The 144,179-nt window shown below is 46.2% G+C and overlaps 1 long non-coding RNA gene across 1 annotated transcript; it reads right to left on the bottom strand.

Annotated features, from left to right (window-relative positions):
• Nucleotides 1-71,673: 71,673 nt before the first annotated feature.
• Nucleotides 71,674-121,096, bottom strand: LOC135902857 (uncharacterized). Its single transcript, XR_010564630.1, has 5 exons — nucleotides 120,988-121,096; nucleotides 117,209-117,360; nucleotides 86,242-86,381; nucleotides 79,035-79,112; nucleotides 71,674-71,967 (listed from the first exon to the last, which is right to left on the bottom strand). It is a non-coding gene; the product is annotated as an uncharacterized lncRNA (long non-coding RNA).
• Nucleotides 121,097-144,179: the final 23,083 nt, after the last annotated feature.

The raw sequence follows: 144,179 nt of genomic DNA, 5'->3' as shown, positions 1-144,179 counted from the left end.
CGGAATCAGGGTGTAGACGAGCCGTATGTAAAAATACTGAAGGATATCTATAGCGGCTCCACAGCCACCGTAGTCCTCCATAAAGCAAGCAACAAAATCTCAATAAAGAAAGGCGTCAGGCAGGGAGATACGATATCTCCAATGCTATTCACAGCGTGTTTACAGGAGGTATTCAGAGACCTGGATTGGGAAGAATTGGGGATACAAGTTGATGGAGACCCCGCAGGGGCATCTGCGTAAGTAGACGTTTGGTGATTTGCGACACCACGTACCCGAGCACACGAGGGCTGGACCCTCCCGCGTGTAGCCGTGCGCGGCTTAGCCGTGTCTGAGGAAAAGGGGATCCTGGGGGTTGAGCCGATGCTGGGTGTTTGGACCTTTATGGCCCCCCGGCGGAGGCAACACACCCCTTTGGCCTCTGCTTCACATAGACGGCACCCCCGGACTGACCCACCCGGGGGAAATCGGCAGTCGCCTTTTCCTGTCTCATCCTCTCGAATCTTCGTCTTTATCTCTTACTTTTGACCTTTCCTGTCTTCTTCTCTCTTCCATTTACTTCATTCTCCTCGGCGGAAAGGGTTAACCTTGTGTGGGATAGCCAACCTTGGTTATAACAGATTTGGTTATAGTAGTGTCGTACAGCTGGCGCATGTAGGCAGTCTTTTCACGGTCCTGCAGCGTCCCCTTGTTGGGCTCCATGGTGGGTGGCTGGCGGCGCTGCCGAATTTTCACATATATCTATGGCAAGTTTTTTTCCAACACTTCCTGATCGCCCTCATAAACGAGGGCGCACCGAAGAAGCTTTCAAATTTTTTGGCCGAAATCATGACAATTTCCCAAGGTTTCATGTAGTACATTCCGAGAAAAAAGAAAAAGCAGCTAGAATGATCTCACCTTTTCTTGTGGCGAAGACACTTAGTGAAACTTTTGGCCCAGGTTACAAAGTCTCTAAGTTGGCAAGTGGCGACCTCCTGTTAGAACTGCGTGATAAGACACAGTACGAGAAACTCTCTAATCTAGTATCTTTCGGAAGTCTTCCAGTGACGGTCACACCACACCGCACAATGAACACCACCCGCGGAGTCGTTTCCGACGCCGATCTGATGGAACTGACTGAAGCCGAACTACTGGAGGGCTGGAGCGACCAAAATGTGACTAATGTCAAGAGAATAAAGATCAGACGCGATGGCAAGGAGATTGAGACAAAGCACTTAATTCTAACTTTTGCATCAAGTATGCTACCTGAGACGATTGAGGCTGGCTACATAAAGATCCGTGTCAGACCGTACATTCCCAATCCTCTCCGATGCTTTAAGTGTCAAAGATTTGGCCACAGTTCACAGAACTGCCGAGGCCGCCAGACTTGCGCAAAATGTAGTGCCCAAGAACACCCATCTGAAAATTGCGAGAATGCTCCACACTGCGTGAATTGCGATGGTGAACACGCCGCGTACTCGCGGTCCTGTCCATCATGGAAAAAAGAAAAAGAAATAGTTACAATCAAAGTTAAGGAAAATATATCGTACAAAGAGGCACGCAGGCGGGTAGCATACCTGCCAAAGAAAAGCTTTGCCGAAGTGGCGCGTCAGGGGGCAGCGTCACAACGGCCTCCTGCGACTGTCCGACCCACACGCAGTGAGTCGGCAGTTACGCCATCTGCCCCCACGGTGGTTGCAGCTAGCGCTGCTCCGCCAACCGAGGAAAAGGGGCCATCGACCCCGAAGGTGGGCGCAGCCGAGGCTGCCTCAACCTCCCAGGTCCCTTCCAGTGCTGGCAATGGCCGGCGCAGCCACATCCCCCAGGGAACCCCATCGACCTCCGGGCTGGTGGGCGCAGGGGTCTTGCCCTCCAAGGCGGGACCTTCCCTGGTAACTTCTCGCTCACAAGAGCATGTGTCCGGCGCCTCACAAGAGGCAATGGACACCACACCTACCCCCAAGGCGCCCCAGGCGCCTAAGGAGCGGCGAGGTTCCCTCGAACACTTCAAAAAGAGCAAAACCCCGGTTACAGGGCCTCGAAAGGGCTCTGTAATCTAAGACATCCCTTCCATTTCCGTAAACACAGCACCAATTAAAATTAAAATATGGATACACAAATCATTCAATGGAATATCAGAGGCCTACTTAGGAATCTTGATGATTTGCAAGAACTCATCCACAAACATAATCCAAAAGTGCTGTGTTTACAGGAAACACACTTAAAATCTAAACACACAATCTTTCTCCGTACGTATGTTACGTTTCGCAAAGATCGCGATGATGCCGTCGCATCATCGGGTGGTGTTGCGATTCTTACTCATAGAAGTATTGCGTGTCAGCCTTTACAGCTACAAACACCCCTTGAAGCAGTGGCGGTTCGAGTTGTCCTACTAAACAAACTCATCACCATTTGCTCCCTTTACATACCCCCGCATTACCAACTGAACAAACATGAATTTCACTCCTTGATCGATCAATTGCCAGAACCTTATGCTGTTCTTGGCGATTTCAATGCGCACAGCTCCCTGTGGGGCGACTCTCATATAGATGCGCGAGGTCGCCTTGTTGAACAGTTCCTTTTTTCTTCTGGAGCGTGCCTTCTCAACAAGAAAGAACCCACATATTACTCTCTTGCAAACCGATCCTTTTCGTCAATAGATCTTAGTATAGTCTCCCCGTCTGTGCTGCCTCAACTTGAATGGGAAGTTACCGACAACCCTTACGGTAGCGACCACTTCCCTATACTGCTAAGATCATATAAAGAAAACGAATATCCACCATATGCTCCTAGGTGGAAGATTGAGACAGCTGATTGGGAGAAATTTCGATCTCTAACTAGTATCTCATGGGCTGAGCTGTCTTCGTTAGGAATTGACGCTGCAGTCGAGTTTTTTACAGCATTCATAATAGATGTCGCATTTATATGCATATCAGAAGTAAAAGGTTTGGCCTGCAAACGGCGTGTCCCATGGTGGAACGACGATTGTAGGATCGCTCGTAAAAAACAGAACAGGGCGTGGGGGTTGCTACGCGCTTCTCCCACCGCAGAGAATCTAGTCAACTTTAAAAAAGTAAAATCCGAAGGCAGGCGAACCCGCCGACAGGCCAGACGAGAAAGTTGGCACAAGTTTTTATCAAGTATTAACTCGTTTAGGGATGAGGCCAAAGCCTGGAACAGAGTAAATAGGATTAGAGGGCGGCAAACACATTCACTCCCCCTAGTAAACACACAGGGAGATACACTGCAAGATCAGGCCAACTCACTCGGAGAGCACTTTGAGAGCGTATCAAGCTCAAATCATTATACGCAATCCTTCCTAAAATACAAACAAATAGAAGAACGTAAGCCATTAACAAGAAAAGGTCGAGAGAATGAGCGCTACAACCGTCCTTTCTGTATTGCCGAATTGAGAGCTGCCTTGAGCGCATGCAACAGCTCCGCACCAGGAGCTGATAGAATCATGTATGAAATGCTCAAACACTTACACAATGACACGCAGGTTACACTACTCACACTTTTCAACACCATTTGGGATGCAGGGTACCTTCCATCTGCATGGAAGGAAGCCATTGTGATCCCTGTTTTGAAACAAGGCAAGGACCCTTCCTCAGTGGCAAGTTACCGCCCGATAGCCCTCACAAGTTGCATTTGTAAGGTGTTCGAAAAAATGATAAATCGGCGACTCATCTTTTTCCTTGAACAGAGCAAAATTATTGATCCTTATCAGTACGGCTTCCGAGAAGGACGCTCCACAACTGACCACCTTGTACGTGTAGAAGCAAATATCCGGGACGCATTTGTGCACAAACAATTCTTCTTATCCATATTCCTCGATATGGAGAAGGCGTACGATACGACCTGGCGTTACGGAATCTTAAGAGACTTGTCAGAAATGGGCATCCACGGTAATATGCATAATATAATAAAAAGCTATCTGTCAAATCGTACCTTCCGAGTAAAAGTCGGCAATGCACTTTCACGCCCTTTTACGCAAGAAACGGGTGTACCCCAAGGAGTCGTGCTCAGCTGCACGCTCTTTATAGTGAAGATGAACACGCTTCGTGCTTCATTACCACCCGCCATCTTTTACTCTGTCTACGTGGACGACATTCAAATAGCTTTCAAATCTTGTAACCTCGCAGTCTGCGAGAGACAGGTACAGCATGGCCTGAACAAAGTCTCAGTGTGGGCGGACAAGAATGGATTTAAGATCAATCCTAACAAAAGCTCTTGCGTTCTTTTTACAAGAAAGAGAGGCCTGGTTCCGGATCCTTCCTTGGAACTCTGTGGACAACGAATACCTATCAGCAAAGAGCACAAATTCCTAGGTATCATACTTGACTACAGACTCACTTTCGTCCCCCACATTAAATATCTAAAAGAAAAATGTCTGAAAACAATGAACATAATCAAACTTCTATCTCAGACTACATGGGGTAGTGACAGGAAGTGCTTAATGAATCTCTATAAAAGCCTCATTCGATCGCGACTAGACTATGGCGCCGTTATTTATCACTCTGCCGCCCCGAGCGCGCTAAAGATGCTAGATCCTGTTCACCATCTAGGTATCCGGTTAGCCACTGGTGCTTTCAGAACGAGCCCGATTCAAAGCTTATACGCGGAATCAAATGAATGGTCCCTCCATCTACAGAGAACTTATATCAACCTTACATATTTCCTTAAAATACAATCCAATCAACAACATCCATGTTTTAACACTGTTAACGATATGACCTGCACTACCCTTTTCCATAATCGCCCCTCTGTAAGAAAGCCTTTCTCGCTACGAGTGAGGGAGCTTAGTGAAGAAATGCACGTTCCACTCCTTGAGCTTCGCCTAATGCATCCAGCCAAGCTGCTACCTCCTTGGGAGTGGCAGCTCATACAATGTGATATATCTTTCGTGGAAGTGACAAAGCATGCTCCAGAGATTGAAATCAAGATGCATTTCCGGGAACTCCAGCACAAATACTCCTGCACGGAGTTCTACACCGACGCATCAAAGTCACACGACGGGGTGTCCTATGCAGCCGTCGGTCCATCCTTCTCGGAATCCGACGTACTGCACCCGGAAACTAGTATCTTTACGGCTGAGGCCTACGCACTGCTCTCGGCCGTAAAGCATATAAACAAATCACAACTCCCGAAATCAGTTATATATACGGACTCCCTCAGTGTTGTGAAGGCCTTGATGTCTTTCTGTAATCACAAAAATCCAGTATTTGTTGAACTCTACTCCGCACTGTGCAAAGCATATATATCTAAGCAACATGTGATCATATGCTGGGTGCCTGGACATAGGGGCATCGAGGGAAACGTTCTAGCAGACCAGATGGCCACATCAATCTCATCGCATGCAGCTAACTCTACTGCTTCGGTCCCTGTCACAGACCTGAAGCCTTTCTTAAGAAGGAAACTACGAAACCACTGGCAACGCATGTGGGACGAAGAAATAAATAATAAATTGCATGTAATAAAGCCACAATTAGGTTTCTGGCCTCCTGTAACAAAATCCCGCAGGACAGATGTCCTATTCTGCCGTCTAAGAATAGGACACACTTTTGGCACACACAACTTCTTACTCACGGGAAACGAGCCACCAACCTGTGGTAGATGCGGGGAGAGGCTGACCGTCCTCCACGTCCTACTGGAGTGTCGGGAAGCCGAACCCGAAAGAAAAAAACACTTTCTCTTAGCATACAGGCACCACATCCCCCTTCATCCTGTTATGTTACTTGGTCCAGAACCACTCTTTGACACCAACGCCGTCTTAGGTTTTTTGGAAGATGTTGTGTTTCATGTTATTAGCCCCACACGTTCGTAGCACTTCCTCTCTTCAGAGGATGCTGCTGCGATAATTTGAATAAGCACATGCCTCGAAGCCCTTGTGATTCAAGGGCTCTGGCGAGGCTGTAGTGCTGTAAGAAATTCAACGTCTCGCATATTTTAAACAATGCATCATTCTTTTACGATGGATTTTAATCTTCACAGTCTTAGTCATTATTCATCGCCATAATTTTATAGTACATAGATTTTACGCATTTACAGCGACCATTTTTAGGCCACTTTACAGCCAAGTCACATCTTCCATAATACATCATTAACACTACCACCAGTCATGGCGCTCTTTGGCCAAACCTGGCCCTTGCGCCACAAAACAACACACATCATCATCAAGTTGATGGAGAATACCTTAGTTACTTGCGATTCGCTGATGATATTGCCTTGCTTAGTAACTCAGGGGATTAATTGCAATGCATGCTCACTGACCTGGAGAGGCAAAGCAGAAGAGTGGGTCTAAAAATTAATCTGCAGAAAACTAAAGTAATGCTTAACAGTCTCGGAAGAGAACAGCAATTTACAATAGGCAGCGAGGCACTGGAAGTCATAACTTAGGGCAGGTAGTGACGGCGGATCCGGATCATGAGACGGAAATAATCAGAAGAATAAGAATGGGCTGGGGTACATTTGGCAGGCATTCTCAGATCATGAACAGCAGGTTGCCATTATCCCTCAAGAGAAAAGTATATAATAGCTGTGTCTTACCAGTACTCACCTACGGGGCAGAAACCTGAAGGCTTACGAAAAAGGTTCTACTCAAACTGAGGACGACGCAACGAGCTATGGAAAGAAGAATGATAGGTGTAACGTTAAGGGATAAGAAAAGAGCAGATTGGGTGAGGGAACAAACGCGAGTTAATGACATCTTAGTTGAAATCAAGAAAAATAAATGGGCATGGGCAGGACATGTAATTAGGAGGGAAGATAACCGATGGTCATTAAGGGTTACGGACTGGACCCCAAGGGAAGAGAAGCGTAGCAGGGGGCGGCAGAAAGTTAGGTGGGCGGATGAGATTACGAAGTTTGCAGGCACGGCATGGCCACAATTAGTACATGACCGGGGTTGTTGGAGAAGTATGGGAGAGGCCTTTGCCCTGCAGTGGGCGTAACCAGGCTGATGATGATGACTTTTTAGAAGCGTGGGGATTCAATGATGATGGAAGCATTTGCTAGTCAGCATTCGAGATAAGTAATAAATAATTACAGTGTTGGTGAGCAAAAAAAGCAGGGAATGCATTTTAGAACCGGGTTCATTGAAAGTGTAGGTAATAGTACAGTATAGGGATAGATGATTTTAATACAGATGTATTAGATAGGCAAAAGGCTAGATAGCGATAGATGTAGTAAAACATGGCCAAATCAAGCAGGCTGGGAGACTGTTTGTCACCGCTTCGTTTGAAGGGCAAACCAATAAGCATTATCGTAATAATCGCTTCATGTAAGAACAGGGTTGGTGGAGCACTGCAGTGGTAGAGTAGGCGCTTCGAGGTTGCGCTGCCAAGCCCCACATTTCAGTGAGGGCGAAATGGCAAAAAAAGAAAAGGTGGCCGTGTACCCTGCATTGGGTTCAGGGAAACACCAAGCGGTTAAAATTATTTCGGAGTTGCCAGTACGCCATAACCTCATGGCCATATATATATATATATATATATATATATATATATATATATATATATACATATATATATATATATATATATATATATATATATATTCCATAATACCCTCAAACGCAAATCAGTATAGATGGGAGTGGTTACGAAGGAATGTTAAGTTATACAACGTCATACAAAAGAAACCGTCATGCAGAAACTGTTAGGGTACAATACAAGAACTAACGACAAAACAAATAAAAAAAACTGCCTGATGCAAACAAAATCACTCACCATATGGCACAGTTAGTTCCAATGAACAAATGCAAATAAACATCATCTGAAGAAAGCATGATCCGCGATAGAAACAAGATTAGACAGTTTTAGTTTAGAGTACCCTATACCATTGCATACGCTCTAATATAGCGGGTCGTCACTGCGCATGCGCAGGACGCGACATGACCTTTAGCGTATAGCGCACGCACGCTTTTTCTCAGATTTAGCCTTAACGTCTTTGCGTGGTTGGAGGAGTTTGAGTTAAACATGGCGGCGGTACCGGTTGCCATCTTCAAATTGAATTTGCGTTGCTGTTATAAAATGCACTTCGTTCGTAGCAAATGACTGTGTAAACGGCATTCGCTTAATCTCAGGCCGCTTCGGCGATAGAGTATTATGGATAACCGTGTGGTGTTTTCGAGATCGTTTCTCGTTTTGAACGAGTGGAAGCCTAAGGAAAGAAACATTCTAGATGTCAGCGCCACCTATCGCTACAGTCGGGAGATAGCTACAACGACGGCATACGGTCTCCGATATCCGAAGGTCTCTCAGGAAAACTAAAACTAAAAAAACGGGCGCTGCTTAGTGAACGCTATAGTATAGCGTATAGCGTACGCTATAGTTGCGCACGCTAAACTAAAACTGTCTACAGGGAGGAAGGTGGTTCCATTCACGTGAGACATTCGGTATGAAACAGTGTACAAATGCGTTTGTGCGAGAGGATGTACACCCAACTTTACTAATGTGGTCAAACCGCGATGAAAGGTACCTAGGCGGAACGATGAGCTCAGCGTCTAGATGATGATGATGGTAGACTTACCGAAATAAGCATAAGCTAAAAATTGCAACCATTTCACGCTGTGACAAGGGAATGCAGCGAAAGCTGACGACATTCAAAGCTCTAAAACGAAACAAAAAGTACTTTCGCAGCCATTCCATCTTCACAGAGCGCATTGATTGTCATTTTTTGTGTTGCGAGTCTGGCGTCGCTTCTTGTTCGGAGGTGCCCGAGCTCACGATTGTCGTTTTATTCAGCATCGCGTGAACGTTCTTCGTCGGTGAGCGTTTCGCAGCGGCGCCATTGCATTCTCGTTGCAGTTCCGTACAAGTGATTTCCCTTGTGCTGTCCTTGGTGTCTTTGTTTGTTGGCTTCTTATGATATGATTAATAGAAATCGGCCCTTTGGTCACCCTCCCTTCTTCTCGCTCATTACATAACGGGGGTCTCGAATCCGGCAACATTGATGCCTTCAGGTAGCATGTGTGGGTGTATTGACCGGTTGCATTCACCCAAAAATATCACGTACTCGTGACGCCTGCGGCAGAAAGGATGTTCCCCATCCGTCACCATGGTTCGTGAGTGGTGGCGCTGGTTAACACTCCATGAGTTAGTTCTAGTAGTAATTCAAAAATACCCTAGAAAGTGGGTGATAAACAGGCTCCGTGATAGCTCCATGAGTGGAGCATCGCACGCGCAATATGAAGATATGGGAACGTTTCCCACCTGTGGCAAGTTGTTTTTTCATCTACATTCATTTTCATTATTTTTCATTTCTTGAATTCAATTAGTACAAGTGATATCACCTGTGTTGCCCTTGATGTCTTTGTTTGTTGGCTTTTTATGATATGAATAATAAAAATCGGGCCCCTTGGTCAGTCCCCTTTCTTCTCGTTCTATCCATGTTAGTAAGCTATGATCTAGTTTCAGTGCTAAAAGTTTCGCCATAAGAAGTGCGCGGCATACTTTATCGAACGATTTGGCGAAGTCTAAATAGATGCAGTCAGCTTGAGGACTTCTGGCCAGTATGGTGTGCAAGTGATATGTAGTAGTAGTTCTGTGTCACATGCGTAGTATCGGCGGAAACCGTGTTGAGCATCCGCGAAGAAGCTATTTAAGTCTAAGAAGTTAAGCAAGTTAGAATACAGTACATGCTCCATAATTTTACGACCAATGCTCGTTAATAAAATTGTTCGGTAGTTCAGAGGACTGTGCGTGTTATCAGATTTGGGAATAGGAACCACTTCCCACGCTTCGAGTCCGACGGTAATGAACCATGATCAATTTATTGTTGAAGAATCTAACTAAGGAAAATAGTTGAGCACATCTCTGTTTAAGAAATATTGAGTTGTTCTTATCTACGCCACAAGAGGAATACAATTTCAGAAAGTTGATTACCTTTAGAATACGAGCATATTCTATCCTAACAGGAGAAATAGGGGGAATGTTTGCGAGAGGAAGTGCGAAGTTCGTCTACATAATCAGAGCAGACATTACTAGTGAAACCTCTGAATTATGTGAGGGCAATCATCTGATGGTATGCATTCGCCTGAATCATCATTCAAAGATGAGGTAGGTTTCATCGCCCTTCAAAATGGTCCAAGACATTTAGATTTAATACACAGTAAGTTAGGCAAGGTAGAGTCATATAAAGATGTCTTACTTGCACGAATAAAATTTAGATAATCTTCCTCAGCTTTAACGTACACTTCCCAGCGTTCAGCAGTGTTAGGGAGCTTTGCCAAACCAGCTTTCAGGGCATGCTACCGCGCAGGCACCTGTCATAACTGTCCCTTTCTAGACGCAGGACTACCTTGTGTTGGTCTTTCGAAGCTCTCCCGCCTACCTTGTAAGCATCGAGGGCACAGCATATCGCCGCTTCACAGTTTCTGGCCAATGTTTCAACGGAACAAGGACAGAGGCTGCTATGAGGCCGCTGATTCCCGCCATTACTCATGCTCTCATCTGGCAACCTGGAGCCACCTTGTGCGCGGTCAACGCCACTGGTCTATGAAAGCCGCCTCCATTCCGCTGCCAGTCGTGGCACGCTACCGCGCAGGCACCTATCATGACTGTCCCTTTCTAGACGCAGGCCTACCTTGTGTTGGTCTTTCGAAGCCTTTCCGCCTACCTTGAAAGCATCGAGGGTACAGCATATCGCCGCTTCAGTTTCTGGCCAATTTTTCAACGGAACAAGGACAGAGGCTGCTACGTTGCCGCTGATTCCCGCCATTACTCATGCTCTCATCTGGCAACCTGGATCCACCTTGTGCGCGGTCAACGCCACTGGTCTATTAAACCCGCCTCCATTCCGCTGCCAGTCGGCGCACGCCACCGCGCAGGCACCTGTCATGACTGTCCCTTTCTTGACGCAGCTTGGTTACTTACCTTATGCTGCTTCATTTCGCAGCAGCAACCCATTCTTGCTTGCGGTCTCGTGCCCCACTGGAATGCGTGACTTTTGTCGACGTTTGCTGAACTGGGTTATTTGTATGCAAGTGCTGTTATCTGGGGACCTCGAACTTAATACCGGCGTTGTTCGCGGCGTTGACCGTCCCTTGAATCCATTTCTAATACCTTGTCGCGACTTTAAGCATCGCAAACTACCTTGTTATCGAAGGTAACTATGATCCGGGTTGCCCAAAGCAATATTGAGCACCTCGTCAACAGTCTTTCAAGTTCTGTTGATGCCTTAGAAAAACTTGCTGAAAATAACCGTTACGCCACTTCTGAGTCAGTCTCCTCCCAAAATGCTGAAATTACCCATCTTACTGCTGTATAAACTTTTTTAAAACAGGGTTGAAGTACCTCAGACAGGCTGGCCAACGTTTCGATAGGTGGACCTATCTTCGTCAAAGGCGGCCTCGTCATCCTCGGCGTGTTAGTTTTAAAGGGTTAGTGCAGTGACGTCACGTGCGGGTGTTGTCGCTGGCGGCTGGTTTTAAAGAGAGAGATTACAAGAGGGAACAGGCGCTGCCGTCCGACGTCTGTGAGCCTCATTCTCAAGACGAAGGGACAAGAGCGTGAGAGTGGGCACGCGGGGAGGAAAGAAAAGAAATAGAAGCAGAAAAAAGGGGAAAAGAAGGGAAAAAAAAGCAGGGGGGTGCCAGGGCCGTACCAAGACACAACAAAGGGGGGGGGGGGGGTGAAAGAAAAAGAAAGAGAAAAATGAAATCTTTAAGAAATACGGGGGCTTGGGAGCGTGTTGGGGATGCGAAGGGTTAGGAGGTAATCCGGGGGAGTCGTTGGCGGCATGTTTTTGAGGCATTAGAACGGCCGGTCAAGCAATAGGTCGAGTAATTTTGAAATAGTTAAGGTGGCGACGGGGAGTCTGCGGTGCAATGGTGGGGTGACTGAAAGGCAGCGGCATGGTCTTTCAAGGGGCACTGCCCCACGCGCTTAACGTAGGTGTCGTTACGGTGGCATCCAGAAGGCGATGGTTGAGGCGCCGAAAAAGGCATATTGACTTCGGAATGTGTTGTCGAGGGGGTTTTCTGAAATACATGCCTTAGCCGGAAAGTGCGACGACTCGGAAAACCATCAGCGCCGGTCAAATCGGCTATTTTTTGGGATTCCGGATGAGAATGGGGAGAGCTCGACGCGATCAGAGTCGCATGTTGCCTCATTTTGTGCTGATAAGCTAGCCACTACGATTAACAGCAGTGATATTGAAAGCGCGCATAGACTAGGACGTTACCAAGTTGGAAAGAACCGTCCGATAATTGCAAAGTTTGCAAAATTTAAGGATAAAAGTTCAATTCTTTCTGCAACATCAAAGCTGAAGGTTACGCCTTTTGCACTTTGCGAAGATTACTCGGCACGTGTCAGAATACCCCGCCAAAAACTTTTTGCACATGTGCAAGAGGCTCGGTCCACTTCCTGTAAAATTCGTTTTGACAAGCTAGTAATCAATATCTATCATTGCTAGCTATCAACGACTATATGCCTGATACCGTTAGTGAACTAAAGTCGTAGCGTTCCCCGCAAACTCGCTCACTGTTATCCTGCCACACTACATGGCAACATTCACACCAGCCTAAAGTCCCAGTATACGACAGTATTTCATTCCTTCTGGGAAACGTACGAAGCTATCTTCCTAAAAAGGACCTAGTAGAAGCCGTTACTGATGACAGTTCGGCCGACATTGCAATATTTACAGAGCCATGGCTTACTGCTGATATAGACACGCAAGAACGTTTGTCCAATGACGTGTTCAACGCCTTCATAATTGACAGGGTTGGTCGCAGGGGGGCTCTCTTACTGATTAAATCTGATCTGTCTTCCTCCGCAATACCAATCAACAATGAAGAAGAAATTCTTTGCGTTAAAGGGTTTTTTCCTTTTTGCACCAATATTATTATCACGTGCTACCGTGCGCCCGACTGCGATAAATCTTTTACGAGACTTACACAACTTGCTTTTGCGTTTATTTGCTACATTTCCCAAAAGTAACTTCATCTTTCGCGGTGATTTTAACGTTTCTTAGATAAACTGGGATAACATGACAGCATCTTCTCAGCTATCTAAAGAATTTCTTGATCTTGTTCTAACATTTAACTTCACACAAATGGTGTCTACGCCGACTCGCGGTGCCAAATTCTTGATTTAGTTTTGGTTTCCAACCCCGATGTTGTTCAATCATTAACGTGTATTTATGGCCTAAGTGATCAAACGATGGTGTTATTTCACCTGATCTTTCAGGTACCAACCAGTGAACCTTCAACAAAATATATCCGCGATTACAACAAAGTAGACTTCTCAAAAATAAATCAGGAATTAGATGCTTTTTGTGCCTTTTGAGCAGTCCGCTTCCTCGCGAAATGTAGAGAGCAATTGGCTACTTTATAAACAGAAGATATTGTCTCTTGTCGAGAAATATGCGCCACTTGTCCGCATTCGGGGCGATGTTGATAAACCATGGTTCACCAACTCCCTTAGGAAGCTGGTAAACGAACAGAAGCGCCTTTTTCGGGCAGCTAAACACTCGGACTGCGATTCCAAATGGGAAAAGTATTTCGCTTGCCTCCGCCAACGCAATAATTTGTTAAGGCAATCAAAATTAATTTTTTTTTCATATCGACATTCTTAGTATCCTTCGTGAAACCCACAGAAATTTTGGAAAGTTCTACCCACAAACCGCTGTGCTTCTCACAGTATAACTTTGTCATATCCTGATGGATCACCTGTCGCTAGTGATCATCGATCCGATGTCATGAATTCTTATTTCTCTTCCGTTTTCACTCAAGAACCCGCCTTAGGTAACAGTACCCTTGCTGACTGCAACTTCTCCTGCATGCCTTCAATTGAAATCTCATCAGAGGGCATTTTGACCCTGATCGATAATATTTAGGTCTCCAGTGCTCCCGGCCCAGATAACATTCCCGCTAAAGTTGTCAAAAGCACTAAGGTCCTTACTAGTAAAATTCTACAATTCATCTTTACGCAGTCCATAACTAGCAGTACCATTCCTAACGATTGGAAGTTAAGCAAGGTTGTCCCCGGTTTCAAATGCGGCGACTGAACTGATCCATCTAATTATCGCCTCATATCACTCACCTGTATTGCCTGCAAACTTCTTCAACACATATTCTATTCTCACGTAGCCTCTCATCATGAAGCCAACTCTCTTTTTCTGTAACCAGCATGGCTTCCGACCAGGTCACTCATGTGAAACTCAACTCTTTGAATTCACTACTGACCTCCGTCTAAACCTTGAATCTCTCTTCTAAACAGACGTGATTTGTCTAGGCTTTTCGGAAGCCTTTGACCGTGTACTTCACGAACGACTCATGATCAAAGTGAACAGCTTCTGTCTCCATCCTTTAATCACATCCTGGATCCGGTGCTTCCTAATTGGCTGATCATGGTTTACCGTGACTGGACACCGTTCCTCTACAGTCGGAGAAGTATTATCAGGAGTACAACAAGGGTCAGTTTTGGACCACTTTTGTTTTTAATTTTCGGTAATGATTTCCCCTCTGGTATTTCGTCATCCATCCGGCTCTTTGCCGATGACTGCGTGCTGCGCCGCCGTAAAAACTCATACAATGATCACTTTCTTTTACAGCGTGACTTCACTACAATTGAAAAATGGTGCACAGAGAGGCTCATGCAGCTAAACGTCAAAAAATGTAAGTTCATGCGCATATCGCGGAAACACTCTCTCATGTCATACTCTTACTCTTTGCATTCCCTTCCTATTGAGCTGGTTCAATCATACATGTACCTTGGTATCACCTTCACTAGCAAGCTTACATGGTCAGAACATATCCAAAAATCTGGTTACTGCCACTGAACGATCCCTGGGATTCATAAGACGGTCATTATCATCATCACCCTCTCTGCTCCATCAATTAGCATATGAAACCTTTATCGGTACTAAGCTGCAATTCGGGTCGGCAATATGGAATCCTCATCAAGCGTACCTTGTTGAGCTACTGGACGCCGTCCAAAATCGCGCAGTGCGGTTTTTTACATCCCAGTACGACTATCGGCTAAGTGTTAGAAACAACAAATCATCCCTCCACATCCAATCATTAGCACATCGTCGAAAAATCTCACGCTTATGCCTCTTTCAAAAGCTGTATTACAATTTCCCGCATTTACGCGACAGATTTCTTTTGCCACCCAACCGTACTTCACGCCGTCTCTCAAACAACCTCAGTATTCAGCGTCTTCACGGCTCTCTAAGTCCTTCAACAGCTCTTTCTTGCCGGTAGCTATTGCAGAATGGAATAGTTTACCGGACTGCGTAGTAATCTAAAGTAACCCTACCAAGTTTCGAAACATACTAACGAGCTTTTTGAATATTGATGCTTAAGGGATTTGACTTATTTTTACTACATCACACATTATTTAGTGCATTCGTTATTATTTTTTGTGTTTGACATTCATTTGATTACACCTTCTTTACCCCTTATGAATGTTATTGCTATTGTTTCTTACTTCAGTCAGGACTGTTTGTACCTTTCTTTTTCTTATGTGTGCTCCCCCTTATGTAACACCCCAACAGGGGCCTTTAAGGGTCAATAAATGATGATGACGCTTTAATATGATACTTTTGCGATAAAAGGCAGTGATGCACTGCTTTTTACTTCAGAGACGTTTAAGCGTATTAGTAAACCACGGTGACTTGTTGTGCGATACCACTTCTCTAGCGGGTACATACTTGTCAATGAGTTGCTTAATTTCGTAGTAAATATATTCCAGTTTTCTTGAATATCTCGAAGGTCAAAGTTGTGAAGATAAACGTACAGGAATTCATTAAATTCTTATCGATAAGGTCCCAATTAGCTATGTTATAGTCACGAATTTTTTTTGTTTGTGCTGGACGCGAGGAGAGGATATGTTGATGTGAAAGTGCAAGAGCAAATGATCACTGAAATCAGGGAGGTAAGAATAGGATACATGAACTCCGGGTGTGTAGAAAGAATACACCTGATGTATTCGAAGATCCAGGCGCATTCCTTGTCGGTTCTCTCACAAGCTGCGTGAAATGGAAGCAATTGGACATATCTAAGAACTGATTACACTGGGTGGAAGATGAACGGACTATAGGAAAAGCCCCAGACAATGCTATACCAGGAAAGTTGAAGCAACCTAAGGAAATGACCGTGCAGGAAAGATACCAAGAAGCAATATCGGCAGTGACGTTACCCATGTCATCAACAAAAGCCGCTGCGGCGGTAGGAGGGCAGCAGCATTCTCCTAATGTCACCTTTTGATTTCTAAGGGAAACGCCCACCCAGACTATTTCCAAATGCGACACTATGTGTACTTCAAATGATGAAATTTATTTTTATGCAGAAATCAATGCGTCACCGCCAAATCTGCCCTGTAGATCGCAACAGTACACATCGTAATGTTTACCGTTGTGAGAGATTTCGTTATTGGAATATTTCGAGCTCAGCCACGTTTCGGTTAGTATTATAAGGTGCGGAACACAAACGTACACTGTTGAGTTCAGTTGATCTCGCTCATTCATCACACTTCTAATGTTACTGAACCGAACTGAGAGGGAAAGTATTAAAAACCTATCACTGCCACTTCCAACCTCTCAGCATTTTGTTTCCCTATGCGCAGGAACAGCGTTATTTGCACCTTTTTTTATGACCATCCGCGCTTATCAGTAGGGCCATTATTCATATTGTTCTGTGACGCCGATGACACCGGTGGTAATCTGCGCTGCTTAACGCTGTCACTTGATGTGTCATACACATTATATATGTCATCCATGTATATTTTATGATGTCGAAGTTTAAAGGTAGGGGATTTCGGCAATGCCTTCGCAAACGCAATTGGCCTTCTTCTACCGTCGCGAGTCACAGGTGAAAAGTCTTCAGCAACAGTAAGATTACTTTCTTTCAGATTGCTGCGTTCATAAAAAATGCGGTCACAAACTTTAAGGCAGCACAATTTAACAATTAGTCCTTAATGCCGCGGGTTTGGCACGTAAAACCACAGAATTCAAATCAGAGGAGCATGCCCGAGTAAGCATGCATGCTGTGGAGTGCCTGTGCCGCTTTCGCCCTCTGTCGTGCCGCCGCCAAGTAGCTGCTAACCTGATTGGCTGGCCCTCCGGCAGGTAGCGCGGAGTGCATGAGTAATTTCTAGATACTTTTGATTCCGTGTGGTAACGGGGCGAGAAACCTAGGCCGAAAATTTAGCAGAGAAAATAGGGAATTTGGATCTTTAATGTAAACATGAGTACTTACATGATATCATTTCCACATTGAGGTATAACCATAGTAAAGCAATATAAACATCTATGAATATGCACAACGGAAGGAAAGACTTACTCAGGCGCCCATAAAGATACTCTGAAAACAAAGGGTAAGCGGAAAACAACAACATCGAAACCTAGAGCACTTTTGAGCTATAATAGACATGAGGTTGTGCATGGAATATGAAAGGCAGTGCCAGCGCTGACGTTCGCGAATGCAATTATGTGCTTAAAATTGAACATGTCGTTCTGTTGGAAGTTAACGGAAGACAGTAGGCCGGGTGGCTTTGGGAGCCCACGGAATGTTACAAATGAGGAAGAAGCGCAGGATAATGTGAGTTGGGCTCCTTTTGAGGTCAGAGAGGCGCAGACCAATTGTAGTTTTGAAGAAACACTCTGGCATTTGGTTGAAAATAAATGGGCGGCTAAAATGCTCAAGTATCTGTACCTCAAAAGCGTAGACAAAGAATGAAGAAGAGGTAAAAAAACTTGGCAACCAAGTGCACGGTAATTCAAAGTCTACATAGGCAAACAGGAGACATCAACACGAAAGAAATAGAAAGAAAGACAGCGAGTTTGAATCAATGAAAGGAAAATAAAGAACTATGGAGAATTACAAGAATGGGAAGGAACAAATAATAATAATAAAAAATGAAATAATATTAGAACGGGAGATCTGTGCTATACCACCAACTGCAGTGCTTCTCTATTTCAGCCTCCAGCTTGCTGCCTAAAAATAAAAACATCCCGAGTAAATATTCGCAACAAGATGAAGCATGTGTCAGGTGGAGGAAAATTTGTGAGACCGCTAAGCACACACTAATGTAATGGCAAGTTTTTCACCCAGCCAGACACGTAGGTAACGTGCACCGTCTAGATGTTGACACGTGTACCTGCTTATCTTTATCGGGTGACCGTATTTCACGAAAGCTATCGCACAGCGCAGGACGCGCCTGCATGCATTGGAAGTTTCTCGAACGTTATCGATGGTCCTATCCTCTGTATGCAGCCACCGTAGCTTGTGTAATCTGATTTCATCGCTCGACGCGAATGGTGTAGAACTTTGTGAAAGACACGCGGGTCCCAGCAATTACTCCGGAACATTCGCCGACTGCTGCATAAAAGCCGACGCACCTGACGCACTGATCAGATTTTCCGAGATCACCGAGTGTGTTCGCCGTTATCGTTGTTCTTGGAGTGTAGCCTGTTTTCAGGGCACAAGTTCGCCCAACAAAACGCTAGTTTCATTGCCTACACTTCTGCTGTCTTCGTTACCGTCACTACCACGGGACATCTGGTGGAGGTGCTTTACGTTCATGTACAGGACCCCACACAAAACTGTAGCCCAAGCCCGAACGCGGAAGACAACACCAACGTCAACAAGAACCAGCGCGGTAGTCGCAGGCTGCAAGGACTGCCCCCGGAGCACGGACGTTTGCCTGAGACGAGCAGGAAGATTATAACCAAGTCAACCGAAATGGCAGCCCCAGCGTCCCCCATCGTGCTGCAGCAGCCCAGGGAGCCCCCAACGTTCCGTGGATCAACGTTCAAGGACCCGGAAAACTGGCTTGAGGCGTAGAGAGGGTCGCTACTTTTCACATCTGGAACAGCGACGACGAACTGCGGCATAACTTCTTCGCATTGGAAGACGCCGCCAGGACGCGGTTCCATAGCCAAGAAGCCATCTTAACTACCTGGGAACTGTTCCGAAGCGGCTTCCTGCTGACGCCGAAAACGAGTCCAAGCGCTATTAGAAACCCGGGTGCAGCTACCTAATTAGACCACTGCGATTTTCACGGAGGAAATGACCCGTAAACTCCGCCACGCCAACGCAGAAATGTCTGAAGGGAAGAAAGTCCGCCTACTCATGCGTGGTGTGAAGGAGGAGCTCTTCGCTGCAATCGTAGGAAGCCCACCAAAGACCGTCGACGAGTTTCTTCGCGAGGCCACCAGCATCGAGAAGACACTCGATATGCGAAACCGCCAATGCAACCGCCGCACGAACTCTAAACACTACGCTGGAGCTCAATCAGTAGCCACCGCCGATATGCGCGAGACTATCAGAGCAGTCGTAAGGGAGGAGCTGCAGAAGTTCTACCCAAGGTCGCAGTCTCAAGTGGGTTCAATTGCTGAAATCCTAAACAAGAGGTTCAGCGATCGCATGGAGTCCCTGAGGTGCAACCACAATCCCCGAAACCTCAGCCGGAAGCGATGACTACGCTGCCGTCGCGCGCCGTCAAGGCCCCCTCCACGACAACGCGAGGCCCCTGTAACGCCGCAATTCCGTCGTCCACCGCCACCGTTACCAGCACGCCCACACGTCATCCAGTGCAGCTATGCGAGGAAGACGGACATTTGACGACTCCCCGAACGCCACCCGCTCTGCTATCACTGCGGCGAAGCCGGCTATGTGCACCGCCGATGCCCGTACCGCGGCCTGGGATTGCGAGGGTTCGCCGTTAACGCGCCGCGACCACAGCTAGGCGAACGACCTCGCGATATCGCCGATTACCTCGCCACCACTCAGTGGAGCCCTCGATGACCATCCCGTTCGCCGTCACCAGGCCGCTACGTGTCGCCGCAGCGCCGTCCATACACTGGCCCAGCACCGGGCCGCTCGTCGACCCATATCCGGAAAACTAAAAGCAGCAACCGATGGAGGTGCGGTTGCTGTTCGTCAAACTGACGAAGATCCTCCATCGCCAACGAATACGCCGAAAATCCTGTCTAGACGACATGGACGACATGTCAATGAGACACCGCCATCCCGACGTAGCCTGGAAGCAAAGAATACGCCGACGGAAGACGACCTGACGACGTCACGTACCAGTCAGAGGTCAACGCGACGCAGCCGGGATCAGACACCAAGGCCCAAATGTAACGCAAGACAAAGAACCACCTACCTCGACATGCTTCTTGACGGCCACGCACCACCGCTGTGTCCACCGCCTTAGTAGACACAGCAGTCAATTATTCCGTCATGAGTGGACCCATCGCCGCCCAGTTAAAGAAAGTTAAGACTGCATGCGAAGGCCAGCAAAATTCGGACCGCTTGAGGGCACCTCATAACGCCGACTGGAATGTGCACGGCAACAAAAACCATTCATGACCGGACTTACCCTGCCACCTTAGTTATCCTACAACAGTGTTCACGAGACGTCATTCTCGGCATGGACTGCCAGAACCAAGACGGCGCAATCACCAAAAACGCTGTCGGTAGATCACGCGACACGAACGGAGAGCCTACGTAGTCACCGCGCCTTGAGTGTGCTGGAAGATCAAGTGAGCATCCCGCGTCGCTCCAGCATTGTTATTTCGGTGGGTGCCGAAACACCCGCTGACGTAGAAGGCTTCATCGAAGGCAACCATCGTGATCATGCTCGATCGTGAAATTTGCGTCGCAAATGGGATCGCTCGAATGCAAGGAGGATACACGAAAGTGTTGCTGACAAACTGCAGCCACGTGTTCAAGTACATCAACAAGGGCAAGAAGATCGCATACATCGAGGAAAATCTGGAAACCAGCAATGCGTTTGTCCTCTCGGATTCTGCCGCATCTACCCCGACGCCCGTAGTTGTCGAGCCAGACTTCGCTATAAATCCAATTCTTCCCGTGATTACGCAGCAACAGCTCAGGGGCGCTATAACGTAAAACTATTCCAAACTTTTCTATTCCAATTCTGCTATCAGCCCTCCGCGATTGGGCCAAAACTTTTTTCGACCACCCCCATTTCACCTGTCTGTCAAGCGACGTTACAAAAACCGCAATACCTCCCCATCTGATATGATGTGTGCACACTGATTATGCAAGATTTGACAGAAAAAAGAAAAACAGTTATTTCTGATTCGACCTCTTTTCGCCATTAGCCCTCGGCTATTGGTAAAAAGTTTTCGGACTGCACCCACTTCACCTGCCTGTCACGCGACGTCACAAAACCGCACGAACTCACCGCGTCAAAGTGACGCGTACGCGATAAAGATGCATTAATATGCCGAACAAAACTGAATTTTTTTTCGGAATAGCCGCAGGCTGCCCCGTTCCGAAAGGAATAAAAGATAGCTGCCGCCGATCGCTGAGACGCCGGCTACTCGCACCTGCCGGAGAGCATGGGTGTATTTGCGTATAATAAAACTTCTTGCGTGACCGTGTAACGTTTTTAAGCACTTTCGACACGTTTACTACCTCATTCTGCCAACTCTTCTTTGCTGAGGGTCAATTTTAGCGTCATTCTTAAGCTTCCGTTACATGCAGCCGCGATTTTCGACCAGCCACCACAAGCTAAGTAAGGGAAAGCCGACAAATCGCAGACGCCGGCACCACCCTCTTCATCCGGTTATCGGTTTTCAGTGCACTGGCTCTGCTCTAGTGAATCCCTCTCCACTTGAGCGTTCTCCTCGTCTCTTGTCAGCCAATTAGATACAACAAGCCGCTCAGTGTAGGCAATGTTATTCGTTTTTCAAGCAAACAAAAGGGACCTCCTATGAACGAGGAGAGCGTTTGATTGGTCTGTTCAGACAACCCAATGGGTGACCGCCCGGTGCTTGCGTCGGTAGTTACGCAAATTTGACGTCAGGAAATTGGAATAGAAACATATTGGAATAGTTTTACGTTATAGGGCCCCAGAAGTCTTATACGACGACACGAAGAATGCTATTCGATGTCATCGAGGATTCCACGACCAGTCGCAAAGCAAAGCATTACAGCCGAAGAGTGCGCTCGACCAATCCGCCAGAGCCGTTACCGAGTTTTGACGCGAGAACGCGAAGCTATAAGGCACCAAGTCAACCAAATGCAGCGCGACGACATCATCCAGCCGTCGAAAATCCCGTGGGCATCTCCTGTAGTATTGGTGAAGGAAAAAGACGGAATCCTACGTTTCTGTGTCGATTATCGTCGTCTGAACAAGATCACGAAGCAGGACGTATAGCCCCTCCCATGGATAGGCCACGCATTGGATCGGCTCTGAAACGCAAAATAATTGTCGTCGATGGACCTCAACTCTGGCTATTGGCAAATAGAAGTCGACGAAAGAAATCGCGAAACGACCCCCTTCGTCACCCCAGACGGCCTTTACGAGTTCAAGGTTATGCCATTTGGACTGTGCTATGTGCCTGCAACGTTTCAGTGCGTAATGCACACAGTTTTAGCAGGATTAAAGTGGCAGACCTCTCTCGTTTATTTGGATGACGTCGTCGCCGTCGCCGGGAATTTCGACGATCACCTTAGGCGGCTTACGACAGTACTAGAAGCCATGAAGTCATCAGGGCTCACTCTAAAGCCGGAAAAGGGCCGCGTCGCTTACGATGAGCTTCTGTTCCTAGACCACTTAATCAGTGAACCTGGTAACCGCCCCGGCCCGCAAAAGACAGCTGCCATTGCACAGTTCCCGCAGCCCATTGACAACAAGGCAGTGCTTAGATTCCTTGGCATGTGTGCCTACTAAAGGCGGTTTGTCAAGGAATTTTCACGCATCGCTGAGCCGTTGACACGTCTAACTAAATGTGATGACGGGTTCAAGTGGGAAACGCCGCAGGCCCACGCATTGAAGGAGCTCAAACGACGCATGCAGTCGCATTGGTTGCGCACTTCGACGAGTACGCCGATACAGAAATTCATACTGACGCCAGTAACCTAGGCCTTGGTGCCGTTCTAGTCAAGAGGAAAAACAGAGTTGAACAGGTGATAGCTTACACTAGCCAGTTGCTGTCAAAAGCGGAAGGGAATTAGTCTACGACCGAATAGTAATGTCTCGTCATCGTTTGGGCTACAGCGAAATTTCGCCCTTATCTACATAACAGGTCATTCAATGTCGTCAGCGACCATCACGGGTTGTGTTAGCTAGCTAATTTAAAGGATCCTTCAGGACGACTGGCGCGGTGCAGCCTCAGACTACAACAATACGATATCACCTTAACCTACAAGTCCGGACGAAAATACTGGTGCCGATTGCCTATCACGCGCCCTCATAGACCCGCCGCCGCAAAGAAGACAAGGATGACGACCTTCCTTGGAATATTGAGCGCGGAAGACTTCGCTGAACAGCAACGAGTAGACCCAGAGCTAAAGGGTCTCGTCGAGTATTTGGAAGGGCACGCCGACGTTGTCCCTAGGGCACTTAAGCGCGGATTGTCCTCGTTTACGCTTCAAAACAACCTACTCGTGAAGACAAACTTGTCACCAGTCAGCGCCAACTACCTTCTTGTTGTTCCGCAGGCGCTGCGTCTAGAAGTACTGCACACCCTGCATAATGATCCGACCGCTGGGTACCTCTGTTTTTCCCGGACGCTATCGAGAATACAAGAAAGGCGTTACTGGCCGCACCTAACCGCGGAGACACCACCGAAATGGCCAGTGGGATTACTACAGCCGATCAAACCTTCTTGCAGAGCTTTTCAGCAGATCGGGATAAACTTGTTGGGACCGTTTCCAACGTCAACATCCGGAATAAGTGGATCGTCGTGGCGACAGACTACCTCACCCGCGTCGTTGGAACTAAAGCTCTGTGAAAAGGTAGCGCAGCCGAAGTGGCAAAATTTTTCGTCGAGAGCGTCCAGCGGCGACATGGTGCCCCAGAAGTCCTCATCACCGACAGAGAAACGGCCTTTACAGCAGAGCTAAGCCAAGCCCTTCTACGATACAGCCAGACAAGCCATATGAGGACAACTGTCTACCACCCGCCGAAGAATGGTCTCACGGATCGCCTGAACAAGACCCTCGCCGACATGCTAGCAATGTACGTCGACGTCGAGCACAAGACGTGGGACGCAGTCCTGCCCTACGTAACCTTTCCTTACAACACGGCGGGGCAAGAAACTGTACAAATCAGCCCGGTCAAGCTCGTTTACGGAAGGAACCCAACGACCACGACTCTCGACGCCATGCTGCCGCACGTCACAAGTTGAAGAGAATCTAGACGTCGCTACCTATAACTAGCGCGCCGAAGAAGCCCGACAGCTCGCCTACCTGCGGATCAAGGAGCAGCAGAAGACTGACAGCCGAGACTACAACATTTGACGACGCTACTTCGAGTACCAGCCCGGCGACTGTGTTTGTGTTTGGATCCTGATACGCCGACGAGGACTTAGTGAGAAACTGTTGCGGCGTTGGTGCAGCGGTGGCATAGAGGTAGAGCATCCGCCTCGAGTGCAACAGGACCGTGGTTCGAATCCCGGTGCCGCGCAATTTTCCACCGGATAAAAAAAAGAAAAAACCCGCGTGTTGATAAAATTGTATAAACAGGCCTGCAGTGCGGCCTGATCACGGTGACCAGAACCGGTAACGCCCTCTCTGACCAGAGAATGATCGGTCACCCTGGTGCAGTACTTGGCCACAACCTCCTATGTGAATACAACAATCAAACCCCGGCTCTCAGTCCCCAGCAGCTGCGAAGCAACTGACCATGGCGGCGGTCAGACCTGCGACGCAGCAGAGGTTGCTAAGAATCTCTATTTCCCGACAGGCCACCATTGGAATCTGAACCTGGCAACGTTTAGTGCTAGAACGTTATCTAGTGAGGCAAGTCTGGCAGTGCTATTGGAGGAATTAGGGGGCAGTAAATGGGATATCATAGGGCTCAGTGAAGTTAGGAGAACAAAAGAAGCATATACAGTGCTAAAAAGCAGGCACGTCCTGTGCTACCGGGGCTTTGCGGAGAGACGAGAACTAGAATGTAATATTAATAAGAATATAGCTGGTAACATACAGGAATTCTATAGCATTAACGAGAGGGTGGCAGGTCTTGTGAAACTTAAGAGGTACAAATTGAAGGTCGTACAGGTCTACGCCCCTACATCCAGTCATGATGACCAGGTAGTCGAAAGCGTCTATGAAGACGTGGAATCGGCGATGGGTAAAGTCAAAACAAAATACACTATACTGATGGGCGACTTCAATGCCAGGGTAGGCAACAAGCAGGCTGGAGACAAGTCAGTGGGGGAATATGGCATAGGCTCTAGGAATAGCAGGGCAGAGTTATTAGTAGAGTTTGCAGGATAGAATTATATGTGAATAACGAATACTCTCTTCCGCAAGCGGGATAGCCGAAACTGGCCGTGCAGGAGCCAGAATGGCGAGACTAGAAACGAAATATACCTTATGCTCTGCGCTAACCCTGGCATCATACAAGATGTGGACGTGCTCGGCAAAGTGCGCTGCAGTGACCAGAGGATGTGAAGGCCCCTCGCCTTCGCTTAGGGGGTCCGCGAGCCGCGACCAGCACGACAAAGGACCAGTGGCGCAGCAAAGAACAAAAACCGCTTTAATTTATGATAATGAAACACTCAAACTATTACCGTAGCCTCGCGCCCAATAACAGAAAGAACAAGGAAAAGAAGCAAGCAGCAGAACAGCGAGGCAACAAAATATACAAGCCAAAGGGAGAGGCGAAGGAACGGCCATTACAAACCATCAACCAACACAATCTTTCGGGCGATAACAGAATGCATAAAGCGCACAAAGCAAGCAAGCACCGAACCAGGCACGCAGACACAGTTCCAAAAGCGAACAACAAGAGCACTCTTTCATGCGGACATAATGCAAAAAAGCTTTTCCCCCTGGAGTACGCTCGGAAAGAAACCTGGACGGGCCACGTACCACCGACGCCTCCCCAGGCCCGCGCCCCGAAAAAAATCCCAGAGTCCCGTCTCTGCTGCCTCGATAGCACACACAGGTGGATCAGATAGCCCACGTCGCCCAGATAGCACACACAGGTGGACCACTTGAGCCCGTAAATGCTTCAGTCTCAGGAGGCCGGCGCGTTACAGTGACCGAAGGGCATCACCTTGAACTGATAAAGACTGTCAGGGGTAAAAAATTCAGTCTTGGTCAATGTGGTCGACGACAATCTGCCAGTAGCCGGACCGTAGCTCGATAGAACACAAATGGGTGGCAGTGTACAGACAGTCTAGAGCGTCACCAATACGTTGCAAAGGGTAAACGTTCTTTTTTGTGATTTTGTTCATGGGGCGATAATCTACACAAGAGCGTTACGTTGCATTCTTCTTTTTGACAAGGACTATGGGAGAAGTCCAGGGCTGCAGGAAGGCTCGATAATGTCCTTCGCAAGCATCTGTTTTACACCGTCCTGGACAACTGCTTGTTCCGACCCGAATACACGATATGGAGGTCGGTGGATAGGGTTCTCATCACAAGTATTTATGCGATGGCTCACGACGGACGTTTGGCCTAGGCACTGATTGTCAAATTTTAAGAAATTTCGTGATAGGCACAAAGAACGTGGCAGGGGGCTTCATCTTTAGCAGGTGTAATGTCAGAGGGAACTATGATGTCAACGACCACTCCACTGCCGTGGGATGACGTCGCGGTTTGGGCTAATGTGCGACAATCTTCGACTGTGAAGGGCTCGACCTGATCATCCTGGAGAGCGCTAATTTCAGCTAATGGAATCCCTGGTGGTATGAATTGCGCAGTTAGCGCGACATTGACATGAGGAAGGCAGCTGGCGGTTGCCAGTAATTGTCAGCAGATGGGCGGAACAGTAGCACCATGTGTAAGCATAAGGGCCTGAACTCGTGCGACCACGTAATTGCCGACAGGTACAGCTGGTGCGGAAAAGTCGACGTGTACCACAAATTTAGGCGTCGGACGAATAACATCCATGCAGATCGGCAAGGAGAAGCAAGTGGATGCGAAGTGAGCCGGCCGAACTGTGAATGGGGGCAGAATGAGTAGCGAGAAAATCCAGACGGAGAAGGAATTCGTGAAGGCAATGTACAATGACATGAACGACGGTGTTCCTCACAGCGATGGCCGGTCAGGCAGAGCAAATGCGTAAAATAGCGACACTCCCTCCGTGGGCGACTCGTGCGGCTCGGTGCGAGTATTTTCTTTGAATAAATTTACACCTAAGCCAACGGTGGCCAAGATGGCGACCTTATAGTAATCGTGAACGTGCTGTCTTCCTCCGCTTCAGTCCAGCCCCACGGTGACGGCTGTTCCGTATCAATATTTGGCCAGCTAGCTCCTTGAGATAATCGCAGTGCGTTGATCACTGTTATGGTTTCCACACTACGGCATATACCAAGAAGCAGTCGCTACATTAAGAATAAATAACAACAGATGAAGAAATAACAGTCAAAATAACATTTCTAACATTATGTAGCACGGACGCGCGACAACACATGAGCGTGCCAGGTTCCTCGCCAAAGACGCAGGAATCAAATGGGCAAACTCAGAGCATTTCATTAACTTTTACACCGTAGCTCGGAATGCGACGATAATCACACATGCAAGCCCGGCTGAGTGCGACCTGCCAGTAGGATTACCTGAAATCATTGCTCTCACGGAGAACTCTATAGGGACCTATGCAGATAGCGCACACTTCGCTGGTTTCGCGTTCCGGCAACAGCCATGCATTTCGATTCGAGCGAACAGGAAGACGTCACCACTGTGCTGGTGTGCTATTCCATGCTGTCAGCTGTGGAGCGCGGAAGAGGGAGATAAAGATGAGTATATTAAATGTTCCTGCTGGTGTATATGGGGGCGGGGGCCGCTATACTAGCCCGGAATCTCCGAAGAAAAAGCGACGTTAGTGCGTGCGCCCGTGCCTCCGTCCGGCCACGCTAGCCGCCTCCTGCCCGAACTTCGCGCGCACGACTATGAGTATTATCAAGAGTAAATTGTAGTTTCTAGTTCGCGTTGCGTTGGAATCGGTACATAATTCTTGCGTATTATTTTGGTGCTGTCTCGCTTCCTGTGAATGGTACGGCGTAAATTCGGCACGTAACTGGCACTGCTATGCCCCAGCATCACGAGGCAAGACATCAATTACCAGCCGGTTATCTGCCACAGCGGCGTGGACTTTTCTTGTTTTTGATCCGACCCAGCAAAACGCTGGATGAAAACGTAGGCTAACATAACTGACGGCGCCGCTGCTTGGTGCAGCAGTTTTTCGACCACGGTCTCGCGGCTGGCCTAAAATAGTCCCTTTTCTAGAAAAGCGACCGCTTGCAACCATTTGCGACTGGTGACTTTTCGACCAACTTGGTCGCGCGACCACTGTCGTTCGCCGGTGTGAATGCACCCTTGGCACGTAATGCTGCGGCGAGCGTCGGCGTAACCGAGCGAACGGGCACAGCGAAAGATGATGATGATGATGTGTGGTTTTTTGTGGCGCAAAGGCCAGGTTTGGCCAAAGAGCGCCATGACAAGTGATAATGTTGACGATGTATTATGGAAGATGTGACTTGGCTGTAAAGTGGCCTAAAAATATTCGCTGTAAAGTGCGTAAAATTAACTTGTTATAAAATTATGGCGATGACAGATGACGAATACTATGAACACTAAAATCCATCGTGAAAGAATGATGCAGAATAGAAAATATATGAGATGGTAAAAATGCCTGCAGCACTGTTGCCTCGCCAGAGCCCTTGAAACACAAGGGCCTAGAGGCACGTGCTACAGGAAAGAACTATCGCAGCGCCATCCTCTGAAGAGAGGAGACGCTGCGAACATGTTGGGCTAACAACATGCAACACAACATCTTTCAGATAACTTAGGACTGCGTTAGTGTCGAAGAGCGGTTCTGGGCCGAGTAACATTACAGGATGAAGGGGAATATGCTGCCGGTATGCTAACGGAAAATGTTTCTTTCTGTCAGATTCGACTTTCCGACACTCCAGGAGGACATGGAGGACGGTCAGCCTCTCCCCGCATCTACCGCAGGTTGGAGGATCATTTTCAGTGAGTAAGAAGTTGTGTGTAACAAATGTGTGTCCTATTCTGAGGCGACAGAATAGGACATCTGTTCGCCGTGATTTTGTTACGGAGGGCCAAGAACCTAACTGTGGCTTTATCACGTGCACTTTGTTATTTACTTCTGCGTCCCACTTACGTTGCCAGTGGTTTCGCAGTTTCCTTCTTAAGAAAGGCTTCAGGTCCGTGACAGGGACCGAAGCAGTAGGACTGACTGTGTGCAATGAAATTGATGTGGCCATCTGGTCTGCTAGAACGTTACCCTCGATGCCCCTATGTCCAGGCACCCAGCCTATAATGACATGCTGGTTAGACATATACGCTCTACAGAGGACGGAATAGAGCTCAACAATTACGGGGTTTCTGTGTTTACAGTGTGACTTCAAGGCTTTTACCACGCTTAAGGAGTCTGTAAATAAAATTGTTTTTTGAATATTTGATTTCCTGATATGTTTCACAGCCGACAATAGTGCATTGGCCTCAGCCGTAAATATGCGTGTTTCAGGGTGCAGTACACCGGATTCCGAGAAGGATGGGCCAATGGCTGCGTAGGACACCCCGGCATGCGACTTAGAAGCGTCTGTATAAAACTCTGTGCACGAGTACTTGTACTGGAGCTCCAAGAAGTGCATTTTGATATGTGTCTCTGACGCATGTTTAGTGACCTGCACAAAGGATGTGTCACATTCTATCAGCTGCCACTCCCAGGGTGGTACTAGCTTAGCTGGAGGCATTAGGCGTTGGTCGAGAACTGGGACATCCATTTCCGTGCTAAGTTCTCTTGCACGCAGTGAGAAAGGAAGTCTCACAGAGGGTCTGTTATGAAAAAGTGTTGCACATGTCAAGTCGTTAACGGTTGTGAAACACGGATGTTCCTTATTAGAGCGCACTTTCAGAAAATAGTTGAAGCTGATGTAAGTTCTCCGAAAATGGAGTGACCACTCATCGGACTCAACATACAAACTTTCAACAGGACTTGTTCTAAATGCCCCAGTGGCCAGACGGATTCCCAGGTGGTGTACAGGGGTCTAACATCTTTAGCGCGCTCGGGGCGGCAGAGTGATATACTGCGGCTCCATAGTCTATTCGCGACCGAACTGGGCTCCTGTAAAGATTCAACAGGCACTTCCTGTCGCTACCCCATGTTGTGTATGACAGGATTTTAAGTAGGTTCATTGTTTTTAGACATTTTTCTTTAACATGTTTTATGTGAGGAATGAAAGTGAGCCTAGAGTCAAGAATAACACCAAGGAATGTGTGTTCTTTGCTGACAGGAATTTGGTGTCCGCCCAGTTCTACACAAGGATCTAGGACCAGGCCTCTGTTTCTTGTGAAGAGAACACAAGAACTTTTTGGGGGTTGACCTTAAATCCGTTTTCGTCTGCCCACTTGGAAACCTTGTTCAAGCCCTGCTGTACCTGTCTTTCGCATAATGTAAGGTTGCAGGATTTGAAGCCTATTTGTATATCATCTACGTATACGGAATAAAAAATGGCAGATGGTAGTGAAGCACGTAGCGTGTTCATCTTTACGATAAAGAGAGTGCAGCTGAGCACGCCTCCCTGGGGTACACCAGTTTCTTGCGCAAAAGGAACGTGAGAGTTCATTGCCGACTTTTACTCGGAAGGTACGATTTGACAAATAGCTTTCAATTGTGTTCAGCATATTTCCACGGATGCCAATTTCCGACAGGTCTCGTAAGATCCCGTAACGCCATGCCGTGTCATATGCCTTCTCCATATCGAGGAATATCGACAGAAAAAACTGCTTATGTATAAAGGCATCGCGGATATTTCCTTCCATGCGCACAAGATGATGGGTTATGGACCGCCCTTCTCGGAATCCACACTGATAAGGATCGAGTATATTGTTGAGCTCAAGGAAATGTATAAGTCTGCGATTTATCATTTTTTCAAAAAGCTTACACAGACAATTAGTTAGAGCTATCGGACGGTAACTAGCCGCCAAGGAAGGGTCTTTTCCCTGCTTTAGGACAGGAACCACAATCGCTTCTTTCCATGTGGATGGGAGGTATCCCGAAGCCCAAATAGTATTGTATAGTGTAAGAAGTGTAACTTGTGCGACAGTATGTAGGTGCCTGATCATGTCATACATGACTCTGTTTGGTCCCGGTGCAGTGCTTTTACATGTGTTCAAGGGAGCTCTCAACTCGGCAATACCGAAAGGCCGGTTATACTGTTCATTCTGCCTGGATTTCCGTATGATTGGCTGACGTTCTATTATTTCTTTATGTTTAAAAAAGGACTGGGAATAATTGATTGAGCTTGACACACGCTCAAAGTGCTCCCCAAGTGAATCTTCCTGGTCTTGCAGGGTTTCGCCTTGTGTGTTTACTAAAGGGAGGGAGTGTGTTTGTCGCCCTCTTATTCTACTAACCCTGCTCCAGATTTTGGCATCATCTGTATACGAGTTGATACCTGTTATAAGTTCTGCCAGCTCTCTCTTTTGGCCTGTCGGCGGGTTCGCCTGCCTTGGGATTTTACTTTTTTAAAATTGATAAGATTCTCTGCAGTGGGGGAGGCGCGTAGCAACCCCCACGCTTTATTTTGTTTCTTACGAGCGATCCTACAATCGTCGTTCCACCAGGGGACACGCGGTTTGCCTGCCAATCCATTTACTTGTGATCTACATTTAGTTGCGGCATCTATGATGAAGGCTGTAAAGTACTCCACAGCTGCATCGATTTCTAAAGAAGACATATCAGCCAGCGAGATGTTAGTAAGTGTTCGGAATTTCTCCCAGTCGGCTGTATGTATCTTCCACCTAGGAGCTTGTGGAGGAAATTAATTTTCTTTAGATGTTCTTAGCACTACGGGGAAGTGATCGCTCCCGTAAGGATTGCTCGTAACTTCCCATTCGAGTTCGGGCAGTATAGACGCGGAAACTATACGAAGATCTATTGACGAAAAGGTTCTGTTTGCAAGAGAGTAATATGTGGGTTCTTCCTTATTGAGAAGGCACGCTCCAGAAGAAAAAAAGTAACTGCTCAACGAGACGACCTCGCGCATCAATACGAGAGTCTCCCCACAAGCTGCTATGTGCATTGAAATCGCCAAGAACAAGATAAGGTTCTGGCAATTGATCTATCAAGGACTGAAATTCATGTTTGTTTAGTTGGTAATGCGGGGGTACGTAAATCGAACAAATAGTGATGAGTTTGTTCAGCAGGACAACTCGAACCGCTACTGCTTCGAGGGCCGTTCGTAGCTGTAAACATTGACACGCTATGCTTTTTTGAATTACAATGGCAACACCGCCAGATGATGCCATAGCATCATCGCGATCTTTACGGAAAGTAATGTGCTGTCGAAGAAAATTTGTGTGTTTTGGTTTTAAGTGTGTTTCCTGTAGACACAGCACTTTCGGATTGTGTTTTTAAATGAGCTCTTGCACGTCATCAAGGTTTCTGAGAAGACCTCTGACGTTCCATTAAATTATTTGTGTATCCATATTGGGAGATAATATGTGCTGTGTGTACAGAAACAGAAGTAGTGTTTATGGAAATTACAGTGATTAAATTACAGAGCCCTTTCGAGGCCCTGTAACGGGAGTTTTGCTCTTTCTGGAGCGTTCGAGGGAGCCTCGCCGCTCCTTAAGCGCTTGGCGCGCCTTGAGGATAGGTGTTGTGTCCATTGCCTCTTGTGAGGCGCAGGACACGTGCTCTTGCGAGCGAGAAGTCCCGCCTTGGAGGGCAAGACCGCTGCGCCCACCAGCCCGGAGGTCGATGGGGCTCCCTGGGGGCCGTTGCCAGCGCTGGAAGGGACCTGGGAGGTTGAGGCAGCCTCGGCTGCGCCCACCTTCGGGATCGATGGTCCCTTCTCCACGGTTGACGGAGCAGCGCCAGCTGCAACCGCCGCAGGGGCAGATGGCGTAACTGCCGACTCACTGCTTGTGGGTCGGACAGCCGCCGGAGGCCGTTGTGACGCTGCCCCGTGACGCTCCACATCGGCAAAGGTTTTCTTGGGCAGGTATGATACCCGCCTGCGTGCCTCTTTGAAAGTGATATTTTCCTTGACTTTAATTGTAACAATTTCCTTTTCTTTCTTCCAGGATGTGCACGACCGCGAGTACGCGGCGTGCTCCCCATCGCAGTTTACACAGCGGAGAGCGTTCTCACAGCTTTCAGTGGTGTGTTCTTTGGCACTGCCTTTAGCACAAGTTTGGCGGCCTCGGCAGCTCTGCGAGCTGTGGCCGAAGCGCTGGCATTTGAAACATCCGAGTGGATTAGGCACGTAAGGCCTGACACGGAGTTTTATGTACCCGGCCTCAATTGATTCGGGCAGGACACTTGATTTGAAGGTGAGAATTAGGTGTTTGGTTGCAATTTCTTTACCATCGCGCCTCATCTTTATTCTTTTCACATTAACAACATTTTGCTCATTGAAGCCGTCTAGGAGCTCTGCCTCTGTCAGCTGAAGCAGGTCATCATCTGAGACAACGCCGCGTGAAGTGTTCATGGTGCGGTGCGGAGTCACTGTCACTTGAACATCCCCAAATGACACGAGACTGGATAACTTTTCAAATTGTTTCAGATCCTGGAGCTCCAAGAGGAGATCTCCACTTGCCATCCTTGTCGCCTTGTAACCTGGACCAAGGGCGTCAGTTAAAGACTTTGATACTAGAAATGGGGAGATTGCACGCACTTGTGTGTCTGAATTTTCGTAGTGAATCACATGAAATCGTGGGAAGTTGGGTCTTTCACGACCAAAGAACTTGAATACATCTTCGGTGCGCCCTCTTTTGTGAGGGCGATCAAGGAGGGGAGGGAAGGAACTAGCCATAGAATATTGTAATTTTCGGCAATAACGCCAACCACCCACCATGGAGCCCTACAAGGGGACGTTACAGGGACTGTAGAAACAGGTCCTCCAAACGCCAGCTGTACGTTATCACTATAACCAAATATGAGATAACCTAGGTTGGTTATTCACACAAGGTTAACCCTTGCTGCCTGGAAAAATTGGAAGTAAACGGAAGCTAGGAGAAGACAGGAAAGGCGGAAAGTGAGAGAAAGACGAAGGGTGGAGGGAGAGAGAGATAGGAAAAGGCAACTACCGATTTCCCCCGGGTGGGTCAGTCCGGGGGTGCCGTCTACGTGAAGCAGAGGCCAAAGAGGTGTGTTGCCTCCGCCGGGGGGCCTTAACGGTCCGAGCACCCGGCATCGGCTCAACCTCCAGGTTCCCCCTTTCCCCGGACACGGCTAAGCCGCGCACGGCTACACGCGGGAGGGTCCAACCCTCATGTGCTGGGGTCCGTGGTGTCGCAACGCACCAAACGCCTGCTGACGCAGACGCCCCTGCGGGGGGCACAGCGAAAGATAAAAGCGGAGGCGGAGCGCAGCTGGGACGAAAGACGCGAGGAGGAAACCTGAGAGGAGTGTGCAGCGAACCATGAAGCGACAAGCGGAGGAGGATATGGCGAAAGCGTGAGAAGAAAAGCGCAGTGCGGCAACAACGGCTACAAGATGGTGTGGTGGTGTTGTTTGGTCTGGGCTACCACGACAAAAGCTAACATATCAAAACTTCAAACGTCACAGAACAAAGCCATAAGGCATTTAGCTAATCTAAATTACTAGATCTAGATTCATGTGGAAAACATGTACGGTGATCGCATTCTGTGGTAGTGTTACTTCTGATTCTTTTAAACAATTTATTAAACACACTGCACGTTAAATACCAGAGATCTTACCTGCCGAACAAGAGGTACTGATATCTGGCTTGTTCTAACGTTTCGCAATAATTAAACATTCCAAACACTTCAATACAATTTCCCAGTGATTCTGATTAAATACAGCCATGAAAGCAACTTCCCGCTAAAAGAACTGCAGTTCCTTTTTGTAAATATTAAAAAAGCTTGCTGTCATGAAACTGAAAAATTTATCTTTTTCTTACTTGTACCTTTACGATCTTATTATTCTTTTTATAATACATAGCCAGAATTCCGACATTGTATATTATTTATGTCATAGTTCTTATTGTTGTATCTCGGCTTTACTATGTATTTGTCGGCTCTGTAGCTTTTGTTTTCGAAGACCTGTAATTGCATATGACGTACTGGAATAACAAACTTTTATTTCGTTTTTTTAGTGCTTTTGTATTAGGAAATGGTAAAAACAAATTTAATTACTTTACGATGCTATGTTTGAGACCCTTTATTTAATATTGTTTTCCCAATTACCGTATAAAAGGTTCATTGGCCTAGCCAAGCTGCCTATAACAGCTTTTAGCCAATGAACCTCTGCAGAATATTTTCATTCTGGGAAATAAAACGATTTCCTTTGAATAATCACTTGTTTAGTATGGTAGTGTATCATTCACTGATTGTTACTTCCATGAATGAGTGTTAATTATGTACATATCAGGTAGACAATTTTTAAAGAGTGAATAAATTATAACTAGGAGCTTAACAGATTGAGTCACTATTGAGTATACATGTGAAGCTAGGGGTGGGAAGGGCGGCGAATGAGCATAAACATCATTAAGTGCTCTATCTGTCATGAAGGTAAGCTACAACGTACAACGAAGAATTTTGAATATAGCCGTGGCGGCCATTTGTTGAACTTCAGCGCAATGCACCAGCGTAAACTCAAGGTGCAGCATATTTATATACGACATTTCAAAATATCCGCCGTATTTCAATGGCTTTCGTTAGCCATGCCAACAGGGTGTGTCCTTCTAATAACATGCATATTTACGGTACTTACTAGTAGCCTTCCGGCTGTGGTATAGCACTGTTTTATTCGTGACCAAAACGCTGCTATAAATGTAGCAGAAACTGCAACAGACCCAATACGAGAAGCAAAAGACCCAAAATTACGGTCGCCAGTGATACCTCCACTTCTTTTCTCGAGGCTTCATTCTTCTAGGTCTCCAAATCATCGTGTCTCCTTTCCGTGAAAGTGTTTTAGTGCTGTATTTAAGCCGCAACGCTATGCGAAAGGTTGGCGATGTTAGTTAAGAAATTGCCTCCATCAATGGTATCAAGTCACCTTCTAATTTGCAAACTGATGCCGTCTACATAGGTCGTCTGACAAGGCGATTATTCGGGAACATCATTCACATTATAACTAGCACCACGACGATGCTTCTGCCGCCCCAACGGTCATGTTATCGAGTCAGTTGAGGAAGACGCCTGTGCATGGAAAAGCATTAGGGCACATTCACACTTGCGAGTCGCAGAGGTCGTGCGACAGTCAGTCGCCTGCGACCACGCAGCAGCTCGACAACAATTACGTTCACACTTGCAAGGGCCACTTCAACGACCTGCAGGTCGTCTTCTCGTTCGAAACCAGCTCTGTTGCGAAGGACGCCGTTTCAGCTGCAGTTTATTATTCTTTATATACAAGCGATTGGTAACAGACAATATACAGACGAGGGTCCCAAGTCAAAGACTTCAACGGGACCCACTGGTAATAACATCAATGGAGACACGTATTAAAGGAGAGCAAATTAATTAAAAGAAACCAACACAATCGCGAAAATACAACATAGAAAAAAAAATAACGAAAACAAATTCTGTGTATACAAGCGCATAACGCATAAATAAAAAAAATAACTTTTGGTACATAAAAATGGCAAATATAATGCAATCAATAACGTAAACTTAGTTATACATATAAGACAGCTGAAGGTTATGACTAAACATTGAAAGGATGAAGATTTAATGCTGACGGGTAAACCATTCCAAAGTATTATAGCAGCGAATATTGATGTCATTTTTTCCATAGAATGAACTATAGGCAGCAGAAAAATGCAGAAACCTGGTATTATCGTTATTGATGAGGTGCCTGGAATCGATTAATTGGTGTGCCAGCTGTTTAATAGGCAATTTATACAACATAATTATTAAATGATAGTTGAACAAGTTCGTTACAACAAGGATGTTATTTTCACGAATAGAGTAGCACTCGTGCAAATCCCACTCTTAGTGATAATGCGTATTGCTTGGTTTTGTAAGTACTCAATAGACGAACTATGACAGTTATATGTGGTTCCCCAGGAAACAATTTAATAATTATAGTGACTTTGAATGAAGGCATATTATAATGCCAATAATGCATCTTTGGAGAAATATGCTCTTTGTTTGAATAATGCTCTGATACGGAAGGTACACTGTTGCTTAATGAAGGCAATGTGTTGAGAAAACTTTCAATTAGAATCTAATTTGATGCCGAAAAATGATGCACAGTCGGAGAAGGGAATGGGATCTTCATTTAGAGTTATCTCAGGCAAGCCAGGTAGCATTCTTTCGCTAGAAAGTGCAATCAATAATTGAGTTTTTGAAGGATTGATAATTCAATGATTGGACGAACACCATGCAGTCAAGCTCATTGTGTCCTTTGTGGATTAAGGTTGTTAAAGAATTGTCACGCAACGAGATAGTAGTATCGTCTGAGTATAACAATGAATGTGCCGATTTACGACACGTGGGTTCGCACGATTTAAGACCGTTCGCGCGCTTGTGGACATTTTTTCTGCAGTGACCGCGCCTCTCGCATTCGAGGTCGGTGTGCTCTAGTCGCTCGCTGTTCACGATGTACCACGACGACCTGACTCAAGAGGAGGATGTCATGGTGGTTTTGATGTGCATGGCGGCCTCACTGGCACTTCAAGCGTGTAGGCAATGACAACCGGATGCACAAAGTCTCGCGCGCTACTTCCGGGGCATCGCTAATTGGTTTAGCGGTTTGCGACTTGCAGGCGCATGCTGGGAAATCGAGCAGCGTGCGACGGGCCTGCGACCATCGCTTTTCGACCAATGCGACTGCCACGTTACGACCAGAATGGCCGCACGACCTCTGCGACTCGCAAGTGTGAACGGGACCTTTAGTTCAAATTTTCGTGAGATGTTAGCGTACTTTCTTGCCTGTCTGTCAGCGCACGTATACCGCGGGCGTTTCTACGAAAATGTTTAGTATTTTTTTAAAAATAGCTCTTATTACGACTTTTTTTCAAATATTCGCGATAATTGTATATTGTATCCTATATATTTACTTCAATAATATCCACTGGCAGCGCGAACGAATGACGGATATGGCTGCTACAGTGGAAATGTGATTTTCCCTAGCAATGACTCTTCATTTGATACCGTTAAGTTACAGGTTTTATATATTCGACAACACCATCCTTGCAAAATCACAATCAGTAATCACTCTCAGTATTTCTCATATTCTTCACCTAACTTCTTGGTTGCTCAAACTTTTCTCTTGCTCCAAGGTTACGCAAAATTGATTTCAATCATGGTAAACAGTTATTTGTACTCACTGGTGACTCAGACTTCTCAGTTTCTAATTATCAGAGCTGAATCACCCTTTAAGTAACATTTCGTTTGATATTCATATAGTTAAAATTTGTAAATAGTCGAGAACCCTGAACTGAATATATTCACTGGTCCCATCGGTATTTCGACGCTGTCTGCTATATATTACGAAAATGAAGTTTAAATAAATTGATTCATAGAAATGACAGTGAGTAAAGACTACCACTGTGATACTAAACAAAGTGATTCGTGATCACTAGTGACTGAACCGTATCATCGCCTAGTACATTCGAATTTACCTTTTTATCACTTTCCATTTGTCATAAATGAATGATTGCATGAATGTTTATTTGAGAGAAAAATGCAAAGAATCTCTGTCAAAGAGGCTCTCGTGCAAAGAGATTTGTGATCACTAGTGACTTCAGTCCTACAATCTTCCTCTAAATATAACCAATCAAAGTCTGTATGGCTTCATTTCATATGCATTAAGTTATACTCTATAAAATTCGAGAACATCGAACTGAACGTATCGCAGATCACTAATTACCGGTGTAATCGGACAGCATCGGTTTCCAAACAAGTCATTTATGACTTTTGGATTATTCTCAAAGACAAAGTATATGAATAAAGGCTGCTATTGCCAATATAAATAAAGTGATTCGTGATTGCCGGTCACTCAGTCCTACAACTCCTAGTTATCATAGTTGAGCGACTCTTTGAACGCAATGATGCACGAAAGCTAGACCCGGCGATGTCAGATAGTAATGGAAACCAAAATGCTTGTTTAATTAGAGTACGGATGGTGTATTGACGACGTGCACGAATCAAGACTACCATTGTACCAGTAAAATAAATCATTCATTGTGATTGTTAACATCAGTCTACCAGCTCTCAGCAAGCTTCATTGCTGAATCACTCGTTTTTTTGCATTTAGGTTTAGATCAATGGCATCAATGCCACCTACAACCAAGAAGCTCTGCACGCTAAGTTAGTAACTAGTAATCACTAATTAGTATATTACTAGTTGGCTGTATTGTGCAATTACTTACGTAATTGCGCAATAATAAAGAAGTAATTTCTGGCTGGTTACGTGGGTTAAGCTGGAAAGTAATATTTAAGTTTCTGAACATTTATATGTACAAAAGAAATAACTTTACGATGCGCCAGGTCTTCAAAAAAATGGCGCGTGCTGCCGGGCTTAGTGCTTTGATATCAAGGGCGGGAATGTGCATCATAGCTTCACATGCAAGTCGATTAGTTTTAAGATAAGCGAGGCGCCGCTTCCCGTCAAATTCAACGATCGCCGAAACGTTTGCCCTTGCAGTGCTGCTTTGCCGTATAGTGACCGAGTGAAAGCACCCTATGAAAAAAATGTCAGCCAGCGGAATAAAGCCACGCATAGAACAACACATACAGGTAATTATAGAGTATGGCAACTGGAGTGCAATTAGGGGATGAATTATCGCTGCACTGCAATCACACATTTAAAAAATCACCCTATATGTTGTGATGTGGTATAAAACACATACAGCCAGTTGAATTAAACTAGACGCGACATATAGCGTGAGACCGTTCTCTCGATTAAGTGCCTCAAGTGCGATTTGCGAAAAACGAGGCACTGATCAGGAATCGAATTATAAAAATATGGCTGTGGCTTAGGTAAGGTTAAGCCCAGGATGCGAAGCATACTAGCCTTTATTTTAGCTGTTGAACCACTGTTTAGCCTGGTGAACTGCTGTTGCTTGGCTATATTTGGTTCGGCTAGACGAAGGAACAACTCATGCATTACTGCTTCGCCTTCAAGAGTGGAACGCGACAGCGTTCCCGTCGACCCGCCAAGGGGTGTAAGACAATGGGCTACAGGGCAGCGACTACGCGCTCCGCATTGGACGCGGTGAGCGTCGAGCAAAGCAGCCTTCGGCGCGGCAACGAAATGTACGCCTGAGCAAGAGACGCACGCCTTAGAAACAGCTCGTTTCTAAGGCAACACCGCATTCACTAGAGGCGCTTTTGTACCGCTTTGAAGCATCGTACTCGTGGCTCAGTATTAGCGTCTCCGTCCCACACCCCGGAGACCCTGGTTCGATTCCCACCCAGCCCGTCTTGCAAGAGTTGAGCCAAAGCCACTTCTCCTCTGTCGTGACGTCACGGTGTCACGTGGTTTCAAGGCGACACCGCCGCGCCTGAGGAGCTGGGTTGAGCTCTCGTAATATGCTTCGCATAAAACAGCTTCCCATGGAGTTACGTTGGCTGCACCGGCCCACGATCGGCTTTGTCGCAGTAGTCCATGTCCCGGTAGCTTGGACATGGTTGCACTGAATGTTCGATAGAATATGCCTAATCGTGACTGTAAGATCGTTAAGAATAAAATAAGACTGTCGGTTGCGAAGCGCACTCAATTTATGTGTACGTGCGCCAAACTCAAACATGCGAGGGCAATGGTATGAGAGAGCATTGGAAAAACGTAGAAAATTGTAGCAGTTATTACGTTTAAAACCAAATTATCACGCCATCGTTACTGCCAGGAGAATGTGTCAGCAGCTATTCAGGGAAACCCATGAAGCAAATGTTGCAGGTAGTCCTCGAGGTAACGTACAAAAAAAGTCCACTATTCCAACGCATAAGAAAAATAATTCTTGATAAACACCCTGTTATTAGCTTTAATTTTCTGGTTTCAGCTACGATAAAACAGTTCTTCAGCAGGTGTCCAAAAACACAATGGAGCGGCCCACTTTGTGCTGCTCAAAAGCTTTATTTCATTTCATGCGATCTCGAAATGTCCGAGGTCTCCGTCTATCCGGTTTACTTGGCTAACCATGATAATTGAATGAAGTTACGACGGAACCAGTTTTCGCATTCGTCCTCGTAAACTTTGAATACTTTGTTGTGAGGGCACAGGCTTTTATATTCTTTCTCGCAGTTTGCGAAACTTCCCGTAGATCTTTTGCTTTTTTACCAGAAAAGGAGTTCGCATCTTCTGACTCCTAAACAAGGAAACAGAAATGCATAAGCTTTTTGGGAAAATGTCCTTGGTAAGGTAGCAATGAAAAAGGAACGAGCAAAGTGATGCGCACATAAGAATGTATGATCCAAAATTTCGCAACAAAGAATGCGCGCTCGAACACAGATTACCGCTTGAAGTAGCGATTCCCTTACACCGAAGTACAATAATGTAATTCGTAGGGGTCACATTCGTTATCAACATTCAACATTTATCTAAACTTAAGTTAATAATCGTACGTCATACGTTTACGCTAATATTTGCGGAGGCACGAAATAAAAGTCACACAAACGTATTAATTTATATGTCACATCTAATGGGCTACCTCGTCAGTAATATTTCCAATACGTGTAAGGACCTCCGCCCGGCCATGATACGCACTTCATTGCACGATTATGTCCATCCAATACACAAACTTCAAATCAGTCGAAATGCACGCCGTAATGAAGCCGCCCTGAAATGCCGTACGCCCGCAACTGCACCATGCGCAAGCTGGCCTATTTTCTTTTTATGTACGTTAAGCTACACTTCATAATAAATTTTCTGCAGCTATGTTACACCGCCAAGCCACCGGGACATAAACTGGCGCTACGCCTAGTGCTACACCATGCCATAAACTTCCCCTGAATTTCCTGGAAGTGCATTAAATGTGTAACTCAGGAGCACACTTCGTGACTTCTAAAAAGAATCTGTCACAATCTGCAAGTTGTCACTGACGTGGTAGTGGCAACAGCTTCGCTAGAGCCATTAGAAAATTTTTGAGGATTGGGACTGAGGATTGAAAAAGGCCCCCTCAGTTAGGGTAGATTACGGAATAGAGCAGTATTTGTCATATTGTTAATAGGTGCGTAACAATGATGTTGGGGGTTAAAGTGCACTTGAGGACATATGTGATAATGGCGTATGTTGTTAAGAGGTGAAGGCGCCGCGGATTCGATTCCACGTGCAGACTCAAATTTTGAATGGTTTTGTTCTGAAAGCGCCGGTGGCCAGCCGGATACCAAGATGGTGGATGGGATCCTGCATTTTTAACGCACTCAGCGCGGCAGAGTGGTATACCGCGGCTTTATAATAAGCAATTTCTATCACTTCCCCATGTTGTGAGAAAGACTGTTCAATAAGTTCCTTGTTTTTAGGCATTGCACCTCAACACATTTGATGTGTCGTAATTAAATTTTCTGTCAGGCACGAGTTAGAAAAAAAGTGACGGTAACCATCCCACGATTACTGTCTTGAGTAATGAGTTAGCATTGAATCAATATAACAATTAAACAAATCGCCCGCATCGAAACGAGTTATGCGTGCGGAGTCGAACTCCGCACGCATAACTCTACGATCCCTACGAAATAAATCCCTACGAAATCGGCGCCAGAAGGCGCCGCTTTCGCGAAAGCTTCACGCGGCCGCCAATATGCATGCCGCACTCGTGCGCGCGAGCACTGAGAAAAACATTATACGACAACTGGGCTCCTTGCCTCACACTTCTTTCTGGACAAGCTACGCCATCTAGTGGCACTATAAAGTAGTCTGCGCGTGACCTCTGAGAAAAGGAGCGTGTGGCGCCTGTTTTTGCGAACGCTGACAACTGTTCCCGCGCTTACCGCACACTCAGAGGCACATACCCAATACATTCATAGTGAGCTCACTAAAGCGTTGGCATAAAAGTCGTTCACTAAAAAGCGGTCCGTACTCAGTGCATTTGTGGCGCAGCATCCTAATGCGTCGGGCTGCTCTCCTTGAGGAACCTTTGTGACGTTGGGTCGATTCCGTCCAGTATAGAAGAAACTTAAGGGATTATTTTCATCATCGTAGTGTGGAACACTCCCAATGTCACATAACTATCTACGCAAGTTGTCCCCAAAGAAGTCCTTTTATGAGCGGCACACACCTACTGGCCCGTAATCAGTGATCCAAGTTGAGCTGAAAGAGGTTCATTAAAGACCAACACAAACCAAAGTACTCATACCCAGTGCTTCAAGTCGGCGTGAAGGAGTTTTCTCGAACATCGGTGCCTTGTTAATCCTGAATTTATAGTGGCCCATGTTGGTGTGAAAGAGTTTCCTTGAAGAGAAGCGTGTATGTGCACACTGGCACATACTCAGTGACCCAAGTTTATGCAACGCTTGGTTTCGAAACCTTCTAACTGAGCACAGCAGCCCGATGCTTTAACCACAACCCCATGGAATACCCAGCGATCCAGATAGGCGGGAAGACGGTTAGATACTGCAGCGGGCATCGACACCGCCACACGGGGACGCTATGGTCAGAGCTCTCAGTCGGCACCTTGGTCCAAGCTGAAACAGAAGGGAAAAATAAAGATGGGTAGTGCGTGCATAGGCGCAAGCACGGCACGGCCGGTGTTGTTCTAGAATCCTGCTGCCCTGGTCCTCTTGGTCTGGCCCTCCGCTGCGACCCCTCGATTCCCACATTGGTGATCCGGGAGAGCACGCGTTCGACCGAAAGACGCACTGACATGGCCAACTGGCCGGAGCCCCAATTCAGCCCACCACTACCACCGTTGCGGCTAAGCTACGTCGGCGCGTGATTCGCGCGGTTGGAGGTGGCACTGGAGCTGAAAATCCCGACGGAAGAGTTCAAGTACGGTGTGCTCCTACACATCCCGCCGAATGACCTGCAAATCTGCCTCAGAGTTTCAGTGCCTGCGTGTGCCCCTACGACGAACTAAAACAGGCTGTGCTCAAATTCTTCCTGACGAAGAACGCACGCTACGCGACTCCTCCTTAGGCGAATTCTCCCAGGCTACAGCACGGCACCTACAAGCCAGCGAAAGTAACGCAGCTGTAGCAGCGATCACCGTCCCTTCCCTACGCTACCCGTCCTCTCCTGCGGCCGATTCACCGTCGGGGCCCTCCGGCGACAGCCCTGACAAGTCAGACATTGGAGGCTCTGAACAATCGCCGGGCGACGCGGACAGCGCAGGTGGACTAGCACTGCCCTCTCGAAACATGAACCTGGTGGCTTCTTATATCTGCCACCTCATGCTGTTCTTTGTGTTGCACCCACTCCTGGGCCTGGGAAGTCGCAAGCATCAGTAACGACTGCTCGAACTTGCACCGGCCTTCGCCCCTCTGCGTCAATGTTATCGAACTTCGCCCGACGGCTACTTGCTGGTGGTCTCGAGCGCCACTGGCGTCCAAGACTATTAACCAGCGTACGAAGGTCCGGCCAACGCAGAACCATTTCCTCTTATCGCGGCACATGCGAAGTCCCACGCAGAAGTCAGCGAGTTAAGACTAGACGACTAAAAGCGTAGTCGAGAACGTCAAAACGCGTCGTGCTCGATGGCCCACGCCGCCGCGTCATGGCCAACCCATGACCTTCGTCATAGCCTCGCCGCTGCTGCCGACTTTTCTACCTCGCTGCGCTCACGCATCGTCCCTGACTTGGTACAGAGGCACTAGTCTTCTGCACACTCTTCGCGCAAAGACGCAGGTGTGCAACACATCAGGTGCAATTCGTCCAGTGCACTACTACTAGCCTCGATCTCCTGAATGTCTTCGCGCAACCATTCGATCCCAAGGGACTCGCACTACCTAGACTGACCACGGACCCTTTCAATAATGTGATCTCAAAGTAGCCCCTCTTTCTTGTGAAAAGGCATTAACTTCGCTGTGACTATGGTTATTAAACCAATTGTTTTCAAGCTAAAATTTGTCCGAGCCTTGCTGCGCACCTCCCCTCTTTCTTCTTCCAGTTAGTTCTCGACAGGCGTTGGACCTAGTGCACGCACCATTTTCGTCTTACCACTATGAACGAGTGAGCGGTAGGTTCCCTTGCTCCTTGGCTCCAATTCCTGTGCAGAATATTTCTGACTGAGTACAGGCGCCCTATTCCCTGCCATACCGCGACCAACGAGCAAGCGACAGCCTCCCCTCTTTCTTCCTGCAGTTTCTCCTTGACAGTCGCTGGACCTAGTGCACGCACCATTTTCGTCTTACCGTGCGAACGAGCGAGCGGTAGGTTCCCTCCTCCTTGGCTCAAGTTCCTGTCCAGCACACCATTGAGTGAGTATACGCGCCCTATTCCTCGCCATCCCGCGACGAACGAACAAGCTACAGCCTCCCCTTTGTTCCTCCGTTCCTGCCCACTCACTTGACCGAGCGTCGACACCCGCTTGATTGAGCCCACGCGTCCTTTTCATCGCTTCGGCAGGCACCACCGTTCGAAGCAACTATTTGACGCCGACTTGGGGCACTTGGTGTCACTCGGTCTCTTCGATTAAGCTCTTTCATGTCAACTTTGTCCACTGGGCATGTGCGAGAAAGTGTGTGCCGCGTTTCAGCGAACATCTTTGCCGACATCTTGGCTACCTACGTATGTGCCACTGGAAATGTGGCGCTCCTCAATGACAGGAAAGATGCCTTAAATTTCTGCTATGCTGAGCGGAATCGAACTGACATCACGAAGGTTCCTCAAGCACAGAAACCAAACAACTTAGCTGGTTGTACCACAAATTTTCTACGTAGGTGCCACTCTTCAATGAACTCCATTCGCGCGACGGCTTTAGAGAGCGGAGCCATGAATACACTGTGTAAAGAAGTTAAGGGGTTTTACGTGGCCAAACCACTTTCTGATTATGACGCACGCTGTACTGGAAGACGCCGGAAATCTAGAGCAGCTACGGTTATTTAACGTGCACCTAAATCCAAGTACACGGGATTTTCCGTATTTCGCCCCCATCGCAATGCGGCCGCCGTGGCCGGAATTCGATCCCGTGACCTCTTGCTCAATGCACTGTGTATATGCCGCTCTTCGACTAATGTCTCGCGAACTTGAGTCACTGAGTGTGCCATTGAGTGTGCGGCAAATGAGGGAATAATTCTCAGCGTTCACAGGCATCGTCGCGCCACGCTTCTCGTATTAGAGGTCACGTGCTGACTTCACGTCAGCGAGGTCATAACAGCGCCTATTAAAATAAACTAGCCCAATCTTTCGCTTCACAGGCTGCGGCACAACGACGCACAGCGTGTCAAGAAAGAAGCGCGAGAGAAATGTGCGCTTGCTGAACGACGCGTTTCTCAGCGTTCGCACGCACGAGTGCGCCATGCATTTCCGATGCCACCCCAGCCTTCGCGGCGGCGGCTCTACATGGCGCAGAGTGTTCGCAGGGAAGTGCGATATAGGAATCCCGCTGCAGTTCACGTACCTCGTACATTATTGCTTTCGGCTGTGGGCAATATGTTGCCTGGATATATTGATTAATTCCGAACGCACTACTCTTGACAGTTATCGTTAAATGGCTTGGGCCAGTTCTTTAATTAAACCGGCATCTACTAGAGGTTACAAGGAAGCTTTCTGTAGGCCGTCCTCTCATATTGCAAAGGCTGTCTCCCTAAATAGTGTTATGGGTATTCAAGTAGAACACATGGTCGCCAACTAGTCGAAATCAGTTGGTGTTCTAGGAACTGCTTCAAGGGGCGCTTGAATCACTATACGGGGTGAGTTTCCGAAATTGTTGCAAAAAGTTCCTGAAATTTTTAAAATTCACCTGTTGCAGGTACCATATTTTAAGTCCTTGAGCTGAATTAAGCAGGGTGGCGGATACTGCTTGCACGAGGAATAGACACATATAGGCAAATAATTAACACGAACTCAGTAAGAAACTTCCTCATTATTCACTTTATGGCACATAGCGTAATTTACGAATTTTACAGGTGAGCTTGGAGTGAATTTCCAGAATGTCACCAGCTTGCAGATATGTACCAGAAAACTCGGCGCAAAATATCAACTGCGGTTCCACTTACACGTAAAAAAAGGAAGGGCCTTTATGCATAGAGTCACTAAAACTGCTGGAACGCCAGTGCTATTCATCCCACACTTTGGGAATAAATATCTGTGTTGAGCTTGAAATATTACCTCCTGTCAGTGTGTGGTAGAGAGCCCTACATTGGTAAACGTTGTTGCGGGTTTTCAGAGATATTATTTCACGGCCATAAACCAGGTGCATGAGTTATATGGTCCAAGTTTATTTATTGTCATGAAGAATCATAGTTACCTGTCATTAAGAATCACAGATACTCTATCATTACATAGTGTATCTTGTTGCCGATTAGTGACACGTTATTAATTACAACCAATAGTGTAATTAACAACAACCCTGTAGAGTGACCTTGAAGGTAGCATTTTGCTGGCGATGTTCTGTAATGCATACATGCGGACATTTCCATTACTTTCAGAAACGCTTCAAGTGATTCGTGCGCTTGCTGGTGATTGTTCAGGCCACAAAATTTGATACTAGATTGTCGATAAATTTTGCAGAGGTATTGCTTTGTAAGCTGTGTTGGCAAGTCTGTGACACCAGCATTCAAGGAGTTTGTGTTGCGTTAATACACGCATGTAATAAGAATTATGCGTTGTAACTACACTTCTTTTGGCAAAGAGATATTTAATGTTACTCCTGAGAAACAATGCATATCCCTAACGCAGCAAGGCGCTCAGCGGTATGGATGGATGTATGTTGGAAAGGAACAGATGAAATGTTGCGCTGTTCGTTTTCCATACTCTCCAGCAATAACAGTAATTGTTATAATAATTATGTTGCAGATGCACTAATAACGTAATTTTTATTCTGACGAAGTTTTTCTAGGTGAAATTTCTGTTACATGCCCCTTTCATGGTCACTTAAAAAACTGGGCGTTGTAAGCTTTCTCGTGTTGCTTGAGCGTATAGTAAGAGTAGTAAACTCAGGCTGCTTCCTTTTTACATGTGCTCCTGCCGTTTTGTGAATGACTAAGCGAACCACGTCCAACGCCTTAGGACTGTCGTCGCTTGGTAACAGATTATCGCGGTTTTAAGCTAGGGTTATTCCGTTTTCGTTCAACGTGCCCAACTGAAACAGATACATTGTAGTACACTAGTACACACTCTAGTACACATTGTTTATATTGAAAGTGATCTCACATGTACAACGCCAGGAGAATTTTCTACCTTTAGGGGTCAGGGAAGCTACTAAGGTGAGGAAAGCGCGACGCCATGTCAATTATTTGCCTGGAAAGCTGAGAATGGAAACATTCGTAAAGAAAATTCAATCTGGCTCACCGTCATTGAATGTGACTACGGCACAGCGCTTGTTCGGGTCATAGTATTGAAAAACGTATTGCCTCGAATCAGTTCGTTCTGGAAAGCAACATTCACATTGAATTGTTGAATTGTAAAGTTATTCGGGCACTTAAGCTGAAAAAAATTTATTTAGGTTAAACAGGAGCATTTATTTAAAATGAACGATTTAACGGGTCACTGCGACGTGCATAGTCCAAAACTCCATCACCATCCTATTTGATATTCACTGTGGACTGAAGGCGAACCATATCTTCACGATAATTGATGCAAAACGGGGTTAGGCAAGTCGTTTTCAGCGCTTCACAAGATCAGAGCGTTAAGCACTACGCTAACCAGAAATACGCACGGTCTAGCTGTTCTTTGGCTGCATGCTAAGGGTTGTTTACTGCAACCCGCTCTCCCAAGGCCACAACAATGTAGGACAGGTACGCCTTTACCTGCACGGTCATGTACATGAACATGCATGGACAATAAAGACGGGACCGGGAACAATCCAGCCATTCAGGCTGTTTCAACAATTGTGCACCCAATTCGGTGCAGTGGGGATCCTTACGTGGCGCACACTTTATGGAATGTGTGAAATTTTCGTACTGTGAAAAATTTTCTCGATGTGTTCTGCGTGCGTCAGGGCGCTTATCATTAAATGATCCACATGATTTGTTGCATTGAGTTTTGTCGTCTGAATTTATGGCATATTGATCTCCGGTGACCAACTCATCGTAGAATGTGTGTGTGTGTGTGTGTGTGTGTGTGCGTGTGTGTGTGTGTGTGTTTGTGTGTTTGCGTGTGTTTATGCAAAGATGGGCTACTTGTAGGTTTGTGTGCGCTGTTTGGTTTATTAAATTCGGACACGGCTCAGTGGAAATCGGTGGTTTTTAAACCGCCGCTCTCTTTGCCTACGCTCCTAGATTTGGCTTGGCTGATGCTGGGTTGGTCGTTATCTCAACGGATATCATCATCATCATCATCAGCCTGGCTACGCCCACTGCAGGGCAAAGGCCTCTCCCATATTTCTCCAACAACCCCGGTCATGTACTAATTGTGGCCATGCCGTCCCTGCAAACTTCTTAATCTCATCCACCCACCTAACTTTCTGCCGCCCCCTGCTACGCTTCCCTTCCCTTGGAATCCAGTCCGTAACCCTTAATGACCATCGGTTATCTTCCCTCCTCATTACATGTCCTGCCCATGCCCATTTCTTTTTCTTGATTTGAACTAAGATGTCATTACCTCGCGTTTGTTCCCTCACCCAATCTGCTCTTTTCTTATCCCTTAACGTTACACCTATCATTCTTCTTTCCATAGCTCGTTGCGACGTCCTCAATTTCAGCAGAACCCTTTTCGTAAGCCTCAAGGTTTCAGCCCCGTAAGTGAGTACTGGTAAGACACAGCTATTATACACTTTTCTCTTGAGGAATAATGGCAACCTGCTGTTCATGATCTGAGAATGTCTGCCAAATGCACCCCAGCCCATTCTTATTCTTCTGATTATTTCCGTCTCATGATCCGGATCCGCCGTCACTACCTGCCCTAAGTTATGACTTCCAGTGCCTCGCTGCCTATTGTAAACTGCTGTTCTCTTCCGAGACTGTTAAACATTACTTTAGTTTTCTGCAGATTAATTTTTAGACCCACTCTTCTGCTTTGCCTCTCCAGGTCAGTGAGCATGTATTGCAGTTGGACCTCTGAGTTACTAAGCAAGGCAATATCATCAGCGAATCGCAAATTACTAAGGTATTCTCCATTACCTTTTATCCCCATTTCTTCCCAATTCAGGTCTCTGAATACCTCCTGTAAACACGCTGTGAATAGCATTGGAGAGATCGCATCTCCCTGCCTGACGCCTTTCTTTATTGGGATTTTGTTGCTTTCTTTATGGAGGACTAGGGTGGCTGTGGAGCCACTATAGATATTTTTCAGTATTTTTACATATGGCTCGTCTACACCCTGATTCCATAATGCCTCCATGACTGCTGAGGTTTCGACAGAATCAAATGCTTTCTCGTAATCAATGAAAGCTATATATAAGGGTTGGTTATATTCCGCACATTTCTCTATCACCTGATTGATAGTGTGAATATGATCTATTGTTGAGTATCCTTTACGGAATCCTGCCTGGTCCTTCGCTTGACAGAAGTCTAAGGTGTTCCTGATTTTATTTGCGATTACCTTAGTAAATAGTTTGTACGCAACGGACAGTAAGCTGATTGGTCTAGAATTTTTCAAGTCTTTGGCGTCCCCTTTCTTATGGATTAGGATTATGTTAGCGTTTTTTCAAGATTCCGGTACGCTCGAAGTTATGAGGCATTGCGTATACAGGGTGGCCAGTTTCTCTAGAACAATCTGCCCACCATCCTTCAACAAATCTACTGTTACCTGATCCTCCCCAGCTGCCTTCCCCCTGCGCATATCTCCCAAGGCTTTCTTTACTTCTTCCGGCGTTACCTGTGGGATTTCGAATTCCTCTAGACTATTTTCTCTTCCATTATCGTCGTGGGTGGCACGGGTACTGTATAAATCTCTATAGAACTCCTCAGCCACTTGTACTATCTCATCCATATTAGTAATGATATTGCCGGCTTTGTCTCTTAACGCATACATCCTATATGAACAACACAATCAAACCCCGACGGATATATTCGAGGATATCTGTTTGGCATTTTCTTTGCCGCATACATTGTGAGCGGTCCATCACATAAGGATAGAAACTGCAGATGCGATCTTTTTTGTGGATAAACATTAATATAGCAAGGCGTGCAGCGTTCCCTACCATGAAATTAAACACATTTGTACGCATCGCCATTAGTTGTATAGCATTTAAATAAATTGTGATGATGTGTGGTGTTTTGTGGCGCAAGGACCAGGCTTGGCCAAAGGGCGCCATGACAAGTGGTGATGTTGACGATGTATTGTGGAAAATGTGACTTGGCTGTAAAGTGGCCTAAATATAGTCGCTATAGAGTGCGTAAAATCTACTTGCTGTAAAATTATGGCGATGACAAATGATGAATACTATGAACATTAAAATCCATCGTAAAAGAATGATGCAGAATATAAAATATATGAGATAGTAAAAATGCCTGCAGCACTGTTGTCTCGCCAGAGCCCTTGAAACACAAAGGCCTAGAGGCACGTGCTATACGAAAGAACTATCACAGCGCCATCCTCTGAAGAGAGGAGACGCTATGAACATGTGGGGCTAACAACATGGAACACAACATCTTTCAGATAACTTAGGACTGCGTTAGTGTCGAAGAGCGGTTCTGGGCCAGGTAACATTACAGGATGAAGGGGAATATGCTGCCGGTATGCTAACGGAAAATGTTTCTTTCTGTCAGATTCGGCTTTCCGACATTCCAGGAGGACATGGAGGATGGTCAGCCTCTCTCGGCATCTCCCACAGGTTGGGGGCTCATTTCCAGTGAGTAAAAAATTGTGGGTGCCAAATGTATGTCCTATTCTTAGACGACAGAATAGGACATCTGTTCGGCGGGATTTTGTAGTAGAGGGCCAGAGTCCTAACTGTGGCTTAATTAGGTGGAGCTTATTATCTGTTTCCGCGTCCCACATGCGTTGCCAGTGATCTCGTAGCCTCCTTCGCAAGAAAGGCCTCAGATCTGTGACAGGCACTTGAGCGGTAGGGTTAACAGCTTGCGATGCGATTGACGTGGCCATCTCGTCCGCCGGAACGGAACCCAGCATATAATGATACGCTGGTTAGATCTGTACGCTATACACAAGACGGAATATAGTTCATTAAGTACTAGATTTTTGTGTGTAAAGAGTGACATCAGGGCCATCACGACACTTAGGGAGTCTGTATATATCGCTGACTTTTGGAGTTTTGATTTTCTTATTTGCTTCACAGCAGACAGTAATGCGTAGGCCTCGGCCGTAAATATACTTGTTTCCGGATGTAGTACATCGGATTCTGAGGAGGATGGGCCGACGGCAGCATACGACACCCCGGCATCAGACTTCGAAGCGTCTGTGTAGAACTCTGCGCAGGAGTGCTTGTGCTTGATTTCTAGGAAATGAGTTCGTATTTCGATCTTTGGTGCATGTTTTGTTACTTCTAAAAAGGATATGTCACATTCTATGACCTGCCACTCCCAAGGCGGTAACAACTTGGTTGGATGCATGAGGCGAACTCGAGGAGTGGGACACGCGTTTCTTCACTAAGCTCCCTCACTCGAAGCGAGAAAGGCTTTCTTACAGAGGGGCGATTATGGAAAAGTGTAGTGCAGGTCCTATCGTTAACAGTGTTAAAACATGGATGTTGATGATTGGATTGCATTTTAAGGAAATATGTAAGGCTGATATAAGTTCTCTGTAGATAGAGGGACCATTCATTTGATTCCGCGTATAAGCTTTGAATCGGGCTCGTTCTGAAAGCGCCAGTGGCTAACCGGTTACCTAGATGGTGAACAGGATCTAGCATCTTTAGCGCGCTCGGGGCGGCAGAGTGATAAATAACGGCGCCATACGCTAGTCGTGATCGAATGCGGCTTTTATAGAGATTCATTAAGCACTTCCTGTCACTACCCCATGTAGTCTGGGATAGATGTTTGATTATGTTCATTGTATTTAGACATTTTTCTTTAAGATGTTTAATGTGGGGGACGAAAGTGAGTCTGTAGTCAAGTATGACACCTAGAAATTAGTGTTATTTGTTTACAGGTATCTGTTGTCCACGCAGTTCTATGCAAGAATCTGGTATAAGTCCTCTCTTTCTTGTAAAAAGAACACAAAAGCTTTTGTTAGGATTGATCTTAAACCCATTCTTGTCTGCCCACATTGACACTTTGTTCAGGCCATGCTGTACCTGTCTCTCGCAGACTGCGAGGTTACAAGATTTGAAAGCTATTTGAATGTCGTCCACGTAGACAGAGTAAAAGATGGCGGGTGGTAGTGAAGCACGAAGTGTGTTCATCTTCACGATAATGAGCGTGCAGCTGAGCACGCCTCCTTGGGGTACACCCGTTTCTTGCGGAAAAGGACGTGAGAGTGCATTGTCGACTTTTACCCGGAAGGTACGATTTGAAAGATAGCTTTTTATTATATTAAGCATATTACCGTTGATGCCCATTTCTGACAGGTCTCTTAAGATTCCGTAACGCCACGTTGTGTCATACGCCTTTTCCATATCGAGAAATATCGATAGGAAGAACTGTTTATGTATAAATGCGTCCCGGATATTCCCTTCAACACGCACGAGATGGTCGGTTGTGGAGCGCCCTTCTCGGAAGCCGCACTGATAAGGATCAAGCATTTTGCTCTGTTCAAGGAAATGAATGAGTCGCCGATTTATCATTTTTTCGATCACCTTACAAACGCAACTTGTGAGGGCTATCGGGCGGTAGCTTGCCACCGAGGAAGGGTCTTTGCCTTGTTTCAAAACAGGGACTACAATGGCTTCCTTCCACGCGGTTGGAAGGTACCCTGCATCCCAGACGGTGTTGAAAAGTGTGAGTAGTGTAAGTTGCGTGTCATTGTGTAAGTTTTTGAGCATTTCATACATGATTCTATCAGATCCTGGTGCGGAACTCTTGCATGCACTCAAGGCAGCTTTCAACTCGGCAGAACTAAAAGGGCAATTGTACGGTTCATTCTGTCGGCATTTATTGATGAGTGGCTTGTATTCTTCTATTTGTTTATATTTTAGGAAGGATTGCGAATAATGATTTCAGCTTGATACACTCTCAAAGTGCTCCCCAAGTGAGTCGGCCTGATCTTTCAGTGTATCGCCCTGTGTATTTAGTAGAGGGAGTGAATATGTTTGCCGCCCTCTAATCCTATTAACCCTGTTCCAGGCTTTGGCCTCTTCTCTAAACGAGTTAATACTCGATAAAAACTTGTGCCAGCTTTCTCTTCTGGCCTGCCGGCGGGTTCTCCTCCCTTGGGATTTTATTTTCTTAAAGTTGACAAGATTTTCAGCGTTGGGAGAAGCTCGCAGCAACCCCCACGCCTTGTTCTGATTCTCACGGGCGGTCCGACATTCGCTGTTCCACCACGGTACACGTGGTTTGCATGCCAAACCACTTACTTCGGATGTGAATTTTGATGCGGCATCTATTATGAATGCTGTAAGATAATCCACAGCAGCATCTATTTCTAAAGAAGACAGGTCAGCCCATGAGATGCCAGAGAGAGCTCGAAATTTCTGCCAGTCGGCTGTGTCTATCTTCCACCTAGGAGCTTGTGGAGGATATTCGTTTTCTTTAGATGTTTTTATCAGTAAGGGGAAGTGGTCGCTCCCGTAAGGATTGTTCATAACTTCCCATTCGAGTTCGGGCAGTATGGACGGGGAAACTATGCTAAGATCTATTGAAGAAAAGGTTCTGTTTGCTAGGGAGTAATACGTGGGTTTTTTTCTTATTCAGCAAGCACGCACCTGAAGAAAAAAGGAACTGTTCAACAAGACCACCTCGCGCGTCTGTACGAGAGTCGCCCCACAGGGAGCTGTGCGCATTGAAATCGCCCAGAACAAAATAAAGCTCTGGCAATTGATCTATATAGGATTGAAATTCATGTTTCGTTAATTTGTAATTTGGGGGTATGTAAACAGAGCTAATGGTGATGAGTCTGTTTAGGAGAACAGCTCGAACCGCCAATGCTTCGAGAGGCGTTTGTAGCTGTAAAAGTTGACACGCAATGCTCTTATGGATAACAATGGCGACACCGCCTGATGATGCGACAGCATCATCGCGATCTTTGCGAAAAGTTATGTACTGTCGGAGAAAGTTTGTGTGTTTGGATTTTAGGTGCGTTTCCTGTAAACACAGCACTTTTGGATTGTGTTGGTGGATGATTCCCTGCAGATCATCAAGGTTTCTAAGAAGACCTCTGTGTGGGACCTCTCCTGACTGGCCTGTAGAGGAGCTCAGACTTGCTTGGGGAGCATCCCGGCCCCGTATTTTCCAGGTACATCTGTGTTTGATCTACAGGCTCCTGTAAGCCTAATTCAACAGCTTCCCTTCCTCCGGTGCACCAGATTGCGATGTCATGAGTGTAGAGCGTATGACTGATCCCTTCTATGTTGGACAGCCTTTGCGATAGTTTCTTCATGGCAATGTTAAAAAGCAGTGGTGAGACTACCGCTCCTAGTGGCGTGCCTCTGGGGCCCAAACTGAAATTGTCGGACTTGAGACCACCGATTTTGAGCCTGGCCTTGCAATCACGGATCAACGAGCATATGTATCTGTGGAAGGCGACTCCCAAATTGAGCTTCGAGATCGAGTTCAGATTCTGAGCATTGGATGCATTGTCAAAGGCCTTCTCCAAGTCTAAGCCTTGAATGCCTCTTATATCTCTTGTGGTGTTGTCAATGATTTTACTCTTGATGAGCTTCATCACGTCTTGCATTGACAGGGCCGGACGAAAACCAGTCATGTTGTACGGAAACAATCCTTGTTTCTTGACATGTTCAATCCTTGACATGTTCTGCTGCTTTCCCCACGCTGGACGTAACAGAAATGGGTCTGAGGTTTAAGAGACTTGGGAGTCTTCTAGGCTTTGGATGAGGATGCCCGAGGCCATTTTCCAGTACTCCGGGACGACCCCTCGTTCCCATATTGCATTAATCTCCTCTGTCAAGCATTCTATTGAGCAGTCGTTGAGGTTTTTGAGGGCCCGGTTAGGGATGCCATCAGGACCAGGGGCCGACCTGCCACTTCTATTCTGGAGAGCTTCCCTTCGCATGCCTTGAAGGGGTTATCTAGCTCGGTGCAAGATGAGCCGTTGTAGGGGGGATAGTCTTCGTCACTCGAGTTGCCGAGTGGCAGATTCTTGCCAGCGAGTTTGACGAGTACGGTGTGCTATGTCTCTGATTGTGATGCCTGGCGTAGAACCTTAGCTATTACTTGTCTTTAGTTTGACTTGGTATTGCTCTCATCGAGCAGATGTTTGAGTAGGTTCCATTTAGCTCCAACTCTCATCTGGCCGTCCGAGGAATTGTAGACCTCATCCCACTGTTGTATGCTCAAGGTTTGGCAGTGATATCCTATAGTTTTGTTGAGCTCATCAATCTTTTTTCGGAGCCTTCGGTTGAGTTTCTGCCCTTACATCTCTTCAACAGTGACGTTTTAGCTTCTAAAGGATGAGCGAGGCGGCTATCCATGCTGTCCACCTCCAGTGCAGTCTGGACTTTATTTGTGCCCGCACTGATATCATCTTTTGACTGTTCAGCCCACTGCTCTAGGCTAAGTGCTGAGTCATGTGTTCGTGCTCGCTCTTCACTAAGCTTTCGAAAGTAATCTCAATCTGAAATAGTGAACTCTCTGAGGTCACCGCTTCTCACGTTGACGGAGGTGGCCAGGATATTGTGATAAGAACAACAGTCGTAGGAATAATAGCTAGCGATGTGAGTGATGTGGCCATTTTTCCAGTTAGTACATGACCCTCGATGCCGCTATGGCTAGGTCCCCAGCATATTACTACTTGTCTATGTGATAAAAACCGGTTGCATAAGAGTGAGTAAAGCTTAACAAAAACAGCATTTCTATACTTTTGCAAAGACATTAACGCTTTACAAGACTTAACGAGTCTGTGAATATGATTGCTCTGTAAAGAGTTATTTTCTTTACCTGTTATACCACAGAAATTACTGCACAAGCTCCTGCAGTGAAGATACTTGTTAGCGGGTTCAATGCGTCAAGTTTAGGAAAAGAGGGACCTACAGTGGGGTAAGGTACGCCAGCACATGATTTTGACGCGTCTGTCTAGAATCACAGCAGTAGTACCTCGATTGAAGTTCACGGAAATACACAGCGATTTCGAGCTCAGGAGCGTGCTTTGTGGCCTCTACAAAGGATACATCACATTCCATCACCTGCCACTCCCAGGGCGGTAATAGCTTATCTGGAGGCATTAGACGATGTTCGAGAATCAGGCCATCCATTTCTTCGCAGCTCTCTTACACGCAGTGAGAAATGTAGTCTCATAGATGGTGTATTACGAAAACGTGTTGCACACGTCAAGTCGTTACGGTTGTGGAACACGGATGTTCCTGATTGGAGTGCACTTTGAGAAAATATGTGCAGCTGATGTATGCTTTCTGAAAATGGAGTGACCGCTGATCTGACTCTACGTATACGCTTTCGACAGGGCTATTTCTAAATGCGCCAGTCGCCAGACGGATACCGAGATGGAGGATGGGACCTAGCATTTTTAGCGAGCTCGGGGCGGCAGAATGACATACCACGGCACCATAGTCCGATCGTGAATCGAATTAATCTCCTGTAAAGGTTCAATAAACACTTCCTGTCATTGTCCCATGTTGTGTGCGATAGAATTTAAAGTAAGTTCATTGTGTCAAGACATCTCCTTTAAGGTATTTGGTGTGGGGAATGAAAGAAAAACCGGAGTCAAGTATAAGACCTATGAATTTATGTGCTTTGCTTATTTGTTGCCCATATATGTCGACAGTAGAATCAGCAGCAAGCCCTCTCTTCTTGGTGAAACGAATACAGGAGTTTTTGTTGGGGTTTACCTTGAACCCGTTCTCGTCTTCCCACTTAGAAACTTTTTTCAAGCACTGTTGTACCTGTCTCTGACAGATTGTTAGGTCGCAGGATTTCAAACCTATTTGTATGTCGTCCACGTGGACGGAATAAAAAATAGATGGTGATACTTACGTATGAAGCGTGTTCATTTTAACGACCAAGTATGTGCAACTCCGCATGCCTTCCTGGGGTACTCCAGTTTCCTGTATGAATGCGCGCGACAGTGCATCCATCTATTTTCTCGTGGAATCTACGATTGTGTAGGTAGCTTTGTATAAAGTTTAACATAGTGCCGCGGATGCCCAGAGTCGACAGGTCGCACAGTATTGTATTATTTGTGTCTCGATTATGATAAATGTGTTTTGTGCTATGTGTTCATTAGACGGAGATTAGCTCACTGGCCCTTTCCAGGCCACGTGACGCGAGGTTTGCCTTTTTTGGAGCGCTCGCGAAAGTCTCGCCACTCCTTAGGAGCTGGTAGCGCCGTCTGGCTGGTAGCTGTATTTGACCTAAAGGCCTCGGCACTTTGGACCAGACCTTTAAGGCCACCGGCCCGGAGGTAGATGGCCCCTTATGCTGGGGTGGCGGAGCAGCGCTAGCTGCAAATGCCGGGGGACAGACGGCGTGATTACCCACTCACTGCGTGTGGGCCGGACAGCCGCCTGAAGGCGTTGTGTCGCTGTCCCTTGACGTGTCACATATGCAATGGTGTTCTTTGGCAGGAAGGATACCCGCCTGCGTACCTCCTTGCAATTTATGCCTTCTTTGAGTTTAATTGTAACAATTTCGTTTTCTTTTTTCCAGGATGGGCAAGACCGTGACTACACGGCGTGCTCCCCACCACTGTTTACACAGTGGAGAGAGTTCTCACATGATTGAGAGGTGTGTTCTTTGCACATGTTTGGCGGCCTCGGAAGCTCTGTGAAATGTGGCCGATGGAAGCGCAGAGGGCTTCTTCCAGCGCTGACAGGGCTCACCAGCGGCGACGCGACACCACACGGAGCGTGCGAAACTGAGCCAAAACAAACTGGCGTGCACGGTTGTATGTGTGCGAGACACCGAAGTGCCAGTCCATGGGAGTGTTCTGAAGTTGGCGGAGCACATTCGAACGCAGGTGTTATGAGATAACGACCCGTGGGGACCAAAATTATTCCTGTATAATCTCCCCTTGGTGAGAAGAGACAACCGGAGACAGGGCTCACAAGGCGTGGACTTCAGTCGGTCGATGAGGGCGCTTATTGAAGGATCGCGGCGTTGCTCATTGCCAATTTTAGGTAACTGTGAGAGAGAAAACGTAAGCGATGGTGTCCACATTTGCCAGTTCTTCCACGGGTAGTGGGACAAACAATTTGGAAGCATCCAGTCTTAGACCCGATGGAGGAAGTTCATTCTCGTATAGTATACGAGAATATAGTCGCGATATGGTCTGATATGCAACAATCCTCGACTGTGAAGGGCTCGACCTGATCATCCTGGAGAGCGCTAATTTCAGCTAATGACTTGCGAGAAATTGACATGGGGAAGGCAGCTGCGGTTGCCAGTAATTGTCAGCAGATGGGCGGAACAGTAACACCATGTGTAAGCATAACGGACGGAATTAGTGCGACCATGTAATTGCCGACAGGTACGGCTGGTGCGGAAAAGGAGTCGACGTGTAGCACAGATTTGTAAGTGCTATTATGAAAAATGCTCGTGTGGAAGATGATGAAATTTTTCTTTACCTTACTCGGAAGCAATGTTATCGGGAAGATTGTCCTACAAGGGAATGGCGGTAGGGAGTGCGAAAAAGTTGAAAGCATGTGTCGTACCGCACAGGCGTGCAAAACTTATGTGGTTATTTATTCGGCGAGACGTGTTTGAGCCGATAAGGATGTGCAGTGTGGATTGTGTGGCATTATAAGCATACTTGTGAAACAAGCATAACCGAGCGATATTACGGCGAAGAACTAAAGGCGGGAGGGAATGATCGAGTTTGATTTGCTTTACGCTGGAGTGGTAGCTATAATTACGTGAAATGAAACGGGCAGCTCCGTTCTGGACTGACTCAAGCATGTCGATTAAGTAGGTAGGATGTGGGGACCAAATAGATGATGCACACTCGAGCTTGCACGAACGAATGTCTGATAGACCAATTTGCGGATGTTGGAAGGTCAATTATCCAGATTACCACGTAGGTAACCTAATGTCCTTCAAGGTTTTGCGCAGATCGCTGCAATGCGGTCTGTCCAGAAGAGGTTTTCGGTTAGGGGAAACCCGAAACATTTATATGACACTGTATGTAACAATTCTTTATTACTGACTTTTTATGAAAAATGAGAGTTCTCACGCTTACGACTGAAAGAAATGATCTGACATTTTGATATATTTAAAGCCAATAACCAGGTGTCACACGAATTATGAATTAGGCTAAGATAATTTTGAAGGGCCAGGTAGTCGTCAGTACTGTTAATTGATCTGTAAACAATGCAGTCGTCAGCGAAAATACGTAAGCGAGAAGAAGCAATAAGTGGCAAATCGTTTATGTAAGTTAGGAAGAGTAAAGGGCCCAGAACGCTGCCCTGAGGCACCCGGGAAGTAACGTAAGAAGAAGACGAAGCAATGTTGTTAACTACTGTGAACTGTTGGCGATTGAAAAGAAAATGACGAAGCCATGACAGATTGAAAGAAACAATTCGAAGTGCAGTTAATTTTGTAATAAGGCGACAGTAGGCTACATGATCAAATGCTTTGGAAAAGTCAAGGAAAATGCGATGGGTCTGCTGGTTATTGTTCATGTTAAGGCGCAGGTCAGTCGTGAATTCAAGTAACTGTGTCTCACATGATTATCTTTCCTGAAACTATGTTCATTATGAAAAAAGACATTTTTAGACTGTATGTGATTATAAATATGAGAAGCAATTATATGTTCGAGCATCTTGCAGCAAATGCAGGTCAATGAAATTGAACAGTAATTTTTCGGGGAGATTTTATTCCCAGTGTTAATTAAGGGTATGATTTTGGATATTTTCCTGTCAGTGGGCAGCTGTCGAGACGACAAAGACTGCTTGAATACATGGTACAGTATGTTACTGGATATAGCAATGGTATTTTTAATATCTTGGAACTAATACTATCAGCATCAGATGAAGTATATAACTTGAGTTTATTATTAAGACATGCACTTGCCTCCACCGAGATTTGAATAGTTTCCATGAATTGCCAGTCATAATCAGCAACATCAGGTACATTGGTACGATTCTTGCGTTTGAAAATCGATGAAAAAAAACGTATCAAAAGCAAAGGGGCTTTCATTATTAAAAAGAGGAGTATTTTTATCACTACGTAAGGCTATCCGGTTAGAGTAGCGGTCTGGTGATATAACTCGGCACAAATTTTTTTCGGATTCGAATGTAAGACAGAAGGTAGTTCTGTGGAGAAATATTTGTTTAGCTGCTGCTAAGGCAGAACAGTACGTTTTTAAGGAAAGCCTGTACCTTTCCCAAACAGGAACATTATTGATGCGTTTAGCGGTATTGTACAGACGTTTATTTTTATTCTTGAGCTTACGTAGGGCATTATTAAACCAAGGATTAGATTTGTAATTTGTTATCGAGGTCAACGGGATATATTTGTTAATTATAGCAGACATTTTATTCTTCAAACATACCCGGTTATCTTCCACCGAGCGATTATGAAAAGAAGGAAGTAGCGTGCGGTTGAAAAATACTTCAAGTTCATTGTTTATTTTAGAGTAGTTTGCTTTGTTATAATCGCCTATTACTTTATTTGAGATTCCTGAAAAGGGTAGTGGAACACTCATTGTTAGTTGAAGTAGGTCGTTATCACTAAAGCCGTTTAGATGAATTACGGAGTCAATCGTGTCGGGAGTGGTGGTGAGTATAAAGTCTAGAATGTTGGTACCACGGGTTGGTTTGTTAACGACCTGGAACAGTTTAAGATCCAACGTTCCGTTAAGAAAATCCACTGACGTTCGACAAGATGATGATAGATTATGCCAATGTATGAGCGGAAAGTTAAAATCCACGAATAAATAAAGACAATACGCTGGACAGTGTTCGAGGGCCGTGGTTATGCTACTGCGTAGTTCTCTAACGAAAGAAGTGCTGTAGTCAGGCGAACAGTAACAGGCACCTGCCAGTAGTCTGGCCGTATGTATTATTACTTCAACCCACACAATTTCAAGATATGAGTTCGAGTCGATAATCAGAGAAGATAATGATTTTCTAACACCGAGAAGAACGCCATCGCCTCTTGCTAATTCGATCTTTGCGGCACATATTATAACAATGGTTATCAGGAAGAATTTAATCGTCTGTAATGCCAGGATTGAGCCAAGTTTCAGTAAGAGCAAGAATATTTGATTCGTTATGGTTATGCAGAGAGCAGACTATTTCGCGCTTGGGCATGATGCTCCGTATGTTTGCGTAAGATAATGTCAACGAAGACCCAGTGATAGGTAGCTATGGCTGTGGACGAGCCCGTGTGCAAGTGCCTATGTCTAGCTATCTTTGCGACATGACAACGGTATCAGTGATATTGTCGTACGTGTAAGTCTGGTTATTTCTAAGTAGCTATTCTACTGACAGTTTAAAAATTGCTTTTTGAGGTTTCGCGAAGTCAAGTAACTTCCTTCTAGCTTGTCGCGTAGCTGGCAATAAATCTTCACTGATTGAATATTCCAAGCCTTTTAATTTGTGCGCAGATTACAAGATGTGTTGCTTGTCTTTAGAAAAGTTAGTTTAGCTGTTATATATCTGTTCTTTCCTTCTTGGTATTTCGCAAGCCTATGTATGCGCTCAAATTGCGATTTGATTTTTGGAATTTGCAGTTTTTCAGAGCACAATTTTATTACTTATTTTTGCAGGGGCGGCCCTGTCCTCTTTAGGATCATCCTCTATCCCGAAAAATAGCTAATTACTTCGTATGAGAGTATTTTCTGCGTCCTAGCCCCTTGGAGTTATTGTTTTCAGCTGATCTGAGACATCACGTAAAATCTAACCTCCTTTTTCCTTCACGCTCGAGTCTACAGCGCATTTTGAGGTAGTGGCTGACTCGGATGCCGCAACCATGACTGTTAGAATGACGAGTTCATTATTGGTGGCAGCTTTTTGTCCTTCGTGCTTTTTAATTCGGCCAAGAGACCCTCTTCTGCGGCCTCTAGTTTCTGTACCGCCGCAAGAGCCGAGGCAAACACATCTGCCTCAGCTTTTGACATGGGACCTGTGTTCGACTCAACGTCGCCAGAGAGCAAGAGGAGCAACTGAAACATTGCAGAGTAGAGTTAACACAGGAGCAAATCAGAGTGCTTTAACACGTCAATCCACTCAACTGGGCACGACACCGCGATAAAAGAGCAGTTGTTACTCCTATTGCACGAAGCCCACCGTACTCAACTAACCTATTAGCAGTTTTATTTAAAATAAATGACAACACGTTAAGTAATAAAAGTAAAAATAGCATTTCTCACATTACGTAGCACGGATACGCGAGAAGACATCAACGCGCCAGTTTCCTCGCCATGACGCAGGGATTAATTGGGCAACCTTGCAGGATTTCATTAACTTTTACAGCGTAGCTCTGAAGGTTCTATTGCAACGGCGACTAGAAGAGGTCACGCGACCATTTGCGACTGGCGACCAAAAAGCTAGTGAAGGCGACGGTACTCACACCGGCAAGCCCGGCTGAGCGCGACCTGCAAGTCGCATTCACTGAAATTGTTGCTCTCAGCGAGAAGTCTACAAGGATTTAAGCAGATCGCGCGCACTTGGCTGGTTTCGCGTTCCGGCAACAGCCATGGATTTCGATTCGAGCGAAGAGGAAGACGTCGTCACTGTGCTGGTGTGCTATTCCGTGGTGTCATCTGTGGCCGCGCGGAAGAGGGAGAGAGAAAGACAACTTTATTAAATGTCCTTACTGGTGTCAAGGGGGGCGGGGGCCGCGAGACTAGAACGGAACCTCCGAAGAAAAAGCGACGCTAGTGCGTGCGCCCGTGCCTCCGTTTACGATACCTGGCCGGTAACGCTAGCCGCCTCCTGCTCGAACTCCGCACGCATGGCGATGAGTATTATCGCGAGCAACTTGTAATTTCTAGTTCGCGTTGCGTGGGGAATGGTACATAATTATTGTGAATATTTTTAATGCTATCTTGCTTCCTGCGAATGCTATCCCGTAAATTCAGCACTTTGCTGGAACTGCTGTGCCCCAGCATTATGAGGCAAGACACCAATTACCAGCCTGTTATCTGCCACAGTGGCGTGGACTTTTTTGTATTTGGTGTGACGCAGGAGGACGCAGGATAAAAACACAGGCTAACGTAACTGTCGGTGCGCCGCTGATTGGTGTAGCACTTTTGTGACCGCGGTCCCGCGACTGAAAAATCGAGCAGCAGGCGACTAGCTTAAAATAGCCGCTTTTCCATAAAAGCGACCACTTGCGACGATTTGCGACTGGTCACTTTTGGACCAACTTGGCGACACAACCACTGCCATTCGCCGGTGTGAATGCACCATTGGCACGTGGGGCTGCGGCGATTGTCGGCGTAACCCAGCGAACGGGCACAATGAAATATAAAAGTGAACGCGAAGCGCAGCAGGGATGAAAGACGCGCGGAGGAAGCCAGAGAGGAGAGTGCAGCAAGGCATGAAGTGGAAAGCGGAGAAGGATATGATGAAAGCATGAGGAGAAAAGTGTAGTGCGGCAACGACGGCTACAAGATGGTGGGGTGGTGTGGCTTGGTCGGGCCTACCACGACAAAAGCTAACATGTTAAAGCTTCAAATGTTACAGAAGAAGGCCATAAGGCATATAACCAATCTAGATTACCTCTCAACAAGAGAACTTACGTGTCGGGATTATAATTATATTCACGTGGAAAATATGTACGGTTACGCATTCTGCGGTCCTGTTACTTCTGTGCTCATTCTTTTAAACAAATTATTAAACACACTGCACGTCTTACTACCAGAGGTGTTACCTCACGAAGAAGAGGCACTGATATCTGACTTGTTCAAAGATGTCGCAATATTAAGAAATTCCAAACGCTTCAATGCACTTTGCCAGAGATTTACGTTAAATACAGCCATGTAAGCAACTTCTCACTGAAGGAACTGGGCTTCTTTTGTGTGAATATGAAATAATTTTGCTTTTCCTGGGTGTACCTTTCTGATTTTATTATAATTTGTATAATACATAGCTAGCAAATCGACATTGTATGCGTATATTATTTCTGTGATATTCCGTTCTTTTAAATCATGGCTATTGTGGTTGTATCGCACCTTTACTACGTATTTTGTGGTGTATATGGATTTTGTTTTCAAAGACATGTAAGCATATGATGTACTGACGTAACATAATTTTTATTTCCTTTTTTTCGTGTATTTGTGTTAAGAAATGGTAAAATAAGCATTTCATTACTTTACGATATTATGTATTATACATTTTAGTTCTTGCTATTCGAACTGCCTTATAAAGGGTTCAAAGGCCCAGTCTAGCTGTACAAAGCAGCTTTCAGCCAATGAAGCTCACCAGAATGTTTCCTTTCTGGGACATAAAATGACTCGATTTGAATAACTTGTTTAGTATGGCAGTAGTAGGTTCGGTCACTGATTGTTACTTCTATGAATCAGATATCAGGCGACAATTTTAAAACAGTGAATAAATTATAATAATTAGGAGCTTAACAGTATGGGTCACTATTGAATAAAAATGTGAAGCTAAGGGTGGGGGGGGAGCGCGTCGAACGAGCATCAACATTATTAATTGCTCTATCTGTCATAAAGGTAAGCTACAAGATACAATGATGAATTTTGAATAGAGCCCTGGTGGCCATCTGTTGAACGTCAGCGCAATGCAGCAGCATAACTGAAAAGGCAGCATATTTTTATGCGATACTTCAAAAGATCGGCTGTATTTCAATAGCTTTCGTTAGCCATGCCGACAGGGTATGTGCTTCTAATAACCTGCACACTTACGTTACGTAGTAGTAAACTTACTGCTGCGGTATAGCAGTGTTTTATTCATCACCAAAACACTGCTATAAATGTAGCAAAAACAGCAACAGACCCATTACGAGAAGTAAGAAGCTCAAAACGACGGTCGCCACTGTAACATTAAGTTTTCTCGAAGCTCAGTTCTTCTTCGTCTCGGAATCATCGTGTCCGCCTTACCGATAAAGTGTTTTAATGCTGCATTGACTCCGCAAAGCCAAGCGAAATCTTGGCGATGTTAGTTATGAAATCGCCTCCGTCAGTGCTATCAAGTCGCCTTCTAAGTTACTAACTGATGCCGTCTACGTATGTCGTCTGACAGGGTGATTACTCGGCAACTTTATTCACATTCTAACTAGCACCGCGACGATGCTTCTGCCGCCCCAAAGTCATGTTATCGAATCGATTGAGGAAGACGACTTTGCATGGAGAAGCGTTAGGGCGAATTCATACTTGCGAGTTGCAGAGGTCGTCTGACCGGCAGTCGCCTGCGACCACACAGCCGCTCGGCAACACCGACGTTCACACTTGGAAGGGCCACCTCAGCGACCTGCAGGTCGTCTTCTCGTTGGAAACAAGCTCTCTTGCGAAGGGTGCCGTTTCAGTTTATCTTTCTTTAAATACAATGAAATGGTAAGAGACAATATACAGACTAGGGTCCCAAAGTCAAAGACTGCAACGTGACCCGAGGTTAATGATAACGATGTAGAGGTGTATTAAACAAGAGCAAGCTAATTAAAAGAAACAAACGCAGTTCACGAAAATGCAACATAGAAAAACAAATTAACGAAAACAAATTGTCCGTGTACAAGCCTATAGTGCATAAAATAAAAAGAAACTATCGATACATACAAATGGCAAATATAGTGTAATAAATGACGTAAACTTAGTTATACATATAAAACAGCTGAAGGGTATGACTAAATATTCAAAGCATGAATATTTTATGCTGATGGGTAAATCATTCCACAGCTTTATAGCAGCGAATGTTGATGCCATTTTTCCATATAATAAACTGTAGGTAGCAGAAAATTGTAGTTACGTCTCCAAACCTGGTATTATTGTTATGAGGTGCCTGGAATCAATCAATTGGTATGAGAGCTGTTTAATAAGTAATTTGTGAAACAATTATTAGATGATGGTTGAACAAGTTCTTTACAACAAGGATTTTATTTTCACATTGCAGTAGCACTTGTGAATAACCCAGCGTTAGTGATAATGCGTATTGCTTGGATTTATAAGTGCTCAATAGACGAAATATGACAGTTATATGTGGTTCCCCAGGAAGGAATGCCATAATTATAGTGACTGTGAATGAAGGCACATTATAATGCTAAGAATGCGTCTTTGAGGAAATATGCTCTTGACTTGAATAATGCTCTAACACCGAACGTAAACTTTTGCTTAATGAAGGTAATGTGTTGAGAAATCTTTTGGTTACAATCTAATTTGATGCCCAAAAATGATACACAGTCGGAGACGGGAATGCAATGATCTCATTGCATTCAGTTATCTCAGGCAAGCCAGGTAGTATTTAAATAATTGAGTTTCTGAAGGATTCATACTTGAATGATTGGACGAACGCCATACAACAATAAGGTCAAGCTCAATGTGTCGTTTGTGGATAAAGGTTGTTAAAGAATTGTCAAGCAACGAGATAGTAGTATCGTCTGCGTATAACAAAGAATGTGCCGATTTACGACACGTGGGTTCGCGCGAGTTAAGACCGTTCGCACGCTTGCGGGCTTTTTGTCTGCAGTGACCACGTCTCTCGCATTCGAGGTCGGTGTGCTCTAGTCGCTCGCTGTTCACGATGTACCACGACGACCTGACTCAAGAGGAGGATGTCATGGTGGTTTTGATGTGCACGGCGGCCTCAATGGCACTTCAAGCGTGTAGGCAATGACTACCGGATGCACAAAGTCTCACGCGCTACTTCCGGGGCATCGCTAATAGGTTTAGCGGTTTGCGACTTGCAGGCGCATGCTGGAAAATCGAGCAGCGTGCGACTGACCCGCGACCATCGCTTTTCGACCAATGCGACTGCCACGTTGAGACCAGAACGGCCGCACGACCTCTGCGACTCGCAAGTGTGAACGGGTCTTTTAGTTCAAGCTTTCGTGAGCTGTTAGCGTACTACCTTGCCTGTGTGCCAGCGCACATATACCGGGTGTTTCTACGAAGCTGTTTAGTATTTTTTAAAATAGCTGTTATCACGATTTTTTTTTAAATATTCACAATAATGGTATAATGTATCCAATATTTTACCTTCATTAATATCCGCTTTCTACGCACACGAATGACGGCTATGGCTGCTACAGTGGAAATTTGATTTTCCCTAGTAATGACTCTTCACTTGATACGCTTAAGCTACAGGTTGTACGAGGGCTGTTTTTTTTTTCAACCTCCGATCGCTCCGTGCAGACGCTACGCGGGCAGCAGAAGGCGGACATGCACTGTAGGCGACTGCACTTATTGCCAACTCCGCCATTGTTGACATTCAGGCGTCAGTCGGCATTGTACTACAGCCACGTAAACGTGGCTGCCATTATTGTTGCTCCCGCCAAGTGTGAATTGCGAAGTGTTATTCGTTTTCTACAGGCTGAAGGCCATGGTGCTGCAGAAATCCATCCGAGAATGAGTCGAGTGTATGGGGAAAACTTCATGAGTGATGGTGTTGTGCGTGAATGGTGTCGAAATATTAAAGATGGACGTAATGATGTGCATGATGAAGGGGGCCAAGGACGCAAATCTGTCGTTTCACATGACCTGGTTCAACGAGTTGACAGAATGGTTAAAGAAAACCGCAGATTCACCATTACTGCTTTATCTACGTAATTTCCAGAAGTTTCAAGGTCTGTTTTGTACTCTATTGTTACTGAACGGTTACTCTACAAAAAACTTTGTGCACGTTGGGTCCCAAGAATGTTGACGGACGGCCACAAAACTCGACGAATGGCGTCAGCTTTGGAGTTCCTTGAGCGTTATCAGGATGAAGGAGACAACCTTTTGAAATCAATCGTGACTGGGGATGAAACCTGGATTCAATACGACACACCGGAAACAAAACGACAATCACAACAATGGATGCATTCAAATTCACCAAACAAACCAAAGAAATTCAAAAAAACCTTCAACAACAGAAAGACCATGGCTACTGTGTTTTGGGATCAACAAGGTGTGTTGCTTGTCGAGTTTATGGAGCCCGGAACCACAATCACTGCAGCTGTTTATTGTGAAACATTACGACGTTTGCGTAGAGCCATTCAGAACAAACGAAGAGGAAAGCTGACCGCTGGAGTTGTTCTGATCCATGACAATGCTCGTCCACACACTGCTGGAGCAACTCAACGGCTTCTCGAACATTTTGGATGGGACATTATCGATCATCCGCCATACAGTCCAGACTTAGCACCCTGTGACTTTCATCTTTTTCCTGGACTGAAGACGTGGCTTGGTGGGAAGCGCTTTCAAACCAATGGTGACCTTCAAACCAACGTCAAGGACTACTTGAATTCATTGGCGGCAACTTTTTTTGAAGAGAGTATTGCAAAGCTTGTCCACAGATATGACAATTGCCTCAATCTCTTCGGTGATTATGTCGAAAAGTAAGCGTAACTGTACTAATCTTTTGGTAATGAAATTATCGTTTTAGATGAACTTGTCTTTTATTTATAGCCTATCGGAGGTTGAAAAAAAAAAGGGCCCTCGTATATACCAGACAACACCAATCTTGCAAAATCATTATCAGTAATCACTCTCAGTGTTTTTCATACTGTTCACCTAACTTCTTGCTTACTCTGACTTTTATCTTGCTCAGACGTGTGCTCACTCGTGACTCAGACTTCTCAGTTTCTAATTATCAGAGTTGAATCACCGTTTAAGTAACATTTTATTTGGTATTCATATAGTTAGAATTTGCAAACAGTCCAGAATCCTGAACTGAACATAATCACTAGGGGTCACCAGTATTTGGATGATGTCTGCTATATATTCAGAAAATGAAGTTTAATTAAATTGATTCATAGAAATGAAAACGAATAAAGACTACCACTGTGATACTAAACAAAGTGATTCATGATCACTACTGACTGAACCCTATCATCGCCTAGTATATTCGAATTCACCTTTTAATCACTTTCGATTTGACATGAATGAATGAATGCATTAATGTTTATTTTGACATAAAAATGCAAAGAATCTCTCTCAAAGAGGCTCTCTGCCAAAGCAATTTGTGATCACGAGTGACTTCAGTCCTACATTCTTCGTGTAAATATAACCAACCGAAGTCTGTATGGCTTCAGTTCATATACATTAAGCTATACTCTATAAAATACGAGAACGCCGAACTAAACGTATCGCAGATCACTAATTACCGGTTTCATCGGACAGCATTGGTATCCAAAGCAATAGTCATTTATGACTTTAGGATTAATATCAATGACAAAGTATATGAATGAAGGCTACTACTGTCAATATAAATAAAGTGATTCGTGATCGCTGGTCACTCAGTACTACAACTCCTAGTTATCATAGTTGAGCGACTCTTTGAACGCAATGCTGTACGAAAGTTAGACTCAGAGTTATCAGTTAGCAATGGGAACCAAAATCTAGATTGTTTTGAGTGCGAATGGTGTATTGACGACGTGCACGAATCAAGACTACCATTCTACGAGTAAAATAAATTATTCATTATGATTGTTAACCTCAGCCTACCAGCTCCCAGCAAGCATCATTGCTGCGTCACTCGTTGTTTTCCATTTAAGTTTAGATTCATGACATTAATGCCATGTAAAACCAAGAAGCTTCGCATGGAAAGTTAGTAACTAGCCGTCACTAATTCGTATATCACTAGTTAGCTGTACTGTGTAATAACTTAGTTAATTACTCAATACTACAATGTAATTACTGACTGGTTACGCGGGTTCAGCTGGAACGTAATATTTATGTTTCTAAATATTTCTATGTACCAAATACACTTTACGATGCGCTAGAACATACAGAAAGATAGCGCGTGCTCCCGGGCTCAGTGCTTTCATATCGAGGGCGGCAATGTGCATCACTGCTTAACATGCAAGTCGATTAGTTTAACATAAGCGACGCGACGTTTTCCGTCAAATTCAACGACGGCCGAATCTTTTGCCCCTCTAGTGCTGCTTTTCCGTATAGTGACCGAGTTAAAAGCACCCTAGGAAAAAAAAAATGTCATCCAGTGGAATAAACCCACGCATACAACATTATAGAGTATAGGCAACTGGAGATCAATTAGGGGATGAGTTATCGCCGGCGCTGCAATCCGCATTTTAAAAATCACCCTATATGTTGTGATCTGGTATAAAACAAATACAGCCAGTTGAATTAAACTAGACGCGACATATAGCGTGAAACCGTTCTCTGGATTCAGTGCCTCAAGTGCCATTTGCGAAAAACGAGGCACTGATCAGAAATCGAATTATTAAAGAAATCCTTCCCATAGAGTTACGTTGGCTGCATTGGCCCACGATCGGCTACGTCGCAGTAGTCTATGTCCCACTATCCTGGACATGGTTACACTGAATGTTCTGTAGAACATGCCTAATCGTGAATGTAAGATTGTTAAGAATAAAATAAGACTGTCGGTTGTGAAGCGCATTCAATTTATGTGTACGTGCGCCAAGCTCAAGCAAGCGAGGGCAATGGTATGAGAGAGCATTGGAAAAATGTAGAAAATCACAGCAGTTATTACGTTTAAAACCAAATTATCACACCGTCGCTACTACCAGAAAAAGGTGTCAGCGGCTATTCAAGGGAACCCATGAAGTAAATGTTGCAGGTAGTCCTCGAGGTAACGTAAAAAAAAGTCTACTATTCCAACGCATAAGAAAAGTAATTCTTGAGAAACACCCTGTTATTAGCTTTTATTTTCTCGTTTCAGCTACGATAAAACAGTTCTTCAGCAGGTGTCGAAAAAAACAATGGAGCGGCCCACTTTGTGCTGCTCAAAAGCGTTATTTCATTTCAAACGATCTCGAAATCTCCGAGGTCTCCCTCTATCCAGTTTACTTGTCTGACCATGATAACTGAAAGAGTTGATAACGAAACCATACTTTGCACTCATCGTCGTAAACTGTGTATACTTTGTCGTGAGGGCACAGGCTTTTATATTCTTTCTGGCAGTTTAAGAAACGTGACGTAATTCCTTTGCTTTCTTCCCAGAAAAGGAGTTCGCATCTTGTGACTCCTAAATAAGGAAACAGAAATGCATAAGCTTTTTGGGAAAATGTCCGTGGTAAGGTAGCAATGAACAAGTAACGAGCAAAGTGATGCGCACATAAGAATGTATGATCCAAAATTTCGCAACAAAGAATGCGCGCTCGTACACAGATTACCGCTTGAAGTAGCGATTCCTTTACACCGAAGTACAATATTGTAATTCGAAGGGGTCACATTCGGTATCAATATTCAAAAATTATCTAAATTTAAGTTAGTAATCGTACGTCATACGTTTACGCTAATATTTGCGCAAGCACGAAATAAAAGTCAGATAAACGTTTTAATTTATATGTCACATCTAAAGGGCTAACTTGTCAGTTATATTTCCAATATGTTTAAAGACCTCTGCCCGGCCAAGATACGTATTTTTTTGCACGATTATGTCAATCCAATACACAAACTTCAAATCAGTCGAAATGCACGCCGTAAAGAAGCCGCCCTGAAATGCCGTAGGCCCGCAACTGCACCATGCGCAAGCTGGCCTATGTTCTTTTTATGTACGTTAAGCTACACTTGATAATGAATTTTATGCAGCTAGGTTTGACCGCCAAGCCAGCGAGACATAAACTGGCGCTACGCCTAGTGCTACACCAAGCCATAAACTTCACCTGAATTTCCTGGAAGTGCATTGAATGCGTAACTCAGGAGCACACTTCGTGACTTCTAAAAAGAATCTGTGACAATCTGAATGTTGTCACTGACGTGGTAGTGGCAACAGCTTCGCTAGAGCCATTCGAAAATTTTTGAAGATTGGGACTGAGGATTGAAAAAGGCCCCATCAGTTAAGGTGGATTACGGAATAGTAGTGCAGTGCATGTAATATTTTTAATAGGTATGTAACAAGGATGTTGGGGGTTAAAGTGCACTTGAAGACAAATTTGAAAATGGTGTTTGTTCTTTAGAGGTGGAAGGCACCGCTGATTCGATTCCATGTGCAGACTTTCAAATTTTGAATGGGTATGTTCTGAAAATGCCGGTGGCAAGCCGGATACCAAGATGGTGGACGGGATCCAGCATTTTTAACGCACTCAGCGCGGCAGAGTGGTATGCCACGGCTGTATAGCCAAACGTGACCAAATAAAGGTTGTTGTACACGTTTAATAAGCAATTTCTATCACTGCCCCATGTTGTGGGAAAGAATGCTCAGTAAGTTCCTTGATTTTAGGCATTTCGCCTCAAGACATTTGATGTGTCGGAATTACTTTCTGTCAGGCACGAGGTCGTAAAAAAGTGGCGGAAACCATTCGAGGATTACAGTCTTGAGTAATGAGATAGCATTGAATCAATATAAAAGTACAGCGAATCGTCCCCATCGAAACGAGTTATGTGTGCGGTGTGTACAGCAGCGGGACTGCTCTTTCGCGCTGTCCTACGAAATCGGCGCCAGAAGGCGCCGCTTCCGCGAAAGCTTCACGTGGCCGCCAATATGCATGGCGCGCTCGTGCGCGCGAGCACTGAGAAAAACTTTATACGACAACTGGGCTCCTTGCCTCGCACTTCTTTCTGGACAAGCTACGCCATCCAGTGGCACTACCAAGAAGTCTGCGCGTGACCTCTGAGAAAAGGAGCGTGTGGCGCCTGCTCTTGCGAATGCTGACAAGTACTCCCGCGCTTGCCGCACACTGAGAGGCACATACCCAATACATTCATAGTGAGCTCCCTAAAGCGTTGGCATGATAGTCATTCATTGAAAAGCGGTCCGTACACAGTGCATTTGTGGCACAGCATCCTAATCCATCGGGCTGCTCTCCTTGAGGAACCTTTGTGAGGTTCGGTCGATTCCGTTCAGTATAGAAGAAACTTAGGGGATTATTTTATCATCGTAGGGTGGAACACTCCCAATGCCACATAACTAGCTACGCAAGTTGTCCCCAAAGACGTCCATTGAAGAGCGGCACACACCTACTGGCCCGTAATCAGTGATCCAAGTTGGCTGAATGAGGTTTATTAAAGACCAGCACAAACCTAAGTACGCATACCCAGTGCTTCAAGTCGGCGTCAAGGTGTTTTGTCGAACATCGGTGCCTTGTTAGTCCTGAATCTACAGTGGCCCATGTTGGTGTGAAAGAGTTTCCTTGAAGAGAGGCGTGTATGTACACGCTGGCACATACTCAGTGACCCAAGTTTATGCAACGCTTCGTTTCGAAACCTAACTGAGCACAGCTGCCCGATGCGTTAACCATAACCCCACGGAATACCCAGAGATCCAGATAGGCGGGAAGACGGTTAGATACTGTAGCGGGCATCGACACCGCAACATGGGGATGCTATGGTCAGAGCTCTCAGTCGGCGCCTTGGTGCCAGCTGAAAAAGAAGGGAAAAATAAAGATGGGCACCGCGTGCATAGGCGCAAGCACGGCACGGCCGGTGTTGTTCTAGAATCCTGCTAAACTGGTCCTCTTGGTGTGGCCCTCCGCTGCGACCCCTCCGTTCCCACATTGGTGATTCGGGAGAACACGCCTTCGACCGAAAGACGCGCTGACATGGCCAACTGGCCGGAGCCCCAGTTCAGCCCACCACTACCACCGTTGTGGCAAAGTTACGTCGGCGCCTGATTCGCGCGGTTGGAGGTTGCTCTGGAGCTGAACATTCCGACGGAATAGTTGAAGTACGGGGTACTCCTACACATCCCGCCGCGTGACCTGCAACTCTGCCTCAGAGTTTCAGTGCCTGCGTGTGCCCCTATGACGAACTAAACAGGCTGTGCTCAAATTTTATGGCACTACGTACTGCCCTCTTCCTGACGAAGAACGTACGCTACGCGATTCCTCCTTGGGCGAATCCTCCCAGGCTACATTACGGCATCTAAAAGCCAGCGAAAGTGACGCAGCTGTAGCAGCGATCACCGTCTCTTCCCTACACTACCCGTCCTCTCCTGCGGCCGAGTCACTGTCGGGGCCCTCCGGCGACAGCTCTGACAAGTCAGACACTGGAGGCTCTGAACAATCGCCGCGCGACGCGTACAGCGCAGGTGGACTAGCACTGCCCTCTCGAAACATGAGCCCCGTGGTTTCTTATATCTGCCACCTCATGCTGTGCTTTGTGTTGCACCCACTCATGAGCCTGGGAAGCCGCAAGCATCAGTTACGACTGCTCGAACTTGCACCGGCCTTCGCCCCTCCGCGTCAGTGTTATCGAACTTCGCCCGACGACTGCTTGCTGGTCGTCTCAAGCGCCACTGGCGTCCAAGACTAGTAACCAGCGTACGAAGGTCCCGCCAACGCAGAACAAACCCTCTTATCGCGGCACATGCGAAGTCCGACGCAGAAGTCTGCGACTTAAGACTAGACGACTGGAAGCGTAGCCGAGAACGTGAAAACGTGTCGTTCGCGATGGCGCACGCCGTCGCGTCATGGCCTACCCATGACATACGTCATAGTCTAGCCGCTGCTGCCGACTTTTTTACCTCGCTCCGTTCACGCATCTTCCCTGACCTGGTACAGAGACCTGGTACCTGCACACTCTTCGCGCAAAGACGCAGGTGTGCAACGCATCAGGTGCAACTCGTCCGGTGCACTACTACTAGCCTCCATCTCCTGAATGTCTTCGCGGAACCATTCGATCCCAAGGGACTCGCACTACCTAGACTGACCACGGACCCTTTCACTAATGTGATCTCACAGTAGCCCCTTTTTCTTGTGAAAAGGCATTAACGTTGCTGGGACTATGTTTAAACCAATTGTTTTGAAGCTAAAATTTGTCCGAGCCTTGCTGCGCACCTCTCCTCCTCCTTCTTCCATTTGGTCCTCGACAGTCGCTGGACCTAGCGCACGCACCATTTTCGTCTTCCCACTACGAACGAGCGAGCTGTAGGTTCCCTTCTTCCTTGGCTCCAATTCCTGTGCAGAATACTTCTGACTGAGTAAAGGCGTCCTATTCCTTGCCATCCCTCGACCAACGAGCAAGTGACAGCCTCCCCTCTTTCTTCCTGCAGTTTCTCCTCGACAGTCGCTGGACCTAGTGCATGCACCATTTTTTTCTTACCATGCGAACGAGCCAGCGGTAGGTTCCCCTCCTCCTTGGCTTAAGTTCCTGTTCAGAACACCATTGACGGAGTATGCGCGCCCTATTCCTCGCCATCCTGCGACGAACGAACAAGCTACAGCCTCCCCTTTGTTCCTCCATTCCTGCCCACTCACTTGACCGAGCGTCGACACCCGCTTGATTGAGCCCACACGTCCTTTTCATCGCTTCGGCAGGCACCACCATTCGAAGCAACTCTTTGGCGCCGATTTGGGGCACTTGGTGTCGCTCGGTCTCTGCTGCTCTTCGATTAAGCTCTTTCATGTCATCTTTGTCCACTGGGCATGTGCGAGAAAGTGTGTGCCGCATTTCAGCGAACATCTTTGCCGACAACTTGGCTACCTATGTATGTGCCACTGCAAATGTGGCGCTCCTCTATGACGGGACAGATACCTTAAATTTCTGCTATGCTGAGCGGAAGCGAACTGACATCACAAAGGTTCCTCAAGCGCAGAAACCAAACAACTTAGCTGGTTGTGCCACAAATTCACTACCTAGGTGCGACTCTTCAATGAACTCCATTCGCGCGAAGGCTTTAGCGAGCGGCGCCATGAATACATTGTGTAAAAAATTATGGGGTTTTACATGCCAAAACCACTTTCTGATTATGAGGCACGCTGTAGTGGAAGACGCCGGAAATTTAGAGCAGCTAGGGTTCTTTAACGTGCACCTAAATCAATGTACACGGGATTTTTCGTAGTTCGCCCCCATCGCAATGCGGCCGCCGTGGCCAGGATTCGATCCCACGACCTCTTGCTGAATGCACTGTGTACATGCCGCTCTTCGATTAATGTCTCGTGAACTTGGGTCACTGAGTGTGCCATTGAGTGTGCGGCAAATGAAGGAATAATTCTCAGTGTTCACAGGCATCGTCGCGCCACGCTTCGCGTATTAGAGGTCACGTGCTGACTTCTCGTCAGCGAGGTCATAACAGCGCCTATTAAAACAAACTAGCCCAATTTTTCGCCTGACAGGTTGCGGCACAACGACGCACAGCGTGTGAAGAAAGAAGCGCGAGAGAAATGTGCGCTTGCTGAATGAGGCTTTGCTCAGCGTTTGCACGCACGAGTGCGCCGTGAATTTCCGATGCCACCCCAGCCTTTGCGGCGGCGGCTCTACATGGCGCAGAGTGTTCGTAGGGAAGTGCGATATAGGAGTGCCGCTGCAGTTCACGTACCTCGCACATTATTGATTTCGGCTGTGGGCAATATGTTGCCTGGATATATTGATTAATTCCTAATGCACTGCTCTTGACAGTTATCGTCAGATGACTTGGGCGAGTTCTTTAATTAAACCGGCATCTATTAGAGGTTACAAGGAAGCCTTCTATAGGCCGTCCTGTCATATTGCAAAGGGTGTCTCCCTAAATAGTATTATGGGTATTCAAGTAGAACACATGGTCGCCAACAAGTCGAAATCAGTTGGTGTTCTAGAAACTCTTTCAAGGGGCGCTTGAATCACTTTACGGGGTGAGTTTCCGAAATTGCTCCGAAAAGTTCCTGAAATTTTTAAAATTCACCTGTTGCAGGTACCATATTTCAAGTACTTGAGCTGAATTGTTCAGTGAGGCGGATAGTACTTGCACGAGAAATAGACACACATAGGGAAATAATTAACACGAATTCAGTAAGAAACTTCCTAATCATTCAGTTTATGGCACCTAACGGAATTTACGAATTCTACAGGTGAGCTTGGAGTGAATTCCCAGAATGTCACCAGCTTGCAGATATGTGTCATCAAACTCGGCGCAAAATATCAACTGTGGTTCTACTTACACGTAAAAAAAGGAACGCCCTTGATGCATAGAGTCACTAAAACAACTGGAGCGCCAATGCTGTTCATCCGACACTTTGGGAAATAATATCTGTATTGAGCTTAAAATATTACTTCCTGTCAGTGTGTGGTAGAGAGCACTACACTGGTAAACGTTGTTGCGGGTTTTTCAGAGTGACTTTATTTAACGGCCATCAATCTGATGCATGAGTTATATGGTCCAAGTTTATTTATTGTCATTAAGAATCATAGTAACCTAATCATAGTGTAACTTGTTGCCGATTAGTGACACGTTATCAATAACAACCAATAGTGAGCGTCTCTGTAGAGTGATCTTGAAAGTAGCATTTTGCTGGCGATGTTCTGTAATGCTTATATGCGGACATTTCCATTACTTTCAGAAACGCTTCAAGTGATTCGTGCGCTTGCTGGTGATTGTTCAGGCCACAAAATATGATACTAGATTGTCGATAAATTTTGCAGAGGTATTGCTTTGTAAGCTGTGTTGGCAAGTCTGTGACACCAGCATTCAAGGAGTTTGTGTTGCGTTATTACAAGCATGTAATAAGAATTATGCGTTGTAACTACACTTCTTTTGGCAAACAGATATTTAATGTTACTCCTTAGAAACAGTGCATTTTCTTAACGGAACAAGGCGCTCAGCGGTCTGCATGAATGTATGTTGGAAAGGAACATCTGAAATGTTGCGCTGTTCGTTATCCATGCTCTCCAGCAATAAAAATAATTGTTGTATTAATTATGTTGCAGATGCACTAATAACGTTATCTTAATTCTGACGAATTTTTTCTAGGTGAAATTTCTGTTACATACCCCTTTCATGGTCACTTAAAGAACTGGGTGTTGTAAGCTTTCTCGTGTTGCTTGAGCATATAGTAAGAGTGGCAAACTCAGGCTGCTTCCTTTTTACATGTGCTCCTGCTGTTTTGTGAATGACTAAGCGAACCACGTCCAACGCCTTAGGACTGTCGTCGCTTGGTAACAGATTATCGCTGTTTTAGGCTAGGGTTATTCCGTTTTCATTCAACGTGCCCAACAGGAACAGATCCTAGAACACATGGTTTATATTGAAAGTGATCTCACATGCACAACGTCAGCAAAATTTTCTACCTTTAGGGGTCAGCAAACCTACTAAGGTGCGGAAAGGGCGACACCATGTCAGTTATTTGCCTGCAAAGCTGAGAACCCAAACATTCGTAAGCAAAATTCAATCTGGCTCACCGTCATTGAATGTGACTACGGCACAGTGCTTATCCGAGTCATGGTATTGAAAAACGTATTGCCTCGACTCAGTTCGTTCTGGAAAACAACATTCACATTGAATTGTAGTTAGTCGGGCACTTAAGCTGAAGAAAAATGTCTTAAGGTTAAACAGGAGCATTTATTTAAAATGACAGATTTAACGGGTCACTGCGACGTGCATAGTCAAAAGCTCCATCATCACCCTATTTGATATTCACTGCGGACAGAAGGCGAACCATATCTTCAAGATAATTGATGGCAAAACGGGGTTAGGCAATTCGTTTTCAGTGCTTCACAAGATCAGAAAGTTAAGCAGTACGATAACGAAAAAAACGCCCGGTCTAGCTGTTCTTTGGCTGCATGCTAAGGGTTGTTTACTGCAACCCGCTGTCCCAAGGCCACAACAATGTAGGACAGGTACGCCTTTACCTGCACGATCATGTACATAAACACGCATGGACAATAAAGACGGGGCCGGGGAGCAATCCAGCCATTCAGGCTGTTTCAACAGTTGTGCACCCAATTCGGTGCAGTTGGGATCCTTACGTGGTGCAAACTTTATTGTGTGAAATTTTTGTAGTGTGAAACTTTCTGTTTCTGAAGCTTTCTGTTTATGTGTTCTGCGTGCGTCAGGGCGTTCAAAACCAATGCAAAATCAAAATCAAAATCAAACAAAACTCAATGCAATAAATCATGTGGATCACTAAATGATCCACGTTATTTATTGCATTGAGTTTTGTCGTCTGAATTTATGGCATATTCATCTCGGGTCACCAACTCATCGTAGAAAGTGTGTGTGTGTTTGTTTATACAAAGATGGACTACTTGTAGGTTTGTGTGCGTTGTTTGGTTTATTAAATATGGACACGGCTCAGTGGAAATCGGTGGTTGTTAAACCGCCGCTCTTTTTGCCTACGCTCCTAGGTTTGGCTTGGCTGCTGCTGGGTTGGTCGTTTTCTCGACGGATATATTTGTGGATATCTGTTTGTATTTTCTTTGCCGCATACATTGTGAGCGGTCCATCACATAAGGATAGAAATGCAGATGCGATCTTTTTTTGTGGATAAACATCAATATGGCAAGGCATGCAGCGTTGCCTACCATGAAATTAAACCCATTTGTACGCATCGCCGTTAGTTGTGTAGCATTTAAATAAATTCCACACAGAAGCTTCGTTTTTACCAGATATCCAACGTGGACATAGGATAGGGATGTTTTTGGTGACATTATTTCTTTTGATTTAGCAGTTCAGTACTCTCACGTAGTGTGTACGAATTCTCGGCCAATCCTCCAGTTATAAATGGTGTGCCGAGCCCAGCAGGCAGCCACAGCCGCAGCAGTCTTGGACGTAGGACTTGCGAACCATCATAATCAACAACTTATTTAATTTATATATTTAATTATTTATTTATTTAAACATACTGCCACCTCAAAGATGCTATAGCAGAAGTGGGATGAACAAACATACATCACTTATAAACAAGATTGCATGAATTGTTTCAATGGTAGTGAACGGATGTTGCCCCGTAATGAATTGTAGACTGCAACTGATGATGGAAAAAAAACTGTGTTTAAAGGAATCAGTGGGGGCGAAAAAAGTTGAGATATTTAGAGCATGGTACTCCTCGAACATGAGAGTTTGGAAACAGTCAAGTAGTTATCTAAAGAGGAGAGGCGAGGAGAATTGATTAACGTGTGAGGGAATCTTAAGCATTCAATTTTGCGACTCTCTGCAAGAGCACTGAGACCAAGTAGGGGAAGAGAGATGGCGAAAATTCCTTGTCATATCTCCTATAAACAAAACGCACTGCCTTTCCTTGTACTGATTCTTGTTTTTTGACGTCACAGTGTTTGTGTGGGTTTCATACAACGCAGCCATATCCGTGGACGGGGCGAATGAGGGTTTTATATGCAAGAAGTTTAGTTTCTGGAGGGGCGAGACGCAGCGTACAATGTAAGTAACCTAGTTTTTAAGGGCGCTGTTACAGGTGACATCAATGTGTTTCAACCATGACAAATCGTGTGTTAGTAGGACACCTAAATATTTAAATTCGGAGGCACTATTTAAACTAGCATTGTTAAAGGTGTAGAGAAAGAAGTAAGGGGATGAGCGTCGTGTAAAAGACATGGAGACTGTTTTGCAAAAGTTGATAATCCTTTGCCATGCTTTGTACCAGTTACAGAAGTCAGCAAAATAATTCTTAAGAACAATATGATCAGTAAAATATTAAATTGCATAATATAAAACGCAATCATCTGCAAAAAGGCGTATTTGAACTGAGTTGGTAGAGGGAGATTATTATATAAAGCAGGAATAAAACAGGACCCAGTACTGAGCCTTGGAGAACCCCTGATGAAACAGGCATCAAGGGTGTGTTAGTAGATTTGAAACATACATATTGCGAACGCTGGGGAAGAAAGTCCGATATCCAGCCAACGAAAGTTTACGGTGTGAGAAGCCTTTGCAAAGTCTATAAAAAACAGCACCAATCGGGTCCCCTATGTCTATAGAGCTGCTGATGTCATGAACGAATTCTGTCAGTTGTGTTATAGTGCTAAGGCCACGCCTAAAACCATGCTGGAAAGTGCATGAAATTTTGTTTGTTTCAAGAGATTCCATATTATGTTTAAAAATAATGTGTTCGAGTAATTTACATGAGTGTAACATTAAGGAAATTGGCCTATAGTTAGATCACAGTTGAACGCTACCCGACTTAAATAAGAGCAAAATAGAAGCACGTTTCACGAGCGAGGTAGGGTGGCGGTTGACAGAGATTTGCTAAAGATATCTGCTGCACCAAAAAGAGTATCGAACAAGAAAAACAGTCGGGAAACCGTCGGGACCGCACGACTTCTTGGTGTCTAAGTTTAGGATTGAGTACACCCTGAGTAGACAGTGATGTATCGTCGATTGCAGGGTATGGTTCGGGGAAAAAAACAGGGGTTACAGAAATATCGGTCGTGAAGACAGAGTGGAAGCACGTGTTAAAAGAAGCTATTACCTGCGAGTTAGAAACTGCAACATTGTTGATTAATAACGTGTTCGATAATGACCCAGGTGGTAGGATAGCTTTCGAACATTTCGGGGATTAGCCAGAATTAATTTAGGGAAGGCTACGTTGCAATAAAATTCTTTTGCAGCAGCCATTTTAGAACAGAGTTCCTTTTTAGCACTACGGAATTGCATGCGTTTTGTTGAGTCACCAGAGCGTTTAGATCGACGTAATCTGGCCACACGACGTGATATATGAAAAAGGTCCCTAGTCATCCAAGGAATTTCAGTGTTTATTTTCGTTGTTTTCTAAGGAATAAAAAGGTTGATAGAGTTACTGACAAGATTTTCGAAGGATCTTGTCAAGGTGTTAGTACAATTAGAGGTACTTGTTAGTTCAAACTCGTGAAAAGATTCGCATACGGCGTCTGTTATTGCCGTATAAGCGCGGCTAAAGTCAGGAAATGTGCGGTAGACATAGCGGGATTTAGGGACGATGCCAGGAACTGATAAAGAGAAAACAAAATGAGAAAAGAACCGTATCAAAAGCCCGGAATCCATCATTGCTCGTCGTGGCTAAACGCTCTTAGGATGATAAATCACTTCCAGGCGACGAGCGGTTAGGATTGATCAAGAACACTGATAACGCCGGCGCGTCAAGCATTGTGGCGAAGTTCAATATGCAGGGATAGGTTTAATTATTTTATTTTTGCTTTGTTCACGTCATCATCGCGTCACCGCGGGAAGTTTGAAAAGCTTAAGGTCAGTACTCCACGTGGTAGCACTCACGCGAAGTAAATCCTCGTGTCCAGAAAAGGTGGATACGTGACGCCTGCAGAATTTTTTCATGGTCAGAAAAGCACGTAAAGCAAGGGCCGTATAACGTAAACCTATTCCAATATGTTGTTATTCCAATCTCCTGACGTCAAATTTGCGTAACCGCCGACGCAAGCATTGGGCGGTCACCCACAGGGTTGTCTGAAGAAACCAATCAAATGCTTCGCTCGTTCGTAGGAGGTCACTTTTGTTTGCTTGAAAAACGAATAACAGTGCCTACACTGAGTGGCTTGTCTTATCTAATTGGCTCACAAGAGGCGAGGAGCATGCTTAAGTGGAGAGGGATTCGGTCGGGCCGAGCCACTGCACTGAATATCGATAACCGCATGAAGAGGGTGGTGCCGACGTCTGCGATTGGTACTCTTCTCTTATTTCAAAATCACGGCGGCTTGCAACGGAAGCTTAAGAATGGCGCTAAAACGGATCCTCAGCGAAGAAGAGTTGGCAGAAAGGGGTCGTAAACGTGTCGAAAGGGCTCGAAAACGCCACACGGCCACGCAAAAAGCTTTATTATACGCAAATAAACCCATGCTCGGCGGCAGGCGCGAGTAGCCAGTGCCGGAGCGATCTACGGCAGCCATATTTTATTTCTTTCGGAAAGGGCAGCCTGCGGCTATTCAAAAGAAAATTCAGTTTTGTTGCGCATATTATAGCATCTTTAACGCGTACGCGTCACTTTGACGCAATAAGTTTTTGCGGTTTTGTGACGTCGCGTGAGAAGCAGATGAAGTGGGTGCAGCCCGAAAACTTTTAACCAATAGCCGAGGGCTAATGGCAAAACGGCGTCGAATCAGAAATAACTATTGTTGTTTTGTTCCGTGAGATTGTGCATAATCAGTGCGTACACGTCATATCAGATGGGGAGCTATCGCGGTTTTCGTGACGTCGCGTGACAGACAGGTGAAGTGGGGGTGGTCCCAAAAAGTTTTTGACCAATCGCGGTGGGCTGATTGCAGAATTGGAACGGAAAAGTTTGCAATAGGTTTGCGTTATAGCGCCCATTCTTACTTTCCAAGTGAGATCTGGTTGCCTTAAAACGCGCAGTTGTGAAGCGATATTCGCCAAGGAAGAACCACAGGCTTGCTGCGGAGAAACCAGAGGATCGATGGAACATGTTTTATTAGAGTATGTAGATATCCACCCGGCTGTCAGTTTAAATTCCGCGTGTCGCCTTGAAGCCCTTGGGTTCAGGGATAGCAGGGGGAAAGTAATGATGTCCGCGACAGAGTTTAGTAAGAGGCGATTGGAGCGTGCCTTAGAACACTATTGAAGTTCTGCTTATTTGGGCAATACTTAAAGGCACTACTACTGCCCCAATAGCTGACATCAGTCAAGAAGCGTCTTTCGATCTGTGCGCTTGTTGCTAATGTTACAGTGTGTACTTATTGCCGCAGTTTAATGGGCAGGTTGACGTAAGCGAAAGCCAGCTTTCCAATTTCGATAATTATTACGGAGTTGCGGAATAAGCCCCCTATCGTCTGCTCACACTCGACTTGCGGCCGCCAGCGCAGGAATTAAAGTTTTGGCCACTCTGCTTATCGGTGTCGTAGCCATCGTGTCTCACTAATTTCAGCTAGATTTGAAGTCTCAACTAGTCTCACAACGCGCGAAACTTCAGGTCAGACTGCACGCACGCTTGTGAGCGTGATATCACTCCTGGTCGCTCCTGGTAAGACGACTTGGCAGACTTGGCAGTCTTGGCTTCGCAATGAGATATTGATAGCGCTTCAAAATGCGCAAGCTGGGTGTGGATGCTCTCCGTAGGTCAAATTGGTGCAGGACAAAGCCTGTTCGCAACATGTACCACAGCCACACGAGCGCGGCCGCGCACATTAGCCCTGTCGGGCACAAAGCAAACGCTACAGTTGTATGTAGCTGTGATCAGCTGTGTTTGCAGTATAGATAGCGCGGTCGCCGCGGGGTGCCACGACGAGTCCACTGGCTGAGCGCACTGCGGCTTGTTCAAAACAAGCGCGTCTCGCTACGTTTGGCCTGTCGTAGGCCCCAGCATCGGAATTAGCGGCGTCAACGTGAACATCCAAAATCAAACTTCAAGTGCACACCACGGTCACGTTCTGTAAACGGAGGGTTGCGGGCAAAGCCCTCTCGGCCGTAGCTTTCGCAGTACACACACCATTGAAGAAAGAGTGGAAGCATCTTGAACGGTATGTTTATTGCCAATCTCCGTTCTGCTCGTTACATTGAAGAACTTTATGCGTAAAAGTATTTCTGAAATAGTCTTATTTAGATTCTAATGCATTTCTCAACTTCCATAAAGAGTGGTTCAGGGGCCATTTAGTCGTAGACGTAAGGTCTGGATGAAACTTCCATAGTAATAAAATATTCGTTGGGAGGAACAAGCTCAAGAATGTTACAATACGTAGGTGCAGTGTAAGTGGGGTAGGTGCAGTGTGAGTGGGGTGTTAAGTGTCGTATTTGAGAGCATTTCTTACTTTTCTTTATGTACCAGGTACGGTACTTCGTGTGTCAGTAGCACAACCGGCCCGGTCTTTTCTTTGAGACACGAGTATAGCAGAATTTGGTGCACGATAACGACCTCAGTATGGCCCAAATTATTCAGCCGACCCACACTTCAGTGTGCCTTATAATGAGTTCATTGTTTTGCCACGTAAAAGCCCAGATGTTATTTTACCGACCGATATCTTACCTCAGTTTACATAAAGGCATTACTTAGCGAATCTGGCCTGTGCGTAAGCTAAACGTGGTTTTCGATCATATAATATCATTTACCGTACGACAAAACAGCGTTACAGCATGTTTAGTGAAATATGGCTCACAGTAACAGACACGATTGTCCAGGTACATTACACTCTCAAAACTGTTTACATCCCTCGGGGCGCGGCTCTGTCCAACAGCAGTAATCGTTAGGTTTTGTGTGCTTTTCCTTTGTTTGATTCTGCACGCCTCGAAGATACGCCCCAAATAGTCTAAACGGTTTGAGTGCGTAGCAACTTCGCTCCAATCAGGTAACTCTGCGTTCTTTGCTCGATTGTTCTATTCCGTAACTTACGAAAGGCATTGTGGCATCCCGTTGCCTTCCGACAAGATTGCTTCATCTCGCCACCCAATTATTTGCGCTGATAAAATAAGTGACCATATGGGGCAATTTTATATTCCAAGTAAGGTTCGCTGGACAAGAAGCTGAACGCGGCCTGTCAAGCGCAGTGTGAAATACTGGAATCATGCATTTAGAAACTACTTCGTTAAGCTAACTATTGGTGAGTGCATGACCACAGGCTCTCATACAGAACGCCGCGCAATTGAATTGCTGACTAGCACAATCATGAGCATAAATTTTCATTCGTGAAATCAGTGCAAAGTGCTTTTCCGACTTACGTTGAACTGTACCGTGCTCTACTTGCACATTCTGTAATGTCCGTGAATATTTCTTATCTTCTTGTGGCTTCGCCTCCATTAGAGGCGCTCGGTCCCTTCCTTCTCCTTTTGTGAGGTGCATTTCCACTTTGTAATTATAGCTGCAACAGAAAAGGAAAGTCAACCATTCAATCTTTAAACGCACACGGTGATCATTCCAGTATGCGCATATAAAATGTATGTGCGACGCGTGGGCTTAAACAAGAAATTTGGCAGGCGTGCTGATATTGCACACAGCTCAGTGCTGAGCAGCAGAACAATGCGATTGAGTGATTATAGCGCGTATAAGGTTTGAAAAGGTAGGCCGTCGGCAATAGACAACAAGCGACACTGCAGTTTTCGAACGTCCGAATGGTTCCTGCCTTTTTTATTATTCTTATTTTATATTATAATTCTTATTTTTTATGTGTAACTCAATCCAAGCCTGTTGTAGCTTCGACGGGGCGGCCGGATGAAAGGTTTACGGCATAAGGCCTAAACAACCGGGGCGCGCAGCGCCGCAAGATAAAGCCGGACTGCTGCAGTCGGGGACCAGACGAAGAATGCTCTTTTATTTCTCCGAGGGGAAACAGGAGGCAACTTACAGCGTTTGGCGCTGAGTGGCGCCCTGACGTCGACGACCCAAAACCGGAACCAGAAGCTAACACAGGATACCACATCACCTCTCCCTTGAAAAGAAAAATGCTGTACTCGCTCTCCTCGCAACATAAGTAAGTCACGAGTCAAAGATCACATGTTAGCACTGCAACAGACATGATTAGTGGTGACCTGTTTACACAATAGAAAATGATATCTTTGGCTTCCCCATTTAAGAAAAACGCACAACATGAAAATTGAATATGAACTATTGCACTCCAGTTCTGCAGTTTCAGTACTCGTCTTGGGAAGACGATGAGATGCAGCGTTGCACACCTATCATATATGAAAAAAAATTCAGAGTACAAAAGTAGACAGCGCAAACATCTGTGTGCCCCCTGGGACAGCACTGATGGGTGGCTCATTCGCCCTGAGCATGACTCGAGACAGTCTCTGTGGCTGTCGTGGATTTGGCATTGTGCGTAAAAGCACTTTAAACTCCATAGTCCCCCCCCCTAAGAATGGTAACGACTTTTAATGTTAAAAACATTTTGGCATGAAAGACAAATTAGTATGGCGGTCAGCACCGTAGTAATGATGTGCGTACTGCACGATTACGCTACAAGGAACGTAATGTATGCTCTATACCAGTAGTAACTGGAAGAAAAGTTGGGAGACAATCATCAAGGGACGGGTAGTCTCTGGAGTGACTCTTTTCAGTGAATTTTCCAATAAAATCCTGTAGTACAGGGTATTTCACAAGTTTGGATGCACTCCATCGTTCGCCATTTTGAAGCGTGAAAGTATTGCGACTTGCCCTAGGGTAAATCTTAAATGGTCCCGAGTATTTAGGATCAGACTTTCTCGAGTTGCGTACTCGGACAAGATCTCCTGGACGAAATTGAGGGCATTTTGATGCACGACGACGGTCCACGTACGTCTTAACACTTTTGGCGTAAGAGCCGAATTCGCATGCAATTACCTCCTTAATAGTCTGGAAGCTATACTCGGTATCCTGATCCCAGACAAACGGTTGTGCTTGCTTTAGCAGTTTCCTAAGCGGCTCAACCAATTTATCGTACTGCGGGATGAGTTTATCGTAGTATCGCGTGACACCAAGAAATCAATGCAGCGACTTCTTGTCAGTTGGCTGCGGTGCCTCAACAACTGACTGAACTTTGTTTTCCAGCGGCGAAATACCGTTTGCAGCGCAGGCTTGCTCACGGAGAAGCCGAGGTTGAGGACGCAGTTTCGCCGAGATTGGTTGCATTGAAGCTCGAAGATGAACGTCGTGGCTTATGTCCTTTACAAGTCCCGATTGTCCTGAGTACGGCTGGGCGAACTCCGAGGGAGCGTTGTGCGGGAGAGACGGAAACTGAACGCTTGGGTCAGCTGGAACTCCTGACACCTGTTGGCATGTAGCGAAATCAAGCTGCGTACGAGCAGGGGACTGCCGATGCTTTCGGTTCCTCGAACGGCAAACCGAAGCGAAATGGCCTAGTTTTCCGCACGCACGGCAGAAAACATGCTTGGCTGGACAGCCTGGATCAGATGCGATGTGGTGAGGTGAACCACATCGGTAGCAATGGCCTGCAATGTCTCGACTGGCTTCGCGGAGTTCAGGCCGCGCGCCATGTTGGCCGGCCTCCCCAGGTCGCGACTTTCCGCCATGCAGCCGAGCGCCATATTGAAGCCGCCGGGTCGAGGGAGAAGGGTGGCGGGAACCGCCATCTTGCGCGCCCGTGCGAGGAAGGTGATGGCTGTCGACGCCATCTTGGCGTTGCGTCGAGACGCGCTGAACGGACGAGCTGTCGAAGACTTCAAGTTCCTTGTGAACTTGTTGTACGGTTCGTCCGATTTCCTGGGCCTTCCTGAGCGTGAGGGACGCTCCTTCGTAGAGTAGCCGTTCTCGTGCTCTTTTTGATGCGACGCCTTGGAGGATTTGGTCGCGAAGAGACTCGTCGTGCCAAGCGCCGAACGCACAAGCAGGCGCTAGCCTTTGTAGCGCGGTGACGAAGTCCTGAAATGTTTCTCCAGGTAGTTGCATCCTGTCCCGGAAGATAATGCGGTGCACCAGGGGATTGGAGCTTTCTTCGTAGTGCTAGTCGAAGATGCGAATAATGTCTTCGAACGTAGCGGCGGTCTGGTCCGTTTGCGACGCGAGGTCATAGTAGAGACGTTTCCCCTCGAAGCATAAGTTACTCAGTAATATGGCCTTCTTCCTCTCGTCTTGTAGTGCCTCGCCTCCGGTTGCCTCGAGAAACGTACAAAAGTACCGTTTGCATGTGAGCCACGGTACAGCAGGAGTACGGGGTACTGGCAGGAAAGGCGGCATGGGGGGTACGAACGCCATGCCAGGCACCGAGAACAAAGGCTGAGGAGATGTAGTTGCGGCGTCTTGCATGCCGGAAGCAGGAGGAGGAGCAGAAGTACGGCAAGGGCACGTAGGAAGCAGAGTAATGGTTTACCTCGTCGCCAGTTTGTTGTAGCTTCCACGGGGCAGCCGGACGAAAGGTTTAGGGCATGAACAATGGCGTAGCAACAGGGGGGGCGGGGGGCCGGGGGGCCATGGGCCCCGGGTGCAAGGGGCCAGCGGGAGGGGGGGGGGGTGTCATACGCCTGAAGACACCCTTCTTTCCGCCGGCTTGACTGGGCGCAAATGGCAAAGAATGCTCCGGTATCCAGTAGCCCGAGCTCATGTACCCGATGCGTTGCGCCGCAGAATTGTCGGCTGCAGCTCTATTAACACCCCATGAAATCATTGCACGAATGTGCGGGCTAACCAAATTTAATTCCTAAAATGGTCGTTAAACTATTCGCCTTAGCGGAATGTTCCATGTGGGGTGTGCCGTGCGTGCATGCTGGAAGCAGGAGTCGCTAAACATACAGTAAGGCGTTGAGGCTCTTGGGTCCCTCTTCCGTTCAGAACGCGCAGCGAAGACGAACAGAGAAAGCAGTAAGAGGGCGTTCAACGAGTGCGCCCGGCGCTCTCATTTACGGCGAAGCGTTTGTTGAGAGCGGCGTTGCATAAGTGCGGCCGTGAAAAGTCGCGTATGGGATTCTCTGGATCGTCTTCAGACTCGGTGCGGCCGAAGAGTTTGGCGGCGTATTACTCGACAGGCTGTATATAGTCGCGGGCGCCGCGATGTTCAGCTCGCTTTTACTTCCCCTCTCCCGCTCGCTCCGAGAAGCCGCTGCGAAACCTGCCGTTATGTTTCACGCTTTTCTTCTTACCCTCGAAAGTTTCAGAAAACTGTTGTTATTGTGTGACTTCATGTCATAAGTACAGTGCCTGTGTCAGCTGCACAGAATTAAAAAAAAACGTGAATTTTGTAAGGATAGATTTCCGGATATTCTATGAAGTTATGTGTCTGTGATTACTAGGAACTCGGTAGCGTGAAAAATGTGGCAGGTAAGTAACAACCATATCCTTAATAATCACCTAATTAGTACTTATAGAGGAAGCACTTCAATTCCAGAATTGAGGATTCAAAGTCATATTATTACCTCAACAAAAACTTCTTAAACAAAATCGTTTTGGGTGCTACAACCTACAGTACTTTGGCACTGCGGGCGGCGCCCAGTATGGCAGTAGCGAAAGGAATATGAAATAGGGCACCAGTGAGGTTGATCCCTCAACCCTCTCCATTGCGAGTGCAGACCAACAGGTTTCGCTGGCACGGGCTTCATCGAGGTCTTTTTTTTGTATGGTGACGCCAAGAATCGACGCGAAGCGTGCTGTATTCTGTTCCCAATCTTTTGGTGGTACCGCAGCTAGGATAATCACGTTAGTCCGTATAGCAGCAAATAAAAACAAGGCAAATAAAAACGATGGCAAAACCGCTGTAGATGGTAGAGGTAAACGCTCACAGGGTCCAGGAAAGTGTCCACAGGGTCCGTGCAACTTCACAAAGCCGTGTTGCACAAATATTTCCTTGAAATCGTGAAAAATCGCCACGAAAACATTGGTAGAAACAAGAGCCGAATAGAATTCGTCCGCGCACTCCGGCGTCTTCTTCTTCCTCTCACACTAATGATATCATTAATATATTAATTAAAGAGTAAAGGGCCCAAAATACTGCCTTGTGGCACGCCACAAGAAACGGGCAGTAGACCAGAGAGTTCACCATTATTACCGACCCTTTGCTTGCGGTGTTCTAGATAACATGTGATGAGGGATGCAGCCTCCCCGTGGCAGCCATAACGTAGGAGTTCCGTAAGTGAATGATTGACACAATCAAATGCTTTTGTGAAATCTACAAACCCCAGAACCAGTTTTTCTTCATCAATGTTCCTAGGCCTCGTCATCAGCAAATCTGGAGTCAGCGCTGAGGCGGCCCATCAACAAGAAGGTAATGCGTACACTCCTTGATATGTGTGCCTACTACACGCGCTTTGTCAATGACTTTCCACGGATCGCTGAGCAGCTGACACATCTAACCGAATGTGATGTGGAGTTCAAGTGGAAAACGCCGCAGGCCGACGCATTTCAAGAACTCAAACGACGCATGCAGTCGCCGCCTGTACCTGCACACTTGAACGAGTACGCCGAAGCTGAAATCCACACTGACGCCAGTAGCCTAGGCCCCGGTGCCGTCCGAGTCATGAGGGGGTGATAACCTACGCTAGCCAGTCGCTGTGGAGAGCGGAAGGCAGTTATTCTACGACTGAAAAGGAATGCCTCGCCATCACTTGGGCTACAGCATAATTCCGCCCTTACCTATTAGGCAGGCCATTCAAAGTCGTCAGCGCCCATCACGCATTGTGCTGGCTACCGAACTTAAAGGACGCTTCAGGACGGCTGGTGCGGTAGAGCCTGACTGCATGAATGTGATATCGCTGTAATCTAGAAATCCGGACGAAAACACTGATGCCAAGTGCCTAACAAGCGTCCCCATTGACCCGCCGCCGCAACATTACGAGGACGGCGACCCCTTCCTTGGAATAACAAGCGCGGAAGACTTCGCTGTACAACTACGAGCATACCTGGAGCTAAAAGGCCTCATCGATTATTTGGGAGGGAACACCGACATTGTCCTTAGGGCATCTATGCCAGGATTCTCTTCATTCTCACTTAAAACCAACATACTAGTAAAGAAGCACTTCCCACCAGTCCGCGCCAGCTACGTTTTTGTTGTTACCTCGGCGCTGCGTCTACAAGTAATGCACGCTCTGCATGACGATCCGACCGCTAGTCACCTCGGATTTTTTCCGGACGCTATCGAGGATGCAGGAAAGGTATTGCTGTCCGCCCCTGACTGCCAACGTCGCCCCTTACGTGAAGACATGCCGAGACCGTCAGCGACGCATGACACCACCGACAAGGCCAGCTGGATTACTACAGCCGAGCGAGCCACCTTGCCGACCATTTACCGAAATCGGAATGGACATCGTGGGACCCTTTCCGGCGTCAACATCCGGAAATAACTGGATCGTCGTGGCGGCGGACTACTTCACCTGCCTCGCTGAAATGAAAACTCTGCCGAAAGTTAGCGCAGCCAAAGAGGCCAGATTCTTCGTCGACAATATTCTGCTGCGACATGGCGCCCAAGAAGTCCTCATCACCGACAGAGGAACTGACTTTACAGCAGACCTCATCGAACCGATTCTGGAATACAGCCACACAAGCCTTAGGAGCACAAATGCCTACCAGCCGCAGACGAATGGTCTTACCAAGCCTGAATAACACCCTCGCCGACAAGCTAGCTATCTAGGTCGACGTCGAACACCAGACCTGGGATGCCATCCTGTCGAACAGAACCTTCGCTTACAACACGACGGTGAAAGAAACAACACTGATCCGACCGTTTAAGCTGGTTTACGGCAGGAACCCAACGACGACTGTCGACGCCGTGCTGCCGCGAGTCACCGACGAAGGGAATCTTGACATCGCCGCCTATCTCCGCCACGCCGAAGAAGCCCTACAGCTCGCCAGCTTTCGGATCAAGAACCAGCCTGGCAACGGTGTTTGGGTTTGAAACCCAATACGACGACGAAGGCTTAGCGAGAAGTTTTTACGCCGCTATTACCCTACAAGATAATCCGACGCATTGGCGCACTCGACTATGAGGTCGTACCAGATGGCAGTTCGCTACCGCAGCGGGGCCGCTCAAGACCTGAAATAGTCCACGTTGTGCGACTTAAGTCTTTGTACAAGCGCTAATGAACTTCGGCACTTTTCGTAGCTGACCTTCGGGCTTTCTTTTCTTTTTAGGATTATGTTGCTTTGGGCTTTCTTTGATAAGTGTCCTCTTGTTTTTCGCTTTCCTGTTATGCTTGCGGCATCGGGACGATGCTTTTTGAAAGTGGGGCACTGACACGTGGACTCGTTTATCTTTTTCGTGAGAGCGCTTTTCAACGTCTAGCAAATGTTATCACCCAGCGCTGGACGCGTCTACATGGATCGGATGTCTCTGGAATGTTATCGATGGTTCTACCCGCTGTCTGTTGTCGCCGAACCTGGTGTAATCTGATTGCATCTATGCGCGACGCGAATGGTGTATGACATACTGGAAGACATGCGGGCACTCTGGAACGTTCGATAGCTCTTGTACAAAAACCGACGCACTTGACCGGCAGATCACATATTCCACGATCGCCGACCGTGCTCGCCGCTCTCCTTGCACTTTGAGTGTAACTTGCTTTTGTGGGGTCAAGTTCGTCCAATAAAAAGTCAGTTTTGTCATTTACAGTTTTACACCTGTATTAGTCACCATCACTACAGCGTGACAATATATAATAGGGAACCGCTTTATTCCTACAGAACTCTTGCTGCAGGTCAAGTTGTGCAGCTGATGTTGATGTATACATATGAGGAACATGTACAACGGATGATTTCATAGAGACAATGAAGATGGAAATAAGGCATGCGCTGCTCTCACAGTAATTCCTTCTCGTTGTCGAAGCGGCCGCCTGGCCACGCCGGGGTATTATGAAATGCGTCGAGTATATGGTTTGAAACAAGAGACATGCACTGTCTAAGGGACGAGACGTGGTAATTAACAGGCTATGTATGCCCAGTGAACGTGTGGGGTTCAATAAATCTAGTGAGGAATTTCTAGCATAAGCCCGAAACGCGCACAGGTGTCGAAAGAAGAACTTTGTTCCAAGGAGAAAAAGTCACTGCGTGGTGATTCGAGTCGTAAGGAGACGTCCGAACATCCCAGGAGATGCCGCTGTTAAAGTGCACGAGGCAGTCCGCGAGGCGAGACAAAAATTGTTTTGCGAAAGGAGCTGTTGGGGGTACAGGATTCAAAAGGAACCATGCATCTAGAACTAAACTTGGTGAGCGGACATAGAGGAGGACAACGGGAAAAATTCGGCGGTACGTTGCGTAACCGTCTTATACGCGAATGCCACGAACGCAGAATTGTAGTTCGTGCGCTCGGGGCGGATAGCACATTGCAATCATGCGTGAGAGGGTACAATGAAAACGCTCCGTCAAGCAGTTGGTCTGCGGATAATAACCTAAAATCTCCTAGCGAATTTCCCTAAGGATGGAACGTAGAAAAAGATTGCGAGGTCGCTGAGCCGAACCCGTGGAGCTCCATTGTGTAAAAAATGTTTTGTCGAAAGAAATCGGCGACTCCAGCGACAGTCTAGATTGTAGAGAAGCTGTCTCCGCGTAGCGTGTTAGTTCGTCAGCGGCCGTCACAATCCAACGATTGCAATTTAAGGAAGTGAGAAGAGAATTGTACAAGTCTATTCTAACGACTTCGAAAAGCCAGATGAGACAAAAAAGAGGTTGCAGAAAGCGAGAACGAGTTGTGGTCGGTCGTTTGTGGCTTTGACAATGAACGCACGATGCGGCCTACTTCGCAACATCTGGCGATTGCAGCAGCGACTTCGCATTCTGTTGTATGTCTTGTGGTAACCTACATGACTGGCGATGGAATGATTGTGAAAAACTTCCAGTACCTCAAGTTGCAAAGAATGCGGTGTTATCGGGATCCATTTGTTGCCATCAAGAACATAAATGTAGCGATGTAAAACCACATCGGAAAGCTTGAATTGATGATGTAGAACCTTCCATACGTTAGATAAAGTTCGGCAGTATGGGTCGACACGTTGGTGGGACACAATGACAACTGCTGTGTCAGGTCTTTGTCCATCCGGCGATGTGTTGGTTAAAGCCGATCAAGAGAACTCGGGATGTACGATAGCATGAAGAAGCGATGCTGAGTCGTCATGGCTCACCAGACGGTGCGACTGTTGTCACAACAAATCCGCGCACGGGCGGAGCCTCGCCTCAATGACGTGTCACCATTTTCTTCTTTTTTTCCCTCTGTTTGGCGGCGCGGTCGGTGTGCGGCGCTTCAGTGGAGTGAAATGTCGGCGCGCGGTTTGTTTCGCTGGTGAATGCGCGTACTGCAACTATGAGCGAGCCTCTCTCCCATGACTACCTGAAGTCGGACGATAAGCTTTTTGAGAGGTCCTTGGCTGCCGTCAACGAGAGGTAAGCTGTGCGGACATCAGGAGACCTGAACAAGCCGTCTAAATGTAAGGATGTATCGACTCCTTCTTAATGTTTCGCTCTGCGTGTAGATTTAACATTGTAAAATGCACTAGTAATTTTAACCAGGGACCCAACCTGGCAGAACGACTTGTTTTCAGTTGCTGTTAGTGCGCAACACTAGACAATTGATTCATCTTGATTCGCCTTTTTGAAAATAGGGTTAATATTGTTCTGGTTACCGGTTCAGAGTTCCCCTAGCACCGATTCAATTCGGTTTGAGTGGAGTATTGTTCTGGTTACGGCGACATGACCTGATCTTCAGAAATTCTGATAAATGTAAAATTAACAACTGTTATTTATCGGGTTTGAATCATGATTACAACCGCGCGCGCAAGGTAACCACGAATTCAAAAAATGAAAGGTCTGACCCTGTGCTCTTTATATATTTGATTTGAATTCAAGACAGAGCTGCGCTTGGGCGTTTGTTTTGTATGCATCAGCGCTTTTTTTAATACTGAGAAAGCAATCGTGCGCAACAGGGGACACGAATTTCGGTGGGGCTGTATTATGTGGCTAGAACGGCCACCATAGCTGTACTCCATGTCGTGACACGGCCGTCTGTGCCATCCATGGTCCTGCTACAAGGCATAGGCCTGATATTGAACTCTGTATACGAGAGGCTGAATCGTCAGCGTCAAGTTTTTTTGTCGTCTTATATTAGAATCCCCAGGCCCAACCAAACTGTAACATGTTGGTTTTTTGGCGCTGCTTGCAAGTTATTACTTATGACCACACAAAAAAGTCTGGGTTATTAATAATAATAATTATTATTATTATGGCTGAGGAGAGCCAGAATTTCTAGCCAGAAGCATGCAGATCTTAAGGTTTATTTGCTGCCCATAAAAAAAAAAAACTAAAGCCAGATTCGTTATTGCCTCTGCCATACATAAAACTAGGCGCCGTCATTAAATCGCCTTTATTGTTTATTTTTAGCCAATGTCACCTTCTCCAAAATCCACTGCGGATGTCAAATCTCTCTGGGGAATGTGCCATTTCGAGTTGTGAAGGAAACAGTCAGTCTGCTAGTTCGGAATGGAGTACTACAACAAGACTCAGGGAGAAAAAGACCAGGTATGTTACATGGATGCGCTTGCAAACACTTCACTCCCATGCAGATATCCAGCAGCGTTCCAACTCAAAGATTGTGTGCAAGAAGTGTAAACAGGATACTTCGCGACAGCTGTTTTTAACTTATTTTCCCTTATACAATGCCCCTTTCAGGGCCCTCAGGTTGGTCCTAGTAAATGAATAGATTTAGGAAAAGACCATTATGGCTGTGTACCAGGCTCATAGCCGCTGGTTGGATTGGCCCAGTCCCCCAAGAAATCATCAGTTTTGCTGGGATGTCCTTTACCACCTCCCCCACCTGTGGCGTTTTCCCCTCCGCCCCCCCCCCCCCCTCATTCAGTAGTTGCAAGCCAAACAAAATCCTGGCTACATGCCTGGTGTGAACTATGGAAGCATGTCACTGTTGTTGTTTGTACTTACCAGAGCCGCATGATATTACTGTTGACCTGTGTGTCTTTTAACATGCTTGTAAGAACACCAGAAATAAATATACTTTATTTAATTTACAGGATTCAAGCACCACTGACTGGCCGAAGGAGGTGTACGAGAAAAAGTGAATGAACCTACAAGGAGCAAAAAGGGTTCATGAGACTTTTCCCCTTTCTGTAGAACGGCTATGTAGTACGCACCATACTAACGACTGATGCACCATACATCAGGTCGCATGTTTTCGTTACATGATGGGCAAAAACTAGACAGCTCAACATTGACTGTTTCGAGTTCCACGATACTAAAGTACATGTTGAGACTACTTGAAAAATACTAGCTGATAAATGCCAAGTTTAAACGATTGCCCATTTTCTTGTGCATTCCTGTTCCTAACCCGCTTTTTATATCCCCATCCCCATAGGGTGCCATTGAAAAATGTTTCAAGTCTGGATAATGAAACAGCTCCCTCAAGTCACTAGTATTAGTATGTATACCTAAAACATTTCGCTGAAAGGGTAGTTATAATTGCCCTCCAAAATGGCCAGTTTGCCCAGCCTCTAATTCCAGTCACAACTGTTGAAGTACACTTGGCGAAATTGCTCTACTGTGCAGGTCACCATACTTCACATTTTCAAAATAAACTCTTGGTGCACATTAGGCATTTTCTCAGATGTGCTTTATTCACAGTCGATGTATATTACAAGCACACTACTGAACATTTCTTGAAGTAAACACCAGACAAAAATGTAATAACATGTTTTCATATACAATAGCTGCCATATTAAAATGTTAAAAGGAAAGCATAAAAGCAAGCACTTTCATGAAAGTACAGAAGGGATGCAACATTACAAGCAGTTTTATACACATACATTAAAAGCACAAGCCTTAAAAGGTAGTTTTATAGAATCAATGACTTGAGTCCCCGACACGAAACATAAAGGCAGTATTTCTACACATACACAGCAGTGGCCAATGTTGCAATTACATGACTATATTGGAGTCTAGTATCAACCATAGCATATTAATCTTAACAGCTCCAAACATTCTAAAACATATTTACACATATTTAAAACACTCTGCTCAAGCTCAAGTTATGCATGGCCAAAATTGAGTTTTGTAAAGTTTTGTAAACTGCGGAGTTTTTCGTTTTTCCAATACTCTGAGGCGACAAGGACTTCAAATGCCTTGTCAAACTCAAACTCCTTAAAAAAATGAAAAACAAAACACCGAGTGGCAATCTCTAACGTTTTCCCCTGACCCTTTCCTAGCAGCCCGAGCCAACCCTCCTGTGAAGAATCAACGAATCAATGGCTGAGTGACAGCACACTATAGCGCCTTCTCTTTGGAAGAGCCTTCAGAGACGAGCATCCCTTTGTCGGTGAGCCCCGAATGTGAAGGTCAGAACTCTGCGGCACAGATTCAGCCAACTTACGGAAGGTGACTTGAAATAAGCGCCTAGCCTCCAACAGTGTTTGAACGTCGTGGCACGGCAAATAACACGGCAAAAGCTCGACGCTGGAGCTTCAGCTCATAAGCAGAGTTCAACATCAGGCCCATGCCTTGCTCTAGACATCCAATTCAAACTTCTAGCAGGACCACGAATGGCACACACGGCCGTGTCACGACATGGAGTACAGCCCCACCGCAGATAGTGTCTCATGTTGCGCGCGAGTGCTTTTTCAATGTTCAAAAAAAAAAAAACGCAGATGCATCCAAAACAAACGCCGAAGCGCAGCTCTGTCTTGAATTCAAATCAAATATGTAAAGAGCACAGGGGCAGACCTTTCATTTTTTGTATCCGTGATTACTTTGCGTGCGCGGTTGTAATCATGACTGAAAACAAAAAAACAACAGTTGTTAATTTTACGTTTATCTGAATTTCTGAAAATCGGGTAATGTCGCGGTAACCAGAACAATACTCCACTCAAACCGAATTAAATAGGTGCTAGAAGAACTCTGAACCGGTAACCAGAACAATATATAACCCCATCTTCAAAAAGGAGAATCAAGATGAATCAATTGTCTAGTGTTGCGCACTAACAGCAACTGAAAACAAGTCGTTCTGCCAGGTTGAGTCCCTGGTTAAAATTACTACTTCGTTTTACAATGATAAATCTATACGCAGAGCGAAACATTAAGAAGCAGTCGATACTACTTACATTTAGACGGCTTGTTCTGGTCTCTTGATGTCCGCACAGCATACCTCTCGTTGACGGCAGCCAAGGACCTCTCAAAAAGCTTACGCTCATCGTCTGACTTCAGGTAGCCATGGGAGCAGCCGTCTTCATGATGATGTAACGCTCGTAGGTACTTTTCGATCACCTTCTGTCGGTCAGGCTCGCTCATCGTTGCATTCCCTGTGAAACAAAACAATGCACGCCGCAAATATGATACGCGCGCCAACTTCTCGCTCACCTGGAGTGAGATGATCCGAACTGAAGCGCCGCACACCGACCACGCCGCCAAACAGAAGAAAAAAAAGAAATGGTGATACGTCATCGAGGCGAGGCTCCGCCCCTGCACGGATTTGTTGTGAAAACAGTCGCACCCCTCACCAGAGGGTAGTGTGATAGAGAGACGGCGTCTTGGTGGTTCTTTCCAGCCCGGTGGGCCAGATCCAATCGTGCTAGTTTAAGCGAAGTATCCAAGCACTAAGTCTGCCCGATAGCTTCCTTAGCGATGAAATCTATCTGTGGGTTACGGTCCGTAACGACTGTGATATAGCGGCCGTGAAGATATGGGTGAAAACTGTGCACTGCCCAGACAACAAGGGAACTACGATTCACTACCAGTCAGAATACGATTAGCGTAAACAATTACTCGTTCGCGGACGGTGTAATCACGTTGAAGGAGAACGGCACCGAGACCACGACTGCTGGCGTCATTGTGAAGGATGACAGGCGCGCTCGGATCGAAGCGGCACAGCGCCGGGTGCGGAGTCACGGCATGTTTCCTAGCCAGCAAAGCACGCTCACCTTCGTTGGAACAAACGAACGACGCGTTAATTGTGAGGAGTTGATGGAGCGGGGACGGAAGCGCAGCGAAGTTGCATAGTAAGCGCCGTAAGTAAGAAGAAAGTCCGGAAAAACTGCGGGAGGTCTTTTCCGCGCAGCGGATGGAGAAATTCGAGGACGGCGGCAATCTTCTTAGGGTCCGGCCGAACACATTTTTGCTAAGTGCCCCTGAACTTTGATGGCCTTGCTGGCGAAACTGCATGTTTTTGTGCTGTGCTGTAAGGCCAGCGCTTTCAAGACAGCTAGGAACTTCAGGACGACGTTCCAAATGTTGTTATACCGTCTTTCAAAACACTACAATGTTGTTTAGATAGCACAGACAGGTTATTTCAAACCACGCAAGACATGGTCGATCGTGCATTTGGAGGTGTCCGGCGCATTGCACAGTCCAAGAGGCATCACGTTGAAGGCCGTTTTTCTTTGTGGTATTCCGACATCGGTATTAGCCAATCGCCTGATCAAAGGTCAATGCTAGAAAAATATTAGGCACCATGTAGGTAATGTATTGCATCGTCGACCCGCGGCACGGGGTAAATATTTTCGGGCGGGATTTTTTTCAGCGCACGGTAATCGACGCGAAATCGCACTAAACCGTCATTCTTCTGCATTACAACAACTAAGGAGGCCCAGCAACTCGAGGAAGGACGTATGATATTTTGTCGAAGCATGTGTAATACCTTTTTGATGATCATTTTGCGCTCTGTAAGATACATCCGGTATGGGCGCCGGTGAACAATGAGCTATTATTCTTTATGTTGTGAGCAGCGCTGGTAGTCATAGTGGGTACGGGCACACTGACGTCGAACAAGAAACTCAATGCGGAGGAGACACCTTGACTCTGGACAAGCGTCAGGTTCGACCTTATGGTTGCCGACAATAGAGTGGAAGAATCACTACTTGGCGGTGCTCTTGACTGAAGTGGCACTGTCGAAATGGTGACATTTGCAACGGGATGAGTGTCAACAGCGAAATTGACAGGCCAGGGGTGATCAGAATTGTTGGAGAAAGGGTATGGCCGAATAAGTACGTCGTCATCCGCAATTCAGTTGGCGTTGACGCTTATAATCTCCTCCTTTCTGGATGGCCAAAAAATATAGGCGGAGAGGGGTACGAAGAGAATGCGTTCTTCGTGGTTAGGGAGAGAAAAGGCCGCGGCGTCCAGTTGTATGAGGCGCTGGCAACAACAAGTAGAAGTGCACGCAGTACTCTCACCCTCAGATGAGTTCGTAGGTACACTCACGACATACCGTAAAAACAATATGGTAATAAATTACATCGATGGAGACGCGAATACACTGCACGATTAGACGAACAATAGCGTTGGGCGCTCGACGAAAAGGAAGGAAGTCAGCTCGAACAGTCTAATTTAGATCGTCTGGGTAAACGAGAGCATGAGCGCCTACACCTTCTGCGAACACTGACAACAAGTCCCACGATCGCTCTGACGGAACGGTAGCCCGTCCAGTGGGTGGAGCTTCCTCTCCTCACATCTTTCGGGGAGTTTTCCCAGTGGGCGTTCTTGACATAAGAAGCGGGCCGGAGAGGCGACACTGAACGACGACGTAGAGAAGGTGACCTGTGGCGAGAATTACGAGAATTCTGTCACATCACTTGGGTACGAAAGAGAGGGTGACCGGTGATAGGTAGAGCGGTAGGACGTGCGCTGGTAGCCATTCCTAGACGCACGCCTGTAAATTCCTGAGAAGAATAGCCACGTTGCTCATCCTGTTGACGTTTTCGACAAAACCGGTATATATTCCCTGCATAGCCACAGTAGTAGCAAATGGGTAATATTGATTGCAGTACATCGATGTTCGAGCACTGTCATTTAAAGTAACAGCAAGCGAGCAGCGCACGTTCTCGCGCTGCAGTGCTATTCGCACGTTCGTTACTGCGAGCTCATATGCACTGCATCAGTTATTTATCAGTTGTTAAAGGGAGAGGTGGCAGCTGCTACAATGAAGGCATAACTACTTGCCTAGCCGCATGCACTCAACAAAGATCAAAGGAGGCCTGCCGTTTCGCGGCATGTCGAAAGACCGCTGCCATCGCGGCGCGTACTATCCTGCGCTCGAGCATTTCCGTACACATGATGTCTGCTTATCGCTGCTGTGAATTCACTGATAGCAAGCATTTCGTCGCTTTTGTGTGCCTGAATTTAGCAGCGCGCAAACCTTACCTCAAGTTCAACTGCGTACACGACTCGCTTCACTTGCGATATACGCCGCTCTAAAACTTAGGCGCTTATTTTTTGAACGGCGTACACGTATTCGGCGCTGCATAATTTCGTGCCTTTATGCAGCGTGCCACCCATGACAAAATCTTCGGTGCCCGATATTCGCTGCAACACGTGGTACAACATAACAGAAAGTGGCGGGTCCATATTGTAAACGTGCTTTCCGAAGCAGACGACCGAGCTTGGTACTACCCAGTTCAAGATAGAGGGCGCTTTTTAGCACCATTTTCGCAGCGTCCCCTATGCAAAGCAGGAGCCCCATAGGTTGCTTTAAACTTAAGGTAAAAAAAAGCTCTCCGGTAAAGCCAATGGTGTACCTTTCATGTTTAAATGAAACCAGATTTTTTGTGAATTCTTTCATTAGTTTTTGTAATAATAATAATAATAATTGGGGTTTTACGTGCCAAAACGCCGTAGTGGAGGACTCCGGAAATTTTGACCAACTGGGGTTCTTTAACGTGCACCTAAATCTAAGCACACGGGTGTTTTCGCATTTCGCCCCCATCGAAATGCGGCCGCCGTGGCCGGGATTCGATCCCGCGACCTCGTGCTCAGCAGCCCAACACCATAGCCACTGAGCAACAACGGCGGGTATTAGTTTTTGTGGCACTGAAGCAAATTGAACTGCAACTCACACGAGGAATAATTTCTTGTGTCTTCCAGTACGTCACTAATAGCTGTTTCTTTTTTCATCTAGAAACGTGAAGTAATCAGTGTGAATAAGTCGCCTGATATGGACAAAGCTGCGCAGGGACGTTGTCATGGCACCAAACAAATGGATCATGCAGCAAGTAGTACAGCATAATAAACTGCTCCCATGGCATCACTTATTGCGGTTGCCATGTCTCAAAAGTGATAATGTTTGCTGAAATTGGAATGCACCATTCAAACAGTTAAGGATTCCTTTCTGCGTATAAAGTTTTTTTTCTAGTTGCCTGTGCCAGCTAGCATAATTCTTATTCTTGAGCTCGATCATTCCGAGGTGAGCATTACTAACACAACAAATGGAAACACATTGAACTGATTCTCACAGGTTTACTAATTCATCTATAATGTTACGGCACATATTGCATTTGCAAATTGTAACCAGTGAGTTTGAAATATGTAGTCACTTAAAATTAATTTCCAGGATGACACCATTGGCGAGATTTTTCCATAAATATTAGACGAAATACATGCACATTCCAGTTACATTTGGTCATCAATGCATAACAGTGCCTTTCATTAAAAAAGTAAGTGAAGCAATAGTGCATCTTTACAGCCAATTTGATGACATGTGTTCCGTCACTGGTGTCATTCTGGAATTTCATTCTTAGTGCACACGCCTTGTAAAATTACCGGCTACAATTCCGAAAAATTAATTAGGAAGAGAATTTTCGTTAATTAGTTGAATATGTGTCTTGATTTGTAATGTAAGTAATGGCTGGCACTCTGTATCTTGAATTATGTTAGCTGGAAAAGCCAGGCTTTAATAAATTCCATAAAACTGAAAGATAACCACCCTACATATCAGTGTCTCAGTGACTGCTACTGGCTCCACCGAATTGTGTCATGGTTATAGTACCGCTGGCTACCTAATAAAGAAAGAAAGTACATTTTCTGATTGTTCATATGTACTGTCATGTCCCTCTGCTTGTACATTTATTTATGTAGGTATTTGTTTTTTTAGGATTCATTTATTTTGGGAAATGTGTTTTACTTGAGTGCCACACAGACTACATCTGTCAGTATTCAATTTTGTTATGGTATCAAGCTGCAGGATGTTTCGACTTTGGAGTAGCTTTAAGCTGTTAATGTTCTCAAACTACAAATGCTTGTACATATACACAGATGTGTGCTTACACATAAACACTTCACCGAGAAAAAATGGTTCTTTTCTGCATCAGTGCAGCACTCTTTTGTGACCATTCTTTGAGAATTGAAAAACTGGCATAACGGTACTGCTAGCAGCTTTACATTATGGTTTATTAGTGGCAATCTATTAACATGCTTTTAAGCCCAACGTGACCGAGGCCTGCGATACAGAAGCGCCTGTATATAAATTTGCCCGTATCCTCTCAAAGCAAACATATCAACGTGATATCAAAAATAAATATATGCAACACAACATACCTCAGCAGTATTTTAAGAAAAGTGCAGTTTCAAACATAGCTAAATATACACTGGGGGTCTAGAGGGCTTTCAACATAATTTGTGACGAAGTTGAACACAGCCCTAACACCATTTCAATAGCCTTTCTATGTTGACACTAAACACATCTGCAAAAATGTTTCAATGGCCTCTAAATATTCACAAACACATTTTAACTCCACTTCAATGAGCTTTCAATTTTCAGACAACACATATTCATTAATGCTTCAATCTACTTTCAACACTGAAATACATGATATTTTGAGCAATACACCAGTGACATTTCAAATTTAAAGGCCCCATTGATGTTTCCACAGAATGTCGCGGAGCAATTATCAACACCTGTCACCAACTTTCTCAATGTTTCAACAATTCCACAACGTGCTTTCAGTGGAGCCTGTGATGTTCAACGACATTTCAATAACCTTTCAACAATTTTTTGTAAGGGGTGATTGACATACCCTGGTGAAAGCTCCTCATGTGAACGTGGAAACTGTACTTAAAAGTCGGTCGAAACAGTGAGTGATACAATGACTTTTTGCCAGCTCAAAGCGATGACATTTTGTGATGATCGATTCCACTGTAGAGAAATTCTTACACAGTAACCGGTTTAAGGCATGATCGGCTATGCCTTCGAGTACGTGCCCGACCTCTCGACTTCACGCATGTCCCTGTCGACCTTGCGGCACAGAGTCAACACGTCCTGAATATAGGATATACATGGTCGTGTGGATGTCTGGCCGCCAATTGCGAGTTTTCTTTGCCGCTAGTTCTCGTCCGAGAAGTTTCACAAATGGATCAATTTCTGCTCACACACTTCCCAACTTTTCAAATCCTTCTCATGTGCCTAGAACCATAGTTGTGCAGTGTCATGAAAATCAAAGCTGACATTCGCAAGCATTATCCTCGGGTCCATCTTGCTATTGTTGCTGACGCGCTTATACATAGCCAGCTACTCATCGACGTCCACGCAGCTTTTGCCGTTAAATGTCCGGGGATGACAAGTGCGCAAGAGAATGACCGGTAACGGCCCATGATCACAGTACGTCGCTTGGTCTGTCATTGTGGTGGCAGCAACGTGCCGTCCGCAGCGAGGATACAGCTCCTGGTGTTGCATGCTGAGTTTACACGCCAATTCCACCAGCGATGTTAGAGGGATAATGTATAGACAGAGGACATTTTGACAAGGCAAGGCGCGCAGTACCACAGCAACGGTATATAGTGCTAGCACATGCACACCAGATAGTCACATCGTCGTCATCGCTCAAGCACCGACCGCAGGATCGCCGCCCGTGACATTACGCGCCGGCAGCACAAGCACCGCCCCGGTGTAGTTATGGCTATATCGACTATATCACTCGTGACTGTTGCAGATGCTAACTTAAAATTTAGCGGAGTGGTCTCATATGTCTCTTTAGTGAATGCGCGTGACACGGTAAGGGCGATCATAACGTGAGAGAAGTTTTTCGCATAGGCCGACACGACTTGAAGGTGATCACAGCAAGTCGAGTGATCCTAAAAGGAAGTTCACTTCCCGGTTTCTGAGATCATCGACATTTTTGATAACCTGTGAAGCCGATAGGCGATCACGGGCATCTTTGCGAGCATTGTGAGAATGGGCAAGAACATCACGAGCATAGGCAATGGATGCGTCTGCGTGGGGACGAAGTATGGCGGACATGGGAAATGAAATGAAGGCTGCCATCTAGATGGCATGGTCGAAAAATTCGACGAAGTCGGGATTGTAGTCGTTGTGATGCACCTATTAAAAGTTTGGCGCCGCAAGTTAGAGTTAGCTAGCGCTTGGTCGTTTGGTCGCTTGATCTTGGTCGTTGCCGAATAGTAGATAAAAGTCCCAGTTCCGCCCGATAGGCGCAGCATCGATTGCGATAGCCAATTACTAAACAGCTATACAAAGTAAGAATATTAATTTACAGGCCGTATAAACTGGTAAAGATTTAAATGAGCAAACACGGTGACACGCGCGCGCAGGTAAAAGTGAAGCAATTTCACTCAATGATTGCTGAAACTCGCTGTTTCAGCGAAGAAACGCAGCAGCCGCACGGATTGAAATGACGTTCCTGCTTCCTCTCGCTTCAGGGCGAACAAAGCGTTGAAAGCACAGCGCGAACGAAGCTACCAGCACTCGGTGCAGGATGTCTACATCGTTGTTCGCTCTTAGGATGACGCCCGCACGACTGTGCACTGTGTCCAGATCGCAGATCACGTTCATGCTTACCGATAAATTCCTTAGTTCAATAGCAACAAAAGATAAGAGCGTTCCCAGGGCTTTCATCTTTCTTCGGGAAAAAAAGATGAGCTGTGCTCAAAAAATCTTGCAACGTCTAATAAACTTCACGTGATTAAAATACAGTGAGGAATTTGGTCATCAATGAAATTACATGGAAACCGATGTCCGATAAAGTCGGTTTAGGATAGGACACAGGTAAGGTGTTGATGGGTGATGAACTTGTGATCTCTGGTACATGTAGTCAGAGGTAGACCGTCCTCCACAAACGACAAAATTAATAAACAATTTCATCCAGCTCACACACAGCACGTTCCTCGTCATTTTGCAGTGTTTGTGATAAAGAACCGTTACTTCACACAAAATTTTTTCATAATTTTTCAAGAAAATCTGCTTAGGATGTGTTTACAGCCCAAGGAATCGTAGCGCAGTATCTTTTGAGACACCGCTGTTGCGATGCTAGATATTCTACAGCGCACGTCTCCGGGCCCTTACTTTTGAAGTACACTGATGAAACAGTATTACTGCTGATAGGGACACATATGAATACATCACTCCTTCGTAGCATAGCTTTTATTTTCGTCGAACACCTTATTGTAGACCGCACGCATCACTGTGATCGTTTTATTGCACAAATGTTTCACGCACTCTACAGCGAAATTTTAGGCCACTATACAGCCGTGTCATTTATACCCTTTGATATTGTCCGTAGCATTGATTACATCGCACCATTTGTTGCGGCTCTTTGGTCAGCCCTCACCCTTGTGCCATATTTCATAGCTGCACCTTAACGGGAATCTCTCTCTCTCTCTCTCTCTCTCTCTCTCTCTCTCTCTCTCTCTCTCTATATATATATATATATATATATATATATATATATATATATATATATATATATATTCGCTTAAGCGAATCCCAACTGGTCTGCTCATCGTCGTGCGTCCGATACCAAACTCAAGGTGTGTCACCGAGGTAAAAGACGACGTTGGCGAGCATGATAGTTGGGTCCCACCGGTTATTGCGACTGACGTGTTCGTAAAGGCTGATCCAGTCCTCGACGTCTTCCCCATCTTTTGCCGAGAATACGCCAGGATCACGGGTAGCGGAGAGGGTGATGTAGGTCGTCGAAGTGGCAGCAGGTGTCGGAGCCGGTGGAGTCGGGTTGGCGTCGCCGGGAGCCATGAAGGTAGGCTCGACGTACCGTCCACTGCGAAGCTCCGTGACGAGGTACAGGGAACGTCCACCTCCACCAAATATGTTACGTAGGAAGACGCAGACGACAAGCTATGTACAAATATATTTACAAGGAAAATACGCTGCGCTTGGCCAAGAGGCAACAGCCCGCGCTAGCTTCTAAATCGTCGTCGTCGTCTTCACACTGCTGGCCTTTCGTGATCGCACATATTGTGCCGTAGCACTATATATGTATATATATATATATATATATATATATATATATATATATATATATATATATATATACTTCGTCTGTGCATCCCTGCAATATGTTTTACAGAGTGCAGCAAGCAGCAGTCGTCAGTCGTCGCGAAACACTAGACTGCTGTGATACGAGTCTACACGAAACGCAACAGCCTTTATTGAGTTTTTTGGATCTCTACAACCCCCGCCACTCCTTCTTCAGGCACCAAAACATCATTTTATTTCCATCTGCCTAAAGCACACACGATGCCAGAACAACCAGCGCTTTTACAAGAAGGCATAATTGATATTTTTTTATATTTGTGATGGATTGTTTTGTTCACAGAACGTTTCCATTGAACGATGCCTCTTTTCCTGCACATACTTCTTGGAAACGAGTCGGGAGGGGGGAACCGGAAGAGGTAATTTAATATAAATAGGTGCGAGAATGGCATCATGCGAATTCCACAGCCTTACTGAGCAGCTTCTCTTTTCGAGCTGCTTTGTCTCACTGTATGCGAGAATAGGAAGATAGAGACAGTCATCTGCATGCGAGATCACCGACATGTTGCGATTTGTCTCGAACCGAGCTCCCGACCTCTCACGAGAAGGCGAAGTAGTGGCGCTTTTGCCTTGAGCCTTGTAGAATATCATGCGGGACATTCAACGCTCGTTCTTATACACATGACTACCCGACTGCCCAACTGACACATGGGCTTAGTCAGAAGGCCTTGTTCAAGACGTTTTCCCTCGTCACCTTAAAATACAAATTTCCGACTCAGAAAAGTCTCGAGCGCACATGTTATCATACTACACCAACAAAAAAACTCGACCAATTATCATCAATTTCCCGTGTCTAAAGTCAGGGATGTAGTCTGGACGCAGAAATGTAAGCTCAAGTGGACTGGTGTATCAGCTAGCGAATTGCAGAGCTACCCGAAACTCAAGGAGGAAATTAACAGAAATTGCACAAGTACCCGGGAAGCCGTACTCTCTTCGCATGAATTAACTGATCATAAATAAGAAAACGTACGTTTACTGCTCAGTGACAGCGTACACGAAATTGCTTCAGCACGATCAGTAGATGTGCATGATAGCATGCGCACTTTAACTGCACGTGCTGGCACTTCCAGTGCATCATAGCTATGCCCGCGCAGATCGTGCGCAAAGGACGCCTCTATCTTGATTTTCAATTTACGGAGTTTTCTGAATAAACGCGTGGAATTGTCTACTGCTATTGCTTCCTGCTCTGCTGATATTGTTACGGTGAAGGGAAGGAAGAAGTTGATTTGAACTAGAGGAAGACGAGGTCTGGCAGTTGCCTGAACGACATATATGCCAGTTGTAAATATTCATTATTTTACACCCGTGGGCCTGCTTTCTTCCTGCAACATTTTGGTGGAAGGTGCCGCAATGGCACATCAACCGACACAAGTGGCAACGCCTCAGCCGCCCGTGCCAACGGCCATCCTCACTCATCAGCGGGACCCTGGGACATTTTGTGGCACAGACAACGCCGACGTCGAGGACTGGCTTACGGTATACAAACGAGTGTGCCACAACAACAGGTGGGATACAATAATCTTGCTAGCAAACGTGATATTTTATCTGAGAGGAACTGCTAAGCAATGGTACGACACACATGAAGACACACATGACCTGACGAGCAGGGATGTCTGCAACGAAAAAAATTCGAGACCTGTTTGGCAGACCTGTCGGTAGTCAGCTGGCAGCAAAAAAAAGAACTTGCGTGCCGCGCTCAGACACCCACAGAATGCTATGTCGTGTACATACAGGATGTGCTCGCGCTCTGTCGCAAGGCTGATAACATGACCGAGGCAGACAAGATTTGTCACATACTGAAAGGTATTGCAGATGATGCGTTCAATCTCCTGATGTGTAAGGATTCTGCCACTGTGGAGGCAATTATAAAGGACTGCCGGCGCTTCGCACAAGCAAGGGGCCGCCACGTCACTCAAACTTTCGACAGATTGCCCAATACCGCCGCGACACCTTCTTGCGAAGGACCGCTGCGGTTTGTTCAGCCCACAGGACCGGAAGATATCACGCGCATCGTTCACCGTGAGCTTGAGGCTATGGCTCCGGCTCCAGTTCGTTCCGACTGTCGGAACAGCGTTCCCGCTATCTCCCTTATACAAGCGGTCGTTCGGGAGGAAATTGCAAGTTTGGGCATTCCATCTCTCTGCTCGGTCCGCCATACAAATACCTACCAGATCTCTCCAGCCGCTCGCTCCCAGACGGAAAGCTTTCCGCCACTCCGTCGCAACCCAGCTGATTGGCGCACAGCGGATGGTAAACCCATCTGTTTTATTCGTTCCGGTATTAGACACATCGCCCGTCATTGCCGCAACCACTGGTCATCGCCTCATCGGCGGTCGTCTCCGAGTTACTACCGCCAAGTACCAGACAATCGTACTCTCTCGCCCTATACGCCTACTAGGAACATCAACGCCGATAGTGCTCCACCAACATCCAGCCGCGCCCGTCTCCGCAAGGTCCTAGGTCCCGTTCGTCTCTCGATCACTGCTCTTCGTCCCCTTCTGCAACCGGTCGCTTCGCTTCGGGAAACTAAGCGGTGCAGCTCCCGGAGGGGAAGCTGCAACTCCGACCCGGCCCACAAATCCTCTGTTGACCCTGCCTACATGCGAAAACCTACTGGGCATTGAAGTTTAGGGCGTTCCTGTTATATCTCTTGTTGATACAGGAGCACAGCTTTCAATTATGAGCGCTGCTCTCCGCCGAAGGCTCAAAAAGGTTCTGACACCCGCCGTACGTTGTACTGTGCGAGTCGCCGATGGGAGTACTTCACTTGTCATTGGAATGTGCACAGCACGTGTGACCATTGGGTGTCGTTATACCGTTGTTCTATTTATCGTCCTTGAACTGTGCGGACGACCTAATTCTCGGCCTCGCCCTTCTATCGCAATACTATGCCCAAATTTACTGCTCTGCAGGTGTTTTACAGGTGTTGTACTTCCTATCGCAGTACTCTGCCCAAATTGACTGCTCCGCCGGTGTTGGATCTGCCGCTTCCTGCCAACGCAGCTACTTGTGATTCATACCGCTTATGTTCTGCTGAGTTCGCAAGGCTGTCTCTACAGGCGGCTACAAATGCCCTCCTGACGTCCTGTCCTCCCGTACCTGATGGCGAGTACGTCGTGTCGCCGCTTGCCGACGTGATTTTATCGCGCAATATTGCCCTACCCAGCACCTTAATCCGGATCCGCGAAAATTGCGCTCGCGTGCCCACCCTCAGTTTTGGATTTTTGTCACATGAGCTGCCACACGTTATCGCTGTAGCGCATATTACTCCTCTGGAAGAATTTGAGATTTTTTCTTTGACCTCTGAATCCTTCCTCAGTACCAACGGACCTTTGTCAACCACTCCTTCGTACTCTACGCCTGCAGACGATGTTTCTAAGATGATTGCCCCTGACCTTCTTTCCGAGCAAACAACAGCTCTTCGTCACCACCTCCTGTCATCCTTTCAGGACATCTTTGATTTGGACGACCGTCCACTTGGCCAGACATCTGTTGTCACGCATCGCATCAACACCGGTGACTTTAGCCCCATATATAGGTGGTCATATCGCGTCTCCGCAACAGAAAGCACCATCATACACGGAGAGAGGCTCACAGGATGATGGACAAGGACATCATTGAGCCTTCCAGTAACCCGTGGGCATCACCGGTTGACTTAGTAAAAAAAAAAACAACTCGTGGCGCTTCTGCGTCGACTACCGTCATCTCAACAGGATAACAAAGAAGGATGTTTATCCCCTGCCTCGCATGATGATGCTCTTGACTGCCTTCACGAATCCCAATACTTTTCATCAACTGACCTCCGCTCCGGCTATTGGCTGATTAGCGTCGATGAGATCGACAGCTAGAAAACCACCTTCGTCAAACCGGACGGTCTGTACCAATTAAAACTCATGCCCTTTGGATTATGCAATGCGCCAGCTACATTCGAGCGTATGACGGACTTTCTATTGCGCGGCTTGAAGTGGTCTACATGCCTCTGCTACCTCGACGGTGTGATTGTGTTTTCGCCGAACTTTGAGAGCCACCTGCGGCGCCTCACAACCATACTCTCCGTGTTTCGCAGGGCTGGCCTTCAGCTAAACTCCTCCAAGTGCTATTTCAGTCGCCGTGAAATTAACATGCTTGGCCATGTCATAAACGCTGCCGGAATCCAACCTGAGCCACAGAAATTTCACGCCGTGCGCAATTTTCCTGTCCCTTGTTCAGCGAACGATGTCCGTAGTTCTCTGGGCTTATGCTCTTATTTCCGGCGATTTGTGAAAACTTTTGCCGACATCGTTCACCTTCTCGCTGACCTTCTTAAGAAAGACGTCTCTTTCTCTTGGGCACCACTGCACGAGAAAGCCTTCTCTATTCTGATTGAACGACTTACAACTTGCCCGATTTTGTCACACTTTGACCCTTCTGCGCCCACTGAAGTACGAACTGACGCGTTTGGTCATGGCATCGGCGCTGTACTCGCTCACCGTCAACAGGGCCAAAACCGTGTCATCGCTTACGCTAGCTGCCTTTTTTCCACACCCGAGAGAAATTACTCCATTACTGTGAGAAAATGTCTCGAGCTCGTATGGGCGCTCGCGAAATTTCGACAGTACCTTTTCGGTCGGAGCTTCTGCGTCGTAACCGATCATTATGCCCTCTGATGGCTCCTTTCTTTGAAGGACCCAACTGGTTGACTTGCACGTTGGGCATTGCGTCTACAAAAATATACATTTTCTATTATGTTTAACTCAGGGCGCCTGCATAAAGACGCTGACTGTCTGTCCCGAAATCCCGTGGATCAACCGGACGATACCGATGCCTGCAGACTCGTATATCAGTGTTGTATCCCTCTGCGGCTTCCTCCATATTGGAGACGAGCAGCGCGAAAATCCTGTTCTTCCAACATTTCAGGAACGCCTAAGCTCCTCGCCCAATGACCCGTCCCTACGAATGTTCACCTTGCGCGATGGAACTTTATACCGTCGTTACGTTCGTCCTGACGGCCCGGAGCTCTTCCTAGTCGTTCCCAAGCACCTTCGACTCGCCGTGCTCCAGCAACTTCACGACGCTGCTACTGCTGGACATCTGGGCATCACTCGCACTTACGACCGCCTGCGGTGCCGCTTCTTCAGGCCCGACATTTATCGCTTTGTGCGCCGTTATGTCTTCTTGCAACCTGTGTCAGCTCCCGAAGACGCCTGCTATGCCTCCCGCTGGTTTGCTTCAGCTAACTGATATCCTTACGCAGCCGTTCTTCCGTGTGGGCCTCGACCTGCTTAGCCCCTTTCCAATTTCCATCAAAGGAAACAAATGGATTGCTGTGGCAACAGATTATGCCACGAGATATACGAGATATGCCATCGCACGAGCGCTGCAAACCAGCTGTGCTACAGATGTCGCCGACTTCTTACTATGCGACGCCATCCAGCGCCACAGCTCCCCTCGCCAGTTGCTGATAGATCGCGGCCGCTACTTTCTATCGAAGGTCGTCGATGATCAGCTCCGCTCCTGTTCTACAGAACGCCAGATTGCTACCGCGTACCACGCTCAAACAAACCGCCTCTCCGAGCGACTCAACCGCACACTAACTGAAATGCTGGCCATGTACGTTTCCGACCATCACCGCGACAGGGACGCCGCTTTACCATACATCCCTTTCGCATACAACTCGTCCCGTCACGACACGGCCGGATTCTCACAATTTTACCTTTTCTATGGCCGCAACCCCACCTTGCCGTTTGACACGTTGCCACCTTCAATCACCAAGCGCTAGTTCCGCTCGCGATGCTATTGACTTAGCCGCCCAGGCGCGAGACGTCGCCTGACATCGCCTCACAGTCTCGCAAGCGTCTCAAAAGCGACGCTACGACCTTCGGCACCAAGACCACAATTTTTCACCGGTTCCCTTGTCCTTCTCTGGACGACTTCACGTCCTCTTAGTTTCTCGGAAAACTGCTTTTGCCGTTATTCTGGTCCGTACCAGATCTTACGCCAACTGTCCGACGTGACATACGAGATTGCGCCAGTCAGTCAGCGTTCAGTGCCTGCCAACGTTACCGGCGATGTTGGTCACGTCGCCAGGCTCAATCCCGATGTTCCCCCATTAACTGAGGCTCTATAACTTGACCCGGGACGGAGCTGTCCCGCCGGGAGGGTGATGTGACGGTGAAGGAAAGGAAATAACTGATTTGGACTAGAGGAAGACGAGGTCTGGCAGTTTCCTGAACGCCATATACATCAGTTGTAAATATCCATTATTTTAAAGTCATGGGCCTGCTTTCTTCCTGCAGCAATATTGTTGGTCTGACAGAGACTTGGGTTTCTACAAAAGTTAAAAATGAAGGAAATTTCGGATCGCCAAAAGTGCTACAAATTTTACCGATGTGACCGTCATTAGCGGTCCGGTGGTGGCGTTCTGCTGGCGGTTGCGGATAATCTTGCTTCTCATGTAATTCCAGTTGTATCCTCGCTTGAGCTTCAGTGTGTGCGCGTGCTAACTGATTCTTGCTTAATCATTTTTTGTGTCTGTTAACGGCCACAAACTGCACCGTTGTCCTTCTGTAATGAACTGCACGATGTTGTCAGTCAGCTGTTCGTCAAACACCCAAAATTGCCCCTCTTCTACGTGGCGACCTCAATTTTCCTGATATCAGGTGGGAACGAGACTCTGTTTACTTAAAACACAAGTCAGCTGAAAGCAAACAATTCCTTTCTTTTTGTCAGCACTTCAACTTAACTTAGCTCATTCACCTTCCGACTCGCATAACTCCCACTTCCGCTAACATTCTAGACTTAATACTGACACTACACCAGACCTAGCTTCCTGCTTAACTAATTTACCGGGAATTAGCGTTTACTCTACCATTCACTTCACTCTATGGGCAAAGGTTTCCAACAAGAAAAAAAACTAAGGTCATCCAAGGCTACGGTAAAGCATACGTTACTGGAATGAATAGGGAATTTCAGGTATTATGCTTATCGGTTTTTCACCGGTTTTGAGAAGCCATCGGTTGAGGACAACTGGTTGCTTTATAAAAGCAAACTATTGCTTCTTATTGATCGTTTGAACCTGAAACCACAGTTTGATCAACCACTCGCTCTCCAAGGTTTAATAACACGGTAAAGTGCATGCGCAACAAAAAGAAGCGGATAGTTCGACGCGCAAAATTCATAGCCAGAATAGACCACTGGTCTTGCTATCAGACATTTAACACAGAATTCTATACTGCGTTTTCAAAAGCCAAGAAGGAATTCTTTGATAAACTATTCCTGTGGTACTTTGTTCCAATCGCCGTAAATTTCGGAGCATTATTAACGCTACTAAAAGGGCACTTATTCAATTATTCCAATCTAATGTTCAAGTAGTTAAAAGCGAATGCTGCAATGTTCTGAAAAATGTGTTTGTTACTCATTTGCATAGGAGCACCCCCACAGTATTTCCAAAAAACCAACTTCTTATTAATGTGTTGTATCACTATTGATGCAGATGGTGTCGAAATGATGATTGTCAACTTAAATGTGTCTTAATCGGCCGGTGCAGTTTGTATCTCATCAAAAATACTGAAGTGTACACTAGTTTATTCTTCACTAATATTGTCAAAGCTTTGTCTACAGCCAATACATATGTCTACACTGTCCTCTGATTGGACGATAGGGAAGGTGGTCCCTGTGCATAAATCTGGCGATATATATTCCGCCAATAATTACCGCCCTATATGATTAACATCCATTCCAGTAAAAATCTTAGAGTATATAATATACTCGCGCCTCATTGAATTCCTTGAGTCCAATTCCTTCTTCAGCATTTATCAGCATGGATTCCATAAAGCAGTTTCGTGCGAAACGCAATTGCTATGTTTTACTATCGACTTGTTTGTTAACGCGGATCACGACTTGGATACTGATTGCATACATATAGATTTTGCTAAAGCATTTGACTCCGTCTCACACGATCTACTTATCTTCAAGCTTAATCAACTTAACATAGACCCCAATGTACTTGCATGAATTAAGGAATTTCTCTCTGACCATAGTCAGTATGTGACGGCTAACGACGTCTCTTCACCGAATTTTACCGTAGCATCTGGTGTCCCGCAAGGGTCCATTTTGGGCCCTCTGCTCTTCTTGATTTATATAAATGATCTTCCTACTAGCCTTTCTTCCTCAACTGTCCGACTGTTTGCAGTTACTGCGTGGTTTAGCAGGAAGTTACTAACCATGCCGATTATCTAAACCTACAACGTGATCTAGCGAGTGTATTTGAATGTTGCAGTCAATGGCTCATGACACTTAATACAACTAAATGTAAAAGTATGCATGTTTCTCGCCACAGCACTAATCATTATCCGCGTACTTACTGCCTCAATAATATTACATTACCATCTGTTGAAAGCTATAAATACCTTGGTGTTCACATTTCTTCTAATCTTTAGTGGAATATGCATGTCGGATGTGTGACTAACTTCGCCAATTGCATGCTTGGTTATCTGCGGCGAAACTGTTTATAGGCCCCATTGTCCCTGAAGTTAACACTTTACAAAACTTTGGTACGTTCTAAATTAGAGTACGCATGCGCCGTATGACATCCTACTCAGACTACACTCACTCAAACTCTTGAAGCCCTGCAGAGCACGTTTCATCTTATCGAATTATTCACGTCGTTTGTGGCACATCTATGATGAAAACCTTAAATTTGCCTGACCTTTCGTTGCGTCGAAATTCCTCTCGCCCTAATGTTTTTCATAAATGCATATAACAACGAGGTGAAGGATGTTCTCTTTCCTCCACCTCAATATATATCGAGAAGGACCGATCATCGCTTCAAGGTGGGTCTGCCTTCTTGTCACACAAAATTTTGTAATGATTTTTTTGTTCCAAGAACAAGTGTCGTGTGGAATCACCTTCCCTCCACAATCGCCAGCATAACTGATGACCACAAGTTCAAGATCGCTTTACAAGACGCATTGTAACTTTCTTTTTGCACGCCTTGCCATTCCCCCCCCCCTTTTCTGTAGTGCCTTCGGGCCCTGAAAGCTTTTTAATAAAGAAATAAATAAACAAATAAATGAGCAATGCGGTAACAAAATGTCGTTATCTTCTATTTGTAAAGCGTCTATGGCGTCCCCTCTTTGATAGCACGGAGTAACGAAGGCGGCAGGAGTACGTGAAGACGACAGTTTCGCCTCCATGTAAGCTAAGTTGGCTCCACGAAACAAGTACCACATGATGATACATTGGTCACTTACACTGTCAGGTCGCGGGAGTATGCTTCTTTAACAGTGAGAGTATTTCCTACCAGGGATATTTGTTCATTATAGATGCACTTTGTTTCTCCCTTGTGCTGATCGAAAGAGAAGGATCTTTGCAGGACGAAAATCTCTTTTTCCGGTTTGTAAAACTGAAAAGAAAGAAAGTACACGATCTTCGTCATTTAAACACTATCTGCAAGAAACAAAATCCTCCAGAAAAAAAAGTAAGCTATTCTGGGTAAACTTCTTGCTGTGCCAAGTTAGGCGTACATTAGAAAGGAACATTTGGGTAATAACGACAGGGGCCCACCCCAAATATTGTTGATCGCAAAAGTGAATCCCGCTGATAAATTCCGCTCAACTCCACATCAGTCATCGTACAGTCCATTACGGTGGTTCCACAGTGTGCCGGAGCACTAGCCCCGCCCACGCCTCCCGGGTGGAACGGCCAAATCTCCCTGTCGAAGTGACCGCGTACCGAATAAAAGTACTAGCGCAGTAAGTGTGCCTTCCACGATGGCGGTCTCGCCAAAGCAGTGAAATTTTGTATAAAGCTGTTTGCAGCCCAATGTTAAAAATTCACAACCATATTTTTCCTGCGCTTCCATATTTGCGTTTTCATGACTTTCTCTCTTTAGCTTGTTGTCTGCAAGCATCAAACCGTATTTCTTCACGATTTAAGCAAAGCTTCTATGTGGTGGCCAGTATGGGCATAAGTACAGGTGACGTGTACGTGAAGTGGAAAACAAATGATGACGATAGCAATGGTACCAGGTGAAGTCAGCGGAAGCAGGCCATGACGTCTTTTCTGCACCAACGTGCAGCAGCATGGTGCTACTTTATTTATTTATTTATTTATTTATTTATTTATTTATTTATTTATACATACTGCAGAGCAATTAGCGCTATAGCAGGAGTGGGTTAAGAAAATGTACAGAAAATGTATTGGAGAATACAACGGTAAACACAAGTGAACACTTTTATAAAAGAGCACTGATGAAAGAATACACAAGAAGTTATAAAATTCTGCCAGGCATAGCCATGCCTGATTATGCCCATACCCATGATTATGCATCTGGAAAGGCGGTTGAAAAAATTTCGGATGAGCATGAGCGAATGGACCCAGGTAATCAATTCCAGTCTTCGATTGAGCGGGGAAAAAAGCTGAATTTGAATATGTTAGTACGTGCGTAGTAGGGTATTAAGTTTAGGTCATGATGTCTTCTCGTTGATGATCCCGGCGCAAAGTGAATGTAATTATCATTTGAGAGTCTAACTAAAGAATTCACAATGGAATGCAAGAATTTAATGATTCGACACGGCGACGAGAAGAAAGCGTGTTTAGGTTCAAGGAAGAAAGTGTTGAAGAGGGCGAAAAATCGCGATCGTACCGATGGCATATAAATCGCACAGCTTTTTTCTGTATAGCCTCTAGCTCAATAATCTCTAGCTGCTTATGCGGGCTCCAAACTACAGATGCATAATCAAGAACAGGGCGGATTATAGATTTATACATTAGTAACCTCGTGTCTTTAGGTGATCGGGTTAGCGTTCGCCTCAAGTAACCTAATTTTTTTAGTGCTTTACTGCATATGTAGTCAATGTGTTTGGACCATGACATGTTATGCGTAAAAATGACACCAAGATACTTATACTCAGAAACCTTATCAACTGTACGGCCATTGGACGAGTAACTGAAAAAGGAGGGGGAAGATGTGTTAGAGAAAGACATCAGATCGTTTTTACTGAAATTAATGTTCATTTGCCAAGTGTTACACCAACCGGAAAACCTAGAAAATGACTCTTGAAGGCGATAATGATCATTAGAGGATTTAATCACTTCATATAGAATGCAGTCATCAGCATAGAGACGGATGTTAGAAGAGCAGTGAAGTGTCAAATCGTTTATCTATAATAAAAAAAGAAGCGGCCCAAGGACGGAGCCTTGGGGCACACCTGATGTCACATCAACAGTAGCGGAGTCAGTCGAACTGTGAGAGACGAACTGGGAGCGAAATGAGAGAAAGTTATAATCCACTTAACCAAATGAGGATTATTCAGTACAGCAATAAGTTTAGCAATACGTTTAGAATGTAAAACGGTGTCAAATGCCTTCGAGAAATCTATAAAAATGGCATCAACCTGGTTGCGTACGTCAAGGTTAAATGAAATGTCATGCGTGAACTCAACTAGCTGCGTTAACGTGCTAAAACCGCGCCTAAACCGATGTTGCATGTTAGACAGTAAATTATTTGATTCCAGAAAGAGCGTGATGTGCTTATGAATGATGTGTTCCAACATTTTGCATGACTGTGACGTCAGTGAAATTGGTCTGTAGTTCGACAAACACTGCTTATCTCCAGATTTATAAAGAGGGAGCACTTTGGCTAACTTCCCTGAAGAAGTTACAGAGGAGGATGATAAGGACTTTCTGACTATGACTGACAGATATTTTGATGACCACAACGAATAACGAACAAGGAACGCGTTGTGTATCCCGTACGGACCGGTGCATTTCTTGACATCCAGGTTTAATATAAGGTTCAGGATGCCTTCGCAGTTTATCTCAACGTCACTGATTGCTTCAGAAGAAACTATATTGGTAAGTGTCGGGATAAAGTTGTTATCGGAAACAAACACGGATTGGAAATACTTGTTGAATGCATCGGATATCACCGCCGGGTCGTTGGTGACGTCATTATCTATTCTGAAAGAAATGGATGAAGCATCGGGAGGTAAAAAACAAGACCCAAATTTTCGTGGGTTAGTTCTGAAGAAATTGTGCAGGCGAACGCGAAAAAAGAAATCCTTGGCATTTTGCAACATAAGGTTGCATAGAAAAGTTCCGTTGCGGCTTTCGCAGCAGTTAACGTTGGCGTCAAAGAGGTTCATTGATCACGGCACATACCCAGTGGCCCGAATTCGTCAGATGGTTGCTTTCGAACCCGACTGCCCCGCCTTAACAGTCGGGTGATCTACCTATAAGGCGGTAGATTTTCCAGTGAGTAAAGTTGGCAAGAAAACGGTTGGAGACATAGATGCATAGTTGCACAGACATCAGATATTTCGTGAATGACCGTGTGATTTTTAATTGCTTGAAATGAAGGAAGCGATTAGCCTTCTGTTCCAGCATAACATCGCACATATATTGCGTAGGTTCAAATCGGCCACGGTTCTAACTGATATATGATAGGCTGGCATTGAACATCAATACAAATACACTCGTCGGATTTCCAGGAACATGTGGGCTTCGTTCTTTAGATACACTATTAAGAGCGCTTCAGTCCCGACGCTCAAGCGCAAAGCGAAGTCTTCTTTTTCTTTTTCATTTTTCGCAAGCTTTCTTCCAGGATCGCGAAAAGAGACTCCCGTTAATTTATTGATATGCAAGAAACTTCATTATGTATGCTTCTACAACTTCTGAAATGCGACTTATAACCTAGAAAGAACAGATAAAATTTTAGTACTTATATAGATGATTAACTAACTAATCGCTATTAAAAAAGCAATCTGTGTACCTCGAGACGACTGCGACTAATATGCCGTGCGTCTCACTAGTGTAAGGTGTCCCCCTTGAATTTTTTATTAATTCGTTCTAGAAAAATAAAACAAGGCATATAATTCAGCACCTGTAGTAAACATTTTTTATACCTGAACTTTTCTGGGTGTTGAGCAGGCAGCACATACACTATTTCTAGTACTGCTGCTGAGAATTTTCAACAACAAAGATGTCTCTTTGTAAGCAGGAAGCATTATACAGAGATGCTATGTCTTACCTGCTGTAAATCATCCAGAGTGGGCCTACCAGCGTAATCAAAGCTGCCAGCAGCAAGCCCAAACGAACAAGCAAGAACAAGAAAACTCATGTTGATCCGAGACTGTTTCAGGAAACTAGTGTCAGAGGTGGTAGTTAGAGCGTATATATAGGCTTTAAAAGGTAACACAATAGGTTTATTGCGTTTGTTATTTTATTGAGGAAATCATAGCCTATAGCCGAGTATTCTAATAAAAAGAAGCATAGACGCTTCGTAAAATAGCCTGTATTGGTGACCTCTGGGAAAGAAATAGTTTTTTTTTAACGAGGACCATGCGACACAAGTATAAGCTTGTTTGTATGCAACATATTACAGTACATATGTGTAATAAAGCTTGCAAATAATACTTTTGCGAATTTCATACTTGAAATAAAAAGGTCACCAAGTACTCTTTGTGATGATTGTCCTTTTCTGCAACAGGTGCATACACCTAATGAGGAAGAGAGAAGGAAGGAAGGAAGGAAGGAAGGAAGGAAGGAAGGAAGGAAGGAAGGAAGGAAGGAAGGAAGGAAGGAAGAAAAAGCAGGGAGAAATGCCAACATGCCTTCAAGTTAAGTAGGGTGGTTGACGTATCTGTCACAAGTAAAATTGCCAGCTTTCCTCCCACAGACTATGTTGATGTATATCTGGCGCCCTTTTATCCACTACATCAGTATGTCTAGGAAGTCAATCTAAGGTCATTAACGATACCAAACTTCTGTTTCGCGGTTTCCAAATGTCAGTTTTGAGTAACTGAAGACTGTGATGGCTTCGATGTAGAGTTCGGCATTTTATTTAATATGTACTGCTAGCCTTATATGTAAGGCTGTCAAAACAAATATGTATGTTTCGACATATGTATGTTTTGACATATGTATGTTTTGAATGTTTCTCACAAACAAAGCTGTATGTACCAAATACAACAGCGACATTGGTTTCAAACATCTTTATGTTTGTGCTAATAACAATGCGAAATGTTGTGAACAAAGAGTAAGGACGATACAGACGCCTTCGTGCTAGTCAGGTGCAAGTCAGACGGACGGGTGGATGTCTGATTTTCCCTTTATTAGTTACTTCTCTCTACCTTGCGGATTTCCGCAGAACTATTACGTGAAAGCCTTGCCCGACAAATTCGACTTCGCCCTGCCATCTGCTAGCCGCCTGGTTAGCTCAGATGGTAGAGCAGCTGCCGCGTGAAAGCGGTAGTACCGAGTTCAAGTCTCGAACCAGACAGACAGACAGACAACGAACTTTATTTGATCCTGAGGAGCTTCAGCGGAGGCCCCTATCGGGGACCCGCGGAAGCCGCTGGCCGCGTCCAAGTCGGGGCAGGAACGCCGTGATGTTCCGCCCTTTCTCGGGCCCTCTGGATTGCCTCTAGTTGTGTCTGGAGCGATAGGCTCCGGAGTGCTTCTTCCCAGTCGGCTTCGCTGGAGAGAGGGCCGTTAGGTAACGCGGGGCATTGCCAGAGCATGTGCGCTAAGGAACAATAGATCTCATTGCAGTCCGGACAGCTTGAATCGACGTCTCTGTAGATACGGCTGAGAAAGCCCAGCGAAGGGAATGAGCCCGTCTGGAGCATTCTAAGTAAAACTGTCTGAGACCTGTCCAACTTCGGGTGAGGAAGATGATAGGCCCTTCTGCTAAGCCGATAGTGAGATGTTATCTCGTGAAAAGTAAGGAGCGGATCGTTCTGCTGGATTTCATCCTGTCCCCATAAGGCCTCCATGCCGCCGCGGCGTGTTAGATCTCGCGCACGGTCATGGGCAAGCTCGTTGAGGTTAGGTATGTTCTGATGAACGTCCGCACCCATATGGGCGGGAAACCAAGAGATGAAGTGAGTGCCAGGGTTTGTTCTCTTTTCCAGAATGGAGGCAGCCTCGTGGGCTAGGTTACCCGATTCGAAAGCTTTGATGGCCGCTCGTGAGTCGGTGAAAACGTTGGTGCGCGAGGGGTCGGTCATGGCCAGGGCTATGGCGACCTGTTCCGCGACTCCACTTGAAGCAAACCTAACCGACGCCGCGGAGCGTAATTCCCCTTTGCCTCAATGATTGCCAAAGCGAACGTGCTAGAGTTGCCGTACTGAGCCGCGTCGACAAAGACAGTCGAATCCTGATTCTCACTGGCCTTCTGTAAAATCGCCCGTGCTCGGGCTTTTCGTCTCCCTACATTGTATTGCGGGTGCATATTCCGAGGGAATGGGCTGACCACAAAGGTTGACCGTGCCTCCCTGGATAAGGTGATTTTCCGTTCTTTGAGTATTCTTGGAGCCATGCCGGCCTCGTCTAGGATGCGTCTCCCTGCCCTGGTTGACGAGAGCCTGACTACCTGAGCGGTGACCTGCGCTTCGATCACTTCATCAATGTCGTTGTGCATACCGAGTTTGTTTAACCTGTCCGAGGAAGTGCTTACAGGTAACCCCAGTACCTTTTTTATGCTCTTGCGCATGAGAATGTTCAGCTTATTCTTTTCGGTTTTGGTCCAGTTAAGGGCTGAGGCTACATAGGTGATGTGGCTCATTAGGAAAGCGTGATGGATCCTGAGGAGGTTGTCTTCACTTAGTCCCTTCTTTCGTCCGGATACTCTAGCAACTAGTCTCAGCATGCTCTCGGTTTTCGCCGTGATGCGCGTGAGCGTTCTGGCGTTACATCCACGCGCGTCAATCAGTAATCCTAGGATTCGGATATATTCGACTTGAGGAATGGGCTGCCCGTTTCTCGCAAAGAGGGATATGGGAAGTTGGTTTAGGGGGGTGAGCCCCCGAACACCTTGCCTGGCTGGCCTGTAAAGTAACAGTTCAGATTTGTTTGGTGATAATTGGAGGCCTGTGTCTTCCAGGTAGGACTCCATTGCGTCTAGGGCTGATTGTAGCGAGTGCTCTACCTCTGCAAGTGATCCTCTGGGGCACCAAATCGTGATGTCGTCTGCGTATAGCGAGTGGCTTATATTAGGAAGGGATTTGAGCCTTTCTGACAAGCCCTTCATGACTATGTTGAACAGTAAGGGGGAGATGACTGCTCCTTGGGGAGTGCCTCTGGCCCCTAGCGCGAACTCATCTGACTTGAGTTGTGCAATCCTGATGGTGGCTGTTCTGTTCATGAGGAATGATCTAACAAAAGCCTGAAACCTTGCTCCCAGACCTAGGCTGGCCGTGGCCTGCAGGACAAATCGATGAGATACAGTGTCAAAGGCCTTGGTCAGGTCAAGGGCTAAGATGCCCCTAACATCCCTAGTGCTGTTATCGAAAATTTGCTTCTTAAGGAGTAGCATTACATCCTGTGTGGAAAGGCCGGGCCTGAAGCCGACCATGTTGTGCGGGAACAGTTCGTTGCGTTCTATGTAATCCGATATCCTGTGCAGGATCGCATGCTCCGCTACCTTGCCTACGCAAGAGGTTAGCGATATCGGCCTTAGGTTGTCAAGGTTTAGGGGCTTACCCGGTTTCGGGATAAGCACAACCGAGGCCGCTTTCCACTCGTCCGGAACGCACCCATTCTCCCAAGTTTTGTTGACCTCTTTCGTTAGCAGCTCAATTGATCTATCATCCAAGTTCCTTAGCAGTCTGTTTGAGATGCCGTCCGGACCTGAGGCCGACCTGCTATTTAAGTTGTGAAGTACTGCTCTGATTTCGGACTCCGTGAAAGGGTCATCGAGCTCCTTTACCGTGTCACATTCGATGTTGGGATATTCCTCTGAGTGTGCTGCGCCTAGCGGGAGATATCTATTGGCTACCTCGTCTAAGAGCGTTTGTTCGGTTCCTCCTTCTTGTTTGTACCTGTGAATGAGGCGGCACAATGTCTGTCTTTGATTGCTTTTGGTTTGCGTGTCATCTAGCATGTGCTTGAGGAGATTCCATTTTCCGCCTGTGCGCATGCGCCCATCGACTGCTGAACAGATTTCATCCCATTGTAGCCTAGCTAACTCGGTGCAGTACTGTTCAATCTCCCTGTTAAGTGCGGCAACCCTCTTTCGCAACCTCCGGTTAAGCCTTTGTGTTTTCCATCGCCTCAAAATAGAGGCTTTAGCTTCCAAGAGATGTGCGAGGTGCGGGTCCATCCTGGAAACCTCGAGCTCGGTTTGAATAGTTTTTGTAGCCTTTTCAACGTCTGCTCTGAGTCTCTCGACGAGTTCGCTGAAGCTGGCGTATTCGCCAGTGTCCTCCTTTCTGAGCTGACGGAAAGCATCCCAGTCCGTAACTTTAAATTCCCTGGCCTGTGGGGCTCTGACCTGAAGGGTAACACTAATGATGAAGTGATCGCTGCCCAGGTTTTCTTGCTTGTTATCCCATGTTGTTTGCTCTACATTTCTGATAAGGGCAAGATCGGGGGTTGTGTCTCTAGCCACCGACGTGCCCAGTCTCGTGGGGAAACGGGGATCGGTGATGACTGTTAGCGCTAGGTCATCGATGGCCCGCGCTAGATTTGTGCCCTTAGCTGTCTGCCTGATGTACCCCCATGCGTTGTGTGGGGCGTTGAAGTCTCCCGCGATTACTAACGGTGCCTCTCTAGCGAGCGAAGCCGCCTTCATAAACAGGGAGTGGAAAGACTGTCTCTGATCGGATGGTGGGCTGTAAACATTGAGGATGAACACGCTTTGTTTAAGCCAGCTGTTGGGGATAACCTCAACGAGAAGCGCCTCCATTCTGCCGCGACCTGGCTGAATATCATGTTCAACGTATGCGAGCTTTTTGCTCACTAGCGTAGCTACACCTCTCTTGGACTCCCCCCTTGCCGCCACCGATTTGTAGCCTGCGAGGCTGGGTGTAACACACAGTGTCTCCTGTAGCAAAATTACTTGCGGTCTTTTGGCCTCAGCTGTAATGTACTGTTGCAGCGAAGTCTTGCGCCTTTGAAAGCTAGCACAATTCCACTGCCAAATTACTAGATCCTTTTGAGTGCCCGCCATTTTGCTAGTTTAGATTTTGATGACCCTTCGGGGCTATCCCAGTGCCGTCATTAGCTGCAGCTTGCCTACGAACCTTTGAATTGGCCTTTATAGCCATCTTGTTTTCAACTGCTACTACTTTATTCTCTATAGCTCCTACTTTACTTTCAAGTGCTCCCATGCGCTGCGCGAGCTGGGTAATGCTTGCCTGATTTTCTTTGGAAATCCTAAGTAACTCTTGGAGCATTTTGTTCTGCGAGCTCTCCGCACCGGCCATCTCCGACTCGCTCATCTCCGAGTCGTCCTCAAGTGGAGGGGGGGCCTTACGTTTGGCTTTGCTGACCTCGACTTTGGGTTCCTGCGTGCTTTTCTGCACGGCATTATCCGCCGCTCTCGCACCCTCGACCCCGCTTTGGATGGCCTGCGCAACTTTCTGCTTGCATAGCTCTTCTTTGAGACTAGCAATCTCCTGACATAGTAGTTGAATTTCCCGCTCTGCACTATGCTCTGGCGATACCGACCGCGTTACCTTTCTGGGCTTGGGGGTCTTCGCCACTCGATCCGCCCAGGTGAGCACCTCCTGAAATCTCGTTCGAGACGCCGAGCGCCCTCTGGAACGGGAGCGGCTCCGCTTGGCGTCGCGCCACCGCGTAGATGGCGTCCTGGAGCGACCTCTTCCAAGGGTGCTGGCGACGCTGGGACATACGCTGGAGTCGCGTGACTGCATTCCTCGGGCCAGCTGCATCTTCTCGGCACGCCGGTGACGTTGGCGTCTTCTCCTTCTGACGATGTAGGGGACGTGAAACCTGTGTTTGCATACTCTGTCCGCCGTGGGATGTGGGCCTTCGCATAGCGAACACTTTGGAATGCACTCATGATCTCGAACCAGGACGAATTTTTCTTCAACTGTGACGCTTTTCTTTCGAGGAACCCGTACGGGTTTCCTTTGTAGCAATTGCTACGAATGGGTTGATGTCCGCTTTTCCCTTTATTAAGTCAGATCGATGCAAACAATTCGCATATATAAAGGCACTAAAATTTAGAGTAAACATGTGAAAATATTATTGAAAAAAGAAGAAACAGCACTGTCAGTGGCACGAAACACATCGGTATATTAATTTCATATTTCTAGCTAATGCAGTGCGGAAATATAATTAGTTAGTTTTGAGATAAAGATATTACCGCCGTATTCACAAACCAAACTTAACTTATCGCGATAAGGTCACTTATGAAAGGACGAGAAAAGTATAAGTATAAGGAAAGAACAAGGTGCGTTTCGAAAACGCACCTTAACGCGCCATAAGTGTGCCTTATGAAAGGCACCCTTCACTCGTTAAGTGTTTTACCTGGGAGCGAGGCTAGAGAATTTTTTGCTACGAAATAGATACTTTGACGACGTTTAAACTGCTTTTATTATAAGAAAGCAATAATGGCATGCACACAAGCATCTGTACAAATAATGTATAAATGTTTGATAAAACTTGATGAAACGCTCACCGTTTTTGGTGAGTCCGCCATTTACGTCTGGCCACGTTGGTCTAAACCACTCGACGCAGCGCACGTTTTTGTACCGTCTTCTCCTGTTTGGTTTTGTCCGTGTTGTGTTTGTATTTCGTTCGTCCGTGTTGTTTTGCCTTGTTATTACTTCCTTCGCTTTTTCTTGCTTATTTATAATTAGCTGTGCATTATTTTACTCATTTTTTATCAGTTTAGTTGTTTAAATAGTCGTAGTATTATCTTTTTTTGGTAAACTGCGTTGAGAATCGAGCGGCGCAAAATTAACTTCACGGTCGAAGAGCGCAGCATCCTGATGGACCTGATGGAGAGGCACCGCGATGTGCTTGAGTGTAAACGGACTGACGCGGTGTCGATCAACGCAAAGAAGAAGACCTGGGAAAAGCTGGCCGACGAATTTAACAGTGGCCACAACGTCCGGCCACGAACGTCCAAGCAATTAAAGAAGTGCTGGGACAATCTCAAAGAAAAGTGGCGCCGTGCCGAAGCCGAAGACACGCGGGATATATTCAAAACAGGTGAGCATTATTCCTCATGTGCCGAAATTTCTGCATCTTGCTTGTATATATATTTGATGAAAGCACGGGAAGCCATCGCTACAGCTGATTTCTAGCGCACTCTGCAACAGCTTGTGCGTGTGCATACGGAATAGTGGCGAGGACATAATAAATTCATCGCCAAAAATAACGTTGCAGTAAACTTGCTTGATCGCAACATGCAGGCAAACAAAGGATGTGCCTAGGCATGTTTGTTTTCCGCGACACACTTGCACGACCTGCAAATTTGCTCATGTTTTGGTTTCTTGAAGGCGTCGTTGGCCACCTCAAAGGACGTCTTGCTCTGAAAGAAACGCTACCTTATTTGTTTGCAAAGCGTGCTAATGCAGTCCTTGGGCGAACGCCATCAACTAGCTTTGTGTGTAGGCTTGTCGTGTGCTGTAATGAAATACCAGGGGCAAGGAAAACTTGGGCACAGTTGCAGTTCATTAGCATATGCCCGGTGCTAAGTGCGTGTGAGCACGGCGACCTGTGTCTGTATTTCCTTTGTGCTCAGCTAGCAGGGCTCCAAAATGACTTAAGCTACATCATGATGTGTTCATATGTTTCTGCCAGTATTTTCGAAGCGGTGAAACTGAAGAGGTATCGTTATTTTGCTAACGTTGATGTTTGCTTTTCAAAGGTGGTGGCGCCCCGGCAGGACGCCACATGTATGACGAGTTGCTCAGGGTCGGTGCAGTGGCAACTCACATGGCCACACGCCTTGTCAATCCATTTGACAGCGACTGCACTGGCCCTGGCACAGAGCCGACGCCAGTTGTAGCAGCACTGCTGACTTCGTCACAGCCGGGACGAAGCACTGATGCAGATGGTGAGTATGAGTTTATGTGCAATATTATATCTGGACTAATTATTTAGGAAACTAGATTTGCTAATACAGAAAGGCACCAAATGAGGCATTGCAGGTGGCTAATGAACAACTCGTTCTGTATTACGCATTTGACACAGCAGTATTGCAAGAAACTAAGCTACTTTTTAATGTCGAAGTGCTGACATTACTTTTGGGCATCATGGTGATGAGGTTGGAGCAGTGCAGCAAGGGTTTTATTTATGGTTTCGTATAATGGACACTATAACGAGGAATGATGCAGTCATTGGTTCTGTCTCAAAGGCTTCCAAAACTAGTTTTTGCAGTTTCATTTGTGCATTATTTCATTGTTTTCATGTCAGTGTTGCAAACGGAAATCCCTTATTTTTTACAGTGGAATGGTTACATCGCCAAAGTTGTACGTGTGCAATGTACAGTACACATGGATCGATATGCTCTTGCACTGTCTGGATCCAGAGGAGATGTCATAATGTTATCTGCTCTGAACATACGAGAGGCGCCATGCCTTGTGGAGATAACTGTAAATTGACCATGTTGTGTCGTGTACTCGATATATGATTAGCTGTGTATGTTCATGGGTGCCTATGCTGTGTGTTTGTGGTCATACATGTGTTTCATTTGTTGCCACATGCGTGTGGAATAGCAGGTAGACTTGCTATTGGGCAAACCTCTCCAGCGTTTCCAAAGCGCCTCATTTTCCCATGCAATAGTGCCCATAATTTCCTGTTTATTATGTACCGTCAACAAGCAATATACACAGAAAGCCTACCTGTGATGCAAATAACTGTCAGCATAGACACCGTTGGTTTAGTTATTTTCATGGCCCATGAAACAGAGAATGAGTCCTAATATGAGGATGAGCGCCTTGTATGCAAAAGTTTGAATGCAACCGCATAGTTATTACTGTCACCGTTTCATTCAACCTGCTTCAGCTGGATGCACCAGCAGGAACATGCTGTATTCTTGTGTGCTCACGGGCTTACATTGTGTCAAGTTCTTTAGTATGTCCTAATAGTAAGTACAGTGCAGTATTTTGTTCAACATCGGTGCATTATGTAGCAAGGCAAAAATGTCTGTATAGCTCACAGCGCACTCGTAAAAGTGGATTGTAAAAGGTACAAGCACTGTGGAAACGACACTAATGTCAACTCTGATTGCAATAACTTTGCAGATGCCGACATGGACTATGATGACTCCTGGCAGTGGGACATTGAAAACCAGGACGAAGCAGCGGCTTCGCAGTGTGCAGCGCCACCAAATGCTGAAACTGCTCAGCTTGTACCAGAGCCAGCATCACCCCTAGCTACATGCCCAACAGCCCCAGCCCCGCCAGCTGCTGTGCCGCCAGTGCCGACAGCCCGCCGGCGGATATACGCAAGCCGGTCATCCTGCACAAGGGATGATGCTGTGAGGAGCGAACTTGGCGCTCGGCTTGCTTCAATCACAAAAGATGCTCAGAGAAAAAGGAAAGAGCACTTGCTCAAGATGAAGCTAACTCGTGAAGACCATGCACTTCGCATGGAACTCGCTCGTGAGGATCACAAGGATAGACTTGAGAAAAGGCAGGCAGAACATGCACAAATAATGGGAAATCCTAAAGCAAAGAAGGCCCTTATTGACTTAAAAATGAAGGTTCTGCAAAAACAGAATGAGTGAGGCAGAAGAAAAAGTTTTCGTATATGGTCATATGCCGTATTTACTCGCATAATCACACTTCTTTGTCAAAAAAATTGGTGCAAATCCAGGGGTGCGATCATTGTACGAGTTAAATTTCCCACGAAAAGAAACTTTTTTTTGATCCCGCATTTGCAGCACGGTGACAAGCAGGCGGCTGCCGTTGTCAGTGTGGGACACCGAAACAAATATGACGGCCGGCGGAGCAAGCCGAACGCGCTGAACGCGATTATTTTTCTTCTTGTGAGTACATTACGCGCATTGAAACAGTTTCTTCCGTATCAGTAATGAATAATGTTAATATCGGCACGTTTGCGACATAGCCATGTCCACTTTGAGGGGACAGAAACAGAGATGGGCACGCTTAGCTGCCAGTGACACAGAAACACATAGCGGGCATGCTGTGGAAACTTTGACATATGTCTTCACTGTTATCCTAATATGGCACGTTTCCACTAAGGGTGGGCGAATATCTTAGCTGCGTTACAAGCATGGGCGTATGAATAGGGTACATTTCTAACTTATCAGCGTAAACGTGGCCACTATTGTTGCCGCCCGCGATTTGTTGCGTGTCCACGAGTGCAGACGAGAGGAATCAAAAGGCACCCTTTATGTTGTTGCTGTTGACCAAATCCATTATGATGCCTACAAATAAAGCCGAAACAAGCTTGGCTGTAGTTTTTTTTTTTCATGGAAGTGCAGAAAGTGATCGCATCTGCTTAAGAATGTTCGGTGCATGCAGACCTCTTGGTATGTTTTCAAAAATCGCTTGCGTAGCATTTGACAGAAGGTAAGTGCGATCAACATTAGCTAGACTTGGCACACGACATATCGCTGCGACAAGTTCAGGGTGCGGTCATTACACAGGAAAGAAAAGGTTGAATTTTGACGACAAAATTCAGGGGTGCGATCATTATGCGAGTGCAATCATTATGCGAGTAAATACGGTATGTCTTGTAATATATGTTTCGTGTATATCAAAGTACATGGGCATTGTGCAATTCTGCCACCATCAGAATGTATCAGCTACCACAGCTTGGATCAAACGTGTAACCTCGAGATCAGCAGCCCAACATATAGCCTCTGCATTAGTGCCAGTTTGCCTACATTGTAGCTGAAGATTAAATTAAATTCTGGGGCTTTACGTGCCAAAACCACAATCTGATTACGAGGCACGCCGTAGTGGGCCACTCCGGGAATATAGACCACCTGAGGTTCTTTAACGTGCGCCTAAGTACATGGGTGTTTTCAGATTTTGTACATTGTAGCTTTGTACTCTTTCTCTCTCTCTTGTGATCCTCACACTGTATTTGCAGCATCAACAAATGAATATATTGAAAAATGGCAGTTGTAGACGTTGGTGCCTTTCACAGCCATTCAGAAATGGTAAACTTCAGGTGAAGCTCATGGTCATCACGGGTAAACTTCATGGATTTTAGGCCCTGTAATTGCTCATTGCGCCATCCTTTGCACGCAGGTAGACAAGGGTAGACAGCTGCCCAACATATAGCCTCTGCATTAGTGCCAGTTTGCCTACATTGTAGCTGAAAATTAAATTCTCGGGCTTTACATGCCAAAAGCACAATCTGATTACGAGGCACACCGTAGTGGGCCACTCCGGGAATATGGACCACCTGCGGTTCTTTAACGTGCGCCTAAGTACATGGGTGTTTTCAGATTTTGTACATTGTAGCTTTGTACTATTTTTCTCTCTCTCTTGTGATCCTCACACTGTATTTACAGCATCAACAAATGAATATATTGAAAAATGGCAGTTGTAGACGTTGGTGCCTTTCGCAGCCATTCAGAAATGGTAAACTTCATGTGAAGCTCATGGTCATCGCGGGTAAACTTCATGGATTTTAGGCCCTGTAATTGCTCATTGCGCCATCCTCTGCACGCAGGCAGACAAGGGTAGACAGCTGGCTAGACGCCTTGAAAAGCACATGTGTATGTTTTGACTAGTGTTCCACGTGCCTTGCCTTGTCAGACTTCTCAAAAAGTCAACACATTTTTCAAGGCATTTGGCCAGCCATCCACCCTCATCCGACCACCTGCAAAAGGCAGATTGAGCAAGTACAGGCCCTTACACAATTAATCTAATTCATATCTGTTTGACACATTGTTCGTTGAATGTTTTTGAAAGAGGCTTCAACAAGAAGCATTCTGCCGAGGGATGAAAGCGGCATCTAGATGTAGTTCATGTAACACGTCACGGCAAAATCTTCTGCTAGATAGAGCTTGACATATACATGAATCTCAATGCAGCAGAAGCCACCATGTCGAGAAATATGTGAAACAAGAATGAGTACTGTTTATTTCATTCTGTGCAGAGCATGCTGATAACATTTCTGTTGTGCTATGTGCACGCATGTGCAAACAATCACATTTTTATTGCTAGTCTCCTGAGAAACACAGGCATGTTTTGTACCACCAATTTCAAAGGCTCTGTATGCGATAACTATGTCTCACTGCGTTGAATCCATTGGACAAGACAACTTATCGCTGAAATGTTCTATTGTGGAATTTGAATGTCATTGCACATGTAAAAAACAAAGCAACGTTAGGTAGCTCCTGCTCCTGGCCTTGAATTCGTAACAGCCAAAGCGCATAGGATCACTTTGTGGGGAAGCAGCATATTTAAAAGTTGTAAACAGTCTTGAATTTGGCAACGGTTAGGTGCTATTGATGGAGATTGTTGAAAAGGCATACGACAACTAGCAAAGCTGGGTTGCTGATGATAATCAGTGCACAACTGCCAACTGCATATTAAAGGGAAGCTGAAGAGTGCCGAATTCAATAAGACGCTCATATACGGATGCGGGAACCTTATAAACCATGCAGGTAAAATTTGGAGGGGGGGGGGGAGACTGTTCACTTAAGAGTGACGTAATTGTCGGCTAAAATTGCGCTGTCGCTCCCCCCCCCCCATCAATAACTGCGCGCTGACGATGTCAGCGGAGACGGGAAACCGCGGCATAGTGACGTCAACACTAGTGTTCCGTTCCTTCGCAGTCACCGCGACTATGCCTGACCGTGCTTGTTTCTGCGTGCGTGGCGTCATAATCTGCTTCGCTCGACCCTGCATTCCTTTGTTTGTATGTAGAGCGGTAGTCAACGTGCGCAGCATCAATTGAAGTGGTGGGCCAATCATGCCGGCGTTCTGTGCAGCCTACGCTTGCACGAACACCAGTGGCCGCGACAATGATATGTGCTGTTAAGCGAAATAAATTCAAGCGCTCGAGAACAACAGTGCTTGGAAAACAGTGATGGCAGGAAAACCTATTAAAAGTGAAGTGTGTTTACAATGGCATTGCTGATCTGCCAAAAAAGCTTTTGCATTCATGAACACATGCAAAGAAATAGTAACAAATCACAGTCAACTCACAACACAATATCACAAATCACAATAAACTTAAGCATAATACGGCGGTTAGTTGACCTACTACTAGGAATATTACATCATATGCATGTGTTAGATATTTAGCGACCCGATCGAAGCTCCGCTCATACGATTATATCACGACTTCTCTAAATGTAAGTACCCCTTTGGTCTAAATGTATCCGGGGTCCCCCACTACAACATGTCTCATAAATAGATTGTAGTTCTGGTACGCGAAAGTGTAGAAGCAATATATATAGAGGGCTGTCCAAACCAACTTTAGCCAGAGCTTACAAATATGCAAATGCCACTTAGCTGTAGAGAACAAAGGTAATGTTTGCCGCCGATAGGAGATACCCAGATCATTGTTTCATTCTACATAACTACATAATTAGTCCTAATCCTTTATTCAACTTCTGAAATATTATTATTATTATTATTATTATTATTATGATGTGTGTTGTTTTGTGGCGCAAGGGCCAGGTTTGGCCAAAGAGCGCCATGACAAGTGGTGATGTTGACGATGTATTGTGGAAGATGTGACTTAACTGTAAAGTGGCCTAAAAATAGTCGCTGTAGAGTGCGTAAAATCTACTTGCTATAAAATTATGGCGATAACAAATGACGAATACTATGAACATTAAAATCCATCGTAAAAGAATGACGCAGAATAGAAAATATATGAGATAGTAAAAATGCGTGGAGCACTGTTGCCTCGCCAGAACCCTTGAAACACAAGGGCCTAGAGGCGCGTGCCGTATGAAAGAACTATCATAGCGCCATCCTCTGAAGAGAGGAGACGCTACGAACATGTGGGGCTAACAACATGCAACACAAACATCTTTCAGATACCTTAGGACTGCGTTAGTGTCAAAGAGCGGTTCTGGGCCGAGTGACATTACAGGATGAAGGGGAATATGCTGCCGGTATGCTAACGGAAAATGTTTCTGTCAGATTCGGCTTTCCGACACTCCAGGAGGACATGGAGGACGGTCAGCCTCTCTCTGCATCTCCCACAGGTTGTGGGCTTATTTCCAGTGAGTAAAAAATTGTGGGTGCCAAATGTGTGTCCTATACTTAGACGACAGAATAGGACATCTGTTCGGCGTGATGTTGTAGTAGAGGGCCAGAGTCCTAACTGTGGCTTTATTAGGTGGAGCTTATTATCTGTTTCCGCGTCCCACTTGCGTTGCCAGTGGCCGCGCATCCTCCTTCGCAAGAAAGGCCTGAGATCTGTGACAGGCACCTCAGCGGTAGGGTTAATGGCTTGCGATGCGATAGACGTGGCCATCTCGTCCGCCAGAAAGTAGCCCTCGATGCTCCTATGGCCAGGCACCCAGCATATAATGGTATGCCAGTTAGATACGTACACTTTACACAAGACGATGTAGAGTTCATTAAGTACTGGATTTTTGTGTCTATAGGGTGACACCAAGGCCTTCACAACGCTTAGGGAGTCTGTATATATCGCTGATTTTTGAAGTTTCGATTTTCTTATGTGATTTACAGAACACAGTACTGCGTAGGCCTCGGCCGTGAAGATACTTGTTTCCAGATGCAGTACACCAGATTCTGAGGATGGGCAGAAGGCAGCGTAAGACCCCCCGGCATTTGACTTCGAAGCGTCTGTGTAGAACTCTGCGCCGGAGCGCTTGTGCTGGAGTTCAAGAAAATGCATTCGGATTTCTATCTCTGGTGCGTGTTTTGTTACTTCTAAAAAGGATATGTCACATTCAATCAGCTGCCACTCCCAAGGTGGTAACACCTCGGTTGGATGCATTAGGCGAAGCTCGAGGAGTGGGACACGCATTTGATCATTAAGCTCCCTCACACGAAGCGAGAAAGGCTGTCTTACAGACGGACGGTTATGCAAAAGTGTAGTACATGTCATATCGTTGACAGTGCGAAAACATGGATGTTGATGATTGGAATGTATTTTCAGGAAATAGGTAAGGCTTATGTAAGTTCTCTGTAGATGGAGGGACCATTCATTTGATTCCGCGTATAAGCTTTCAATCGGGCTAGTTCTGAAAGCGCCAGTGGCTAAGCGGATACCTAGATGGTGGACGGGATCTAGGATCTTTAGTGCGCTCTGAGCGGCAGAGTTATATACGACGGCGCCATAGTCCAATCGTGATCGAATTAGGCTCTTATAAACATTCATCAAACACTTCATGTCCCTACTCCATGTTGAGTGGGATAGAATTTTAGGTAAGTTCATTGTCCTTAGACATTTTTATTTAAGATATCTAATGTGCTGTATAAAAGTAAGCTCGGAGTCCAGTATAATTCCTAGAAATTTGTGTTCTTTGTTAATAGGTATTTGATGTCCGCAGACTTGAACACAAGGATCTGGAACCAGGCCTCTCTTTCTAGTAAAAAGAACACAGGAACTTTTGCGGGGGTTGATTTTAAATCCGTTTTCGTCTGCCCACTTGGAAACCTTGTTCAAGCCCTGCTGTACCTGTCTTTCGCATACTGTAAGGTTGCAGGATTTGAAGCCTATTTGTATGTCGTCCACGTATACGGAATAAAAAATGGCAGGTGGTAGTGAAGCACGTAGTGTATTCATCTTAACGATAAAGAGAGTGCAGCTGAGCACGCCTCTCTGGGGTACACCATTTTCCTGCGTAAAGGGACAATGAACTGCAGACTTTTACACGGAAGCTACGATTGGACAAATAGCTTTCAAAAGTGTTCAGCATATTTCCACGGATGCCCATTCCTGACAAGTCTCGCAAGATCCCGTAACGCCATGCTGTGTCATACGCCTTCTCCATGTCGAGGAATATTGCTAGGATAAACTGTTTATGAACAAATGCATCGCGGATATTTCATTCAATGCGCACAAGGTGATCGGTAATCGATCGTCCTTCTCTGAATCCACACTGATTGGTATCGAGCATATTGGCGAGTTCAAGGAAGTGTATGAGTCTGCGATTATTCATTTTTTCGAAAAGCTTACAGAGACGATTTGTAAGAGCTGTCGGTCGGTAACTTGCTGCCAAGGAAGGGTCTTTACCCTGCTTAAGAACAAGGGACTGCAATCGCTTCTTTCCATGTGGATGGGCGGTATCCCGCAGCCCACATAGTGTTGAAGAGTGTGAGAAGTGTAAGTTGTGTGTCAGTATGTAAGTTTCTGATCATGTCATACATGACTCGGTCAGGTCCCGGTTCAGTGCTTTTGCATGTGTTTAATGCAGCTCTCAACTCGGCAATACTGAAAGCTGGTTATACGGTTCATTCTCTCTGGATTTTCGTAAGATTGGTTTACGTTCTTCTATTTCTTTAAGTTTCAAAAAGGATTGGGAATAGTGAATTGAGCTCGACACGTGCTCAAAGTGCTCCCCGAGGGAGTTTGCCTGATCTTGCAGGGTATCGCCTTGTGTGTTTACCAGAGGGAGTGAATACGTATGGCGCCCTCTAATCCCATTGACCCTGTTCCAGGCTTTGGCCTCGTCTCTAAACAAGTTATTGCTCGATAAAACTTCAGCCAACTCTCTCTTCTGGCCTGTCGGCGCGTTCTCCTGCCTTCGCATTTTGCTTTTTTAAAGTTAATTAGATTCTCCGCAGTGGGAGAGGCGCGTAGCAATCCCCACGCTTTGTTTAGTTTCTGACGGGCAGTCATACATTCGTCGTTCCACCACGGGACGCGCCGTTTGCATACTAAACCACTCACTTCGGATATGCATTTTGATGCGGCATCTATTATGAATGTTGTAAGATATCCCACCGCAGCATCAATTTCTAAAGAAGAAATGTCAGCCCATGAGATGCTAGTGAGAGTTCGAAATTTCTCCCAATCAGCTATCTCAATCTTCCACCTCGGAGCTTTTGGAGGATATTCGTTTTCTTTAGGTGACCTTAGCAGTATAGGGAAGTGGTCACTGCCGTAAGGGTTGTCGGTAACTTCCCATTCAAGTTCAGCCAGTAAACACGGGAAGACTATGCTAAGATCAATTGAAGAATAGGTTCTATTTGCAAGAGAGTAATATGTGTGTTACTTCTTATTCAACAGGCACGCACCAGAAGAAAAAAGACACTGTTCAACAAGACGTCCTCGTGCATCTATACGAGGGTCGCCCCACAGGAAGGTATGTGCATTGAAATCGCCAAGAACAACACATGGTTCTGGCAATTCATCTGTAAAGGACTGAAATTCATGTTTGCTTAGTTTGTAGTGTGGGGGTATATAAAGCGAGCAAATGGTCATAAGTTTGTTTAGCAGAACAACTCGAACCGCCACTGCCTCAAGAGCAGTTTGTAGTTCTAAACGTTGACAGGCTATGCTTTTTTGAATTGCAATTGCAACACCGCCCGATGATGCGACAGCATCATCGCGATCTTTGCGAAAAGTAACATACTGTCGAAGAAATTTTGTGTATTTTGATTTTAAGTGTTTCCTGTAAACACAGCACTTTTGGATTGTGTTTATCGATAAGTTCTTGCACATCGTCGAGATTCCTAAGAAGACCTCTGACATTCCATTGAATGATTTGTGTATCCATATTTAAAGAAAAATTGGTGCCGTGTTTACGGAAACAGAGGTGATGCCTTATGTTACAGAGCTCTTTCGAGGCCCTTTAACGGGGGTTCTACCCTTTCGGAGCGTTCAAGGGAGCCTCGCCGCTCCTTAGGCGCTTGGTGCGCCTTGAGAATAGCTGTAGTGTCCATTGCCTCGTGTGAGGCGCCGGACACGTGCTCTTGCGAGCGAGAAGTTACAAGAGAGGGTCCCGCCTTGGAGGGCAAAACCCCTGCGCCCACCAGCCCGGAGGTCGATAGGGCTCCCTGAGGGAACTGGCTGCGCCGGCTGTTGCCAGCGCTGGAAGGGGCCGCGCAGGTTGGGGCAGCATCGGGTGCGCCCACCTTCGGGGTCGATGGCCCCGTCTGCTGTGTTGGCGTAGCAGCGTTAGCTGTAGCCGCTGAGGGGGCGGATGGCGTCACTGCCGCCTCACGGGGTGTGGGTCGAAAAGCCGCCGGAGACCGTTGTGGCGCTGCCCCCTGACGCGCCACATCGCCAAAGGTGTGCTTTGGCAGGAAGGATACCCGCCTGCGTGCCTGTTTGAAACGTATATTTTCTTTTTAATTGTAACTATTTCCTTTTCTTTCTTCCACGGTGGGCACGACCGCGAGTATGCAGCGTGCTCCGCTTCACAGTTTACACAATGGAGAGAGATTTCACAAGCTTCAGAGGTGTGCTCATGAGCACTGCATTTCGCGCAGGTTTGGAGGCCTCGACAGCTCTGTGAACTGTGACCGAAACGCTGGCACTTGAAGCAACGCAGGGGATTTGGAACATATGGGCGAACACGGAGCTTGATATAGCCGGCCTCGATGGACTCGGGCAGAACACTTGTGCCAAAAGTAAGTATCAGGTGTTTGGTCTGAATTTCCTTATTATCACGCCTCATCTTAATTCGCTTAACATTGATGACGTTCTGCTCGCCGAAGCCCTCCAAGAGCTCAGCCTCAGTCAGCTCCAAGAGATCATCATCGGAGACTACGCCACGGCTGGTATTCAGAGTACGATGCGGTGTTACTGTTACTTTGGCGTCGCCAAATGATAGTAGATTGGGTAGCTTTTCATATTGCTTCAAGTTGCGGAGCGCCAAGAGGCGATCACCGCTTGCCATTCTGGATGCTTTGTAAAAGGTACCAAAAACTTGGGTCAGAGAGTTGGACACGAGGAATGGTGAGATTGTTCGAACGGGTTACGGGTTTGTTAGGGGTTTCAGAGTGGACTACGTGGAATCGAAGAAAAATTTCTTTTTGACGGGCAAAAAATTCTAAGACATCATCGGTGCACCCCCTCTTCAGGGAGCGACCAGGTAGTTGGGAGAAAGAAGAAGCAATAAGAGATTGTAATTTCGGCAGTAACGCCAGCCACCCACCGTGGAGTCCTACAAGGGGACGCTGCAGGGCCTGTGAAACACGGCCTGCAAACGCCAGCTGTACATTACCACTATAACCAAATATGAAATAACCTAGGTTGGCCATTCACACAAGGTTAACCCTTGCCGCCTTGGAGAAACGAAGTAACTAGAAGAGAGAAGAAGACAGGAAAGATCAAAAAGTGAGAGATAAAGACGAAGGTTTGAGGAGAGAGAGACAGGAAGAGGCGACTTGCGATTTCCCCCAGGTGGGTCAGTCCGGGGGTGCCGTCTACGGGAAGCAGAGGCCAAAGAGGTGTGTTGTCTCCGCCGGGGGGCCTTAAAGGTCCAACCACCCGGCATCGGCTCAACCCCCAGGATCCCCCTTTCTCCGGACACGGCAAAGCCGCGCACGGCTACACGCGGGAGGGTCCAACCCTCGTGTGCTCGGGTACGTGGTGTCGCAACACACCAAACGCCTGCTGACGCAGACGCCCCTGCGGGGTGAAATATTATGGTTAGAAGAAACATTTCACTGAGAAAATTGTAGAGCAACATGAAAAACTTCCCATACAGCTTTATGTTGCTTAATACGTGCTACAGAAAAGTGTTTTTCCAAGCGTGAATAAAGCCCGCGAATACAGGCAAAGTGCCTCGAGCGGCCAGTCGCGCGACAGTTTTCAGTGCATTTGCGGGCTTCTTTCACGGTCGCAAAAAAACTTCTGTTGCACGTGATGAGCAACAGCGAGCTGTATCATGAGTTCATAATATGACAGCGCTTTGCAAAAATATATATATATATATATGTATATTACCATGCACCACCAGAGACAAAGCTGCAGACAGTACAGAAGAAGACGACGCTCACTGATGTCAGGCGGACTGACTTCCATCTTGTATGTAAATCAATGCGGTTTAATATCCTGTAAATGTACTTAAACATATCTTCTCCCTGTAACATTTTGGGGGAGGTGCTGGGTATCAATCTCCGTACATCTCGTTTACGTTTTCGATTACGTTTCCTTTATGTTTACGATTACGGTGAGGTAGCCGAAGCGATTATGCTCGCCTAGCTCATAGAAGCGTGACGTATATTGCCGCTTCCACCTGCAGCCGACAGACTGCATCGCGTCAAACAACGTTACCCTTCTCCTGCCACAGGAGATCGCATAGCCGGAAACTTCCGTCCGTATAAAAGACAATGCCACTTGTCTTCGTGTGGTGAATGTAGGCCCCTGCCCTCAAGTGCTACCTCAGACCATATCTCCCCCGCAGGGGCGTCTGCGCAAGCAGGCGTTTGGTGTGTTGCGACACCACGTACCCGAGCACACGAGGGTTGGACCCTCCCGCGGGTAGCCGCGCGCGGCTTAGCCGAGTCCGGGGAAAAGGGGATCCTGGGGGTTGAGCCGATGCCGGGTGTTGGGACCTTTAAGGCCCCCCGGCGGAGGCAACACACCTCTTTGGTCTCTGCTTCACGTAGACGGCACGCCAGGACTGACCCACCCGGGGGAAATCGGTAGCTGCCTTTTCCTGTCTCTCTCTCCCTATTACCTTCGTCTTTCCCTTACTTTCCACCTTTCTTGACTCCTTCTCATATCTTTATTACTTCCGACCTTCCTGGCAGCAAGGGCTAACCTTGTGTGAGTAGCCAACCTTGGTTATGTCATATTGGGTTATAGGCAGGATGCGAACGTTGTTCCCGCGCCTACAAGGGCGCCCCTCGCGGCGGCGAGCGCGGAACCGGCAGGATAAGATCGGCCCGCTTGCGTTCGGAAAGCCTGTCTGCGCACTGTTTCGCGCGTAGCTGTTGCCTTTTCTGAGCAATGGCGAAGTACAACACGAGCTGTTGCGTAGTGGGCTGCAACAGCACGTACACCAAATCACGAGGAACAAAGTTTTACAGGTTTCCAAGCCGACCGTATGAAGCAGAATGGCGTCAACACTGCATAGCGCTCGTCGAGCGGCATAAGCCGTTTTATGTTTCGGGGTTATGCCAAGCGTGTTAACGCTGAATTCTTTGCTTTTACAGCAATGATAGCAGCAAAGGGACACCTGCAGTGCGTACTAGCATTTACAGCAAACAAAGTACTTTGTTCCCACACTGTACCGCAGTAAAGCAGTGAAACTCTTTCCCAATCCTCTCCCATTCAAAGAGTGGTAGGGCTTGCTGAGAGGTTTGAGTAGAGGTTGCAGCTGTTTGAGCTGGCATACACACTTCTGCGCCCAGCATATCAACTAAGGGGCAGTTGAGAACATCAAAATTTTTGACGGCGTGGTTTATTGGTACCTCCTTTGCACGCACTGGAAAATCGCAACATAAAACTATCGCACTTCCAGTAACTTCGGCGAAAATATTTTCCCAACGTAGTCTAACACAACTAGTAAGGTCCTATACTTTTTTTGTTTGGGGAGAGCAACGTTAGAATTCCTCAGGTAGGTCTTATGAGTCGTTCGTACGCCCCACGTTCTTGTATGAGAGGTTTTTTATTTGTATTTGCCGTCCTGTATGTACAGGGAAACTACCGCGGCGTCCTTGCACTTCCCTGCGATGCCAGCACGGCAATCGCAGCTCCCCGCTATGATTTGTCTGCTGTCGCCGATCTTCAAGAATCAACGTCGCCTATTATTTCATGAATCCACACCGTAGAAAACGAAGTAACTTACGCTGAGCTTCACGCATCTCGCTGGTGGGTTATTTTTCGTTTGCGGAATACACGTAGCAGTCACTTCCGATCAGTGCGAGTTTAACACTTCCCTCACGCCATAGAAGTGCGCTACTTGAAATAGACGACTTCCTTTCTCTAAATTCTTTTCACGAAAAAAGCTATGGAGATCTTGTAATTCCCAAAACCCGGTTAAAATTATTATCGGCACACTGTTTCGCACCATCGCTACCGTTTGACAGGGCACCCAACACGCAGCGCGGGATGCTGACGCCCCAAGTAATCCTACCACATTCGCGCAACTATTCGTCAGATGGCGCGGGGGGTCGGAAAGACAGGGCACCGCTTAGCACTTGTAACGTGCCCATAGTAGCAACGTAGAGCTGGCGTTTGCAGGGCCTGTTTTTCAGGCACAGTAGCGTCCCCTTGTTGGACTCATGGTGGGTGGCTGGCGTTGCTGCCGAAAACTACACGTCCACACATGGCTACTTCCTTCCCTCCACTACCTGATCGCCCTCAGAAAAGAGGGCGCACCGATGAAGTCTTCCAATTTTTCGGCCGCTAAAAAGCATCGTTCCCGCGTTTTCATGTCATCCATTCTGCAAAACCAGATAAACCAGTAAGAACTATCTCACCCTTCCTTGTTTCGAAGTCATTCACTGAAGCCTTTGGTCCTGGATATAAGGCGTCGAGGATGGCAAGCGGTGATCTCCTCTTGGAGCTCCGCGATTAAAAACAATATAAAAAATTGTCGACACTAGTGTCATTTGGGGAAACCCAAATAATTATAACCCCGCACCGCACGATGAACGCCACCCCTGGTGTTGTCTCTGACGTCTGGTGCCCCGGGCATGAAGGCCTGCGGGGCAACGAAGAGGCGGACTGCGCAGCTCGAGGTCTCACTAGCCGAGCGGCAGACCACACCGTTCTTCAGCCCCCGACAGACCGACGAGCGACCCACGAGTTATTAACGACAGGTCAACAAATACTACAGGACCAACGGCTCGGAAGAACGCAATACGCTCCCCCACACAAAGCTCTCAATAAACTCCAGGCGAGGGACTGGCGCCGCCTGCAAACTAACACATACCCACACTTGTCTCGTCTATACGCAATCGACCCAGACAGTTATACGTCCCGAACATGACCCTGGTGTAGGAACCACACAGCGACACTCGCGCACATAACACACGAATGCACCGACCGTCCGGGCGACGCAATTTCGCCACGAGTCACAACACACACACTCACTACGTGGTCTTGGGAGGCGAGACTCTCCGAACTGGACCTGGGAAGCCAACTGGCGACCCTCGATCAGGCCCGGCGAGCCGCGATCGCCAGTGGAGCCCTGTCAGAGGGAACCACCCAGGAATAAACCGCGCAACGGTTTCTGCAGTAATACAGTTTCTCCTCCTCCTCCTCTGACGATGACTTGATGGAGCTCACTGAGGCTGCACCCTTGGAGGGCTTCAGTGACCAGAATGTTATAAATGTTAAACAATATAAGATGAGGCGAGATGGAAAAGAGATCCAGACGAAACACCTGATACTCACTTTCGGCTCAAGTGTCCTTCCCGAGTCCATCGAGGCTGGTTATATCAAACTTCGTGTTCGACCATACGTTCCCAATCCTCTCAGATGCTTTTAGTTCACATAACTGTCGAGGCCGGCTGACTTGTGCCAAGTGCAGTGACAATGAACATTCCTCCGAAACTTGCCAGAACACTCCACAATGTGTCAACTGTGATCTTGAGCATGCCGCATACTCGCACGCCTGCCCGTCCTGGAAAAGAGAAAAAG

The sequence above is a fragment of the Dermacentor albipictus genome, chromosome 1, assembly GCF_038994185.2.
Source record: "Dermacentor albipictus isolate Rhodes 1998 colony chromosome 1, USDA_Dalb.pri_finalv2, whole genome shotgun sequence".
In the NCBI taxonomy this organism is placed as follows: Eukaryota; Metazoa; Arthropoda; class Arachnida; order Ixodida; family Ixodidae; genus Dermacentor; species Dermacentor albipictus.
This window is presented reverse-complemented; position numbering and strand designations above follow the sequence as displayed.